The 144,179-nt window shown below is 36.3% G+C and overlaps 6 protein-coding genes across 9 annotated transcripts; 4 read left to right on the forward strand and 2 right to left on the reverse strand.

The window, feature by feature from the left end:
- Window positions 1–20,704: 20,704 nt before the first annotated feature.
- On the reverse strand, window positions 20,705–45,769 carry adamts15a (ADAM metallopeptidase with thrombospondin type 1 motif, 15a). Its single transcript, XM_051110176.1, has 8 exons — window positions 44,566–45,769; window positions 32,423–32,555; window positions 31,305–31,472; window positions 29,865–30,151; window positions 29,325–29,502; window positions 28,994–29,169; window positions 26,572–26,747; window positions 20,705–25,042 (listed from the first exon to the last, which is right to left on the reverse strand). Exons 1-8 carry the CDS (start codon window positions 45,490–45,492, stop codon window positions 24,223–24,225), a joined length of 2,865 nt encoding a protein of 954 aa, XP_050966133.1. The 5' UTR covers window positions 45,493–45,769; the 3' UTR covers window positions 20,705–24,222.
- A 2,563-nt stretch (window positions 45,770–48,332) lies between these two features.
- adamts8a (ADAM metallopeptidase with thrombospondin type 1 motif, 8a) lies at window positions 48,333–61,218 on the forward strand. 2 transcript variants are annotated; one of them, XM_051110825.1, is made up of 10 exons: window positions 48,333–48,372; window positions 48,633–49,315; window positions 51,032–51,271; window positions 52,249–52,381; window positions 52,892–53,059; window positions 55,295–55,593; window positions 56,639–56,825; window positions 57,000–57,172; window positions 57,675–57,850; window positions 58,768–61,218. In XM_051110825.1, the coding sequence occupies exons 2-10, from the start codon at window positions 48,641–48,643 to the stop codon at window positions 59,501–59,503; spliced, it is 2,787 nt and encodes a 928-aa protein (XP_050966782.1). In that variant the 5' UTR covers window positions 48,333–48,372; window positions 48,633–48,640; the 3' UTR covers window positions 59,504–61,218. The 2 variants fall into 2 exon arrangements, with proteins under 2 accessions (XP_050966782.1, XP_050966781.1); XM_051110824.1 differs by having other exon boundaries at window positions 48,333–49,315.
- Window positions 61,219–61,811: 593 nt separating this feature from the next.
- zbtb44 (zinc finger and BTB domain containing 44) lies at window positions 61,812–79,689 on the forward strand. 2 transcript variants are annotated; one of them, XM_051110471.1, is made up of 6 exons: window positions 61,812–62,126; window positions 65,203–66,321; window positions 67,633–67,717; window positions 70,486–70,637; window positions 71,877–72,177; window positions 75,939–79,689. In XM_051110471.1, the coding sequence occupies exons 2-6, from the start codon at window positions 65,235–65,237 to the stop codon at window positions 76,282–76,284; spliced, it is 1,971 nt and encodes a 656-aa protein (XP_050966428.1). In that variant the 5' UTR covers window positions 61,812–62,126; window positions 65,203–65,234; the 3' UTR covers window positions 76,285–79,689. The 2 variants fall into 2 exon arrangements, with proteins under 2 accessions (XP_050966428.1, XP_050966429.1); XM_051110472.1 differs by having other exon boundaries at window positions 71,877–71,960; window positions 75,939–76,103.
- Window positions 79,690–100,340: 20,651 nt separating this feature from the next.
- Window positions 100,341–101,112, reverse strand: timm8b (translocase of inner mitochondrial membrane 8 homolog B (yeast)). The gene is made up of 2 exons (XM_051108997.1): window positions 100,891–101,112; window positions 100,341–100,802 (listed from the first exon to the last, which is right to left on the reverse strand). The coding sequence occupies exons 1-2, from the start codon at window positions 101,008–101,010 to the stop codon at window positions 100,635–100,637; spliced, it is 288 nt and encodes a 95-aa protein (XP_050964954.1). The 5' UTR covers window positions 101,011–101,112; the 3' UTR covers window positions 100,341–100,634.
- Window positions 101,113–101,771: 659 nt separating this feature from the next.
- sdhda (succinate dehydrogenase complex, subunit D, integral membrane protein a) lies at window positions 101,772–105,129 on the forward strand. 2 transcript variants are annotated; one of them, XM_051108996.1, is made up of 4 exons: window positions 101,772–101,901; window positions 102,121–102,237; window positions 103,733–103,908; window positions 104,057–105,129. In XM_051108996.1, exons 1-4 carry the CDS (start codon window positions 101,853–101,855, stop codon window positions 104,114–104,116), a joined length of 402 nt encoding a protein of 133 aa, XP_050964953.1. In that variant the 5' UTR covers window positions 101,772–101,852; the 3' UTR covers window positions 104,117–105,129. The 2 variants fall into 2 exon arrangements, with proteins under 2 accessions (XP_050964953.1, XP_050964951.1); XM_051108994.1 differs by having other exon boundaries at window positions 103,733–103,883.
- Window positions 105,130–106,791: 1,662 nt separating this feature from the next.
- bco2a (beta-carotene oxygenase 2a) lies at window positions 106,792–118,223 on the forward strand. The gene is made up of 13 exons (XM_051108993.1): window positions 106,792–106,939; window positions 107,607–107,660; window positions 110,334–110,514; window positions 110,781–110,992; window positions 112,159–112,274; window positions 112,354–112,456; window positions 112,554–112,682; window positions 112,920–113,080; window positions 113,261–113,428; window positions 115,695–115,832; window positions 116,336–116,518; window positions 116,638–116,748; window positions 116,898–118,223. The coding sequence occupies exons 1-13, from the start codon at window positions 106,897–106,899 to the stop codon at window positions 117,012–117,014; spliced, it is 1,716 nt and encodes a 571-aa protein (XP_050964950.1). The 5' UTR covers window positions 106,792–106,896; the 3' UTR covers window positions 117,015–118,223.
- Window positions 118,224–144,179: the final 25,956 nt, after the last annotated feature.

Here is a 144,179-nt window from a genome sequence, read left to right on the forward strand (position 1 = left end):
AACAACTAACTCCGCATTTCAACGTGATTATGTAATGCGCAAATACGTATGCACATCACAGAGCTAGTGCAAGATGAGCATTTGTGGTTAAAAAAGTATATAAATTTCTGTTTTTTTAAGAAAATGACCAATCGTTTTGCGAGACAAGAGACTTATTCCTCAGCTGGGAATGTGTAGAGCCCTTTGAAGCTGCATTGAAACTGTAGTTCGGGCCTTCAACCTGTTGTCTCCCATTGAAGTCCTCAATATGTAGAAAAATTAATTTCTTTTTGACTGGAGAAAGGAAATCAAGAACATCTTGGATGACATGGAGATGAGTAAACGATCAGGAAATTTTAATTCAGGAGTGAACTAATTCTTTAATGGCAAAATGATTTTGTGCAATTTTAATAATTAATAGACAAAACACTATGCAACAAGTTGTTATGCCAATTCTCTATTAATAAGCTTTTAAAGTTTATTTATTTTATGTAGTGGGACATTACACATTACTTATTCAACTCTGTTCTATATCTGCAATAAACTGTTTTGTATTTCTGTCATTTATTTTCTTTTTATTCTTGTTTTAATACCAACAATAGTCAACTGTAGCCTTGTAACTGTAAACTTTACTGCATTTTACTCATGTAGTTGTCATTTTGAGTGTTTCCTTATGATGATAGACTGCGTGGTACAACTTGTAGCTCTTAGAAAATTGAGTTTATAAGGACAAAAAGCCATCTCATAATTACTGTAGTTTTGACATGGCATGAGCGCACCTTGTGTACACACTTAAAGTTTCAAATATTCGAACAAATGTGAATTCAAATATAGTTTACTTTATACACCCCAGTTAGCATAGGATCACTGATTAAGTGACAATGTTTTTTCTTAACTCTGTAGACAAATTTAAGATCCCCACTGATGATTTTGATTTTTTCCACCGGAGTCGCAAAAATCGCACAGTACTAGAAGTATACGTCCACTTGGTTTACAGTGTGTGTGAGGTGCACACAACTTCTAACATACTTTTTTAAATTCAAATGTGTGTGCAGAAAAAGCCACACACACTTTTTGATGCCAAATTTGCACATTAATATGTGAAGACCTCAGTTAAGTACATTATAAGCCTTAATATATCATCTTAATGAAAACACTATGAATATTTAAGTATTATCTATCTATTTGCACAGGTTATAGCACTCAGTGCTATCTCTAGAGGGCTGTAGATCTTGAGCGCTGTTATTCTCTCTGAATTGACAACAGAACATTTGATTTGGATCATGGATGGTTTTAAATTCCATAACAATGACACACTAGTCTCCTTAGGAATTACATACCTTTCCTTTCTTTTCAGTAGACCTGTTCTTTTTTTGTTTGTCTGCGTGTTGGTTTATATCCTAGTTGATAAAATCCTAGTTCATAAAATCATTTGACTTTTTGCAATTAGAGAGTTATTTGCATGTCTTCAGAGGTTTTTTCTTTTTTTTTTTTTTTAACAAAATACCCTTTAAACCTGTCTTTTTTTGTGTGTTTATTGTTGTGCAACCACTGCAGTTAAGACTGTGGTTCCCAAGAGTAACACAAAGATCGTATTTAAAACAACAGTGGTAGACGGATGGACTAGTCATAGAAAGCACCTGGTGAGCCAGTTGTAGTAAACATTTGAGCCTATGATACATCGTCTCCTGAGATTGTGATTCCTGTGTAAATACACTTATATTGCTTCTTTGCTGCTTTAAAAGGTCTCTGCAAATGTTCCTTTAATGGTCGGCCAATGCATATGTTGTTTTAAATGCAGCTTGTTTGCAAATGATATCTCTAGAGGCCTCAGAATGTAAAAATATATATCCATTTAAACGTTACAAAAATGGAACAGACCTCTTGTCTCATAATTCTTGTAGATTCTGTATCAGTGTTTTTGTGGGAAATTTTAAAAGTGTGATCTGTGGCAGTATTTCCTTTCAAAAGTGACCTGACACTTACTGACCTCAAACCGTTCAGTTTCAGCTGTAAAGCTGTTTACTTTAGTCCAGAAACTCTGTTCTATATCACTCTTTTCATATAACACAAGTGTTATCATCTTTTGTTTGGAATACATTCAAACTGCACAACGAGACCCTGCAGCAAGTCTTACGATGACTGAGAATTATTGCTAGATAAAGAGAGCCAGTGACTTCTTTGATGCTGTCCAGGAAAGACAAAACCTGTCCAAAAAAACATATCTTGTGAGGTCTGCATGTTAAAAAGATTTAAAAAGCTGTTATGGGACTGTTTTGACATTTACAATATGCACACTTAAGCATATTCAGATATAAGTCTGAATGATTGTTATGAATTTATATGGTTTGCTTTTCAGTCTGTTGTTTTGATAATGCATGACTGCAACCAATAGACTGGATGAATTGCAGTTTCTAATTTTTCAGATTTTAGAGCTTCTACAGACATAAATTTTATCAGTTTTGTTGCCATGCCCAAAGCCTGGCCCTTGGCAGAATACAGCTGGCTGGACTGCAGGGATCTAATCATGCCATTACCGATTGACCCTGGCAGTCCACACAGAGACACTAATCAACAACAGACTGCACTGCTTTCTTAATGTGTCACGTTCCTTGATCATGTGTGCTCTCTTTTAGGGTACTACAGACTTTATTTTTTGCTGTTTGGTGTTCATTGCATGCAGAATAACAGAAAACAGATTTGGACAGTCCAGTGTTTCATAATCTTATCAACTAACTTTAAAGCTAAAGCCTCAATAGAAATTTAATGTGACATATTTGAAATCCCCCACCAAGAACCAGCAAGTACACAACAATAGAATGCCTATTAGAAGCCTCTTTATCTTAGCCTTTAAATATTTTGCACATCATCTCAGAACACACTGTACTTGGTATACATCAGGATGAAGGGTCATTTGGTCCATACTGAGATTAAGTGTTTGTGTTTTTGTTTTTTTTTTCTTTTCTGTGTGATAGTGGATTTTAGCTGCTTGGAAAGGGAGAGTCTGGTTTTGCTAAGATGGTTCCAAGCCAAGAATTATTCCAGTAAAAGCCAGTTTGGCTCTCTATAAAACACTGCATGGGTGGGGTTCTATTTCCTCTGTCAAATTAACAGAGAAGCATTCAGAACCCTCACGTCATGCTACTCAAGAAGCTCCACAGGGCACAATATCTTAGGACCCCATGGTGGATAGAGAGACAGAAAAACGTGATGCAAATTCAAACCAGGCTCATAATAGCATGTACATGCTGCCAAATTATTGTATTTGCATACTTGCACATTTGCACTCCCATTCAGAAGTTTGGGGTCTGTAATTTATTATTATTTGTATTTTTCGAAAGACATCTCTCATGGTCCCCATGGATGCATTTAAAAAAAAAAATCAAAAATACAGTAAAAACAGTAAAAGTGTAAAAATATTTCAGCAACTTAGTTTTTTATTTTAACTGGGGCTGTCAGTCGATTAAAATTTGTAATCTAATTACTTACATGATGTTTCGATTAATTAATCTAATTAATCACAAAATAAATTTGACTGTTAAAATACCCACAAAAGATTATTTAAAGCTATTTTTGTGCTAAAGAGAAAGTATCAAGTAGACATTACAAACTGTAGCTTTGTAAAGAGATATTTTATTTAATTACACATAAACATTTAGGCTGCAACGGCCTTACATAAACTGTAGAACATAAAAGCATAAATAGAAGATAATTTGAGAAACATGTCAGTATTTTTTGTTTATACAATGAAAGTCATTGGTAACCAAAACAGCTTTGTTAGTCTTCAAAATACCTTCTTTCATGTTCCATAAAAAGAAAGGTTTGAAGCAATATGAGGGTGAGTAAATTATGACAGAATAAATTTTTGGGGGTGAAATATCCCTTTAATGTTTTTATTTTTATTATTATTATTATTTTCTAATAAAATGGTACTCTAAATAAGAAACTAAATTTGACAGCAGGTGGCGGTAGATGTCTTTATGAGTTATTCATTTGATTCGTTTAAACAGCTGATTCATTCAGGAATGAAGAAAATGGCTCTTTCTATGAATGGGCCTTTGAATCATTGGTTCACAGGATTCGTTCAAAACGCTGATTCATTCAGAAACTAAACACTGCTGTGTTGCTCAGAGACATGCAACTATTCTGCTATGGTTTCGGAAGTAATATTTTCTCTGCAAAATATTGAGCAAAAACATAATATTGTGTTTAAAATATAACACAGTATCAACTGCTTATTTACTGAACTACTGTATAAAATTACATTTAAGTTTGTGATCGATCGGAACAAAATCAGCATTTGCTCTTGCTCCCCCTGTGATATCATGTGATATGAATATGAGACAAAACACATACAGGGACATTTTTTTGCACCAGTATCTTGAATTTTAGGGCATAACTGCATTTATGGAGTTGTAGCCCTGTATGATGTACAGGCATGGAGGTGGGGACAGTGTGTTAACTGCGTTCAAATGTTTTAATCACATTATTGTTTTCATAACTAATTAAGTTAACGTGTTAAACTGACAGCCCTTATTTTAACATATTTTAAAATATAATTTTGATGTTTGAAAAAATTCAAAATAACAGCATTTATTAGAAATAGAAATCATTTATGACAATGTTAAGGCCTTTACTATCCCTTTTAATCACTTTAACTCATCCTTGCTGAATAAAAGTATTTTAACAAAAATCTTACTTCCCCCAAACTTTTGAATTACAATGTGTGCATTGCAAAGCCATTAAAGTAATCATTAGTGATCTTAAGTCAAATAATGACTTTTTCACACTACTTTCTTTTGCATTAAAAAAAAAATAAAAATAGTTTGACATCAAAACGTATTGCCAGACCCCCTGTAGTGAGTGACAGACCCCACTTTGAAGACCGCTGTTGGTATATGCAATCTCAGTGATCCATCTTAAGGAAAATATCTATTGTTTATTTTGAGTTCATGTGCTTTCCCCTTGCGGATTACGTCTGCAGGCTAAAGAAGAAAATGTTTGTAAATATCTGTTTTTGGGAAAAAGTGAGACCACATTTTCTAAACTTCAGCATGCCAAACCACACAGAAATGCCATTGATGGCATCCAGTTGAGTATTAAAGCAGTTTAATCTTCAGCAGAATACCAGAACAACACCTTAGATAACAATGTTCAACAAGGCTCAGTATGTTAACATAGTTAAGGCATTTATTATCATTAACTAACACTGAACAATAATTGTAACTGTTTTATATCATTTCTAGTTGTATAAATTAACAGCATATAGTATGTTTATAAATTAAAATTAACCTATAATAATAAATTGCTGTAAAAGTGCTGTTTGTTGTTAGATTGTGACACATATTGTCCTAATATTAACTTACTTATCCTTATTATAAAGTCACTGTTGTGCGAGTTGGTGCCAATGATGTTATTTCTGTAATGTTACCGAAGAACATCAGTGCTATTGTGTTGATCTGGTCTCATCTTTCAAAAAAACAAAAAAACAAAAAAGGAAAGAAACATCTAGTGGTTTCATGGAGTTACTTGGATGTTGGCCCACTGGCCACATCAGCAAGAGAAAGTCTGAATCAACTCTCCAAAAGTCATTTGTCTAAAATAAATGTCAGCATGTATGAGAACTCCATGATAAACTGTGTTTTTGTCTGGTTCTTCGTATTCTGTTTGATGAACTAGTGACCTTCTATGCTTTTATATTCAACATGCAATTACAAACAAAAACACATTTTAGAGATTATTTAAAGAAAAAATGCAACACATTTAGGAAATCTCTCTCACAGTGTCTCTCAGTGGAGCAGTAAAAGAAGATTCTGCCTGTGAAAACACTAGATTTGTCAGTTTGAAGCCACTCTTTAATAGCTAAACAATTTCATAATGTATGTGTCACATTTTAGGAGTCTTTAAGGGAGGATCCAAAGGAGTTCGGGGTGGCTATGGTTTCAGCCCCTAAACTAAGTTCCCGGTACAGTCGCGCTGACTCCACATTAGACACCCACACACCATGCCATGACTCATCTTGCTGGAGATGGTCCAGTGTGTGTGTGTGCACAGAGGGGGCCTGCATGAGCATGCATAGTTGGACCCACCATCCAACCATGACTATCAAGTGCATCTGCAACTATTCAGCGGTCCAGTCCATAATGCTATAGCTGATGCACTGGTGCAAATGATTTATTTTTGGGTACTGTAGGTCTTTATAAACCACTAGGAGCCAAAATGAATGTAAAGCGACCGGCCGTTTCTTACTATTTCATATAAATGTACACATGCGCGTAAACACTTGCTTGTGACCATCTGCGAAATATTTCTTCTCATCCAATGTTTTATTTGTTTAAAATGGGTCATAACCTTCATGCTTTCAAATGCACTGTAACCCAAAGACTTTAAATATTACATCACTTTCTCACACGGTTTCTTGCCCAGCATTCTGCTTTTATGGGACCTGACATTGTGCACCGGAGCATTTTTACATGTGGAACTAATCTACAGGTCATTAATGACTTTAGCAGGTGAAGCAAGTAAGTTCATGCTCCAATAAGTGAGAGGAGGAGAGAGACTGGGGTAGAGAATCTCTTTAGAAGCTCCATCAAACCTGCTTTAATTGGTCCAGGAGTCTTTTGGAGAGGAGTATGTTCCTTGCTAAGAATATACTGAATATGTCTAGTAAAAAAAATCATCTGATCAAGTGTTAAATGCAGTCATTTTGGGAGGCAAAGGAATAATCCATCTTATTTTTCCCATACGAGTGGGTGCGACCATTTGTAAAGTTTGTAGATCTGGCTTCCAGTCTCATCTGCATTTAGCTGTTTTTAGCTGTACAAAACAGCTTGTTTTGCTGCTTGATATTGCAAATTGGTGTGTCTTGTATTATTTTAATGTATTATTTTAATTATGAACACACTAGTTTAGGGCAAATAGTAGGGGTGTGACGAGACACTTATCCCACGAGATATTGTCACGAGATCTTGTGCCACACAAGTCATTTACTACAAGTTATTCTTTTCGTTATTTCCCTATAGCAGCTAATGAACTGGAAGTCTCACCCATTGGCTTTCTTCCACACTGAAGAACACCATGAACAGAATAGAATAGAATAGAATAGAATAGAATAGAATAGAATAGAATAGAATAGAATAGAGGTGGAGATCAAGTATGTAGTTCTCATCTGATCAAACATACACATATAACCACCAACACAAATAGCTTATGTTAATCTTATAGAACCCTTGTTATCCAATGCAGTGCTTTTTGTGATTAACTAATGGTCCAGTTGAGTCCAGAATTAGGAACATTTTTTAGACTTGTCCAGTCAAGTTGTTAACATTGTTTATTTTTCTCTTTCTGTTCTCAATTAGGTTAAATTCAATGAAAGAAACACATCTGGATGGTTACCACAAGCCCTGCTGGGGGTCGAAACAAATAGGTTTTTGGTGCCAGCCAGCAGTTTGAAGTCTGTTAGGCATAAAGTATACAGCGAAAGCGTACAATGATCAGAGGCTCTCCAAAAAGAACAAAAAGCACAATATAACAATGCAAACTGTTCTACTGGAAGACTTCTGGAGCCACACAATAGCTTTGTATAAGAAACAGATTCAAATTTAGGTTCAAATTTTGGCACAAAGATATCAAATGAAACGAAAAATTGCAAATTAATCCAAAATCATATGGAACATAGGTTGCCTTTTTTGGTGCTTGGCGGTCCTCGCTTGCTGTATCAGATTTATTCATTAAGGAAAAACTGCAAAATTCTCTTAAATTCAAAACATGACTTAAAGTTGTCAGGTATACATGTAACCATGACCTACAACTTCCATTAAAATGTTTGTAAATCACTGAAAATTATACCTTTCTTAAGGGCAGGAGATTAGCATGTTTCTCATTCGTTTCCTCACCATTTCCTTATCCATATTAATCCAAACTAACTAAAGGAGGGGAGCTGGTGTGCATTTCCAAGTGCATTTGCCAAAAACAACCCATCCCACAGGGATTTTTTTTCATTGAACAACATTATTTGTGGTAGAACATTAAAATTTATTGCTTTAATGAAACATAGTTTTGCTTCTCATTGTTATGTGTGTAAATGTGTTTCTTTTTTTTCTGTGTCAGACCTCTTATCAATCTTTTGGCAACAAATTGCCTCAGGCTCTGGATACCAGAGCTGGCGGTGCTTGTCTGAAATCATGCTGTTAGCATTCCTGTTAGCTGAAATAACGTGTTTGCTGAATTTGTGTTACACAGAAGTCTAGTGAAAGGATGAAACTTTTTTATTATAATGATTGTTTGGATAAAAAAAGGGATGTGGATTTGCTTTCTTGTTTAACCAATCTTAACTAATAACTGTATGCAACTGATAGTTGGATACTCTGCAATGATTAGCCTGAATGTGCAGTATGCTAGGACACTGATTTATTCTCCCAGCACAAACAGGTTTTCATCATCAGTTATGCTCAGTGTGAACACCTGTTTTATCCTCGCTGTTCCTGAGGTGGGCAAGTGCTGAAAGAGCCTGGGGGGCTACAGTGATAGTTCTGATAAAGAAACATCTTAATCAAAGGCCCATAAACCTATGTTAGTGCTGCTAGGATGGAGACAGCCATGCCCTCTGGTATAGAAGAGGCGATGACTGAGGTATGAGATATGTTTACAGATGTAAGTACATCCTGACTTAGATAATGTGTAAATATGTGATAAATGCTGTCCTACAAACCTTGTATATATACCAAGATGTATTAGCAATATGGTTACACTAAGTTGCTTGCATACCTACATGAAAAAAAAAAAACTCAATATATTCCAAATGTTAAGCCATATGATGAATTTGTAGGAGGAGCAGACTAGCGTTTAAGTTTTCTTTGGAAGAAACTTTGACAGCCTTGAAACCATGAGGTTAAAATGTTTAAAATGTGTGTGACCCAAACATTGTAGTTTGTATGTAAAACTGCTGATTGATGCCGTCGAACATGTGTTGGAGTCCACCAACTGAAAGATTCTTGAATCACAGATCTTTTTGAATATGGCATGTTAAAGAATAAATTTAGTGCTGGCAAGAAAAATGTCTATGCAGTAGAAAGGATTTTTTTTTTTATTTTGACTAAAGAAGAATAAAGGCTGCACATATGGGGATACGAACAACAATGTGGAAATCTTTAGTTTTAACAAAAGCCCTTGTCACTTTTGCTGACAATTAAACCATAGAGGCCTGGGTTCAGGCAACATGGAGGAGGAGTACAGGAGGAGTACACATTGTTCATTTAATTCTACTACTGACATTGTAACAATATCAAGCTGGTTGAAAATAGTTGAACTTGTCTTTCAATGCATTTTTATTTTACCTTTGTGTGCTAAGCCCCATTATTCCAGCTGTAAATTGTTGTTCTTGGCCCATTTGTCAGTTTATTTATTTGTGTATTGATTGAGTTGCTGCTGTGGTATGTTTATATTGGGATTGTTATTTTTTTCTCTTTGCCACTCTAAATGCAACATATTTTAATAGTGTCTGGCAGCACATACACCTCTGTGAACTCATTTGAATTTGTTGGCTACAGCTAGTCACGATGGTAAAAGTGCAAGAATGCTGAATGTTGGAATTCAAGCTTTCCTCTATGCTTGATTGAAGGGTCACGACATTGACCCTGGAGACTTGTCCCTGGTCGTGACCTAATTTAAACTCGGTGATCAATCATAAATCTGGCCTTCGAAACATGTGGGTTGAAAAGAAAGAAAATACACTGAGTGATTTCTCTGGAGGGCAAACCAGCACACAAGTCCAGATAAGCAAGACTTTGTAAACGTCCAAAACAACCAAAAAGGCCTATTTGCCTTTTACTAGTGCTATCATTTGTGTTTTGTATGAGAGCTATTGTAAAAGGAGGTCTGGCTATATCTGTCTGTCTATCTATCTATCTATCTATCTATCAGTTGTATAGATAGATAGATAGATAGATAGATAGATAGATAATGCATAAATATATTATACACTGTTTTGGGCTTTTTTAAAATAGCCATCCCACACACTGTCCTCCCTCAATACCCAAGCAGTGGTGAACATAATATACACCCTGACAAATGCCTCAGCTGACAGAGATCATTGAAGTCACAATGCTCTATAATTTGTTTATATAACAGGATACTGCTGTCTGAGAGCAGCTATTAATGCTCTTTAAGGATTCTTATTCAAGGATTTGGTTAATTTAAGTATATAGTCTGTAACTTATAAGACAAAATTCATCAAATAGTCAGGTAAGAGCATGGCTAGTAAAATATCTGAACCCATAATGTAACCAACAGGGTACTGTAGTTCACAAGAGCAATAATTTAGTAATGGCAGACAGTAATCAGAGGTTACAATCAAGGAGATGAAGATTTTATGAGCACTTTCATTGGGCTCAGATGTTTCTAATAAAACCTAAATCATTTTGGGCTATTTTTCATTTCTCCAAACCCCGAATCCCCAAGGGGCCTCCTAGCTGTTTTTCACATAGGAAAAAGCTTAATGTTTGGAGATAATGATTATTATAATTTTGTGAATTCATTTTTCCGAATGCTCTACAACTCTTTTCTCTTCTAGTGTGGCAGAGAGTCAGAATCACAGTAGGCCTGGTAATCCAGACAACAGTAACTTTGTTTATTTAATTTAAGAAAAGTAAACATTACTCAGCAAAAGAAGTTTTTCCATCTGCTATTATTTGTTCTAACCATTTGCCAAGTGCCATTTTATTAAATGCCATGTTGTCAGATACTGGACTAAAAGGCCTGTTAGCAGAGGCGTAGGTATGATTTTGCATTTGGGTGAGTCTCTAGACAAATGTGTGGGCTTCTAGACAAATATAAAATTAAAACTAAAACCACCAGTTGCAATAAAAAGGGGTTTTACCCCTTTTTATATGCATGAATGTTGAAAACAGCCTGATGCACCATGCAATAATAAACAGACCCATTAACTCATCTGTGTATACTGTATGTTAATATGATACTCTAGGTCTCTGACTGAGGTAGCTTCCTCAATTTTTGAGCAATGAGAACTCACAATACTGTGTAATTTGTTTATAAAGCTGAAGACAAGGAGTGTGTAACACTGAATGATGGAATCAATCAAATCTGTAGAAAGGTGGGCATGGCTAGTAAAATATCTCAGCCCGTAACGTAAACAGGGTATGATATTGATTTATTCTGGAGGGCAGGGCTCATGAGTTTCCAATTATTTGGCAGTCAATTACTTTTTATTGTTTTTCTGCGTATTGCTAAATACATCCAAAAAGTCCCTTCGTTAAGTTTCATATTGGCCATATGCTGCTTTAAGCAAAATAAATGAGGTCTACAACAACTCTTATGTGTTATCCATGTCTTTCAATACAGACAGCAGTGGTTAGAAGTATCTTTTTAGCTGATTAATTATATGTCCTCAGCTTGCTTGTTGACTATGTCTCTTTGAGTGCTTCATCTTGTGCCTATGCTAAATCTTGCTACTTACTCACCTCATGTTCACAACAAAAACATCAAAATAGGTTTTCCAATCTTTAAGGCCTCTTACGTCGCAATCTCTCCACCTGTTTTGGAAAATGACGACATACCTTACAAAAATATTATGCTCTACTCAAGCCAGTTAAACTTATTGTACCACTGAGCAGTTAAAACTAGGGTTTTACTAGTTAAAGTCTTTGTTGCAGGGAATGATTTTAAAGATTTTTTAGGAATGAAGGCTTATCAGTTTAATAAAGGCCACACATTCGACACCATGCACAGTTTCAAGATTAAACGGTTAAAACTCGCACTTTAGATTCGTAGTAATATTTAACCACACAATGGTGCATATTAGGATGGCGTGGGCTTGCTATATGTGTCTGTCTGTTAGTATTTTGGGGTAAGATTTTGCTTAGGGGGAAAGCTGTAAAACTAAAGGCTTTTAATGGTTACAGTCAAGGGTGGGACGGCTTGAAAAAGGTCACTTGGGTTTAAATCTGTTTCGCTGCAGATGCCGGGAGAGAAAGGTTCTTTAAGGTTATACAGCAGGGTGGATCTTGTTCTTAATTTGATTTGTTCTCTCTCAGCTTTTGGAGATTCTTTTATTTAAGCTAGATTGTAGGCTTTAGTTAATCAGTTTAATGTAAAAACCCCAGATTTGACAGAATAGCCTGCTTAAAATCAATTTCGCTTCTGAAATGGATCCCATGTCAGTTCACGTCTTGGTTTATACAGCACAAATGTAATGTTTACGATCATTTTAAAACTCAAACTCAGGTGAAAATAATGTTAACATTGGACCTACATGCACACTGACGTACGGCTGGATTTAGGAAAACAACTTGAGGCTGAAAAACTCAGGAAATTCCTTACTTTTCTTCACCTCCAGACCACATCATCAACATATATCTGCCAAGGACTTGTCATTTGAGCAAATGGTGAGATCATTTGAAATAGGTTGGAGCAGGTGCAGTGGTTTTGGTGGATGATGCCTATTTTTTCATATATAAAAGAAAACCAAAAAAGGCACCTAGTTTAAATTTGAAACATTCTTTCACTGGGATGTCATTTGAAACGCTTACGTAGACTACAATTTAATAATGTAGTCACTGTAGACATTATGTGCTTGTGTAAATAAAAGGATTTTACAATACAATTCATAAACCAAGATGGTGGATTATAGACTTTGGTTTAATTTTTGTTTAATTTATATGCTTCTGTCTGAAGCTTTTCTTAAATAATGCTGTTAAAATTAGAAGTATGAACATAATATAGCAATTCATGCTTAAAATCAGCACGTTTATCCAAAGAGCTCAAGAATTTGACCAGTCAGGTTCTCTAACACTATGATAGTTTAGTATTGTTTGGATTGAACGTCATTCTGGCTATCTTAGCTGAGACTCTTTGATGTATCAGTGTTATTTTTCAATAAGAAAAACTAATGCGTCGTTGCACAGGCCCAAGTTGTGGAGACGAAGTTGACTCACATGGTTCTGTTTGTCATTTGTTTATTTGACTGTGCTCAGGGTTTACCTCACCATACGGGCTGATGTGAGAATGCAGAAATGAATTCTCTCACGCCAGCATCTTTGGTGACAAGGCATGAGTTAATTGATGTTGTTTGCATTTGTTTTTTGGTTGATCTTGCTTAAGCCACACTATTGTCTCCAAGAGTAGTCAAGTGGCTCATTTGCATGTATGCCTGGAACAAATAAACTTTTGAGCCAAGAAACTCTGTATAAATACTGATGAGGCACAGTGAGTTCATTGACTGAGACCTCCCTGATCGTCTGTGTCAGCATCCCTGCACTTAATTAATGGCTGTGCATATCCTGCTCCTCCGTCTTTTATTTCATCCCCAAATGGGGAATTTCCGAATGGTTTATGACTTTTAACTTTCATAAAACCAAAATTAAATATGAAATCCATCCCTTTTCTAGCAAGAATTATTAAAATTAGACTTCTACCAATGGTACCTAGTTTACTAAACCAGGTGTATTAGGTCATTTGTTTAGAGTCACAGTGCAATTGAGGCATAAAATGTCTAGATTTTTTGATCATGGATTGGTTACTGAAAATAAGTTTTTTTAACACCCTTTTAACAAAGAATATCTCCTACTAAACAGTATGAAAAAGGGATGTAAGCTGAGGAGTCTTGTTTCACACTGAAGGGGTTCATTTTGCAAAAATGACCGGTCGACTGTACATTATCCAGCTTATTACACGGCTACCTGCCAGTTAAATAAATGTGGATATGAAATATTAATTTGAGTTTAAATGATTTTTCAATTTTACGTCTATATTAACTTAACAGTAATATTAATACAGAGGTCTTCTGAGGTCATTTTCACTATAGTTCTATAACAGAAACACTGAGTTGTTTTTGTAAGTGAATGTGAGTCAAGAAAACAAGAAAAATGAAAGTAACATCAATTACAGTTAAAGTTACAGTTAGCATTGCCACGGACATTGCCAAATATTAGCCAATGGCTGACCACTCAATGTGATGACTGACCAATCAGATTCAAGCATTCCAACGGGTTGTTTAAAGGAGAAGTTCACTTTCAGAACAAAAATGTACAGATAATTTACTCACCCCCTTCTCATCCAAGATGTTCTTGTCTTTCTTTCTTCAGTCATAAACAAATTGTGTTCTTTGAGGAAAACTTTTTAGGATTTCTCTCCATATAGTGGACTTCAATTGTGCCCGTGAGTTTGAACTTCGAAAATGCAGTTTAAATGCAGCTTCAAAGGGCTCTAAATGATCTGAGGAAGAAGGGTCTTATCTAGCGGTTATTTTCTAAAAAATTGACAATTTATATTTTTTAACCTCAAATGCTTGTTTTGTCTAGCTCTGCGTGGACTCTGTGTATTCCGGTTCAATACAGTTAGGGTATGTCGAAAAACTCCCATCTCATTTTCTCCTCCAACCTCAAAATCATCCTACATGGCTGCAGAAGTACAGACCCAGTGTTTACAAAGTGAACGTGGAAAGAAGATCAAATGCCCTTTACAAAAAAAGGTAAAACGGTAATGTAGGACGCAGAGCTAGACAAGACGAGCATTTGAGGTTAAAAATTCTATAAATTTTACATTTGTTTTAGAAAATAACCAATCGTTTTACTAGATAAGACCCTTCTTTCTTGGCTGGGATCATTTAGATCCCTTTGAAGCTGCGTTTGGAAGTTCAAACTTGTGGGCACCATTGAAGTCCACTATATGGAGAGAAATCCTGAAATGTTTTCCTCAAAAAACAATTTCTTTATGACTGAAGAAAGAAAGACATGAACATCTTAGATGACAAGGGGGTGAGTAAATTATCTGTAAAATTTTGTTCTGGAAGTGAACTTCTCTTTTAATAAGTTGGCTTAATAGCACATTTTGTTCTGGAAGTGAACTTCTCTTTTAATAAGTTGGCTTAATAGCACATTTTGCAGACTGTTGCTTTCTCCATAAGCACGTAAGTGTTTATCTGCTCTTTTTTGTGTATTTTCCTTAGTGTTCGCACCTTTCATTGAAACTCTGTCATTCTTTTATTGTCTATGTTTTAGCATCTAATTATGTTAAAGCTTTTAGTAGTCAACATCTAATCAGTGTAAAAACCATTATCTTTATTAGTGCAGCCCTCAGGCCCAGATTTATTAAGTCTAGCTGGTTGTTTGTTCACCCTAAAACTGCATAACACCAAGACTCAAATGAAAACTGCATGTTTGTTACAGTCCAGTTTTCCATCTGAGAGAAATTGAGGATGCAGGAATCCCCCTAACTGTGTTAGGTTGTAATGAAGCTCACTCCTGCAGAGAGCTCTACTTGTAGGGATTTATAGCACAGAGGTATGACATCATCGCTCTCTCTTTCATTTCGCTGTACACTTCTCTTAAGATGTCCTGCATCGCAAGCCATCGAGCTAGTCTTCAAGGTCTGGCAGGCAAATTGACATGGCCAGGGCCCAACTGCTCTCAAACCACAAGCTAAAGAAAGCCAAGTTATGAGGCGAAACCCAATGCACAAATGAACATCTAGACAACAGTATAGTATCAGTTCACATTTCTTTCAGTGAGTCAGTAACCTGAAAAATAGACAAATGTAAGAAGTTCAACCATAGAAACAGCAGGATGTTACTGATATGTTTGGATGACTTAAGCACATTTCTCTTCTGATCTTAAGTCAGATCACTCTTGAATGTTTAGGTCTATTTCTTGATGTTGTCATCGCCTGGCTCTTCACATGTATCAGGTGAGAGCCAAGTGGACCTATTTACCTGCTTCTCATATCCTTATTAACCTTTATCTTCCATCTGATACTTGGCTTTTTCTTTTTTATCTTTGTTTTGTCATATTGATCTCTATTCTAAGCCAGCAATGAGCAATGATATGTCAAGCTTGGTCACTGTTTTCCTAACAAATATAGTGTGATCACATACATATTTTACATTTGCAAGGGGCTTACTTCAAACTGCAGTGCATTTAGGAAGATTAAGTGGTAAGTGGTTTTACTCTAGAATTTGAAATGCTCATGATCCTCTGCCTTCTCAAATATCTCATTCTGTCACAAAGTTCAGTACTCTTAAAACATTTGAAGAATATTCGGATTAAAAACCAAGTCTTTCTTACTTTTTGTTAAAAATCACTTTGCATTTTGTAAGCTCTCAAACCTCTTGGATATGTTCTACACTTTTAAATAAACAGAATACATTTGGCTGACTCTGAAAAGAGAGTTTTTCACAATACACTGTTTCAAAGCAGCTTTACAGAAAATGATTCCCTATACCTCCAGGACAGCAAACCAAAGAATGGACCTTTCCTTTTCCTTCCCTTCCTTCCTTTCCAAAGGGTGGAAAAAATGATGAGAAGTCAAACTTTCATGTGAAGTACAGTAAGGAAGGAAGTTTTTAGGCATCACGTGCCCTTTCAGTTGTCTCTTGAGTCTCTTATTCGTGTGACCTTAGGACTATTTCACTAAAGCACTTCTCCTCATGGGGTGAATGAAGATTTTGAAGATCATTTATGACTGGTCATCAGTTTACTGGTATTTTGGTGCTGATGTGTATGTGTGAATGATCTCTTACTGGTAAAATGCCAGATCACTGTTGCTTGTGTGAACAACATATTTGTCAAATTTACCAGTAATTCTGGTCATTTTATGCTAGTTTACCAGGAAAGAGACTACTGTGTCTGGGTTTCTTTAGGGGGACTCATATTTTGAAGTGTCATTATGTTTCCTCTGCCTTGTCTTCCTGTTTCTTGTGTTTCATGTTTCCTGTTGTAATTATTAGCACCTGCGTCTTATTTAACTTGATTAGCATGTTATATATAGCCGTGTGTTTGTTCCAATTCTTTCTCCATTGTAAACTTTTTAGATGGTTTCCACATTGAGGTCTGTTTTCAGGTCTTTCTCCTTTTTTTTCTCATTTCCCTTGCTGTTGCGGGTTGTGTGTATATGTATATGTATATGTATGTATATACTGTATATATATATATATATATATATATATATATATATATATATATATATATATATATATATATATATATATATATATATATATATATATATATATATATATATATAAACTTTTCTCAAGTTTTCACTAAAGTACCTCATACAACTAAAACATCTGCATTAAAAACCAAAGTATTATGTCATTCTCCAGTGATACTCCAACACTAGTGTATATCGTGGAACTGTCACAGATCTGAGACCTACAAACACTGTTTGGATTGTATATAAAGATTGATGTTGTAAACTTAAAGATATATTTAGATTTTTTTTTTTGTCTACTTAAAGGAGAAGTTCACTTCCAAAACAAAAATTTACAGTCCCTTGTTATCCAAAATATTCATGCCTTTCTTTCTTCAGACATAAAGAAATTATATTTTTTGAGGAAAACATTTCAAGAATGTTCTCCATATAGTGGACTTCAATGGTGCCTGGGAGTTTCAATGTCCAAAATGCAGTTTAAATATAGCTTCAAAGGGCTCTAAACAATCCCAGCCAAGGAATAAGTGTCTTATCTAGCAAAACGATTAGTCATTTTCTAAAGAAAAATTATATTATGTTTGATAACAAAGTTCGGGAGGAGCATGATCAGATAATCAACTAATTTGGCACAGGTGCAACTCGTCTAGCTAGCACAAGTCATATACGGACTTACCTCCGTCATTTGACTGTTTTTTCGGCATCCCCCCTTCACCCCAACTCCTCACTCTTAATCTATCCTCATCCTATACTTGGGATGGGGGGAGTTCTCTGGGTTCGGGCCATATTCTGGGCTCAGAGCCCTCCCCCAGGACAGCACGCCAAAATATGCTTACTGTTTACTCAACCAGATTAGATGTGAGGGTGAACTCGTGAAATATATATATGAAGAGTTCAGATGCAAAATCAGCTAAAAGCCATTTCGGTCAAAAATGAGATAATGACACTGAGTGAATGCTCCTGACACACATTATATGTCCATCAAATACTTTTACTTCAAACTCGCTAAATTCCAGCCTCAGCCCAATCAGAAGTACCAGTTTTTACATAGAAACCTATGCAAAGTAGCCAGAAAGAAATGCTAATTTTAAAGAATTATGTCAGATGGATTTAGAGGCTTTTGCATCTGAGCTCTTCATATATACTTCTTAACCTCAAATGCTTGTGTTTTGTCTAGCTCTGTGATGCGCATGTGTACTCTGTGTAATCCGGGTCAATACAGTTAGGGAAGGTTGAAAAACTCCCATCTAATTTTCTTCTCCAACTTCAAAATTTCGCGGTTTTACCTTTTTTTGTAACGGGCATTGGACTTTGTAAACACTGGGTTGGTACTTCTGCAGCAATTTAGGAGAAAATGAGATGGAAGTTTTTCAACTGTATTGAACCGGATTACACAGAGTCTGTATGCGCATCGCGGAGCTAGATAGGATGAGAATTTAAGGTTAAAAAGTATAAAGTCACAGAAAAGGAGCAGCGTCAAACAATTAAGATCCGCACATGGTTATACGCCAGACTTATGTCTGTTCAAAAAAAGGTCAAAAAGCATACACTTTTTTTTTTTTTAGAAAATGGCCAGTCATTTCGCTAGATAAAACCCTTGTTCCTCGGCTGGGATCATTTAGAGCCATCTGAAGCTGCATTTAAACTACATTTTGGACGTTTTCCTCAAGAATCTAAATTTCTTTAGAGAAAGAAAGACATGAACATTTTGGATGACAATGGAGTGAGTAAATCATCTGTAAATTTTTGTTCTGGAAGTGAACTTTTTCTTTAATTGAAAGTTATGCAAAAACTGTTCTTGCTACATGAAAGACAATGTTAAGACTACTGGATTAGTAATAGCTGGTAGTTAGACCAATTTTATTGGTGTTTCTTTCCTATGGACATTTTGGGCCAGATTTACTAATCAAAAAGCGCCGATGGGAGGGGAAAATTCTGCGTGTGATTTGACAATGTGCACATCAAAGAACACAGATGCAGCCAGATCACTTTAATAACGACCAGCACAATCTACCGAGAGCAGCGCAAATTAGCGCCCGCTTTAAGACATGCTTTTTTGGGTGTTAAATGATGCAGATACCAGTAATTTGACGAGTGTAAATGTTAGTAAAAGGCGTTGCGTAATTCATTTTAATACTCACCTCCCATAATTATTGTGTCTGAAAGGGAAACTTCTACAAATGCATATTCAATAAGGTCAAGTGCAAAAATAACTTTCCACGCCTTTTCAGCACTAATTTTTCACTGCACGTCTTTAGTATTTCTTCACAGTACTATTTTAATGCCAAAAGATGGTTTGCACTGGCGCAAGCTGTTAGTAAATCCAGCCCATATTTTGTACAGTGAATTTGGTGCAATCATTTAGCAAGCAGCTGCAGTGGCTCTACATGACAGTGAAATGAGTTCCTACACTTCAATACTCTCACCTCGTGCAGCAGTATGACTCACCATATGGGACCTGGCTGAGAAAACATTTGGCATTTAGCTTGTTGTAACTGGACAAAATTTGATTTCAGAGCTTTATAAACAAAATGTATTAGCAGAAGCCTTTTTTTTTTACTGGTCTTTGCAGAATAACAAAATTCCGCTTTGCTGATTTTCTCAAAACACAACCTTTAAAAAATAGCTGAAGACACTGCTCTTCCATTAACAAAATACTTGCTTAACCATAAACAAGAGCACTTCCAATAAATTACACTTCACGTTAGCACCTCCTTTCTTTCTGCTTCTTTAAAGTTTACCCTTTTATGGAAACTCTGCATTGTGGTTCTGCTAATGTTGTTAGCTCCTGTAAATTGCTGGGTTTAAATTCTTCTAATTTGTAAGTCACTTTGAATAAAAACATCCGTTAAATTATCAAGTCATTCATTTAATCAGGCAGATTTGTTGGTGTACATATGTCCACGCCAGGTCATTTTGGTTGTGGTTTTTGTCATGCGTTATTATAAAAACATCAGCTCCTCCAATTGAAATATGAATTTCTTCCATAACTTTCACAGAGAACTTTCCCCAACTATTTTCTGCTCTCCTGTCCGTCCAGCATGTGGGTGAATATGAGATCCCCAAAGAATGGTTTGTGGACAAAGGTTTATGGGTCAGTGGTTTCAGACAGGATATTAAGACAGATAGACTGTTGTACTATGAAGGCTATATTTCCTTTTCGTGTCTGTTAATGATACGTAACATCATGGAACAAAAGAGGGTGGTTAATGTGGAATACTGACAAACAATAAAGGGGTTGTAAAAAACAAAAACCAGTGTTAAAAGACAAGCAGAGCATTCAAAGAGATACCAGCATATCTCTTCAAGGATCAAGAAAGGACTTCAAACAGTGTTTCATATCTGGATTCAAAAAAGTAAAAAAGACAAAAGAGAGTAAATCATCTTTCATTGTTGTTCAGTCTTGTTTTGTAGTTAATGCTGGTCCTTATGTAGGTCATTTGGAATCAGACTGTTTTGGCCCCTGACAGAACAATGCTTTCTGCTTGATGTAATAGCACTAGTCTGTCTCACTACCCACAATGCACAGTTACTCTCCAAGTTATATATCCATCTGATTGAGGTCAAACTGCCTTAAAAGGCCCTAGGCAGGCGAGCGTGCAGCTGTTACATTCAGCAGCTTGAAATATTACCTTTTTTTTCCATCTTTCTCTCCTTTCATTGTCTCGGGTGTTTGAAAATATTTCCTTCCTGCATGTAGACACCCTTATTGTCAAGCTAAGTTAGCAAATGGGTCAAACGAAAGTTTTAAAAAAAACACAGGAATAATGACACAGATTGCAAATGATTTCTAAATGTTTTATTTGGAATAAATACCTTGAAGCATGACAAGAAAAAAAAATATTTATGTATAACAAGACATAATAGGTATTTACATGACTCGTTTGTGCACAGCCAGATGGATGTATACATGGTATACAAGCCCATGCAGGACATTGAAATCTTTTGCTGTACAAAAGCGCAAAAGAAAAATATGCATTTAAGTAATACAGAAACCATCTTTTAGATGGACGATATGGTCACTCTGGAGAACCTTGATCACGAACGTAACATGTTTAGCGTATTACAGGGATTTTCACTTACTGTGTACAAAGAATAACTAGCCACTAAAGCACAGGGCACGACACTGTACAACCTAGTGCCACCAGCCACCAGCTCTTAAAATTCATCGTAATAGTAATAACTTAGTTAAAATGGCAACTGTACCAGACAGGGCATGATTATAGCAGCTGCACCTCTGGCTCAGTGGTAGGTAGAGGAGAGGAGATAAACAGCATTACAACAAACAAAAAAAGAGTTCTGGTTGAAAAGCTGGACGAGGAGGGAATGTGTTTGGCAGTACAGAACATGGCTGACAGCAGGAAATATGCTGGTCAGAAAAAAAAAAAAAAAGAAAAATTAGGTCTGCTGAGCTAAATAACAGTGACTTTAAGGAGATGAATGGACATGCAAAAAGAGTTTAAGGACAGACGGCTAACATGCTAACACACGCGTACTGATAAAACACAGGCCTTGTGTACATAAGGCTTTCTCCTTGCTGTTTTCATTTTAGGGGGCTAATACATCGGCGTAGACTTAAACATTTCCATGATCTGTACTTTGTCAAAATGGCCCCTCTGAGTTACTGCTAGTCACATTGCAGCGGTAAAGGTGGATCGCAGGATTGCACGAAAGGCCATGTGGAAAGTAGTTAGAAGACTTCCAGTTACATTACTACACAGATGACTTCATTTATTTGCATGACGTAAAGCATTGGGATGACCGGCTTCCTTGGTCTATTTGTGAAAAAATGCTAATATTTAGCCTTGTTTGTTGACTCGAAGAATGTGCTGATAGAAATGTAGTCTGTGTTTCCTTTGAGTCATTAAGCAATGTGAAAAAGACCAGTAAACCAGTCAACTAAATTTTTAACTTCTAGTACAAATACTCCAGTCTCATTCTTGGATGTTGAACTTAATTTTTGGTTAATAATGAATCATTCCCCAGTTAATTATCTCCACATCTCTGAGTTTTGAAGAAAAGAGGGTATCAAATGGTAGATCGCAGCCAGTTCCATGCAGTACAAGGGCATTTGTGAGCTAGTTTATTATATACCCTGTGGAATGTTCCTGTTAACCCAGATGGACTATATCAGTATTTGCTTTGGCCTCCACTGCACACATTCATTAACGGCCATTTCAAACATCAATTTCTCACGCAAATAGACATGTTTACCGGGGGGTGGGGGGTGGGGAGTTTGGTGCAGTTTAGGCTTAATAATTACACTCTTGTTTTGGACTTGGATAGCAATGGTGTGGTTCAATCACATTTTCATATGCTTGCATATACATGTACATTACTGACATATTAACAGCATCCAAAATGTAAACGTTTCACATATGAATGATTTATAGGCGTACAAATGTTTAAAAATCCTTTTAGGTGTATAGAATATTCCCAGCAGGCACCGGACATAAATAAAATGTTAGGATGACGTTGGACCCTAGCGTTGGACAGAAGTTGCATTTTGGCTAAGAATTAAAATTGGGTTCAGTCAGTATTTGATGTCAATTTGACGTTGACTAAAGGCCCGTTTACACCAAGAACGATAACGATAGCTATAACTATAAAGGTAACTATATTTGCGTTCACACCAGTGAACAATAACGGTCTGTTTTTGTTGCATTTGCATGATTTTAACCAGTACATATCTTCAGCATGCATCTTTCGAGCGCAACTAAACAGTGAATCTTGCATAAACTATCTGATCTCTAACTAGTCAATGTAGTGGAATAAAAACAATACTCTTTTCTACTGCAACTATAAAGGAGGCAAGACTAGCACTGAATTCCTGAGGTATTTTATGTTTTATGTTACTTTGTTTGCTGTTCAATGTATGTTTGCTTCTCTACAGTATCGCCTGCTATTCCAAATGTGCAAGCCCTTTAAATTTGAAAAAAGTCTGATTAGCTGTCAGTGTTTTATCGTTCATCAGCTGTAAAAAATAGATTTTTTATACGATAAAAATATTGTTCCCCTTTATCGTTACTGTTATAGTTGTGGTGTGAACCCCGCTATTCTCTTAAACTTAAAACAACTTTAGGGGGGCAGGCTTTTTTGTGCTTTTAATGGAAAGGACTGTGGAGAGATGCCAACCCTGAAAACATACAGCACTACCGAATTCTGCTACTAATTTATAGCGTTCTTTGTCTGTTTGATTACGTCATTAATTGATCTTTACCACACATCTCTGCTATATGTACATCAAGCTACTACTACATATATTGTAAAAATGTCAATTTGGTCTAAAGCTGCTTTGCAACGATATGTATCGTGAAAAGCGCTATACAAATAAATTTGAATTGAATTGAGAGATGACAGGAAAGTACTGGGCAGAGAGAGGGGAGCAGGATCAACAAAGGACCTTGAGACGGGATTCGAACTCGGGTCGCCACTAGCACAGTTGTGCTATATTTCGACGCACTAACCACAAGGCTATTGGCGCCGACTCTAATGTTGGATTTTGGCTACACAACAAAATATTAATGTTAGCTGACGTTGATATTAGACTTCAAATTAATGTTGACATTAGATGTGAACTGACTGAATTTTGGTCACCCAGCGTCGCAACAGAAATTTAACTGGGTTGAACTGATGAAATACAGTGATTTTACTACATTTAATCAATTAAATTAATGCTATTTGTCATGCTTTTCACCATTACAGTAAAATTAATGACAAAAATGCTATAAGATGGTAGTAAAATTATCACTACATTTATCTGCCTGTTATGTTTTGTATTTATGAGAAGTGGTTAGCTTTCGAGTAGAGGTGGGATTCGATTATAATTACAAATATATTTCTAATATAAAAAAAGAATTCAAGAAGATTTTTGTTTTAAATGCAGAAAATACTGAAATGTTTTTCTGTTTTAGGTGCTGTCAATACATCTTTATCGCATATATTCAAACATACAAAAAATGTAAATACCTACGAATTGAAGCCTGGAATCTGGGATGATTATGAATTTGGTCTCATCTGGATGATTTACAGGTGATGGATTATATAATTTGGTTAGAATTAGAGGTAGAAGTTCTGTTTGCATTTGTGTTCAAGCCTGTTTATCTCACAACCTCAGTTGTCTGTCTTTAATCAGTCATTTTTCCACAGCTGTTCATTTTTTCCCCATTGTCAGGCAGATGACAAAATATAAACTTTGAACCAGAACATATAGTCTTTTTTTTCTTTGTTCTTTTCTTTGTTGAATATGCAATTTGACAAAATAGAAGGTCCATGTAGAGAAATAATAAAGGGAGGAATGGATTATTTACAAGGGGCTAACGAACAGAAGTCCAGCTCCTGTGGCTTCTTTTTGTCTGCACACTTTTCCCTGGGAAGCAACTTTCCCACATTTGTAACGCAGCGAATTAGGCGTCGTTTGAAGCCCTTCCCACAGGTCTTGGAGCAGGGGGACCAGTCACCTACCTCCCACACAGGGCAAGGGTCTCCACATGCCTGAATAGCACTGGGTTTTTGGGCAGGCTCACAGTCCATTGCAGGCCCACCATCTCCGCCAAGACACTGCACCATTCTCCTCTGTAGCCCACTACCGCAAGTAACCGAGCACACGTCCCATCCTGCCGCTACCCACTTTCCTGGTTTTGGTGGAATAGCTTTGACATACGACGGCAATATTTTGTCCTTAAGAAGATCTGCCTCTTTTCCGCCTTTGTTGATTTCACCCTCTTCCCTAAGGACACTGTTTTCAGCACGTGCCTTTTCTTCTTTCTTTTGCATTTTGGTGTCTTTGCTCTCCCGTGGCAAGTAGAAAGAATAGCGGATACGTGGAGGTGTCATCTGGCCCACAGACAGCACTTCAATTATCAGGGCTTCTCCCAGAGGTTTTACAGCCTGAAGAGTTTCAGAGGAGCCAACTGTTCCACTGTAGCGGAGCAGACTCCCTTTCACCAGAATATCCTTCTCCATGGCTGAAACCACATAGTTTCCATTCAGCAGGTACTTGCCCTGGCTGTTCTTGACAGCGAGATAGTTGTCATCACTCACAATGCCCTTGTAGCCACGCTGCCTGATGTCAACGTTAGAGGCTCCCACAGGAAGCATGACCACAAAATTGTAACCATGCCTGAGAAGAGAAAGGTCAGAAGTAGTATTAGAAATGTTTTGGGTTATTCTTTTTATTCTTAGTACATAAATTCACCAGTCCAAAAAGAAATTTTAAGAATATGAGTTTTCAGTCTGTGACTGCATATCTAAAAATAATGGCAAGAAATTTCTGATTCCCAAAAAATGACTTTTATTAACCAGTTCTTTTTATATAAAAGGCAGTGTGGTACAATTAACAAACAATTCACTCTTATGAACTAGTTATTTAGTAAATCAAAATTTTCGAACACTGCCCTGTATAATTTAAAAAGTAAAGTAAACAGTAAGTAAAAAGGACATTATAACCAAAAAATACCATACAGAATCGGTCTAGATGAATCAAAATCAAATCAGGAAATCTGTATTAATACCCAGGCTTACCACAGGGTTCGTACAAGGTGCTTAAAGTGCTTAAAGTGCTTAAAGTACTCGAATTTGTCTTTTTGAAATTTAAGGCCTAGAAAACCCCTGAAAATAGCAATATTCCTTAAGAGGTACATAAGAATTGCTTGAATTATTGAAAGTCAATGTATGTATGAAATAAGTGTTTAATTTTTTCAATAAGCACAAAGTAAAAAAAAAAAATCATACATTTTTTGCCTATTTCAGTTAATGTCATAAAACTATCGGGCTAAACCAGTCGTAGTACTGACAGTGTCGTATAAACATGGATAAAGATGCAAAAAGAGGAACAGATGAACCAAATCAAGAATCATTTAAGCTGGAAATGCTCCGATCGCTTCAAACTCGTGACTTCTTTTCATTTCAATTGATTCACTAGCAAATCCAGATCCCAAATTTCGACGTAGCTTGTAATGATTTTAAAAACCTTTTAAAAACCATTTAAAAACCATCGCATTGCAACATGATTCACTGTTTCGAAGTGCTTTGATTTAGATTAGGACTTTGGAGCAGGTTCTCAAATCATTTGACTTAGATCGGAATTTGCGTATTGCAAAATGAATTGATTTAGATTGGAACCTCAAGTCGTGTATCGTGAATAATTAGATTTAGATCTGAACTTTGCATATCGCAGATCATTTGATTTAGATCGGAAGTTCACGTGAATCATTTTTTTTCAGATCGGGACTTCAGAGCGGGTTCGCAAATCATTCCGCGAATTGAATGATTAACGATCCAAGCTCAGAATCCTGATCTGAAATGATGGTTCGCAAATCATTTTTCAGATTGGAACTTCGGAGGGGGTTTGCGAATCTTTTGTTTTATTAGATCGTAAACTAGGAGTGCAGATCGCAAATTATTTGATTTAGATCAGGAGCGGTTCTTTTTTTTTTCAATCATTTTTTTTCTTAAACAGTAGAAAACATCAAACCATAAGTGAGATCTTTGATTGAAGATTGAAAATCAAAAAAGTAGTGCTTAAAAAGTCCTTGAGAGTCCTGAAATTATATTTTACAGTATCTATATGAACCCTGTTACCAAAACATGAGGTTAGTAATCAATTCATCAATTATTTTAAGATTATTTGTGTGACCCAATTTCACTCACATGGGCTTGGTGAAAAGGCCTGAGACTTTCTTGCAGTTCTTATTATCTCCTCCACAGACACCACACTTGTCAAACTTTTTGTTGGATCCCAGTTTTCCATCACAGCCTGCCTTGATGCATTTGCCTTGGACACAGACTGATGAGGAGTCAGGAGAACATGGTGTACCATCAACAACCTATAAAAAGCAGAGAAAAATAATTTACATGCCAACAATCTTGTGGATACACATGGTGACAAAAAAAGTAGGGCAATGTACCGATGATTTAAATACACAATTGACATTTGTTTTTTGTTTGTAATTGAAAATATACATGTGTATTAGATAAATCCCTTTAATGGTTCCCATTGTTCAGCTTTAGAGCAGCTTTGCTAAGCTGACATTGAATTGTGGGGGTGCATTGAAACAAATGAGTCTAGCATGTCTACTATTAAGTTATTTCTGTCCCCATTCTGTTGACCATTTGTTTTGGATGAGTTACACCAAATTAGCAATGGGGTTTACTGAGTGTACAATATACAGGGGTTGGACAGTGAAACTGAAACACCTGGGTTTAGACCACAATTAGTATGCCGTTTGGCCTCCTTTTGCAGCCAATACAGCATTATTTCATCTTGGGAATGACAAATACAAGTCCTGCACAGTAGCCAGAAGGATTTTGAGCCATTCCTTTCGCAGAACAGTGGCCAGGTCACTATGTGATGTTGGTGTATGAAAACATTTCCTGACTCGCTCCTCCAAAACACCCCAAAGTGGCTCAATAATATTCAGATCTGGTGACTGTGCAGGCCATGGGAGATGTTTAACTTTACTTTCATGTTCATCAAATCACTCTTGTCACCAGTCTTGCTGTGTGTATTGGTGCATTATCATCCTAATACACGGCATCACCTTCAGGGTACAATGTTTGAGCTATTGGGTGCACATAGTCAACCTTCACACTCTGCTCTTATTGGTGGAATGTGCGATCAGTAAAGACTGGCCACCAGGCTGCATAAATATAGCCATGAAACCTCCAACACTATATTGGCCAGTGTTTCAGTTTCATTGTCCAACCCCTGTATACAGTCTAGTCTTTGGTATTGTTTATTTCTTTCTTTTTTTCTTTTTTTGCCTTTGGCAAAACATGTCTTTAGCAGATTAGAGTTCAAGCTCTGAATAGCTTCTTCAATGTCAAACCCCGGTTAAAACAGCATGGCAGTCTCATAAACATACCTCTAGCCTTGACGTAACTGTTGCATCTGTATAGTTTCACTCTGCACAACAGTATCTCGCAAAGATAGGCCCTTTCACCCTCCTTATCTTTCCTCTCACATTCATCAGTTCTTCCTGACCACTCAACCCTGCCTGTAGTGACATCTGACGTAAGTGTAAAGCAGCCATCAAACAGCAGGTATGCTCACTACCTCTTTCTCGTCTTACATGCCTATAGTAATAGTATATGGTTTTAATTTAATGATTACTTTCCGTTCAATAAATTCTTAGATGAATGTTTAATAACTCATAACTGTTCTGATATTGCATGTGTAGCCTTTCATGTACTGAACTATTGCGAGTGTATTTTATGGTCTTAAGGTGTGTTAAGTTCACTTTATGTCATAGTTTCCTGAACTCACTGACAGGTTATATCGCCCGCATCCCCCATAAAACTCTCAAGCTTCATAATGTCCAGTGAGAGAATGTATAAACTTTAGTTTATGTATTTTTATATATAACTAATATATTAAACTATGTAATACTATTATATTCAATGCCTTAAAGGATCAGTTCACTTCTAGAACAAAAATTCCCTGATAATTTACTCACCCCCGTGTCATCTAAGATGTTCCTTTCTTTCTTTCTTGAGTTGCTAAAAAAATTAAGGTTTTTGAGGAAAACATTCCAGGATTTTTCTCCGTGTAGTGGACTTCAATGGTGGCCAATGAGCTGAAGGTCCAAAATGCAATTTTAGTGCAGCTTCAAAGGGCTCTACACGATCCCAGGTGAAGAATAAGGGTTTTGTCTAATGAAACGATTGGTCATTTTGTAAAAAAAATACCTTTTATCGCACATCGCAAAGCTAGTGCAAGCATTTGTGGTTAAAAAGAAATATTTTTAGAAAATGACTGATCGTTTCGCTAGATAAGACCCTTATTCTTCGGCTAGGATTGTGTAGAGCCCTTTGAAGCTGCATTGAAACTGCACTTTGGACTTTCAAACCATTGGCTCCCATTGAAGTCCACTATATGGAGAAAAATTCTGGAATGTTTTCCTCAAAGAAAGACTGAAGAAAGAAAGACATGAACATCTTGGATGATGTGGGGTTAAGTAAATTAATAGGAAATTTTCATTCTGGAACTGAACTAATCCTTGAGTTCATTTTATTTTGTTTTTTAAATAAATTCTAAATGTGATAGATGGTTTTTAACACGTTAAATACTCACCTTAGGTGCAAGAACATGGAAGTAGCCTGTTCCATTTGCCCTGCAGATCAGCTTGCATGTATCTTTGGCCGAAACACCAGAATATTTGGGCACCCACACCACAGAGGGGGTGAGGCGGTTAGTGTTCAGACTAAACCCATTGTAAGATTCACACTGCTCCTCACGATAACTCTTGCCTAAAATGACAAAAAGGCAGATGTAATGGAGGACATTCTTGAAATTCTTATTTCATTCCATATGCAATGTAGAAAAGCATAAATGATTCCAAATACTAAAATGATCCTTGTTTAATCTACTTTTGTTTACACTGATGCTGTTTTTGTGTAGATACCTGTGTCTGGGCATGGGGAGAGGTTGCAGGACCGGTATTTGACCCTCACTCCTTGGCAGTATTTGCCGCCATTGACTGGCACAGGGTTGTCACACTCTCTCTTTGACAGCTGCACTCCACCTCCACAAGTTCTGGAGCAGGTACCAAACGGCCCCCATTTACCCCATCTGCCATCCACCTAATAGACAAAAAACAGGAAGAGGGGTTTGTCACAACTCACTTGGCCTTTGACAACAGACTCTACTTCACTTCAAAATCCCAAATGACTTGGCCACCAAGAACTCGTTCACAGGTCATGTGCAAGATTGCTAAGCAACAGGGCAAATAAACCAAGTAACAGGTCAAGTGGAGTACGTTTAACAAGCTGACATCGGTATGTCAGATCTCTGTTGTGGTCACATGACATCTTTCACACTGCAGTGAGAGTTCCTTTAAAATGAGTTCAATGTGTTCTTTCAACAAAAGTGTAAATTCTCTCAATTCTGTAAGCATGATCAAAACAAAACTATCCAAGATACTGTATAAGATGTGTGAAGGTACCTTAGATTTGGTGATCTCCTGTTTGTCCATGCATGTGCCCCTCATGCAGAGCTGTCCGTCCCCGCAGCTGGTTCCGTCTGCCCATGGAAAGTGTCTTGTTTGGCACACCAGTTGTCCACGGGTCTTCCCTGTGCACCACAAGCGCTGACACGGTGCCTGCATGAATGGGCACGGCTTTGAGCCGGCACCGAAGGCAAGCTCACACTGCCGCTCTAAACCATACGATGCACCTGGGAGCACATCTGGAAGAGCTAACGGTTTCTGAGGTTGATCCAGCAGACAGTCGCCTGCAAAGAGAATGTTACACACAGATGTATGAAATTGTATTTATAAGACTTTGGAGACTTTTGTTTGCACTCATTTTACCTGTAATTCTTTATTCAAATATACAGTAAGATTACAGTTAGAGTAACAAACTAAAGTTTGACTAGATGACTGGAATGTGGGTACGATATATTTGCTTTAGATTTTTGTTTAGCAGAGATGTAAGTGTATGTATACATATGCTTTCGTCTGCAGAGGGCAAATATCAGCCCTGAGAGGGATTCTGAACACCCCAGTGACCCCATTGTAAACCTTCACAGAAACACTCCAGTCCAACAGTTACGTCATTCGCTACACTGTTTTAACAAAAATTTGGATCTGCAAGCTATAACGTAAGCCGACCTTGGGATGTCTATTTCTTTGAAGACAGCTATGCAGAAAGCACCAACACTAAGATGTTAAACCCAGACCCAGCCATCGCTCTAATAGCCCTGAGCCCGCTCATATATGCTACTATTCAAAAGAGGTCAGTAAATTCGAACCGCTCTTAGACCCCTGAGATGTAACAAATTAAAGGAGAAGTTCACTTCCAGAACAAAAATTTACAGATAATTTACTCACCCCCTTGTCATTCAAGATGTTCATGTCTTTCTTTCTTCAGTTGTAAAGAAAATTACAATTTCTATACTTTTTAACCTCAAATGCTTGTCTTGTCTAGCTCTGTGTGAACTCTGTGTATTCCGGGTCAAGACAGTTAGGGTATGTCGAAAAACGTGCATCTCGTTTTTTCCTCCAACTTCAAAATCGTCCTACATCGCTGCAGAAGTACCAACCCAGAATGCAGAAATATCTTTGCGTTCACACGAAACCACCAAAATGGACTCAAAGCAATGTAGTATACATGCGAGACCAGAATGTGGCGCTGTAATTCTGCCACAGAGATACACTAAAAACGGAGAAGAAGACTAGGAGCATACGCATAAATCAATCATTGTCCACTCTGGGACCTGGTTTCAAAAAATAGCAGTTTCAGGCTCCCAAAACGCCGGATCCATCTGGATGAAACGCTGATATGATATAAAATCTTTACGTGTACACCTAAACGTGTCTCTGTGTGTACTGGCTTTAAGTGTATAGGTCTACAGGAAATGCACAGTATCACCTTCTTTTACTTACCATGTCCACTATCCAGGTAGTCAGTGATAATGGCAGCACTGCATGGTGACCAGGGACTGGTGCGGTTGATTCGGATCAGAGTTGGGGACATCATGTGATTGTCCTGCAGCTTGCCAAACACCTCCTCACATGCCTTAACATTATCATGTGGCATATTGAAGACATGACCTGTAGCGACGAAGGGGTGAAGGAGAGGAGAAAGAAGTGAGAACACAAGAGAAGAGAGGAAAACATGACAAAAAAACAAAATGCTTTGTGTGTCAGCACTTTACACTGGTGTAAATAAACCGTCTCTAGAAATTATCTGAACGTAAATTTAGATTTTTGCCTTTTAAATCACCATTCATTCCAAAACAATTTTCCTGTCAGCAGTTGGACCACAGCTATGCTGAGTCACTTCTACAATACCTCCAACATCTCCCCACATTTCCTCCCTGGTCTTGAGAGGAAACTTTTGCAAAACCGCCTATGAGGTTTCCTACAGCGAAAGAAGCCACTTCAATAGAGCTTATCTTTCCTCAGCTGCTCCACTAAGATAATCTGCACTGAATGAACATCATCTCTGGGACAATGCTGTGGAGATCCTCCAAAAGATTTTGGATGCTGAAATTGCTAGTTCTAGACCCACATATTGAGTAGGGTTGGCAAGCATTCAGGAGATTTCAGCACGTCCAAACATAATAAATGACAATGCAATAAGCTTGTTATTGGAGCATCATGCTTATGCAAGGAGTGATAATATCATTGCAAGTTTAGAAGAAATTGTGGCTAGTCAGTGACATTCTGCATGTAATGTATTAAATCAGTATTTTAACAGTGGCAAACTGCTAATCAGTCAAGTCTTGAACCTTGAGCTAGGAATTATGGGTGGTGCAGTTTTTTAAACAGAATACTTTGCTATTAACTACATTTTTCAAAAAAGTCAGTCATGCCGGCTTGTGGCTTCTACAGAAGCATACATCGTTTAACAATCTTGTAGCTCATGGTACTGTACGGTAGGTCTCTCTTGAAAGGTTTATATTTTGTCGTTAAAAATCAATTTGTCAATGGAGAAAATGAATTGGATTTTAACTGCCAGAGCCCTAACAGTTGCGCTTTTTACATCTGTTTACACTTACCGAGCTCATGGGCAGTAGTGAAGGCAGATGGCAACCCATCATCTTCAATCACAGAACAACTTCTCTTGGGATCACACATGGTGCCAACATCTGCCATACCCAGTGTGTCACATGTTGAGGCTCCGCACAGGTCCTAGATCAGTAGAACATAAAAAAAATTGTGGTCATCATTCATATCTGAATTTTTAACATTCTAGATGAGGATTTGTAATTAAGTTAATGTGAGTACAAATGACATTTTGTGATATTTAACCTATAAAAAGTATACATTTTTTATATATATGTATCCTTCTGTACATATCTAACAATGTATATAATGTAATATATGTATTTCTGTATCATGACAGCACTCTGAAGATATTAGCATAGTAATGGATATGACAATGTTAATGTATTTGGGCTTGGCAGAAGAGATCTGCTACACTTCTGATTTGCTGCTGCTGTTGGTTTTTGTTGCTGTTAGGTGTTTGAGCACGTAGTGCTGAAACCCTATTGTAATTGTTAAAATTTTTTAAATTATTTTTCTCTGCTAAAACTGATCGTGCAGACCAAATCGTAAGGCCTAGAGAGCTGAAACTTGGCCAGAAGGTAGAGCTCCCTGAGGGGACATTCTGACAAAGTCTCGCCCCAATCGGCCTAAAGGGGGCGCTACAGCGCAAAAAAATAACTTTGTTGATATTTTTGGCCGTAGCTTGTGCAATTTTTCGGCACTTTTCGTACGAAGTTCGTATGTTATATCCGAAACCTACTTTTGCGAACTAGGTTTTTCGCCCGATCGGAACCGAACCAATGCGTAAATATTCTCTGGACAGTGAATATCAATAATTATCAAAAAAAAGTTGAAATTTCGACTCACGGTCACATAGAAACGACAAAACGTTCTATGCTAGCGTTAGCCAATTGTTACATGTAGCTATAACTCTTGAACGGAATGACATATCTTCACCAAGCTCGGTACACATGTGTATAAGCTTAATCTTTGGTCAAATAAAAGCTCTGCCACTTGGTGGCACTATAAGGTGGAAAAACCATAAAAATGACTATAACTATGCAATCGTTAGTCCGATCGACTTGAAAATTGGTATGCAGTCTCTTTGTCCGAAGTGGACATTTGTGTATCTCAAAAAACATGGCCACCGTTGGCCAATGAATTTTGAGCACCTATTAGACAAGGTTAACAGAGGCCGATCGGAACGAAACTCACTGGGCATGTTTGACTCATGACCCTAAAGGTCTGTAAAAATTTTGAAACAAATCGTCCACTAGCTGTCGCTAACAAGTTTTATGGCTCCATAATCACGTGGTGTTTCACACATCCACACAATATGCATATCATCTGATAGATCTCCTCATGATGAACAACTTTGCCTCAAGAACCATTGCTGTCAATCAAATCGTTCATTAATTATTCAAAAATATGATAAAAACCTACTTATGCAAACTAGTCCTAGGTTTTTCGTTTAATCTCGATCAAACCACTGCAGTAATATTCTCTGGACTCTCTAGATTAATAATTATCAAAAAAAAAAGTTGAATTTTTTTCTTCGGTTAGCTATAACAGGGTCATTTAGAAAAGGGGCGTGGACACATATACCCTGAAGTCTATAAAATCTAAACAAAAACTTGGTGAGAACATGTATCAGATGATTCTTAAGCATGCAAAGTTTCATTAAGGTCGGACTATAGGTGGCGCTATCACAGTTAAAAAGGCTTTAAAAACACAAGAATTCTATGGTAAATGGCCTTAAATTGTTAAAAAAAACTGCTTATTTATTCTCACAAACACTAGATCTTCATATCGTATGATATATTCCCTCATTCTGAACAACTCTGCATAGCACCTTAAAGGCCTTATATGCTCGAACCCTGGTAATTGCTGCTTCCAGCTATATTTGTAGATGCTGCTGCTGCTGCATCAAAGCTGGAACATGAAACCATCCAAACAGAAGTTAGAATCCATCATGCGCAGCTCATCGGTTAGTCAGGAAAAAGGTGGATATGTTGCTGTGAGTATTTAAGTCGTACTGCTGCTGTACAAATAGCATATATAACAACCTGTAGCAGATCTATACAGGTGGAGCTGGGGAGGTGGAGGGTTTCAGAGAAACTCTGAAAGTGTGCTGTGAACTGCTCTAGTGAATGATAAGCAGCCATTTAAATGAAAAGCAACAAGCTCATTGAGCCAATCAGCTTGTGCCAAGTCATTTAACGCTGTGAATATCATGGGTTTGCATTAAGGACCCATCAGCCTGCACCATCTAGAGTTACATGACATAACGTGGCATATAATAAAATTATTTACATTAAATTTACAGCTGAATATTAGCTGTTATTATATTTGCTTTGTAAATCAACCAGTGGTGTATGGTTTCAATCATTGGCATGTAAATCTTGGTGTAAAGTTATATATTAATATACAATATATATATATATATATATATAAAAACTTTGGGCACCACAGATATGCAGGTAAATGTATCTGGAAAAACACACTAGCATTGAGTGGGAAACAGTGAGTGAAAAAAAAGAAACAGCTAGAAGAATTTTAATTGACATTGAAATATTTTCAGATGCCTAAAATATCTTTCATTTTTGTTGGTACAAAATGCAGTATCTCAGTCCAAAAGAATTTCCGACTGACCTATATTGTGTTACCACAGTTTAAAGTGGATTTGCTGAAAATATCTGTTGAGCCTTACTGACTCAACTACATAATAGGAGGTTTGCTGGTCAGCTTTATCCCATGGTGCAACACCCTATACCAACTCCCGAAAAAGGACCAACACTGACTGTGGTTGTAACCTTATCATTAAAAGCAGAGTTTCTCTCCGGCCACAACACACTAAAAGGGAACAGAAGCTTCACCACATTCAAGAGAGACAGCTCAATTCCTGTTTTTTTCTTTCTTTTCTTTCTTTCTTTTTTTTTTTTTTTTTTTTTTTTGTTTAATTTGACCTAGTTCTCACATTCTCTCTGCATTTCTTGATGTATGTGAATCCAGCTGTTAACTCCCAAGAATAATCATGGGGCTAATCATAAAGTCTCCCTAGACTTTTAGGCCTTCTGATGATGGATGCCTTGTTCAAACATTAAGTACTGTACTTCCCTTGTAGTCAGGCATCTGCCAGAAATATATTGTTTGGGAGTGTATTCTTAAGACATAGTTTTGTGTGACATCTAATCTGAGACTGATAACAAATGCAATATTTTTTTTCAAGACAAAATAAATTTTATACCAAACAAACACCAACAGGCATCCACCAGATTCAGTTTAGACAAAATGTGACTCACTCTGAGACCTGACTCTACACTCACAGGATGAAAATACAGCAATGCTGCCAATTATTTTTAAATGTAGCCTATTATTAAATGAAGCCAACATGACCTCTTCCCACAAATGCATGTAACAGGAAAGTTGTGACTCCAGCCACCACTGCCTCAACACCAGCTGCATTATGCACAAGGGTTTTTAACTTTACATTTGTGCTTAAATGAGCCATTCTGCTCTAGTTACAAATATACACAAACAAATCTGAAAGCAGATGATTTGCTGATTGGATTACTAAAGAAAATGAGCGATTGTGGTTGTTCACAGTTATGGTGTATAGGTTGTTACTTTGCTCATATGTAGTCCAAAAACTTCTAGACTACTCTACACAAACTATTACAATCATTCATGGACAATTTCATGAAGAGTTCTTGTTCATATATCACCAGCAGCAAGTTTTCTGAACTCAAATGAAAACAACATAATGAATAGTAATATCCTGACAAACTTGTACTGGTGTGACCTGGATTTAAAATGTGATGCACTGTTGGATAAAATATGAAGAAAAAAACAGATGTGATTGATGTTTTTTTCTATGGAATATTTATCAGCAAAAATGTAAGATGTTTGTCTGACCAATTTATTACTCCATTGCACCCAGTGAATTCATTGTACAGTTTTCCCCACTTATTCACCCCCTCCCCCAGAGTTCAGACTCCAAGTGCCCGATGACATGTTTGGGAATAAAATATGGTATGGGCCTTTTGGATTCCAGCCATCTGCCTTTGCCAGGTGGAGGAAACAGAATCAGACCATTTTAGGTTCTGGTTCAGCTAATGGCCCTGTGCACCAACTTTTTTAGATAAGCAATGAGAGCAGACTTCCAAGTCGTTTCAATTAACTTATCTATCCATTGTTTTTTATCCAGCCTCTATGTTTGGCAAGAAATCTCTTTATCCTCTGCAAAACAGGGGGGAAAACTTGCCCATACTCTCCACAAGCAGCGCTGACCCAATTGGCATTCGACACTGCAAGCATACGACTTTCATTATGCCTTTATAAAATCCAAACTGTTCCATATGTGCATTTCTCTCTCTTTTCCCCTCTCACACTAACTCTTGCCTTCCTTCGCACTTTCTATCTATATCATTGTTGTACTTTCTCTGATAGACTATCTAACACTACCCCTGCGGGGCGGTAGTGGTTATATGGTTAGCCACCCGGGTAGATGTACACTTCCAGCAGAGTGTCTGTGCAAACAAGCACATAATTAAATACAGGCCACATAGCAGTTTACATTGTAATTCTTCAACAGAGATGTTTCTTCTAATGATTGCAACAATATTTAAGGCATTTAGTTCTTGCCATCTTGTTATTTTATTCTGTTCCAGTCTTTTACTGTCCAACAAGCGCAATGAAAAAGTTTCTTTCGAATCTTACCATGTGACAAACCACATGCAAAAAACAAGCTCACATGGCAGGCACCAAGCTCCAAGCTAGTGATCATTTTCAAACCAAATATGTTGTTATATAAAAATAGGAGATGGGCCTTCAGTATGTAGCCCAAGGCTGTTGGTTACTTTTAGTTTGCCAGCTAGCTAAAGAACATACTAAGAAGACAAACTGTGCAAGTTCTTGATTCTTGTCACTTTAGCAGTAGTTGGAACTTGCAGTGATATATTTTGCAAATAAATACTATGTTGAGCTCAAAGTTTTGTTGTTGTTTTTTATTAAGGTTTACAGTTAACTGCCTTAAAGGAGAAGTTCACTTTCAGAACAAAAAAATTACAGATAATTTACTCACCCCCCTTTGTCATCCAAGATGTTTGTATCTTTCTTTCTTCAGTCCTAAAGAAATTATGTTTCTTGAGGAAAACATTCCAGAATTTCTCTCCATATAGTGGACTTCTATGGTGGCCGTGAGTTTAAACTTCTAAAATACAGTTTCGATTCAGGAAGAAGGGTCTTATCTAGTGAAACAATAGACTATATTTTTCCAAAAAAAAAAAAAGTACAATTTATATACTTTTTAACCTCAAACACTCGTCTTGTTTATTATCAGTGAAACACATATGAATTCTGTGTAATCCGGGTCAATACAGTTAGGGTATGTCATAAATCTCACATCTCATTTTCTCCTCCAACTTCAAAATCATTCTACATCGCTGTTTTACCTTTTTTCGTAAGGGCATTTGATCTTCTTTGCATGTTCACTTTGTAAACACTGGGTCAGTACTTCTGCAGCGATGTAGGAAAATTTTGAAGTTTTGGGTAAGAAAATGAGATTGTTTTTCGACATATCCTAACTGTACTGACCCGGATTACACAGAGTTCGCATGCACATCGCAGAGAATAGACAAGACGAGCGTTTGAGGTTAAAAAGTATATAAATTGTAATTTTTTTAAGAAGATAACCGATCGTTTTGCTAGATAAGACCCTTTTCTCTTGGCTGGGATTGTTTAGAGCAGTGTTACCAAGTCCGCGGTTTTCCCTATTGCTGCAGGTTGTTTTTGATGTCTGCGGGTTGAAGCGACACCAATAACGTCAGATTTAACCCCTGAAATACAAATTTACCAGGGGAACTCCAACAAAAAAACGTGTATTTTATCCCCCCTCGAAACGCGATTGGGCTAGTTTTGGGCAGCTTTTGAGTAGCAATTGGGTGGGTTTTGTTGTGAAAACCTGGCAACCTTGATTTAGAGCCCTTTGAAGCTGCACTGAAACTGTATTTTGGAAGTTCAAACTCATGGGCACCATTGATGTCCACTATATGGAGAAAAATTCTGAAATGTTTTCCTTAAGAAACAATTTCTTTAAAACTAAAGAAAGAAAGATACAAACATCTTGGATGCTAGGGGGTGAGTAAATTATCTGTAAATTTTTGTTCTGGAAGTGAACTTCTCTTTTAAATGCTTGACTCTAGGGCTTTTTTACACCTGGTTACTTCTGGATATGTATATAAATCTTCTGATTTGTTATAACAGTTCCATTTACATTTGGCCACATAAATGTGTCTCCGCAAAACGGATATAAATCCAATCTTGAATTCCCGCGCTATATGCAAATTTAACAGTTCATGTCAAGGAAATCAACAGATATGTGCTGCGTTTTATTCATCATTAGCTAATTTCAAGATCAAAAACAGCGACAGGAAAGAAAGCAGCATCAGCATCGTAAGATCGTTAAGTCTTACCACTTAATGAAGATGATTATGTGTTGAGCGTCTGCAACTTGCTTTCAGTTTCTTTTGCGGCAGTTTGCACGTCGGCTTGCTGAAGAGATACTCGGCTATATCCACTGTGATGCGTGTAGCATTATCGCTGTCATATCTGATTATAACATGTCATATAGCCTATTCACCTTATTCTTCAACACAGAAGGTAAGGCTATGGGCGAGACTTCTGGTTCATTAGCCACTATAGGGAAATAATGAGAAGAATAACAACGTGCAGTAAACAGTAAAACAGCTTGCATTACAAACCAATGTGTTCAAAAATATGATAATACATTAAAATAATATGGTAAGACACAAACTGTTTTATACATCTATAAATAGCTGGATGTGAGTGACACCATGTCTACACCGGATGCGACAAAATACAGTAGAACCCGTTATTATCAGTGATGCTGTCTACACTGGATGCGGTGCGGAACGACACAACAAATCCCTGACAGTAAACTGCTGCTGCGTTCTATGACGTGCTCACACAAAGTTCAAATGATTTGCAACAGTCACTTTGTCGCATCCAGCGTAGACAGCCTTTAGCTGTTGCGGCGCGGCACACGGTGTGAGACCAGAAGCCAAACCCATAAAATTTACAAATGCCTACGCCCATTCTTATGTGAAAAATAAGGTGGATAACACGCTCTCACATGTTTGTTTTTTGTAACATTTTGGGAGGAGAAAAATTTACATATGTGGTTTCAACAACCAGATGCATTTACACTAGTCCAGTTTTGTCTGGAATGCATCCCAGACCACCTTCTGAAGTGGTTTGAGTGAATTTAAATTTGTCTCTCGTTTTGGAAGGCATTTACACATGGTCTTTTCACGATCAGAGAAAAAGCATGAAGTGACCAGGTATAAACAGACTCTTACGAATAACACACTTTTCATTAGTGTCTCACATAGTGAACAAATGCCTTTGATAAAGGCTGTATTTAGAAAATGCAAATAAACTTCAGATGCGCCTTTCTGTCTCTCTGATAAACAGTCAAACTTTTCAACTGGCTTACTGTTCCCAATTACCTAAATTACATAACACAAGGATCCATTAAAAATACCAGTAGGGCTCTACATGAAACATCAAATGTAAAGATATATTTTCAACCAAAAGTATGTCTTCAATATAATGTGCAACATAATTTGCATATCAGATCTACACAAAAAGCAAATTTTACAATACAAAGTAGATTAAATTACATCTGTTTGTTCAGCGCTGAAGAAAGCAGTATTTTCTGGGTAGCTAACAATGATAGTTCATTTGATTTTTTTTTTTTTTAAACAGTTCATGAATTTATGATGATATGAATGTAATGCTGTTATACAGTGGCATGTGAAAGTTTGGGAACCCCTTGCAGAATCTGTGAAAATGTGAACAAAATAAGAGAGATCATACAAAATGCATGTTATTTTTTTATTCAAATAACCCCCTTCGAAAGTTTGTGAACCCTTGGTTCTTAATACTGTGTGTGGTTACCTTGATGATCTACGACTGTTTTTTTGTTTTGTGATGGTTGTTCATGAGTCCCTTGTTTGTTCTGAACAGTTAAACTGAGCACTGTTCTTCAATCCTCCAGGTCCTGCAGATTCTTCAGTTTTCCAGCATCTTTTGCATATTTGAACCCTTTCAAGCAGTGACTGTATGATTTTGAGATCCATCTTTTCACACTAAGGACAACTGAGGGACTCAAACACATCTATTAAAAAAGGTTCATTCACTGATCCTCCAGATGGAAACACGATACATTAAGAACCAGGGGGTGAAAACTTTTTGAATAATTGTACTTAATTTGTCTTTCGAGAAGCATGCAAGTATCTTCTGTTGCTTCCGAAGAGCAGTACTAAAAAAAACAAAGATATTTCAACAAAGTAAGAAAAATTTGACATCTTCATCCTGTTCAAAAGTTTTCACCCCCCGGCTCTTAATGCATCGTTTTTCCTTCTGGAACATCAGTGAATGTTTGAACCTTTTTTTAAATAGTTGTGTTTGAGTCCCCCAGTTGTCCTCAGTGTGAAAAGATGGATCTCAAAATCATACAGTCACTGCTGGAAAGGGTCAAATATGCAAAAGATGCTGGTTATTTTAATAATTTCAGCTTTTTTTTGTCTTATGGACTGTATGTAAACATATTTTATGTAAAATATCTTACTCAGGACAGTACTAAATAAAAAATAACATGCATTTTGTATGATCTCTCTTATTTTGTTAAAATTATTCACAGTTTCATAGATTCAGCAAGGGGTTCCCAAACTTTTGCATGCCACTGTACATGTACACTGTAAACTGTAGTTCTTGTGCTGCAGTTGCATGTAGAGCTTTGTAAATTTATGTTATGCCACTATTGTAATGGTTACATTTCATGTTGCCATAGCATGACTATTGGTCTTTCTTACAACGGTGGCCTAGTTACAGTTCTTGCTCTGGATTTTATTAAACATTAACTGTTGCATTTTTGCATGACTGGCCAGCAGTGACTCATTTTGAGACTTTCCTTGCAACAAATGTACTTATTTAAAAAAAAAAAAAAAAAAAAAAACATACTTGCTGCCATAATATTTAATTGGTGATTAAAATACCTACAGTAATCCACTGCTGGTTTTGATGCCACTACATCATCTGACAGAAAATGAGGTCATGACAGAACAACCTGAATGGAAAGATATGTTGTTTTATTCTCAGGCTGCGACTGGGAGTGGAGCTCTGCAGCAGGTGGGCCTGGACACAGCGGGCACACAGGTTTTCTCTCTATATCTTTCCTCCTTTTCTCTCTCTTCACCACCCTCAGCCTCTCCCTCATTAAATACTAGTAATGGGAAACAGACCGAAAGGGGGTAGGAGGAGAAAGAGGGGTAAAGAGTCAGATCGCTTGCAGCTGGGACTGTGGTTAGGGGAAGCTCCCCACGAAACTGGACACTTCCCGTTAGTGTATCTCCCATAGTCCTGTATGAAACTCCCTTTACCTCTTGTGTACACATCGGCCTTGCTGACGCAAACAGATTAAAGAAAGTCATTATTTACTCACCCTCACGCTGATCCAAACCTTTCTTCAGTTGAACAAAAAAGAAGAAAATTCTAAAAATGTACTGGTAACACTTTTCCATTCAAGTTCAAGGCACTTTAAAACTTCAACAAGGATGCAAAAGAACCATCTGAAGTTAGTCCGAACTGGATCAATCTTATTTGTGATCACAGTATTCAAAACCTAAAGGATAAAGGTGAGTAACAACTTTTCAGTCTTTTTCTTACACAAAGCTATCATGCCTTCAGAAGACTTGAAATATAGTGTATGTGTTATATGAGCAACTTTTCTGGTCTTTTTTGTAGCTTTAAAGCTCTAGTCATTCATTTTATCTGAATGGAAAACAGCAACTAGCACATTTTTTAAAAAAAAAAAATTAAATGTCTGGGTTTGCTAATATTCCTATTTATTACCATCATCCGTTCCATCCATTCATTTATGTATCCATCAATTTATATTTGTAATTTCATTCATTTTCTCTCTGTATTACTTATGCAGACTTGCATAGTCACACAACATACTCAGGTGGGAAACTTCTTAGGTTAGCAGATGTACAAGTCTAGCCCCTCTCTAACTCATCTTGAGTCATCCAAGACCACGGAGAAACCCGACAATCTCTCTCTGTCCACAGGGAGTAATGAACATAATGAGTGGAAGAATGTAGGGAGTATCTCTGCTCTCTTGCTAAAATGCTTCATAAGTTCCCTTTGGAGAAGAAACAATAAAACATTTACTCCCCTCAGAATGATTCACTACAGCTGTCATCCAGACTAGGCAGACATGACTGGTCTGGATGTCCAGCTCAGGTCATGTGTAACTGCAGCAGATTACCAGAGGATACAATGGTTGTGCTCATCTGGCATGTTTGGAACTGGAATTTTTTTCACACATAAGAGTGTTCCTAAAAACAGCTGACAGCATAAAATGAGTTTACTGGTAAGTTGGTACAAAGCTGGTGTTTATGTGTGAATAAAATCATAATTTGAGGACTGAATGCTAAGCTTTGTGCAGCCATTCCTTAATATTGCTCTGGTCAGTGTCACTGACAAACAGCTGATCGCAGGACTGAAATAAACTGAAACAACGCTCCATTTATTCTGTGGTGGGGTTGGATAAGGGCAGGAAGTTGTGAAGTTGAAGGAAGGTGATGCTACCAAAACTACCAAGCAGAATTCTTTACAAGTTTGGTAGCCAGACAGTCATTAGGAAATATTACATGTATTTTAATTTATAGAATAGTCCTCATTCCAGATTTACTAGAAAACTGTGCCCATGACATTTTTGCAAAATGATTTAACATTGCTTCTTGCATGTTTTGCAAAGTGTTTCAAAGTCCAGTGAGAGCATTCAGATTTACTCTAAACAGATGAACATGAATCTGGCTGTACCAGGTGGGTCACCAAGCAAGTTTACTACATCAGAAAAGTCATATGGGGCTTGTCATGTGATGCAAACATCAGAATGTATCAATTTGCAAGTCATGCACTAAGTTATACGTTTTTTGAGGTCATAACATAGTATTGTGCAAGGAACCGTGTGAAAATAAGTCTTTATTAATTGACAATTTGTCCCAGCACTCATAATTTGTGTAAAAAGGAATAAAGGTTGTGTTGAATTCTGTATTGGTTTGTTACTGGAGTTTTGCAAAAATGTAGGTAGAGACAATGAGCTTTGGTCAATGAGCCTATTTATAAAAAGTTCATATTACTCTACATCTGATTTTGCACAAATGTTGATTGCACTGTTTAGACTGTACAAATAAATACATACATACATAAATAAATCACATGGCTTCGGAACTATCCCTTAACCTCCAAATGATCACACTCTTTTGGTTTTCCCCCAAAAGAATCTTCGTAGACCTGCCAAAAGTTCATATTACTCTACATCTGATCTTGCGCAAATGTTGATTGCACTGTTTAGACTGTTCAGATGTTGTGCATCCAATCTCAAAACAGTTATCATGCCTAATCCTGCTTAAAACACCATAGATTAAAATAACCAATAACACTTTGAAAGTTCAATGAGATCCATAAGTAAATTATTTTAGCAGTCTGCTAAGTATTCTGCATACGTGAATTGTATCTTTGCTGATTCAGAGCACACATTCCTACTTGCAGTGCTGATACAGGGCAATAGCTCAAAGGCAGACCTGACCCATGACCTTAACAACACTTATAAACATGATGGGAAGCCCATGGCAACTGCAGGTTAACTGGAGAGGCCACTCTTGTTGCAGCCTGCCCATTACTCTGCGAGTTACAAAACATATTTCAGAGTTTAACCAAGATTTATACACCAGTGCTTAGATCAAATCTTTTAGGTTAGAGTAAAAGCTCAAGCTCACATTCAAGCATGTGCTTTTACAAACAACACATTTGAAACACCATATTTACGCTTATAGAGTTCACCTTTGGACTTAAAAGCTGTGATTACAACGTCATCATAAATCATGTCTAAATTGGTTTGATTATTGGGTAAGTAAATTGCAGCAGCCTGTGTGGTGTTCAGTTGTGTTTCATGTAGCCTACCATCTTGATTTAATTACCACAAGATACATAAGCCGGATCATTCTAGGATTCGTTGATTCTCATACTGCCCCCTATCGACGAAAGGAGCATCACACCTTACCTGCTTTGTGAACAGGATGGCCGTATCCCAATACTCCGCATGCTTGTCGCTGTTTTTGTTCAGCTTCTTCTGCCAGGTGCAGAAATTACGCAGGGTCATCGCCGCGTTCCCGGAAACCTTGGGTCCTTTCTCTTCCTCGTTAATCACCATAAACTTGACAACCACGATGTTGATAGAGTTAAGAATGGTGGGGTGTTTGTAAAGCTTAGCTGCCACTGACATTAAGGTCAGCACGTAATGCTTGAGGTCGTCACCGTGGAATTTGGCCATGGATTCATCGGCCACCACTAATGTCTCTACATAACGCGGAATGGAGACAAATCTCTTCGAGCGGTTTTTCAGAACTGACATAGTGACATTATTCATGTGTTGTTCCCTCAGGTGCTTAAACTTCGCCAAAGACTGTGCGAGGGCTGGGGTCACACCGCTGTCCACGCCGCATCTTGGCGTGGAGTTTCCACTCAGATTGGCGTTAGACCTGCGGCTGATGAGATGCGCGTGCACGCTGTCCCAGGCGGTGTCGTTTAAAGCCGGCTTGATGAAATATTCCCAGCCATCGTAACCGAATGCGCCCTGCAGTCCCTTGCACAAGCTGAGAGCTGCATAGGAATAGGGATCAGAATTCACCTCACCGGCATAAAAACACCGGCTCAGATCTTCGGTGTGCGCGGAATTTTGAGCAGTTGCGTCGCTGTGCGTCGAGAAAGCTGGAGCAATGAAGCTGGTGTCCGACTGTAATTCGAGTACAAAATCTTGTTCAAATGCGCTTATTTTAAACACAACTGTGTTGTCTTCAGCACTGACTAAATTGTTCTTGACATGATCCAGTCTGACGGGCACGCACAACTGACTCTGCATTGAATTCACAATTTCCCACTGAGCATAGAACACGTTAACAAGAAGAACTGACCTTAGCAACAAAAACATGTTTGTGCCCGAGAAAACTTTGATTTTTAAAGCGCAAAAATGAGACAGTGAGATGTGAATGCGAAAATATTCCAGGATGCGGTTGCACTAAAATGTTGCCTTTGCGCGTCCACCAAGAGTGAAATCCGCCGGTGTGTGATCCATTCCTTTCTAGTACCTGTATACTGAAGCGGCTCTGCTCATCTGTCGGCTTTATGCGCGCGCGTCATTTGTAAACATCCAGAGCTTGTAATCAGAAGATTTTGGGGAGGTGCTCAAGTGCGCTCATTGGGTATGCCTCTTGTTTTAGGATTAAGCCAGCAACTACTTGTGGCTCTGTGCGCTTTCGCATCATCAGCGCGCAGCGCTCCAAGTGCCGGCTTTCCCTCCCACTACATTTACAGCATCCAAACAGTGACTTAGGAGAGGACAGCACGTGAATTTCATAGCCATTTATTACTGCATATATTATGTACTGCAAAGTTATATACATAACACTCTGTGTTAGTTGTCTCAACTATTAATTCTTTGCAGGCCTATCCATTATTTTATTTCATTTTTTCTTCTCCTTTCTGAAACCTGCATAGACTACGTTCTGGACATTATCATCATTTAAGGAGAGGTTACAAAATTGGCACACCAAAACGGTATATTATTTTCCATAATTGTGACCCTGGACCACAAAACCATAAGTCATAAGTAGCACGGGTATATTTGTAGAAATAGCCAACAATACGTTGTATGGGTAAAAATTATCGATTTTTTTTTTGTTGCCAAAAATCATTAGGATATTAAGTAAATATCATGTTCCATGAAGATATTTTGTAAATTTCCTACCAAAACTTAATTTTTGATTAGTAATATGCATTGGTTAGAACTTCATTTGGATAACTTTTAAAGGCGATTTTCTCAATATTTTGATTTTTTTGCAACTTCAGATTCCAGATTTTCAAATAGCAGTATCTCTGCCATTATGACCCTTACGACTGGTTTTGTGGTCCAGGGTCACAATTTATTAAATTGTTGTCATTTTCCAAACATATTTTTGTTGACACAATGTGTATTGTGTAAAAGCACTAGCCTATATAGAAGTAAAACTGAGTTTACTTTTAGGGATGCGACTTGTCATTGTGGCAGTCCCCTTAAAGATACACCAATCTAAACCTGAGATGCTAATAGTACATTACAGCTGCATTTTAAGAAAGTAATATGTGACCCTGGACCACAAAACCAGTCGTAAGTAGCACAGGTATATTTGTAGCAATAGTCAAAATACACTGTATGGGTCAAAATTATAGAGTTTTCTTTTATGCCAAAAATCATTAGGATATTAAGTAAACATCATGTTCCATTAAGATATTTTGTGAATTTCCTACTGTAAATATATCAAAACTTAATTTTTGATTAGTAATATGCATTGCTAAGAATTTAATGTGGACAACTTAAAATGTTTAATATTTAGATTTTTTGCACCCTCAGATTTCAGATTTTCAAATAGTTGTATCTCAGCCAAATATTGTCCTATTCTATTTATTCAGCTTTCAGATGATGTATAAATCTCAAATCTCAAAAAATATAACCTTATGACTGGTTTTGTGGTCCAGGGTCACATAATCACGCTTTAGGGCTACAGCTAAGGTACAAAGGAGTATCTTTGGGGTTGTCGTCCCACTGACAAGCAATTTCTTCATTGTGCTTCTGTAAGGGCTTCTGAATCTAAAAATTGTCAATTTGATTTTCTTGCTCAATTGACCCATTCAGTTATGCACAGGTGTAAGAGCGACATCTTGTGGTGAAAACATTTCAATACAGCCTGCTACATATCAACAGCCATACAAATGTTATTGAAACCACAACCGATAACAAAATAACCTCTTTACAAAAAGAAGAAAAAATCCTTATAGTGGTGTTTTTATTTTGTAGGTTCCTATATGATCTCTTGTTAAAATTTTGCACTGGCAGAAATATGTCCGGTTTCCAACTTGATACTGCAAATGATTGATACAATGCTGCCCCTCAGCGGTGTTTTTTAAATCAACCTCAAATCCGTCTCTGGACAGCGCGCTGCGTTACGCACGTAGAAGTCAGAAAAAGCTTTATTACCAAGTATGTTTACACACACGAGGAATTTGACTTGGCAACAGGAGCTTCCAGTGCAAAAGAAAGTACGGACATAACGCAAACATACATAATAGTGCAGACATACATAGGAATTACCGCGCTAAGATAATCAACACATCGCTGCAAATCTCTTACTGTGTGTATTTTAAATGACCTGTTACATGTTGCCCTGTTCATTTTTACATTTTGTGTCTTGTTCTTAAGAAGTTTTTATTAGTTTAAAGTTTGCAAGCTTTAACTAAATCAATCGAGCGTGAGGAGCTCAGAGTTGTGCGTCAATTACTTGAAATGACATACAAATATTGTAATTTGATGTGCATGTGTAATTTGATGTGTAACATGATTTGCGCGTAGGATATTTGGGGAAAGGCTTTTTTTTTCATATGTTTTGATTTGTGGTTAACCAACAGCCAGGATATAATTAGATGTCACCTTCACAGTCCGGTGCTATCTAGGAAGACACCATTTGCGCGTGGGTACATCGCGTTTCTTCCAAGATTTTCACTAGTTTAACACGCTCTCTAGCATCTGGTTGACACTTAACACATACTTCAAGTGTCCTACAGCATTCCAGCCGGCTGTTATAATAATAGCTGTAAGCAGGACCCGCAGTAGTGAAAAGGGGCCGTGCCGGTAGCCCTATTGGATCAAACCAGGTTTTTTTTCTTGCTTTGGCGCACGAGGGGGAGGAGAGAGAATGAATATCAAAAATAAACCGCGTACGCTGGAGAAGCCCAAGACTGTATAAATACCAGCGCAAGAACATTCTTCGCTTATACAGTGAGCCGGATGATGAGTATTTTCTTACAAGACTGTTTCTGTGAACTCTCGAGACGTCATTTGAATTCTTATTAATCCAGTTGTAATATTATTTGTTATTTTAACTTTCAGTGGATTATGTTCAACTGTATCTTTGTTTTAAAATAGAATTATCTGTTCCTCCAGTGCCGTTTTCTTATTTTTCAACATACAGTTTTGGATATTTTTTTTATTCACTATTAAAATGGTATCCACAATTGTTTGTTATATGTTTTTCTTAGTAAATCTTATGTCTCAGTTAGCTCTGGGTGAGCTAAACGAGGAAGAGGAGACCGTGCCAGTAAACCTTGCATTCAGAAAAGGTGTTTTTTGGAGGAATGAAGACAGACAGCGCTTTAAGATCAATGCATTTGGTCAACTTTTCCTGCTTGACCTGACGCGGGATAGCAAATTCGTGTCTCCATCATTAAACGTCCAGCGCGTAAATGCAAAAAACCTCCCAGCCGTTCCGGACGCGTCCAGGAGCGGAGATGTTTTCAGGGATGTCACCCAGTATGGAGACGGCGGTGCAGACCTCAGAGACTGTTTCTACAAAGGAACGGTCAACTCTGAAAAGGAATCGGTAGTCGCTGTCAGTTTATGTCACGGCATCCAGGGTACCTTCATAGCGCAAGGCGACGAGTACTTTATTCAGCCTAAAGCAAGTGCCAAGACCACCGGGAAGTCTTTCCCGCAGGTGCACGTCGTCAAAAGGCGAGCCTTTTCCAGCAACCTCAGAGCGTCAAATGTGGTCTTTGATGAAGAGAAATTTGACAGTTTTGTGAAAAAGAGCAACCTGAACTCTAGCGAAGATGAAGACGGCAAAGTGAAACGCGCAAAAAGATTCGTGTCAGCTGCGAGATTCATCGAAACCCTGGTGGTTGCAGACGCTTCTATGACACGTTTCTATGGAGACGAGATAAAGGTGAGTCAAGCCTGACTTTAGAGAAGTCGCACATTTTCTAGTCGTTTTATTTTGAATGGCATGCGCAATTGCTAATATGAGATTTGGGTGCATAAACAACTTTTTAGCTGATTCTGAAACACTGTACAATTCAGACCGATCTGGCTATTCATTTAGTGAAGACGTTTCACCACTCATCCGAGGGGCTTCAACAGACCACCTGATGAAACCACTTATATGAGTAGCAATATATGAAATATAATCTTCCTTAATCGGTTGCTTACAGATGTGACTGCCATACGTCTGGAATATCTGTAGAAATGTTTACATACGTTTTAACTGTAGCTTAAGGTACATAAGGTACCTAAACAAACATTTGTTTCATAGAGACACATCAAGTCTTCTCAATAGGTTTTTAAAGTGACACTCAGTCTGATATCTCCGAAGACGCTCAAGGAAGTGTGCGTTAACACGTAAAACTGAACTTACCAACAGCCTTCGGAGGGCATTTTAGGTCAACATACTGCAGTGTTGTATGGAGGAAGGATCCTGAAGCGAAAACTGGCTTTTTGAGAATTTAGGCATGGTTTTCTCTCGCGAATTTGCTTGATTTTTGCCTGCAGCATGTAGTTTGTTTTGGAAAGTCAAAGCGTAGGTGTTCTCTGTCTCTCCAGGGTCGCTTGCAACGGGGTTTCTCTCACTGAGATGGAAAGGTGTGGGTGGAGTTAGACTGAAGTTACGGACCTCTTTGAACGAAATCTGTCACTCCATTCCACCTGCAGTTTATAGTTCGGTGTTAGTCTGCACGTTGCTTGGAGAAATGCCAAGCTTGATGTAAACGGAAATATGCATGCAAACTGGTTTGTCAGAAATGCATGTTTCTGGATATGAATTACTTATAGAACCATATGAAAAAACTCATTTTACTGTAGATCTGTACTGAAGTAAACACTTAAAGTAGGGAATATGTGTTTATCCCTTTAACTGATGTGCTGCTAACTAAATATGACTGCACTCAAAACAGCTGTCATATGAGCTGTTTCACATTATCAAGGATTTCAGGACAAAACTGTCATTCAGGGACACATTTTCATTCCAGTCAGTCTTTATTTCCATGTAAAACTGCAGCTGTATTCACAAGTCGATTGAAGTATGTTAGAAACGTTTTTAATAAAGGCTAAAACAAATTAGTTCTTAATAATCAGTCAATGGTTTGGATATGAAAAGTAACATAAATCAGGCAAACCACTAACACTTGTGGTTTGAGGGTGACTGTGGGTTTGGTTATATAGAGTGTAACAAAATATGAAACTTGTCTGTGAATCTGTGAGAGAAAATAAAATACAGAGGGGGGGGCGAAAAGACCATCTGGAAAAGAAGGACAGCCAGGAGTTGTTTGTGGCCCATTTAACTGATAGAAAGAAGAACAAATGTTTAAATGCTTTGGTCCCACAGGCCTTCAGATTTGGGTCTCCACTTTATTCTCTCCCCCCAAAAATGTAGTGTCAAGTTTAATGAAGAAAATACGTGCTTTTATCAGCTGTCTGTACTGTGTACTGTACTGTTATGATATTTGCAGCAGCTGTATTATTTCAGATGTCTGAGATAAAGCTAATAAATATATTTACCATGGACTAAATAACTAAAAAAAAAACGTCATGTTTTTGGTACTGTATATCCAGCCACAGACAGTTTTTGTTTGATTGCTAAATTTCTATTCTCTCTCTCTTTCTACAGCACTACCTCCTGACAGTGATGTCCATGGCAGCACAGATCTATGCGCATCCTAGCCTGAAAAATGCCGTTAGTCTGGTGGTAGTGAAGATGGTGGTTGTGGAGGATGAGGAGGTGGGACCTGAGCTTTCAAGCAACGGTGGTGTTGCCCTGCGCAACTTCTGCAAGTGGCAACAACTTTTCAACCCAGGCAGCCAGAGGCATCCTGAACACTATGACACTGCCATCTTGTTCACTAGAGAGGTGAGAAACAAAGTAGACACTTTTTAGAACAAAGGATTCCAGTTTAAATGAAAAATCAACATGCTGTAGAAAGAAATTCATCTCATGCACCGTGTAAGCAACCCTGTGTTCAAGCGATCAAGTGTTTTGGGCTTAAAACTAGACTTTTAATAGAAGATTTACTTTTAATATTAAAAATATGTAGGTCATTTAATTCATTTTTCCATCAGGAAAGATGGCAACTATTTCTCCCCAATATTTCCAGTCCACACACACTTTACAGATGTAATTACCTTCAGCTTTTGATTAACTCACTTGGCTACCACTTTTCCAAAACAAGACATATTTCATTGAGTCAGTGACAGGGTCACGAGCACAATGCTCAGCAGGGAAGCTCTTGTCCAATCAGAGACAGCGAACATGAGATTGTAGCTCCGCCAAAAACCAGAGGGCTAGCGCCGGATAAAATAGATGTAGGAGAAACGAAAATTTGGCTGGCCGTCCAGCTGAGAGCAACACAACAGAACGAACAGAGGTCTCGGTCCTGCTGTGGCTAGATGGAGAAACAGGTGGTTTTTATTTAGCGGAGGAGGTCTGGGTGTCTCTGGTCTTCTCGCATGGCTTCCACTGGGACGTCTTCCCCAGTCAAGGTTATCCCTGTCTGGACAGGGAAATGCTGGACAGGCCCTTCGGTCTACATGTGCTGTGTGGTCCAGCTATCTCACAGTTAATTTTCCCCCTCTTGTTTTTTTTCTAGCACACAGTCTGCCATGTATTTGCTTCATTTTACGATGGAAACACTGACAAATATGTTTTGCTGGCAAGAGTCTGCTTGGGGAAAAAAGGGCTGTCTGGAACTAATGGAGCGATGTCTGGATATCAGTGTCTCAGATGTGTCCCCCTCTCCTCTCCTCTCGCTTCTCTTTTTTTGTCTCACATCTCTCATATGCCCACTTCTCTCTCTCTCTCTCTCTCTCTCTCTCTCTCTTTGACCTCAGGATATTTGTGGATATAAGGATTGTGACACTCTGGGTGTAGCTGATATTGGCACTATGTGTGACCCCAAAAGAAGCTGCTCGGTTATAGAGGACAACGGCCTTCAGGCAGCGTTCACTGTGTCACATGAACTTGGTATGTTCACACACATGACCAGACTTGATGTCTGTAGTTAGACGTCTCAGCCTTACTGACTGTCTGGACAAGGGCATGTGTTCCAGACTGAGTCATTAATTAATGTAACCCAGCTGTTTTCAGCCCCTAAAATACACCAAGAACTTGGTGTTACTATTAGGGCCATTGATCGATTACAAATTTTATTTTTATGTCATTATTTGACTCTAAAATGATGAATCACATGTCCATTTTTGACGAGACCAGTAAATAACAGTAAATAACTGAACTGTAGAGTGGCTTTAGAAGTCAGTGTATTAAAAATTTAGAAAAAGTTCTTGTGTTTCATATAGTTTTAAATAATCATATGATATTTGATTGTAAGTGACACCCTCTGGAAAGGCAAAAAGCAGCAGTGATAAACATCAATGAAAGATATATAGAGCTTAGTCATATGGAGGAGCACAGCAATGTGGAAAAGTTATTACACTCTACAGGTATAGTACTTTTGTTTTCCCCTCCCTTTTTCAGGCCATGTACTCAGCATGCCACATGATGATTCGAAAAACTGTGAAAAGTTGTTCGGGGATCTCAATGGACATCATATGATGGCTCCTTACTTCGTCCACCTCAACAAAACTCTTCCCTGGTCGCCATGTAGTGCGCTCTACATCACAGATTTCTTCGACAATGGCCACGGTATGATCCTTCTCTATCTGTCAGGATGCTGTTTTAATAATTTTCTTTCTTCAAAAGTTATATGTCAGTGAAAAAGAACTCCCTGAAATGAACTACCATTTGTTTTGCTAAGTGTATTTTTTATTAACAACTGGTTTTCTCTCAGTCAACATTGGGTTTTTAGTTTTTGTTTGGTTTTGGCCTTAACGGTGCATATTTCTTAGAGACCCCAAGAAAAAACTTAATAACATTCAGTTACGTTTTTTGAGACATTTGGCTTGAATTGTAAATCTGTCATTTAAAAGTTAATGGAAACATGTCATAGAGAATCTACTGTATAATTTTGATCTTAATGTGCGGTGAAAAATCTCTATAATGTAGATGCCTGTGTTTTATGAATTTACTTTCTTTCAATGTTTTGCACGTTTCTTGTTTGAATGCCACTTCTGTCTTAACCTACCCCCTAACCACTAATAATGGGCTGGTGGGACCACACTCAGTAATTTTGCTGAGAGTGTCAAAACTAACAGTCTTTGCAAAGTAAGCTCACTCTCACTCACTTCATATACCCATGTACGTTATGTACACTATGTTCAGAAGTTTGGGATCAGTAAGACCCCTGATTTTTATTATCTCATATGCTCACCAAGGCTGCATTTATTTGATCAAAAATACAGTAAAAACAGTAATATTGTGAAACAGTTTAAAATAAATGTATTTTAAAATGCAATTTGTTCTTGTGATGGCAAAGCTGAATTTTCAGTTGCCATTACGTTAGTCTTCAGCGTCACATGATCTGTTAGATCATTGATAATCAGTTTTAATTGGAAATCATGATATATTTTTACAGGATTCATTGATGAATATAGTAAAAAAGAACAACATTTATTTGAAACAGAAATCTTTTGTAACATTATAAATGTCTGTACTGTCACATTCGACTACTTTAACGCATCCTTGCAGAATAAAACAATTAATTTCTTTAATGTATTAAATGTAATTTAATAATACATATTAATTACATGCCTTAATTCTATATTTCTTTTGAACCATAGTGTATTTATGTATATATAGAGTTTTCTTTCCTCTCTGTTTCCTCTCTTACTCAGTTAAGTGAAAAGAGCCTACTCCGCTACCAAGGTGAATCCGTCAAGACTGTCAATTAGGGTTGCCTAATATTAACTATGATTCAAATAAAATAGAACAATTCACAATAAAGATGAACTCAGATAAGAAAAAGTGACAGCTCAGGAAATATGGTCGACATATTTTCTCCAGCTGTTGATTTATCTCTGTCGATATCTCAGTCTACACACTCTCGTTCCCGCTCTTCCACTGACTCATCTTCAGTGACTCACACATTCCAGCTTTAACAACTGTTTTCCCTCACAGAGACAGTATGTGTAGCCAAGCACATGCCGTCTTTACCGGTCGCACTGTTGCCACAGGTAGACTATGAACTGATACGACTTGAAGGCTGTTATTTTCCAGTGTTGCTATGCTGGTATCCGTTTCAGCAAAAGTCTTTCATTACTAAGCATAATCATAACATTCATTTAGGTGTGTAAAGCTGTAGTGAAACCTTTTCAAATTCTGAATACTTAAGACATTAAGGTGTCTTTAATACTTTAAGCCTAAATAGATTTCGCAGAATCAATCTCTGTAAAACACAAAGGGAGTCTAGAAGTCTGCGTAATTGTTTCAAGGTGTTATACTGTCTCCACGTCTTTATCCTGTGTTTGGGAAGAACTCAAAATAGAGTCCTTACAGTAAAATTATACTTGCTTTTGTTACTGACTCATTTTTTTTTTGCTCTAGAGTGAGCTAACTGCGGCTACACAATAATAGGTTACATAATGGAAATCTCCAGATGGGAGACTATTATGTCTTACGCACATTGGGATGAGAGGAGGTACAGTGAGATCTCTCTGCAATGAAAATAGTCCCCTCTAGCTAACGTGCACACCTGTTTTAGACTTTGTAAGAGATTGTTTAGCTGAAGTAAACACTCGGTCAATAGCAACAGGCTTAAAGAAAACACTGCGAAACACCTTATAAGCATCATTCCAGGAGCTGGATTTAATCTACGTTTATATCCATGTATCCATAGCAACTTATTTTGACATTTTTTCAGGGGAATCAAATCTAACCTTTGTATTGCCAGCACCATGTTCTACCACTCTTCAATCTTCAAAATGACTTTGAACCAATCTCTACAAACACAGCTAAATAAGAACCTGTTTGTAATTTCCTCAGGTGACTGTTTGCTTGATCCACCTGAGAAGAGCATCCCTTTACCCACCGAGCTCCCCGGGCATACGTTTGGTCTGGACCGCCAGTGCCAGCAGGCGTTCGGGGATGAATATACCTACTGTCCCAATGCTCCTGAAGATCAGGCATGTGCACAGCTGTGGTGTCGAGAGGAAGGAAAGATACAGTGCACGACCCGGAACGGAAGTCTCCCCTGGGCCGACGGCACTCCGTGCGGGGAGGACAGGAGATGTCGTGAGGGCTTGTGCGTGTCGAGCGCGCTCGAGGAGGCGGGAGAAGAGAAGGTATGTGTGGCCAGGAGGATGCGTGTATGTGCGTCATCCAGGTTTATCACACTTTACCTGTCAGCACGTATTCATCTAAAACACCCGTGTACAGATTTACAGGCCCCGCTATTAACAAACATCTGACATTGCAGGTGACGCCTTGTGTGTTGCCTCTGGGTCATCCTGCTCCTCCTTTTAAAAATTGTAAACATGTGCACATCCTGCCTCAGTGATCTCTTTCAGATTATTCAAAACGTTACGTATTTCCCTTCCTTCGACTTTAAAGATGACACATTCTTTTCACCATAGTGTTTACATGTTTGAAAAGCCTCAGAGTGCTTAGAGTCAAACCTTCAGAAATAAAGCTCATTCCTCCTCTTGGATCCCAACCAGGCCCCCATCTTTGAGCAGCTTAAAATAATCAATCTACTTTAAATTTAGCTTCTCAATGCCAGAGAGTGAAAGAAAGTTTATATAGAGGGAAATTTAAAAAGCTCAATTATTTTTGAGCTTTCCATTTAAGATGTAGTTGCAATGTATTCAGCAAAGCCTCTTAAAAAAGTGTGATTATATTTGGTGTAGTGTATTAAAAACCCCCAGCTTGTGATCCCAGACGGCCTGGCTGTTAGAAGGCATCCCTCAGCCAACTCATAAAAAACCCTGACAGAAATGCAGTGTGGTATGCTCACATTCCGTCAGCACTACGCTTACTGGAAGTGATGTTTAGGAGCACTTTGCAAGGGAAAGTGACAGTAAAGACATTTATAATGTTACAAAAGATTGCTATTTCAAATAAATGCTGTTCTTTTGAAATCAAGAATCACAGTATCACAGTTTCCACAAAAATAGTAGCTGTTGTGACATGTGACACTGAAGACTGGAGTAATGGCTGCTAATAAATTCTGCTTTACCAGCACAGGAATGAATTACATTTTCAAGTATATTGAAATAGATAACAGTTATTTTAAACCGTAATAGCGTTGAGTAATATTGCTGTATTTTTATATTAGGTCCTACACATTACAGTGAAATGTATATCTAACAGCCTCTATTTGTGTTCCAGGTGCCAGTCAATGGTGGATGGGGAGAGTGGGGCCCTTGGGGGCCGTGCTCACGGACATGTGGTGGGGGTGTGGAGTTTTCTCATCGTGAGTGCACTGCTCCAGTGCCACAGAATGGGGGATCGTACTGTGTGGGACAGAGGGTCAAATACCAGTCCTGCAATACTCAGACATGCCCAGAGGACCATGGTAACATTTTATAAATAAACCTCCATAAACACATTGGGTAGCACAGGTCACATTATTGAGAGCTAGAGAATGAGTGAGGGGAGTAAATGAGGTCAAGAGGTCAAAAGACCATGCACTGGTTATAATCACATTATTTTTAGTGGTGCACCAGTGACCATTTTTTTTAATCCACAGGAAAAAGCTTCAGAGAGGAGCAGTGTGAAAAGTATAACAGTGACCGTTACTTGGACATTCATGGAAACATGAAGCAGTGGATCCCCAAATATTCCGGCGTCTCTCCACGAGACCGCTGCAAACTCGTCTGCCGAGCCAAAGGGAGCAATGAATTCAAAGTTTTTGAAGCCAAGGTGCACATCCGTTGAAACCGTTTTCCTTTTCATTTAATCTGATCAGCAATAATGACAATATGTGAAAGAAATTGTAGTCTCTTCTGTGTATCTGCCTGCTCTAAAGCTTTACTAAGATGTCAGATGATCTCTTTCTTAGACTTCCCTCTTGCCACAGGCCCATTGATATCTTTACACTCCCACTAAACTCTCATGCATGAAATATTTTCCCTGTTGTAAAATGTGAAACCTGAGCACCCTAACCCTACAGTCCAGCTACTTGCTTAAGCTCTTGAGTGCACCTCTGTAACTGATATTTCAGATACAGCTGAAATGTAGTTGGTTTTGCGTCATCAGCCCAGAGTTTTTGCTATTCCGCTTTATGTGGAATAACCATTATGTTAGAACAGAATACACTGGAGCACTTAGGCTGCCACTGCAATAAAAGTGCACATTATTCCTTTAAATATTTGTTTAGGCGTTCTGTCTGTTCTAATGCTGATGTTTCATATGTGCTGTGCAGGTTGTGGATGGCACCACCTGCGGGCCAGACACCACATCTATCTGTGTTCAGGGCCAGTGCATCAAAGCCGGTTGTGACCAGGTGATAGGCTCCAATGAAAAGCTGGATAAATGCGGTATCTGCGGAGGTGATGGTACAACCTGCAGGAAAATAAGCGGCTCACTAAACAAAGCTACGTAAGTAAAGACTGTATATATAAGCATTACTGATACCATTTAAAATGATGGCACATAAAAACTGTGAAAGGTGTGATCTGCTGATATAACAGAACTTATGCATAACAGTGATAAAAATATTTTGAATGAAACCGGGAGGCTTGTGAGTGTCCCATTGACTGTCAGGAAAATACCACTGTCAAGACCCGGAAAAGTAGTCAAAATAGTCCTATATCTGCCATCAGTGGTTCAAGCTGACTTTTATGAAGTGACGAGAATACTTTTTGTATGCAAAAGGAAAAAAAAAACGATTTTATTCAACAATTTGTCTCCTCCACGTCATTTTGGAGAGCATCCACTGGACGCAAATTGCGTACACCGGATACGCTGTTTTCATTTAAATCAAAGCATAAATATACTAAGAAAACATATCTGTGTGGTGCGGCTGACACAGAACGGCCTACGCAGCTTGCGTCCAGCAGATAGTAAGGACATCGATAAAATAGTCCATTTGACATCTGTGGTTTAATGTGTGTTGTAATACTTTCGTGAACATGTGGCAGAGACTAACGCAGAAAAGAGGAATTTGTTGAATAACGTCGTTACTTTTGTATTCTTTGTGCACAAAAAGTATTCTCACAGCTTCATAGCATTACGGTTGAACCACTGATGTCAAATGGACTGTTTTATTGATGTTCTTACTACCCTTCTGGGCCTTGAATGTTTCAGTTGCATTGCTGTCTATGCAGGGTCAGAGAGCTCTTAGATTAATCAAAAATGTCTTAGGTTGTATTCCGAAGATCAAACAAAGGTCTTACGGGTTTGGATTGACATGAGGATAAGTAATTAATGACAGAATTTTCATTTTTGGGTGAGCTATCCCTTTAATGTTGACTGATAACCAATATTGTTATTGTTTGCTTATAATATCTCCACAGTATCGGCTACATTGATATTGTTACCATCCCTGCTGGGGCGACTAATATTGACGTAAAGCAACGCAGCCATAGAGCCATCGCACACGATGGTAACTACTTGGCGGTCAAGGCGGATGACGGAACCTACATCCTGAATGGAAATTTCTCAGTGTCTATGGCAGAGCAGGATATCCCAGTGCCTGGCGCCATGCTTCGCTACAGTGGCTCCTCCACCACCTTGGAGCGACTCCTCAGCTTTCACACACTTCAGGAGTCCATCACCATCCAGCTGCTGTCTACCGCTGGTGATATCTCACCCCCTAGAATCAAGTATACTTTCTTTTTGCCAAAGGATGTGCCTTTTAACAAGCCTGGCACAGAGAGCAGGATTTCGCCACATATCATCTTGCCTTTTGGGGGAGCTGACTGGGTTCTGGGTGAGTGGTCTGAGTGCTCCAAGAGCTGCGGCGCTGGATGGTCCAGGAGAAGCGTGGAGTGTAGAGATGGGGAGGGATCCTCATCTTACCTCTGTGATGCCGATCTGCGACCGGCAGATATCCGGCCCTGTGGGGATCTGCCCTGTCCCATGTGGCAAATGGGGCCGTGGTCAGCATGCTCACGGACTTGCGGAGTGGGACAGTGCCACCGCACCGTAGTCTGCATGGACTACGCAGGCAAGGTTCTAGGGCATGAGAAGTGCAACCCAGACAAGAGGCCAGAGGTAGTTGTAGGGGAATGTTTTTACCAGGACTGCTAAAGCTGACACTGTGTGCAGTAGTAGAGAATGAGGAGGTGGTGGGATCTGTAGTGACTGAGAAAAAGCTTCAGAAACAAGCAAAGAAGCTCTTGGGCATAGAGCATTAGATGGGAGATCACTTATTAAGCATAACCAGGACATTTGATATAAATTATATCTATATCATGGTTTAATCTAATTCTTTGTCTTTTAACCACAAAGGTAACCTCCCACGGAGATCTACCTCAGTCAATACAAGCTTCATAATGTTCACAGTCGTTTAGAGAGGAGTCCGTTGGAAAACATTTGCACGAACCTGCTGAAATTCTGTTCAAACGTCCGTCAGATACCTCCAAAATGCAGTGCAGTTTACTCCACATCTGAGTCCAAATTAAGGCACCTAAAGGTGGTCACATAAATTATTCAAGTTAATTTCTAGAATTGTCCACAACGGACTGCATTTTAGTATCTTTATACATGCTAGATTAATTAATTTTACACATTTATTTTAACTGCCAGCTTAAGTTTTGTAGCATTGAGTCTGTTTCGTATTAATATCTACTACTTTTATTACTGGTATCACCCTTAAAGGCTTTCAGAGTTTTCATATTACAACACTGGAGGAAACAGTATTTGGAAATACGGTCCTTTACTGGTCACAGAATAGCTGTATGTGAACAACATACACAGATAAGAGCTATTGGAAGAGATACAAATATGCTAATTTTACTTTTAAAATCTTGCCTGGTTATGACTGTTGAATTGGATGAATGATTTTAGCTTGTAATGAAGAATCAAAGTGGAATTGCCTTCTCTCACACACTGTTGGTCTTTCTGTACATATATACAGCCAATAGGCAACAAGCTATACAAGTCTGAGAGCAACAGTGTAAAGGCTGCAAAGTGTGCCTTAAATTAAGTACTTTTTTATTGGCATCCACTGGTGCCCATTGCTTAAAAGGGATCATTTAATATAACCGATACTGGCACATGTGAGTTTACAGGAGAAAATAATTTATTGCTAAATGTTCATTTAGAAGTGGATAATTACTGTATGTTATTGGACACACATGTGCCCTCAAGATAATTGCATTGATTGCTAAGAAACAAAAAAAAGAAAATGCATTTCCTGTGAAAGACACATTGAGATTGCATGCATCCTTGCAATCTGTATTCTGTTAATTTGTCCTGACTCTTCCAAGCTTTAGTTGACACTGTATAAATGCATTTAAAAAATGTATCACCCACCATTATAGAAGTAGAAAGAAAAAATAATCTGAATGTTGTTAATAAATATAATTGTATTTAATAAAACAGCTATAGGTAAACAGTTTGTTTAAAAACATCAGTTCTGAGCAGACATGGCTGATATTTCTGAAATTTTCCCTTTAGCCAGAAGAGCACTGATATTTGTTCCAAGAGCCGTTTCACATATGCCAAAATTAAATTTAATTTGATACTTGCAAATTTACTAAGCCTGAACCTGTAAAAATTGAAAATATGAGAGAAAAGATTTGCATTCCATTTGAGTCAAAAGTATGCAAGTTTTGAAATGGTGCATATTTGAAACTAAAGCATTCTATCCCTTCAGTGAAGGTCTGCACAATGCTATTGTTATAGCTTCCTTTTACAAGCTATTTATTTTTTTCTACCTTCAACACCTAATGTTTTTTTTTTTTTCTTGATGCTGCTGTCTGTCTTATACATGATTGATGTATGAATTTAAATCAATTAAATATGTGTCTACAATAAAATTGTTCTTGACTCATTTGTAAGGCCTCCATGTTGTTAAACAATACATTGTTAACTTAATTACACAAATGAATCATACAATTTTAGCAATGAAAAGCTGTGCATACAAACCATATTCATGAAAAGGTGTATGTCCAGACTAACAAAAAGCTGGGAACTAAGATAAAACCTCAGGGCGCTAATCAAAACACAGAGAAGATGCAAATGTAGTTAAATAAGGAGTCTGTGTTAGAGACTTGTGGGCACATATTCAGGTAGATTTTGTAAGGTAAGTTTCATACTTTCAATCAAACATTTTTCTTTCTTACTTTTTTCTTTTTTAAAGATTAGAACAGTAACAACCCTGTCACAATTAACATAAAATCAACAGTAAGTGCTGGAGTCATATTTATAATCTCAAAAAGGGCAAAGGCAACACTTGACGGAAGCTTTCTAGAAGCAACCTACAACGCTGCAGTCTGCAACAAAACTCTTTAATACCCTATAAATGGTTACAGAAATGAAAATCATGCTTTTATTTTGTGTCATTGCGTCATCACAGCGCTTTTGAAGTCATCAGTAAAAACGAAAGGTCAGTCGCACAAGCCTCGTGAAAAGCATTCTGGGATACAATATGTAAACATCAGCCTGAAGCCTGTCAGACGAGATAGATACCAATGAATTTAATACATAATGCAATTTTAAACGGACTTCTTTTTTATGATTTTGCCTTTTAATACAAACGGAGGCACTCGACTTCGTGATTTATCGGGATGTGACTACGCTGTCAAGAAGCGACAGTACTTCTGTGCAAGTGGCAGAATGCTAGCAGCTAGTTAGCTCGCTGCTGGATCCCATTCATGCGCTTATAGTTGTCTTACATTTCAACGGATTCGTCCATTCTTTGTTACCGGTGAGCTGCACAGTTATAAATCCGTCACAAGTAATGTTTTGTACACTGTGTTGACACTGACGACGCTGTTTCAGTCGTCGTCAGAGATTAGCGTGCTAGCCAGTGAATGCTGCAGGTTAGCTGGACGTTGTCTTTGGACTCTGAAAACCGTAATGTACGGTAATATTAGTGAGTATGTTTTATGCACAAGTTTCTGGTAATGCCACATTGTTAACTCCAGGGTTTTACTTGTGTTAATCGTTACCGAACTTGCACATTGAACAGTAGCAGGCCACAGCCAACCTGCCAAAATACGCAGTTTTTTAGCGATTAGAAATTCAGGTGTGTATTAAATGCGTGAATCATAACCTTTTTAATATGGGAGTTGGATATAAACTAGGGGATTACATTGTTATGGCTACTACTGAGTAAAAAAGCTTGCTATTTAATACGTAAACAAAAGCAACTCGTGTGTAAAGACACGCCCCTCTAACTTTCTCGGAGGATAAATTTGACAGCCATCGGTAAAATGCCAATAATTATATATGGATGGATGATGTTTGTAGTTATGTATTATCATTTTTGATACTGGTAAAGTGTTTTTCGTTTCCCCTAAACTTTCATTTCTAAAATATTTTAAACGGGTAATTCACGGATATAATCATTAGGATATATATTTTGAAACTGTCATCTTCATATTCGTTTTGGAAGACTTTTAAAGGGATAAGTAATTCAAGAATTCACATTTGTCTTTTTTAAACCATTTTCTGCTGTCTTGTATATAATGATGATGATACAATGAAAAATTGTCAAATTGTCATCCCTTTTTATGTATTATTTTAATGTATGAAACCCATTTGTGTTGACAGATTTATTTTTATTTTTATTTTTGGGCTATAATATATATTTTCCATGTAAGCTTATTTTCATCACATAAAAAAAATCTTTTGTAAATCACAATTCTGACATAAAAAGTCAAAATAATGATATATTAAGTTATATGACATGTTGATAGTTCATGATTTGAAACTATTTTTTTTTTTTTGTAATGTTGTACTTTTTAAATTTTATGTCAGAATTCAGATTTTTATGTCATAAATTTATTCATTTATTTTGTGGCAGAAATTGGCTTTTTGTTCCAAGAAAAAAGCTCTTCTTTTTAAAATAATGTTAGATGTGGGCTATAAACCTTTAAAATAAACTAATTTCATTTATTTACTGTTAATAAGTTAATACGTTAATTTTAATATCCTTACAACACACATTGTATAAACATTTTCAAAAAATCTTTAAAAAATCTGGACTGCAGTTTGAAAAGACCTGGCATAGAGCATTGACACCTTCAAAACGGCTGGTAGTGTTTTTATCAATATTTTAGCCATGACGTCCAGTTGCTGCTAAAGCAGTAAATCAGAAATGTGCAGTGGCAAAGGGGTTTTATGGCAGTTTTGCAGCTCTACGCTTTAATTTGTCCCAAAAAGTCTCTGTCACTGTGGAATGCAGCTTACCATTCTAAGAACTGAAAGTATTGTCCTTCTAAGAATTAAATTAATTTTTTTAGCTGTTTCTTAGCTTACTTCATTTCCTTGTTTGATTAGACGCAGTTGTAGACTATTAACAGTGTGAGTCAAGGACCAAAGATGATCCCTTTTTCTCCAAACCCAGCCGGACTCATTTGGACATCCGTATAGTTTAGACAAATCTGCCATCACTCTGTTAGCTGTCAGCTGGATCCAGGCAATGCAATACCAATTTTCGGCAGATGTTATTTGAGGGAGTTTATTTGGGCTTGGAAGTTTTACAAAATCAGGATTCTTCTGCTCTGAATCATTCTAAGTATGTGCTTGCGCCTTGTGTCATGAGGACCACTGGAATTGAAAAGTGCTGAAAGTGTAAAGCCGCGTGTCTTCTGTCTGTATAAGTAGCTTTGCTAGATCAGCAGTGAGGAGAAATGTTCCTTGCCAATGACATAAGTGAGATTGATGAACTATTACTCAGGAGGATCTTTGGAAAAAATAAAAATGTACATTTTAGTGAAGTCATTTTTTGCAGGTTTCTGTGCACTTTTTATTATTACATATAATATTTAATTCAAATTTTAAAGTAGGCTATTGGAATGTCACAATACTAAATATCTGCTAGTCGGTACTGATACCATGATACTTGATGCCATGGCAAAAAAAAAAAAAAAAGAACCATAACACTAACTTCTTTATTTAAACTCTTTAACATTGCAAAAACACAAATAATAAATTAAAAATGAAACCGTTTAGCATAGTGTTTTTACTATGACTACATTGAAGTAGTCAGTACCAATACCATTTCCAAAGTAATAAAATAACCCCCCCTCCAAAAAAGTCACCCAGAATAAAAATTATGTCATCATTTATTCACCGTTATGTAGTAAAAAAAAAAACCTGCATGACTTTCTTACTTATGGAACATAAAAAGTTTCTATGAAACATAAAAGGAAAAAAAGAAGGATCTGTTTGGTTACCAACATTCCTCAAAACGTGACTCTGGACCATAATTAAGTAGCACTGTATATTTGTATCAATATCCAAAAATACATTGATTGGTTAAAAATGATCGATTTTTCTTTTATGGCAAAAATCATTTGGATATTAATTAATGATTATGTTCCATGAAGATATTTTGTAAATTTCCTACCACAAATATATGAAATAGTTGAATCTCAGCCAAATATTGTCATATCCTAACAAATCATACATCAACGGAAAGCTTATTTCAGAAAGCTTTCAAATGATGTTTATATCTTAATATCAAAAAATGGACCCTTATGACTGGTTTTGTGGTCCAGGGTCGTGCCACGGAAAAAAAAAGGTCTCGCAGGTTTGAAACTTATTTTGAGTAAATGTTCACAGAATTTTCATTTTTGGGTGAACTATCCCTTTAATTTTAATGACAGTTTATGAATATGCCTGCAAACTTGCATCCCTACTTCAAATATTCAGTTACAGATTGTGTCATGTTTAGAACTTCAAAAACCTGTTATACCTCAACATTAACCATACATGTAAACAAAACTTGCTTTTATTAGCCGTTATGTTGCACTGATGTATCTTATCCTTTCCAGGCAATCCCAGAGTCCTCGTCCTACTGTGAAGGATGGGTGTGAAAACCTTCACTCACAACTCCCCCAACCACAGCCAGGAGCTTTTGGATAAGCTCAACACCCTACGCAGTGAGGGCCACTTTTGTGACGTCACCATCCGTGTACAGGGCCAGATGTTCTCGGCTCACAAGGTAGTGCTAGCCTGCTGTAGTGACTTCCTTCGAGCGAAGCTGTCTGGGAAGCCGGCTGATGAAGACACTGTAATTGTAGGCGAAGATAACAAACATGTGTTGGATCTCCAACACGTGACGGTCGCTGGTTTCGCTCCTCTTCTGGAATACGCCTACACATCCACCCTGTCCATTAGTACGGAGAATATCATTGACGTACTAGCAGCGGCTAGCTACATGCAGATGTTTGCGGTGGCCAACACTTGCTCCGAGTTCATGAAGTCCAGCATCTTGTGGAACTCGGCATCCTCGGGAGCAGGAGGTCCTGGTAGCACCCAGCCTCCGGTTTTACACAGGCCCCAAGAGACCCCTGAAGGCCATGCGAGCTGCACCCTCGCCCCTGTAGATGCCCTCTCGCCTTCTCCGGTCTCATCCGAGTGCAGTGTACCGGAACGTCCCATCCCTGTGTGCCGCGAGTCTAGACGCAAGCGCAAAGGCTTTGCGAGTCCGCAACCAGCATCCTCAACCTCTCCACAAGTCCCCAACCCCTCTCCATCCTCTTCCTCCTTCCCAGAGAGTTCAGCGCAGGCTCTGGAACCATCTCTGGCCTTCTCCTGGACATACCCTTTTGGTGTGGACCGACGGTTTGCATCAGATAAGTCAAAACTACCTGAAGGTCTTCTGGAACCATCTGGAGCATCGAGCCAGGACTCTAGTGGACGGGCATTGGTGGAGTATTTGGCCTGCGAAGGCCCACGTGGCCTAAGCGTAGGGGGCGCGGCAGGGGTGGAGGAGGAGGAAGAAGAGGATGTGCAGGTGAAGGTGGAGAGGCTGAGTGATGAAGAAGTGCATGAAGAAGCTTCTCAACCAGTTAGTGCTCCACACAGTTCTCTGAGTGACCAGCAGACGGTTCCTGGCAATGAACACACCCAAGAAGATCTACTCATTAGCCCTCAGTCCTCATCCATTGGTAAGACTCTTTATTCTTACACACTTATAGTGTTACCCTAAATTTACTTTGGTTATCATGTGATGTGGCTCCCAAAAATGTAATGACATTTATGAACAGGGTTGCCAGGTTTTCAAAATAAAAGCCGCCCAGTTGCTAATCAAAGCATTTTGGTGGGGGTAAAATACACATTTTTGGTGGGCTTCCCCTGCTAAAATTTGCATTTCAGGGGCTAAATATGACGTTATTGTGGTCGCTTCATCTCTCGGACATAAAAAACAACTTGCGGTAACAGTGTTCAGTAGTCGGTAAAAGTAAAAGGTAAAAGTAGTCAGTTCCGAGGGGAAAACAACAGACTTGGCAACACTGTTTATTAATTAATAATTCATTACAAAAAAACCCCTGAAAAATACTTTTTTTTTTTTTTAAAGTCAGTGTTTGTTTTTTAAAGAAATTAATACTTTTATTTAGCTTAGATGCATTAAATTGATAAAAGTGACAGTAATGACATTTATAATGTTACAGAAGATTTCCTTTTTCATTTATACTGTTCTTTTTTCTATTCGTTAAATAATACTGAAAAATGGTAGCAACTGTTTTCAGCGTTAATAATAATAAGGAATGTTTCTTGCACCAAATCAGCATATTAGAATGTTTTCTGAAGGGTTTCTGAAAATTCTGCTTTGAAATCACAGAAATAAATAACAAAACAGAAAACAATTATTGTAAAAAATTATTTCACAATATTAGTTTTACTGTATTTTTGTCACATGAATGCAGCCTTGGTGAGCAAGAGTCTCCTTTCAAGGCAAAGAAAAATCTTCCTAGCCCAAATATTTTGTACAGAAGTGTATATTTCAAAACACCTTTGCAATTATGTGTACACATACATATGGAAAAAATGTTTTTGTTTTTTTTTTCTTAATAGTTGCACATGACATTTACGTCATTAGATTGAAACCTTCCTGAAAATGGACTAAAAGTTCTTCCAAACCATCTGAAATCAACCTGAATACAAGGAGCACATTTATAAGTGCTTGGAAAAATATTTTAGAAATCAAGTTTGAAACACATGTGACATTTCTTTATAGTAAATAAATTGGTCATTGACCCAACTGTCTTTGTCTTTAGTGAGTCAGTAGACATAATTGCTGTTACCATTTCACTGAATCAGCCTTATGTTTACTTAACTTTTAAATGTCATTTACCACATGAGTATTTCATGCGCTTTTTGAGAACTTTTGTCTGAGGCAGTATCTGTAAAATAAAGAAGATGACTAAATATAAGACTATATATAGAGATTCAAAAACAACATTCTGCTGTCTATTCAGGCTCCCTGGATGAGGGGGTGACGGAGGGCCTCCAGTCCATGCAGGGCACTCCAAACACTACCGGTCACATGGAGGAGGATGAGAGGTAAGACCCCTTTGGGTGTCTGTGTTGTTTTTACAGAGTATCCTTTTACGACGTCTTACTTTTATGATTGAACTAAATGGCCCCTCTGAGGAGGGACATAATTTTTTAGTCTTCTCCATCATCGTCTTTCCTCGTGTATACTTATTTATAAGCAGTAGAGGCTTCTGTGATATTGTAGTGGCTATTAAGATGAGGATTTCTTGCCAAGAGGCCAGAGAAGCTAGTTGGCAGACTTTCTGGAAACTTCTTGGACCTGAATTTGCCTTTTGGAATACTGGAAGAGTAGGGAAATGGTATGATGCAAAACAAATGGGATAAAAAAGACACTGCTTTCCGTCCGAGCAGTGAAGTCTGCTTTTATATGACAACTTGATATGCCTGACTAAATGTGTTATATGTTAGCCTTAAACCTTTGTAGGGTGATCTCTGTGGATCTGTAGACAAAGGAAATAGTAATGGTAGAGTAAATGCAAGTAAAATACTCAGTAGGCAATTAAAAAAATAGTTTATTTTTCCAGTGTGACATATTCCCTCCCAAATGTACCTTTATTCATTTAAAGTGGTCATGAAATAGAAATATGGGGAGAGCGAGGTGAAATAAACCAGTTTTTACTTATTGTTTGTTTAAAGACAACATATGACAGTAATGGGTCCAAATTAAATACAGTCAAACCAAAATTATTCAGACATCAGAAAAATTTGAATTTATTTTTTTAACTAGTGGGTGCAGGACACTATAGTTCATTTATGTAAGTGAGGATAGCAAAATAAACTAACCTGTGACAAATTATACCCACATTTTTTTTTTTTTTTGATAAATGTGTGGGACCAAAAATTTGATTTGACACTTCGACCTGTTTACATACCTTTCTATCAAAGTAATTAACATTAAGATTAATTTGTTCTGACACAGTTTAACTCTTAAGTTCTTGTCGTATTTTATTGCAGTTTCTAAACGATAGCAAATAAACTGTGATAATGTACGAAATGTTGAGGGTGTCTGAATACATTTTGGTATGATTATATGTACATGAATCTCTAGATGTGGTGCATCTTTGGGAATAAAAGCTTTGGTTCTAAAATAAAGTGGCTTTCCAAAACAAAGTGGTTCCTTGGCTCAGCTTGCCCCTGGTGTGAGGTAAGTTGAGCCACATGGAGTTAAAACTGTGCCACTGATTATACTGAAGAAAAACTGAATATTTTTACCTCATGCTATATCAAAGTAAGAGAAATTCAGTAAAAATTACTTCGTAAAATCTATGTGTGAGCCTTGTGATGGACTGGCCATTCATCCGGGGAGTTTCCCCACCCATGGCTCAAGATGCTGGGTTATGCTGCAGCGTCCCATGAGGTTTGGATAATAAAATGAATGGATGGATGACTTCTTGAAAGTTTTATTTCAATAAACAGTTCACAACTTTGAAGGCATTTTTTTTTAATATTTAAAACTTTATTATTTAAAACTGGGCTAACAGTACTCAACATCCCCCAGTGTTGCAGATGCAGAAATACAATTTTATAACAACTTAAATGTCCAATTTTCATGAACAAGGCCAAAACAAAGAACAAATTGTAGAATTACAGTAAAATAATTCTTTATATTTATAAGGTGAGCCACTGATTCAACTTACACCAGGACTTTTGGCCCAAATTACCCCAACCCTACCATTTTAACAGACTTGTATCATCCAGCAGTTTAGAGCTAACATCATACTAACAGTATAGCCTCGTAACTTTCTGAAGCACAAAAAACAGTTTTTTGAACCTAAATGTAGTTACCAGTTATTCCATTGGCCTCTCTCAATCACAGGTTGAGTAAAATGGATAACTCTTCAAATGTTTGTGGCCACATCACCAAGTTTGTTTAAGGTTGCCTAGAAACAAGGAGTGGCTCAACTTCCCCACAGGCTCAAATCACCCAGCTCTTCCCTATATTTACACATATAAGAGGTTACTTTACAATAAAAATGTACTGCAAGTTTCGTCTCGTGACATCACGGTTGTCTTCTGCATGTCCCTTAACATGCTAAACCAGCAGGTCTGTCTGTCAGTCACAAGGGCAATATTGTAGTCTAGTAGGATCGTCCAGCGTTGCCTAGATGTAGACAAACGGCTTCAAGATTCAAAAACTCTGCACATAACAAACAAACTATTAGAAGTGCATTGTTGGAGTTTATATTTAACGACAAGCCTGAGCTATTGAACAAAAATGTTTTTGTTTTTCACATTTTACATTTTCTCATATCAAAAATACAGTAAAAACAGTTAATAACACTTTAGAATAGGGAACACTTGTTCACTGTTATTACTGTTAATAGTAAGGTAGTTGTTATTTTTAGGTATTGGGTAGGATTAGGGATACAGAATAAGGTAATGTAAAATAATTAGTACTAATAAATGGCTAACACCGTGTCTACACCGGACTCGAACGGCGCGGTGCGGCGCGACGCAACAAATATTTGTATTGTTGTGAAAAAAGTATTACAATTTAAAATAACTGTTTTTCAGAATTTTGGGATGATAGAGGCACACTTGCCCGGGTTGCTTATTGTGCCCTTTAGATATTTTCATTTAGTGTAGATAATATAATGCAGATTGCAGACATCTAGATAAATATATTTTTGCTCCACTTAAAATAATTACTGAATTATTTTAGGAAGAATATAGAACAGTTTTTATAACTCTTCTTTAATGACTACTGAGACTCCAAGTGTAGTTGGCTCATCTAATTAGTCTCTTTTCCTCTTTTCATGTCGCTCTTTCTTCAGGCTGGAGAATGTCCAGTACCCATACCACCTGTACATTAGCCCCTCCACTCGCCCAGGACTCAACGGTCCTGAGCGGCCCTTCCAGTGCCCTACATGTGGTGTCCGCTTCACTCGAATACAGAATCTCAAGCAGCACATGCTCATCCACTCTGGTGAGAGAACCTCTGCTATTACAAGACTCTAGATTGACAGGGGCATTGCAAGTAGGATTTAAGTAGGGTTGGGTAATAAACAATATCATATTGAGACTGCATTAAAATGATAATGATAACCTCTGGACATTTTAGCCTATGGATTAATCTATCACACAGCAGAAATAAACACATGAACTTTATCTCCAGTAGAGCTGATCTGAGAGTTAGAGTTATCACCGTTTCATTTGAGAAAAACTACTTCACAACAACTCTTCAAAATAAAATTTCTATTTACCTTGAAAAAATGATAAATATATTACTGTTGTATATGAAAGTGTCCTTCTCAAAGTAAAATTAAGCATGATAAGGAAATTAAGTAATTTTAATATAAATCATGGTCTCACCACATGACATTTTTTTAAGGCTATTGCCAATTAATCAAGATGAAAAACACTAAAATCACTTAATTTTTAATTTTAATATGAATTTATGTGTACACAACATTCTTAATGTTTGAACAATTACAACGGATCTTATTATTTTTTGTATTTTAAAATTAGCGTGTTGAAAATCCTTATACGTCATTGACCCATATATAATAATAATTATAATCATTATTTTTTAATGGTATCATACAACCAAGGTATTTTTTTCATCTATGTTTCAATTAATATTGTGATAAATGTTGATATCATATGATGTGGAAAAAACATAGTAATAATATTTTTGGCCATATCGCCCAGCGCACTTAAGAGTAAAAATATTTTATAGTCACTATAATCTTATTAGGTCATGTAGTGTTCGCAGACCTCTGTGGATTACTAAAGTGTTTGTGCATTTTGCTAACAATAAACTACTGAAGCTTTATTGCTAAAATGTTTTAGGACAGCTGGCCCTGTATTACATAAACATCTTGCTTGGAGAAGAGTCCAACATGATTCACCCTAATCTGCTGGTTAGTTTATACAGTGGCGGTGTTTTGTTTGCTGTCGAATGTCCAAACAGAACTCTTCATTGCGGCGATTAGTTATGGACTGATGAAAGTGGCTGTATGCGATTGGTTTAGTTGTTGTTTATGTGAACAACATGACATATACTGCATCCCAGCTTATTTGCATAAGTAGAATAATGCTATTTTGTCATTTCTTTTTTTAAAATTTTTTTTAGCAATGTAGTTCAGTTAGCACACAACCTACTAATTATTTCAGTTTTTTTCCGATATAGTAGACTGTAATCTTCGACATCTTTCTTCTACAGGTATTAAGCCATTCCAGTGTGACCGCTGCGGGAAAAAGTTTACGCGGGCTTACTCCCTGAAGATGCACCGGCTGAAGCACGAAGGTAAACGCTGTTTCCGGTGCCAGATCTGTAGCGCCACTTTCACTTCCTTCGGTGAATATAAGCATCACATGAGGGTGTCTCGCCACATCATCCGCAAGCCTCGGATTTACGAGTGCAAAACGTGCGGCGCCATGTTTACCAACTCCGGCAATTTAATCGTACACCTGAGGAGTCTCAACCATGAGGCATCAGAACTAGCAAACTACTTCCAGACCAGGTGAGGAGGAGCTGAACACTCTAAGAAAATATGTAGAAGTACAAATTTAGTTTTGTACGCTCGGCCGTTCATCCCATGTTGAGGTAGCAGATGCGTTTTTTTTTTTTTGTATTGAACAATATGGTTAAATTCGTTAGAAATTAGTTAAATTAGTTAATGCATTAGGTGTAATGACCTGACAATGAACAATGCTTTATTAATACTGATTAATGCTAATTTTACAAATAAAAACAAACTTGCGTTCAAAAGTTTGCTAAAAAGTTTATATCTCTTATACTCACCAAGGCTACATTTATTTGATCAGAAACACAGTAAAAACAGTAGTATTGTGAAAAATTACTACAATTTAAAATAACGTTTTTCTGTTTATATTTTAAAACAAATAGATTCCTGTGGCTGAGCTGTCATTAGTCTTCAGTGTCACATGATCCTTCAGAAATCATTCTGTTATTGTGGTTTAGGCAACATTTCTTATTTTCAAAGTTAAAAAAAGTGGTGCTGCTTATTATTTTTGTGAAAACCGTGCTGCTTTTTTTTTTTTTTTTTACAGTATTCTTTGACTAAACAGTTCAAAAGAACAACATTTGCTTTTACATAAAAATTGAATCAACATGAAAGTCTTTCCTGTCACTTTTGATCATTTTAATGTATCCTTGTTGCATACAAGTATCAGTTTCTTTAAAAAAAAAATCTTACTGGCCTCAAACTTTTGAACGGTAACATTTTAAATATGTATAACTGAACAGTAGTTCATGTATTGTGAACATGCGTTAAATAACAATGACCTGTAGTTTATACTTAATTTTAAATTAACATTAACCTAGTTTATTCGAGTGATACCTAATGCATTAACTAGTGTCAACTGAACCTTTTTGTAAAGTGCATTGTGTATTTTCAAAGACGGCTGAAGATGACAGGTTTTTCTCGTTGAGGTGTGATTGACAAATTGCATCTCTCAGATGAAATGTCTTTCCTGCTTAGTTTTAAAAGGTTAACCGCAGTCCAGGGTAACACCCAGTTGCATCGTGCTGCATTTGGCAGAATAATGAAAACTCGATGAATAGAGCTTTCAGGAAATCAAAACATCTCCTCTATTGACTGTCCTGATTAGTATTATGACAAGTACAATGTTGATCTGTTTCTGACTGGCTTTAACACATGGGCACACACACCCTTCAGTTTTCCTTTCATTCTGTTCTTAAAATGGCACGTGTATTCCTCCTAGATGTGTTCTCCAGAGAAAACCAACTAAGCGACTTTCCTGTTTGAAAACAAGTATTTTCTAAATGGAATAATCATGGCTTTGATTCCATTTTGGAAGTAGTGAGAGTTGGACTGCGTATTAGGAAAAGAAACACTGAGATGTAAACATTTGGAGCGAGCTGGGAAATCAATCCTACATCAGCTAATTACTGCTGAATAGCTTTTTTTAAAGTGAAGCTCTCAAAAAAGCTCAGTGGAATCATTGTCTGCGTTTCTGAGGAGACTCTAAGAGATGTTCTTCTGAGGTAATCTTCATGACGGTAGCCCTTCATTAAAGCTGAGTGAAGGGAGTAAGGTGCTTTTATTCATTGAGCGCCTGCTACACGTAGACTCCCTTATTTCATCCAACCGTTTATTTGATTTAAGCCCTCTCTCTTAGGAGCTGTGTTCTATTCATTTTTGTCAGGTACAAATAAACAGTGTCTATGTGCTGAGGCAATAGTTTGGCTCTGGCAGGTGCTTATTAAGAGAGGGAGTGGTCGTGTAGTGCATCCTGATAAAGTTTTTTGTATTGCGATTGCAAGAAACAGCCCGCATTGCAGCCATGTTTTTTTTTTTTTTTTTTTTTAGAGATCTTTACTTTCTTACAGAAATACCGTAATTCACCCATCAATGAAAATTTTGTCATCATTTTCTCACCCTCAGGTCGTTCCAAACTTGTAGAAGTTTCTTTCTTATTTTGAACACAAAAGAAGATATTTTAAAGGATCACTTCACATCCAGACCAAAAATTTACAAATGATGTACTCACCCCGTTCTTTCCTGAGTCGTAAAGAAATTATTTTTTGAGGTAAACATTTCAGGAATTATCTCCATATAGTGGACTTCAATGGTGCCCGTGAGTTTGAACATCCAAAATGCAGTTTCAGTGCAGCTTTAAATGGCTCTAAACGATCCCAGACAGGGAATAAGGGTCTTATCTAGCGAAACAATGTCATTTTCAAAAAAAAAGAAAAATGTATATACTTTTTAACCTCGAATGCTCGTCTTGTTTAGCTCTGCCATGCGCATGCATACTCTGTGTAATCCAGGTCAATAGAGTTAGGGTATGTCAAAAAACTCCCATCTCATTTTCTCCTCCAACTTTAAAATCATCCTTATAAAATCGGGAGTTTTTTGACCTACCCTAACTGTCACCCGGATTACACAGAGTACGCATGCGCATGGTAGAGCTAAACAAGACGAGCATTCGAGGTTAAAAAGTCTATAATTTTTACTTTTTTTTTTAGAAAATGACCAATCGTTTTGCTAGACAAGACCTTTATTCCTCTGCTGGGATCGTTTAGAGCACTTTAAAGCTGCATTTGAACTGTATTTTGGATGTTCAAACTCACGGGCGCCACTGAAGTCCACTATATGAAGATAATTCCTGAAATGTTTTCCTCAAAAAACATCATTTCTTTACGACTGAGGAAAGAAAGACATGAACATCTTGGATGACAACAGGGTGAGTATATTATCTGTAAATTTTTGTTTTGAAAGTGAACTAATCCTTTAAAGAGTTTTGAATAAACAAACCGTTGTTAGTCCCCATTGACTTTCATAGTAGGGAAAGAAATGTCAGTCGGGACCATCAACGGTTTGATTACCAGCATTCTTCAAAATATCATCTTTTATGTTTAACAAACTCATACAGGTTTGGAATGAAGTGAGGGTGAGGAAAAGGCAAAATTGTAATTTTTGGGTGAACTATCCCCTTAAATCTAATTTTAAGATGAGCAAAAACGTACAAATTGCTAACTAGGGTATTTATATGACTGATTTTATATATATATATATATGTATGTATATATGTATATATATACATACACATATATATACATATACATATACATATACATATATATTTTTATTATTATATTGTAATAATAAAAATAAAGAACTTAAATACCTGTCTAATTTTTGCTTTAAAGTTTCTGCTTGGAAATCAGTGTCATGAGTGCAAGAGTGGAAAAAATAGGAAATGATGTCATTAGTACCTAAATCCTATTCATGGATTAAGCTATCAGTGTTTAAATTGTGATTCACTTTTTCTGCCAAGCCACAATCCTCAATCTAGTTTTGAAGCTTTAATTTTGACTTTTGCTTAGATAGCTGGAGTGTTTTGCCAGAGGACATTGTTGAACATGCTAGGACTGGCTGTCTGTAAAACAAAAAAAAAAAAACAAGAAAATCCAAAGATCTTAGACTCATATACCAAACTTGGAACACGATCTTGGATGAATCATAAAACCTTCTATTTTTGACAAATAACTCTGTTTTGAACTTGCGTCTGAGTGGTTTGACATCCTCAGATTGTGGCTTCACAGAAGAGACTGAAAGCAATAACTTTTACTTTAACTTACTTTTGTGTTTTAGTCCCATTAAGCAAGTATTTCTCATGAAAAAGTTTGCACTTACAAACTTAGAAATTGATGAAGGTACTAAGATTGTGAAAGTTTAATAAACTTGTTAGTTTTTCTAATCATTGGCCCTTCTCTCTCCCTTTGTTGCTCTAGTGAGTTCCTCCTCCCAGACTACCTGAGTCACATGCAAGAGGAAGAGGGACTGGGACACTTTGAGATGAGTGAGCAGACCTTTGAAGCTTCTTCCTCCTCTTCCTCAGTCCAAACACCAGTTATCTCTCAAGTTTCTTCTACCATGAACTATGACAACCACACTTCTGCACCTCCTTCCCAAACCCAAAACCCCAGGTCAGGGCACGGAGGGGAGGCCGCACAAGGGGAGCACCTGAAATCCACCTCTGCTGTGACCTCTCTGCAGGACATAGAGGAAGACGAGGGAGAGAAGGAGAGAGGTGGAAGAAAGAAGAAGAAAAGACTAGTGTCAATTACAATTGAGTGAAACGTGTAAACATGTATAGTCCTGTTGCACACTCAGTACTTCTGTTGTTGACGGCTTCTTATACTTTTAGAAAAAAAGATACAAAAGCTGCCATTGGGGCAGAAAAAGGTTCACCTTTGTACCGTATGTACCCATAAAGAGTGCATATTAGTATCTTAAAAGTATTAGTACCTAAATGGTACATTTTAGTACCTTTTGAAAAGGTACCATCCCAGTGACAACTTTTGTACTTTTTTTTTTTTTTTCCTGAGATGGTATGTTTTAACAGCTTACAAAGTTGGTGTTTCATTATGAAAAAGTATAATGCCTTTTAATTTGTGGGGGTTACTTAAAAATTTGTAATATGTGACCCTGAACCACAAAACCAGTCACAAGTGGCACTGCCACGTTAGCCGGATTTCCATCCAAAGTTTCGAATTTACCTTTGCACAAAAATTAAATTTTTCTTAAACTGTTTGCGAATAAGCACTGTTTCCATCCAACGACTCAAACAGAGCTGATAAACTAGCACTAAATATCATTAAGAAAAGTAGGAGAAGATAATAATTTTGAATATAATTCTGAATATAATAATTTTTACATATAATAAATTACTTGCGATTCAGAGAGAGCAGACGAAACACAATACATGTGGTCATTGCTTTCGCAGGCGGATGCCAACTGTTTGGGAACGCAGTCTTGTAAGACGGTTCTTTGAGGCAATTATACAAAAATACTTTGATGGCAGACTTTGCTCAGGCATTTTACAATGACCATAACCACATTTCAGATGCTGTGCACTGAGATCAGTCTGCTAGTTAGTCAAGTTGTTCCGTCCCATAATGCAGTCACATGACTTTTTTTGATGCTTGTGGAAGAATACGCGAAATGCGTTTCCATCTTCCATTTGTCGCATTAACCCTTTTTCGCACAATTCAAAACCACCTCAAGCAAGTGTAAAAACTTTTTTGCAAATTAAGGAATTTTTTTTTCGCATATTGGTGTTTCCATCACTCGTTTCTGATGCGAAACATAGCTATTGTATGAGTCAAAATTATCGATTTTTCTTTTATGCCAAAAATTATTAGGTTATTAAGTAAAGTTCATGTTCTATGAAGATATTTTGTAAATTTCCTACTGTAAATATATCAAAATGTAATTTTTGATTAGTAATATGCATTGCTAAGAACTTCAGTTGGACAACTTTAAAGGCGATTTTTCTCAATATTTAGATTTTTTTTGCACCCTCAGATTCCAGATATTCAAATAGTTGTATCTTGGCCAAATATTGTCCTGTCATAACAAACCGTACATCAATGGAAAACATATTTGTTCAACTTTCAGATGTATGAATCTCAGTTTTAAAAAAAATGACCCTTATGACTGGTTTTGTGATCCAGGATCACGTCACCTGAAAGACATGGTAAAAAGTCAAAATTTTGACTTTTTTTTTAATGAGTAACCCATTAATATTTGACTATAATGAATTTGTTCCATGGAAGCACATTTTTTTAATTTTATATTCATTTTTCTTGTTTTTTAAACTGGCAGTCTGTTGAAAAGCATCAAATTGTATTTTTTTTTTCTCTCACATTATTTTCAATCATGACTGATGATCTCCTTGTATGATGCGACTTCCTTTTCTCCTATTTCATGTCTGCGCCTTAACTATCGCAAACTGCCCCTTCCAACTGTAAACAGACCTGTTTAAAAACTGGGAAGCTTCAATCCTCTGAGGACCGTTCCTAAAAATGTGAAAGACTGTGTTACTACTTCCATGTGTGTTCAGAACAGAAGCAAAACACTGAACCTGACTGGCACAAAACAACCACGAAACCCTGTTAAATGGGTTGCTGTGCATTGACTGATTAATCTGATGTGCTTTAGCGTGTCGTTTTGAACGCGTGTATATGTGAAGAGTAGCCCCGTTTTCCTAGCCCTCTTTTCTGCTGTATGTGTAATGCTGCTAAATTTTGTAAACTGTGCCTCTCGCCCAGCTCTCCGAACCACTCGTCAATTCGATCTAAAGAGCTGTATGTGAATTCTTCGGGTTTAACGTTCTTCTTTTGATTGTGACGTACAGAAGAAATGTCAAATGGGTCACATTTTAATAGAGTGGAAGGAAGGTGATATTTCCATAGCCTTTCCCATTTTATTGCTGTTGGAATTATACTATGGAATTTTCTCCATAACTTGATGCCATAGTTGTATGTGCCTAACAGTCTCCCAAAACAAAGTTTATGAACACCTTGTGACTATGGCATGAGCCTTGATTGAAGATACTTGTAACTCGATTGCAACTTTGGAATATGTAGCATTTGTTTTGTTCGGTGGTTGTAACGATGGCGTATCTTCGCTTCCTTCGTGTGATATTGCACCTGGCAATCAGTCAGTCTCGAAGCTGCTCCATTCCAATATGATTTTGTAGGGAACAAAAAGTTTTAATAAGCGTTGTGCAATATTGTTTTGGATGATTCACGTGGTCCAAAATGAAAACCTTTTATACTGCAGTGGACAATGTGCTGAATGAGTGAAGATGATGAAAAACAGGAAGGGGGCTAGTCGAGGGAACGAGCGAAAGCATGTGCTCTTCGCTAAACCGTTCCTATGGTTTGTCAGCGAACAAACGGCGAAAGAAATGCCATTGTGTTACAAAAACTAGACTGCAATATCGTTCTCTGATGTCATTTCCCTCGAGACGGTCTCCCGCTTATCTCATTCTCTCCATTTTTGCGACCGCCCGCTGTAGCTCAAACTCAATTACTTCATAGTCTGAGAGTTTGTAGTGACGCATTTATCCATAAGACAATATTGGCTGTCTGTCCCAGATTGCTCTTTGTGCTACTTGCATGTTTTCCGTGCAAAAAGAAATATGGGGGAAAAAAAATATCAATATAGCATGGGTTGATTCGTTTGTTGGATGTTGTTTCAGATATGTGCAACTACCATTTTGTATACAATATTCAATCTTTGGTGTTCAGTTGTTTGAGCAGAAAGAAAAAGCGTGATATTTCAGTAGTCATAATGCTTTTTTCCAGATTCTGTATCGATGACGGTTACCTTAAAAAGTGTCAATTTGTACATTTGTAATATCAATGTGAGTGTGAGTAGTTCTTTGACTTGAGCCTCGTAGTGTTCGCTTTTGTGATCATGTCTTATTGATATATATATATATATATATATATACACTCTATATTCTTTTTTTAAAGCCTATAGTTTTAGTCGTATCTCGTGCCTTTGGATATTGGATCTGTATTGTATTTTAATTGGCATAAACATGCATTGATATGAATTCATAATGTTTTGTAGAAAGAATGCTGGTAGACTTCAAATGTAGCTTGAAACTAAAAATATTTTTGAAGTGCTATTCGACACATGGTTTCAACTGTATGTTTTGTGTTTATTTTCATAAAGACAAATGTATTAGTCGTTTTGTATCTCTTCAGTGGTTCTTATCATCCGTTTCTGTGCCAATTCAGATTTATTGAATGATGTTTTGTAAAAACATTACGTACATTAAGATTTACAGTAAATGGTTACAGCCTAACACTCTCCAAGTTTGCTTAAATTCATTGCTTCCATTCTTATTGCTAAATAGTCATTCTGGTTTATGTATGCACTGTTCCAACACACGTACACTAATGTTAAAAGATTTTTAGGGAATTAAAACTCTTACTGCTTATAATTGATTAAAAAAATGCTATTCATCAAATAACCCTGAGAAAAAATGGTTCAAGGTTTCTCCAGCACAACTGTTTTGTCAAGTTTCAATATTGATTTCTACATTACACTTTAAAATATTAATACTTCAATTTGTAATGGTATTTCATAATATTGCTGTTTTTCACTGTATTTTTGCAGCCTTGGTGAGCATAAAAATATCTTCTGACACTAAACTTTTGAATTGTAGTGTATATGTGCATATTGTACCATTCAACTATACACTGTCGTTCAAAAGTTTGGGATTCGATTTTTAATGTTTTTTTTTTTTTTTTTTTTTTTTTAAATAAGGCTGCGTTTATTTGATTAAAAAAAAAAAAAAAAAAAACAGAAAAAGTATTCAGTATTCCAGTATTTGGTGTCCTTCAGAAATCATTCTAAAATGCTGATTTTTTTTATCAGTGCTGCTTGATATTCTTTTTGGAACCAGTGATACTTTTTTTTTTTTACGATTCTTTTATGAATAAAAGGGTAAAAAGAACAGCATTTATTTAAAATCTTTTCTAACAACATCATTCAAAAGTTTGGGGTCAGTGTATGTATATATATATATATATATATATATATATATATATCATATTTTAAATTAATACTTTTATTCACCAAGGATGTGTTCAGTTGATCAAAAGTGATTGCAAAAACTTACATTGTTAGAAAAGATTCTATTTTTTGAATAAATGCTTTTTAACTTTTTCTTCATCAAAGAATCCTGAAAAAGTATCACAGTTTCCAAAAAAAATATTTGGCAGCACAACTGCTTCCAACAAAGATAATTCTAATAATAAATCAGCATATTAGAATGATTGCTGTAGGATCACTTGACACTGAAGACTGGAGTAATGATGCTAAAAATTCAGCTTTGCATCACAGGAATAAATTTGTATTTTAAAGTAAATTAAAACAGAAACCATTGTTTTATATTGTAACAACATTTTGCAATATTACCATTTTTTCCTGTATTTTTTATCAAATAAATGCAACCTTGATGAGCCGTCTTTAAAAATCGTCACAAGTCTTACTGATCCCAAACCTTTGAACGGCAGTGTAGGTAAATAAAGTTCAGATTAAATCTGTGGCTCCGTTTATAAAACGTACATGTTTGATCTTGGAGTGAGCGTATGCTAAAATCCATTTATAAATGAGTCTCTAGGTTCCTACAGGTACGTGTATGTGTATGACCATGTTCATAAAGTACTGAAAAAGTTTTGCACTGTCATTACCGTCTCACTTGACATTTTGTGTGAATATACCAGGGGTTTCCATCTCATAAAAGGGACGGTAATAAGGAAATTCTGGGCAACCAGGTGCACAAACAACACATGCAAAGAGAAACAATGAGTGGCTTTTAATTTTGCCTTGGCATTCTAGATGAAGTTTTTGTGACATAGCGCAGTATTTGCAGAGTCCAACCACCTGTTTGTGATTTGGTGTCCTCCGGCTGCATGACCCACATCAACCCTGGAGAGGTGGTTATAGAAAGCCCTAAAAATGGGTCAAGTCCGATAACGTTCACAAAATGAAGGGTTTTGATTCATCGGGCCTGAACTACTATCTTAAAATGTCAAAAACTGGTCCAGAATCTGTTTTATAATGATGTCCGTGACATCAACATTGAACACTTTTAGTTTTCCACTGCGATTGGCCACATCGGTACTTCAGGGAACATGACCTAGCATCTCTTTAATTTACTGTGAACGACATCAGTGGTTTTACCGGGCATAAATCTAAGGGCACATCCTGTGCCAAACCTTTTGCCTCCTACACCTGCAAACATTAGTCAAATGGAGTTATATAACAACCATCTTTTGTCTACCTTTTATCTGCGAAGCTCAGATGCTGTTTTGTGCTGATGGATTAGAGTTCTTTGATATGGCCCCACAATCCTTTTTATTCTATACCCAAACACATCCATTTTGAATACAGACTAAAATACGTCCGAACAAGAGCATAAAATGTATAAAAAATAACATTTTATTCACTCCAATTCAATTTTCAGTGTCCTTACATTCTATCTAATGACTTTAAATATTTTTTCTGTATTCTTGATCTTGAGTTAAACCCAAGCTTGCATTATACATGGCAGCTACTCTACAAATTGCTTTCCCTTATGGACCTGTTGCTGTTGGTAATAACAAAAATTACAAGGCATGTTTATTAGACCTGGGATTTGATTCAAATTATTTGATTTGATTTGATTCTGAATCACAGGCTTGCGTGACATTGTTTACAAGCTGTTATACTGACGTCTTTTCACGGTTGAAACACTGATTGAGCGTTTACACGAGACAGAATACGGATTTCCGTAAGTTGTACTCATTCTTTTAATGTTCCTTCATATGTTTATTCATGTTTATTTTGTGCTGTAACTAGTAATAAAGCGGAGGAGATTATCAATTCAAATCCACTTCAAGCGTAGGGTGACCACCTGGAATAGGGCTTTTGCGGGACATAGACGTGATTTTGCGGCACAATGCGGGACACTTGTGAGAGTGATACATTTTCTACTGTTATGCTATGTAAATACTGGTTACATCCGTTATCATATGCGCTTATCTGTGTTTCTGAGAGCGCATATGCAAGCTAGAGAAAGCGTCTTTTTTATGAGAGGAAAGAGGATCCACTATAATGTGCTCTAGACATTGTCCTTAAAATAACGCCATAGAAACCGCCTCAAACAAACTATTATTATTATTTTTTATTTTTTTAATGGAGAATATCGTGTTTTTGTGTGTGTTCGAATATCATCGGTGGTTCTAGATCACTTGATGAGGTCCTTAAATCCTTTGCGCAGAAACTATGCCTCAAAAAGAATAAATTCAAAGCTTTCTTAAAAAAGAAAAAGAACGCATGGATGTTTTCTAAATATGATCAGTAAAAATCAACAGACTGGTGCAAATGCAGGACATTTTCTCAATATGTGACGTGCGGGGCAAGGGGTGAAAATGCTGTGCGGTACAAAGCAAAGCGGGACAGGTGGTCACCCTATTTAAGCGATCTCCTCATACAGCGTCAAAACAGCATTTATTGTTTGAATACTGTCATAAAATGGACAGATTTTGAAATCTGAGACCTTATTTCATATGAAAAGTAAGAAAGCACAAAGCTTATTACAATTTATTGGATTGAAGGCGTGCTACAATATTCCATTCATTAACGGAAAACAGGCTAGACTAATCGATTCTTGGGACATAAGAATCGATATTGTTTCGTATAAATGAAAATCGATTAAAATCATGAAATCTAATTTTTTTGCCCAGCCCTAATGTTTATTATGATTTATTTTAAGCAGAACTAGTTAAGTCCTAAAGTGATTTCAGACTAATTTCTGCACACTACTTCCAAAATCCTATAAGCGAGGGACCGTTCCTGATTGGCTGAAAAGGCACAGGCTGTTCTAATGATTCTTTTTTTGCTACCGAGTCTGGGATTGTGTTGTAATTTCTCAAGATGATCATCTGTCAGGTACTGTCATTTTATGTGTGGTATTCCAAAAACAGCTTGCGCCTTAATGTCTTTATCGCTAATGGCATTTCAAATGTATTTCGAGTACAGAGACTGAAAAGAATTTGTTCCACGCTGGTCAGTCTTCACATGGAGAGAGCTCCACCGTCACCACTGTTATGTAATGGCCAATCCGTAGAGAATAATTGGAAAGTGTTTCAACATGGTTCTTGTTCCACTGACTGCTATGTCAAATAATGCCTCCTTTTTTTATAAACACCTTGATCAATTCACTCCTCTTGCTTGCCAAAGTCTCTTAGTCAAGTAGAAAAGTTCCAGCAGCTGTGAAATCATATTTATCAAACAGGATCCCAAAAAAACAAAACAGATATATGCAAAATGCTCTCCAGATGCAGAGCTCGTCTAATGTGATATAAAAGCATCTGCGATGCAAAGTGCTTGCTCTTCATAACATTCATCACATAATGTATAAACATGGGTCCAAATAGCATCACTTATTTTCTCTTCTGATGATGTTCCATTTTGACATCTGCCACTGATTTGATATACACTGCAGATTTGTCAAAAACCACTGACCGAGACCATCAGTAGGAACCATTAGTCTTTCAGATTCAGAACTGCAATGCCTCGGCGACTTTGATTTACCACCAGCCAGACTGGATTTCTTTTGAGATGCTGGAGGCTGTATTTATTTACTACAAATATAATGTGTCTTTTGGGAACACAGCCTGTTTTTGAACATGTTGGCCTATACTGACTGAGCTTAACCCAAAATGAAGATTGTAACACTGTACGCTCCCATTCTTCTCTCTATGCCACATTCTCTGATCATATCTCTGTCTGGAGGTGATTGTGCCAGTGTCCACCTGTGCTGGATTAGGCCGCGCTGCATAGTTACTGTTCTTGTTCTGTCAAAACAACAAGAAAGCCACAAATCGTGCAGTAAATTTATTGAAACATGAGTTTTGGTCAAAGGGTCATAAAAGAGGTTTGCCCCAGAAACTTTCAAATATTCAGAAATATAATTTTGTGTGTGATTTTAGGTAGACACACTGAAATTTGCCAGCAACTACTTGCATAACTGAAAATGGAAAGAAACCAAGGTCAAGTTATGTTTATCCAAAATGTTTGATATACATGTTTCATCATCATTTGTCAAAACAAACACAATTTTTGTAACACTTTGGATGTGATGCAATGGAAACTATTATATTTGTTTAACACCATCCAGTGGGAGAGAAATGAAAAAATAAATAGAAGAATGAAAGGAGAATTCAAAAAATAAATTGCAAATGATAGATTGTTCAAAAAGCAAAATACAACACTATCAACAAATTATGTAATTACAATGTAAATGATGCCTCTTACTGAAATATCTAGTTGAAAACCCATGAAAAGATTAACGTTATTAAAAAAAATCCACATCGTTTTATACATATTTTGGACTATGGGGGCGCCATTTTTCAGATGGCGTGAAATTGAAACTCGAAAAATAAAATAGTGATACAATGACCACAGCTATATGGCTGGGTGATATGGCAAAAAATAAAAATAAAAATCTCGACTAGTCAACTTGAAAATTTAACTACAACATGATTTAAGTAACTTTTTCTTTATTAACCCTCCAGTTAAATAAAATTCTATTCCACACATGAAGTTGTCAACATCATGTAAATGTGAAACAAATCATTTGTTAAATATCTTTGCAGACAAGATACATAAACTACAACTAAATCTTGTACAAACTTGTCTTATGCATATTAGAAAGAAAATTCTTTAAAAAAAAAAATCTCAAAAGTCAAGATAGTTCAAAATGACAATGTATAACACAGTAGACTGTTACATTTAACTATAAATGTTCGGTAAAAACAATGAACAGCAGCTTTCAGCGTCACCATAATGCAAACATGAAATATCAGACATACAGTAATAGTTAAAAGGTTTTGAGTTTTCATTTGCGCTGCTTTTCCATTGTTTTTTTCTATGTAAACATGGACGCGTTTGACTGTTGCACTCACGTCTCTTGCAGTGTCTAACGCATGAAACAGCATTCTAAAAATGCGACGCTCAAGTGAAAAGTAGTTCACTCCCATCTTCTTGAAGGTTTTTCCTATTCCACTGCTCGCAATGCATCTTTATCAACACAAAAGCAAATTCTGATTGAATGGCGCGTAGTGCTATGAGCGTGAGAGGTTAATCGTGCACTAACGTGGTTTGATTCTTCTTTTCTTTACTGTTATTATCGGTATATTGTCAAAGTGTCTAATTCTAACGTTTGGTAATATTTCTATTCAAAATCGCAACTCCTCATTTTCTGAAAAAAATAAAACCGTGGCAAAACATTACATTCAAATCAATCAATCACATCTGAAAAATAGCCCAGCCCTAACCACAGCTACTGAATGAGCTTACAGGTGGCAATGGATACACAAGCGTAGGCTTAAACCAAATGCCGTACCATCTATTTTTTCCCACAAGGAGTCTAAACGTGCTCAGATATTGAGTGAAATCTGCGCTGAGAAACACCTTTAGTGGTTGCGGTGCCATTACTGGCATTAGCATGTTTACATCCTGCCAAGATGACATCTAGACATCTAGCTCTTTCAGTAGCTGTGGTCTTTTAAAAGCCTCAGGGCTAAAGTGAAGAGAACAAAGACGCTGGTCTTTAGGAAGTTTTATTCATCCACAGGCATCTTTCCATTCTTTTCTCCTCTTATCACTAGGAAAAGCAGTGAAGAATTACATCGCCTCTCTTGTTGCCCTTAAACTGAAAATTACAAGCAAAAGCCACACAATGTGGCATTGTATCAGTATTTTATTATCTGAGTTGTGTTGCAGTAAAAATGTGATGCAACCTGGGGAAACCCGACACCGGTATGTCGCGCTGGGACATTTTAAGGAATTTCGAAAAATAGGTCGATTTTTTTTTTTTTTTTCCAAAATTAGGTTTTAATTAAATTATTATTCTGTAACATCTTGTCTATCATTTCTGAAAATATCTTCGTAAAATTCACTTGTTTAGTGCAGAAAAATAGCAATTTTTTGCAGCAAGCAGAAATGACTGTGTCTTTCTCTTATGTTAAGACGAGCTGTGGAAGTGCTTTCTCTTAACACCACAAAAACAGTTAACCAAATAAAAAATAAACCACGTTACATATTTAATATGAAGGCGCAGCCAGGGGCCGGAGGGGGTCTGGTTTGGGGACCACAGGATCTCATCTCTGCTTTTTGCGGACGATGTTGTCCTGTTGGCTTCCTCGAACCAGGACCTACAGCGGGCACTGGGGTGGTTTGCAGTTCAGTGTGAAGCGGCTGGGATGGGAATCAGCACCTCTAAGTCTGAGGTCATGGTTCTCAGTCGGAAAAGGGTGGCTTGTCCTCTTCAGGTTGGTGGGGAGTCCCTGCCCCAGGTGGAGGAGTTTAAGTATCTGGGGGTCTTGTTCACGAGTGAGGGAAGGATGGAGCGGGAGATCGACAGACGGATCGGTGCAGCTTCTGCAGTAATGCGGTCGCTGTACCAGTCTGCCGTGGTCAAGAAAGAGCTGAGCTGTAAGGCGAAGCTCTCGATTTACCGGTCGATCTACGTTCCTACTCTCACCTATGGTCATGAGCTTTGGGTCATGACCGAAAGGATAAGATCCCGGATACAGGCGGCCGAAATGAGTTTTCTCCGTAGGGTGGCTGGGCGCTCCCTTAGAGATATGGTGAGGAGCTCGGTCACTCGGGAGGAGCTCGGAGTAGACCCGCTGCTCCTTCACATCGAGAGAGGCCAGTTGAGGTGGCTCGGGCATCTGTTCCGGATGCCTCCTGGACGCCTCCCTGAGGAGGTGTTCCGGGCATGTCCCACCGGGAGGAGGCTCCGGGGAAGACCCAGGACACGCTGGAGGGACTATGTCTCTTGGCTGGCCTGGGAACACCTCGGTGTTCCGCCGGAAGAGCTGGAGGAAGTGTCTGGGGAGATAGAAGTCTGGGCGTCTCTGCTTAGACTGCTGCCCCCGCAACCCGGTTCCGGATAAGCGGGTGAAAATGGATGGATGGATGGACATATTTAATAAATGTGTATCAATGCACATTCCCCCCCAGCCCTGTGTAAACTACGGCATGCAAAGTTTTTTTTTATTTATTTATTTTTTAATATCATGAGATGGTGGAGCGTAACAATCTAAACATACAAGGGGTGATCAAAAGTTCAGAGACTATGCCATTGATAAACAACATAAAACTTTTCAGGGTAACATTAGTCTGTTTGTGTAATGATTCAGTATAGCGCTGCTGACAGACAGCTCTCGTTAAACTCGTGAAGTGAAACTAAAAAGCTGTCTCACTTTAAACCCGTTTTTGTCAAAATTCCATTCCTGAAAATCATAGCCATCAGCCAACTTAAGATAGCCATACGTTTTGTTACGTTCAAGCTATAGACAAAATAAAAAGTTTTGGAAACGGCTTGAACCCAGCTTTCATTTTGGGTATCAAACCCCAAAAAGGGTAAATTTCACCATGTGTTGGGTTTTCCTAGATCGCATCGCAAATAGCAACAGGTGGTGCCAGTAGCTCACAAATATGTCCAAAATATGTAAACAATGTTGATTTTTTTTTAAAATAACAGAAATCTTTCATAGGTTTTTTTACTACATATTTCAGTGAGAGACATCCATTTAAGTTGCATTAAGCCATGTGTCTTAATACCAGGGGCTGCCTTAAAAAAAAATGGAACTGATGATTCATTTATTTGCTTTAATCAGTAGGTGGGTCTCATGTTTGAATGTTTAGTATTGTTCTATTGTGTTAAACTTTCCTGGTTGCAGTTGCTCTTGACATCAACACTGACACTAGCAAAAACTTCTGTTCCTTGTTACAGCCCAAATCTGGGAGGACAAGGATGTTACACTGCACAATGCCATTGTTCGTCATTTGACCAAAGCGTACAAATACAAACATGTTTTATTAGTTTTACTTTAAAAAGTCCAATATTTACCAGTGAAATGTACTAGAGTGAAAGCAAAACACACATGTAAACATTCAAGTACTCAAATATTACATAGCAAAGCCATAAAATCCGTTGTGGCTGTAAAGGTAAAATAACTGTCAGGGAAAATAACAGTATGCTATTGAGATCACTGCCATGTACAATTAATCAAACCTCAAGACCAGGCAGGCTGCAGCACTTCAAGAAGCCAAGAAGCTGATATAACTCCTCAGGTGCAATTACGAATGGGGTGTTATCCCAACAGATTGTGTAATGAAAGGTACGTCATGACAGAGAGCTCTGTTTAGTTATTTCTCTCCAACGTGTCTGCTGAAATAGAGTCTGGATTTTAAGGAAAAATCCCTTTCCTTTTGATGATTAACACATCTATACCGGATGACCCATAATAACAATGGCAGCTGATATTAAACACATTAAGTGACAAAGAGATTTTCTTTTCTCCCTTTTTGCATGATGTGAAATTAAAATTCCACGTGTCTGGCGTACAGAGATAACGCTTACTCTGACTCATTTTTCATTCTGAGCACAAGAATGTTTTTGCCTCAACAGAACAGTTTCTTGGCACGTTACTGAACTGTAATATACACTCAGACGTACTGTCATCTGATGTTTGGTGCTGTCGCCTAGGAAACAGTCCACGTAGCTCTGCTTCGGAGCGAGTGGAAAGAGTCTGGAAGCAGGAGTTCATCTCCTTCACGTCAGTGAAGCAGCAGCTCCACAGATGAAATGATGAAGAGCGCTACCCGTCACATATGATGATCTGATTCTGTCGTCATTCAGATATACTGAGCTAATCCTACATAGACGTGCCAAACTCAAACTGACATACAAGTTCAAAACTTGCTTTTAGAAACACTGCAGCTCAGGTTTTTAGAGATGTCTTTCAGGAGCAAGCCCAAAGGTTAGTAGAAACAACATTTGCCTTCTGGAATTTCTCTACTTGACTTACTTTTTCTTATTTTGTACCAATATACAGTGCAAATTTTCTTTGCAAACTTTAAAAAAAAAGAATTAATGGTGAACATGTAGCACCAACCAGATCTTCAAAATCTTGACTATTTTCAAATACTCCCCCAGTCTGCCACTGCTTGGACAAACAAATAACCTCACACCACTGGTTGATCAAATATTGTGATGTCGCTCAGACTGCAATTCCATTTGGTGCCACAAATGGCACAGGAATGACACGTCACCTTATTTCTTTGCGTTCCATTATTTCATGAGAATGTGTCCAGTTTTTTTATTGCAGTTTTCCATTGCATGTTGGAAAACAGATGGAAAACTCAATCTAATGCAAATGACAAAGTTTCAAACATAATACGATAAGAATGATATTTTCCAGAATGGTAGAATGTCAGTAAATTGGGAGCGTAATAGATGGGGAGAAAAGATAAGTTTGGCATCCATGTGACAGTAGCACACAGAAAAAAAAATGGTGGTGAAAAGATTTTCATTTAGAAATTGCTAGTGAATTCTACAAATGATTACAAAGAAACGACAGGCAACACATGGAATTAAACGTGAAATTTCAAAGTAGAAAGTCTGAAATCTTACATTCTTCTAAAACACTATAATAAACGTTTAAAACTTGAAGTTACCATTCAGAAATATTTTAAAATTTTACAGTTAAAAATACACATCTGGTACATTCTTCTTATGAGATCATGGTTTTATGAGAAGAGCTTAATGAAACAATGCTCCCACAGCTTGATTTCCAAAGAGATTTAAAAACTGATTTCTTTTCCGCATTACTGAGTCTCTACACAGTGAGTTTTCAGAATGAGCTCCTGTAGTAGTAATAAAGTAAACGTGAAGAATAGCCTATGCATTAGCAGTTCCAGCACGTATGCTGAGTCACTTTAAAAGATCAGATATTTTTCTATTCTGTGTGATCCAACAGGTTTGACGCAAACCGGGAAGCTCTCCTCCCTTCCAAAGAAATGTTTGTTATCACGGCAGCCAAATGCTGCTCTCAGACAGTTGAAAGAGCATTCTTCATCTTTTCACAACAACAAAGAGACAACATGAACTCTTTGACATTTCTCACCAATGAGAAATGAGTCCCACCAGACAGAAATATGCCATTCAGTAAACTAAGTCATATGGTTGATATTCTAAAGATGTGGTGTCACAATTTGGATCGTTTTGCGGTAAAACCTTTTCTTTCCCCCCGCTAACAAATGATCCTCTCAAAAACAACTACACTCCTGCTTTCCAGTTTTGCCCTGTGATAACCATCACTGGCCCGAAGTATCTGGAGCAAAACCCAACAACGTCATGCTAGGAAGTGAATCAGCCTGCCCCTCAAAAAAGACGCAGAAACAGTGTACAGCCAAGTGTGGTCCTTCCCATCATAAATAAGAAAAACGTTTGAGGAGAAAGTAAGGCCTCACTAAAGCCATCAGGAGGAGCGACTGATGACACTAGCATGTGTTCACTTCCTCCCCAGTTGCCTAAAGCCATTGTGATTGCTTTCACAGACAGCAGAGCCCAGGCATAGTCCACCCACCGACTGTGTGACCTTTATATAAGCTCAGCTGTGGGAGGAACCCTCCGTTTTACACTCGCGAGCACAAGATCGAACGCTTCAGGATGCAGAACAATGAAGTAGAATAGAAGATAAATACAACTGTATGTGCAAAATGACAGAAAGGAGTCAATTAGCAGCATCGCCCATTTCCACCTAAATCATTTCCCCTAAATACACATCTCGCTTATTATTATGAGACTTCCAGATGAGGAAAAACTCTACAGAGTTGCTCTATTTAAAAGTCTGCATGATAAAATGAGTGTTTTAACATTCTCTGGCAAAACTTCAATACTTGTTTATACTGTATTTAGGAATTAAATAGTACCTGTTCTTTACATTATATATGAGCTGAAATCACATATAACAGCAGCTCACACTCTGTAATGTTTCATAGCAACCAATCTGGCAGGAAAATATTTGCCTATACTGTGCCTACACTCTAAAAAATGCTGGGTTAAAAACAACCCAACTTGGGTTATTTGACAACACAGCGCTGGGTAAATATTGGACAATATTGGACATGGTTAAAAGTCATTACCCAACATGCTGGGTTGTTTTAAGTCAACTATTTTTTTTTTTTTTTTGAATTATTATATTTATATAAAATATATAGAAAATAAAAATAAAAAATAAAAATCACACTCCAAATTATAGAGGCAACAGCAATAATCAAAAGATGAACATTTATTATTAAGCAATGGACAAAAATATAAGGCAAATTTAATTTATTTGGGTGCATAGAGCATAGCATAGTACATACTCTCTAAAAAATGCTGGGTTATTTTTTTTAAACCCAAATGCTGGGTTTAGCCCGTTGGGTCATTTCATTGGGTTATTTCTAATATTTTTTTGCCCAGGTGCTGGATAGTTTTTCTGTAACTAAGTTGCTGGGTCATTTTTAACGCTGGGTAATTTCTTTCTACCTAACTGCTGGGTTAAGCCTGTCTCTGATAAAACAACAGCTGCTGAATTACAGTTTCTGAGTCCTCTACAGGAGAGAGCGGTTCTCAACGCCACCGATTTGGTGCACTTCTTCAGTGAAAAAAAAAAAAAGGTTTGTGTACAGTGTTTTCATTTATAAGTCTTTACTGTGCTGTACATTGTGTTGTTTTACACAACGCAACATAAGAACGAGATGTTAGACACTTCGCATGATGGAAATGCCTTTTGAATTTTATTCGTTATAATACTGACTTTACTTTTATTTTATGTTAAAATATGTTCTTTAATGTCAGTACTGTTTGTTTATGAGCAGGTTTTGGAGTCAGTCTTTCAGCTGTGAGTGAAACGCGAGGCCATGGTCTGTAGTTCACAGTTACACTGGCTCAGATTTTGGCGGTACACCGGCACAAGAATTAGTGCTATTTCTGTAAAAAGCAATTACAGAGAATGGGTGAATACAATGAAATTAAAATGCTACTTTTACATTTTTTTTTATGTCTAAAATGCTTGTTAAACAAGTTTAAATGTATGTAGTATTGTATACTTTGCAGTATTCACCCAAATAAATTCAATTTGTCTTGTATTTTGACCAAGTGTTCTTGCTTAATATTAAATGTACATCTTTTGATTATTGCTATTGCCTCTAGTAATTCTGTGTGTGTTTTTTGTAAGTTCCAGTCCATTTTAAGCCAGCAATATAATAATTTTTAAACAACAGTTGACTTAAATAAAATAACCCAGAATGTTTGGTAAAAACATTTAACCCAGCATTTTTTGGATTGCATATTTAAACTCGTTTAACAAGTATTTTAAAAATAAAAAAATGTAACATTTAAAAGTAGCATTTTAATTTAAGTGTATTCAACTGTTCTCTGTAATCATTTTTTACTGAAGTAGTGACAATTCTAGTGCTGGGGTGTTGCTGAAATCTGAGCCGGTAATGGGATGCTGTTCGCAGAGGGAAGTACGAACCCAAGACTGCCACCTTGCGTTTCACTCGTAGCTGAAAGATGTCCTGACTGACTCCATAGCCATAAACAAACAGTACTGAGATTATAGAACATATTTTAAACATTAAATGAAATTAAATTACACTCAGAATAATAACAAATAAAATCAGTTTACTGTTTGTTATGCAAGGCAAAAGGCGTTTCCATCATGCGAAATGACCACTGCTGACGCAGCTGACTGACATCTTGTCCTTGTATGTTGCATTGCATAAAATATCATAATTTACAGCACAGTAAAGACTTCAGAAATGAAAGAAAATGTATACAAACCTTGATTTCACAGAAAAAGTACACAGAGGCGCTGGGAACTGCTTTCTACTGTAGAGGACACGAAAAGCCCACACACTGACTGTAACTCAGCAGCTGGATTGTTTTGTCCGAGACAGGCTCAACTCAGCGGTTGGGTAGAAAAAATAACCCAGCATTAAAATAAGAAATTAGTCACAGAAAAACTACCCAGCACCTGGGTAAACAAAATTGTAAAAATAAAATGACCCAATAAAATGACCTAACAGGCTGAACCCAGCATTTGGGTTATAAAAAGATAACCCAGCATTTTTTAAGAGCAGGGTTCACCAAACTTGATCCTGGAGGACCTTGATTAGGTTCACGTGTGTTTGATTAGGGTTGGAGCTAAACTATGTAAAACACCAGCCCTCCAGGACCAAGTGTGGTGGCCCCGGTTTTAGAGTGTACTGATACTATTGCTTACAATATATAATACTGTATTTTAAACATAGCAGAAATGAAACAGTGGACTTTTTTAACCACCAAGTTGAATGCTATTCATAAGCTATTTTCTGTAGCTAAATATTCCAAATGATTTTTGGTGAAGTCCAATGAAACCCTGACTAAACATACTTTAAAAAATACTAAAGTTTTAGCCTTTTATCGTACCAGGGAGGGTTTTACAGAGGTCAGTACAACTCTGCTACAGGCCTCTGAATATGCATTTTCAGGTGTGTTTTACAGGCAGGTCATTGAGGTCTAGGAATATTCCAGGAAAAAGGTGGAAAAGCTTCTCAAAAACGTCAAAGCATACGTACTTGTATGGTTAATTATAACAGTGGTATAAAAAAAATATGCAATCTTTAAAGCCCAGCATTGCAATTTTCCAATACGTAACTTTACCACAAAATGAAATATGCATAAACCTCATGATTTTCATGACTCTAAAAAAATATACATTTAACAGGGAAAAGTAATACATTATTAATATCAGTGCTTGGCTCCCTGAGGATTAATCAGGAGGGAAAGATGCTGGAATACAAATACATAAACACACACATAAACAGATGAAATGAGATACGTATGGGTAAGATTTCTTGAGGTTGCATAAAGATTGAAGAGATGAGGAATGTGCTACTGGATCTAACACACACAGACACGTTTTATGCACACTGGACAATGTTCTACTTAAATCGTTCACATCTGGACACCAATCCTCAATCACCCACACGGCCAGGCTCCGCAAACACAGTGGAGTGGAGTGAACTGTATCAAGAGAACAGTGAGTTCAGACGGCCTCCTTCAGCCAAAATATCATCCGTCTCTCACACACACACGCACGTCAGCTGCCATGGATCTTTGTTTCTCATCACGGTACCATGTGTGGCTCTGCTTTTGACAATAAAATAGATAAAAGGAATAAAACCGAATCACAGAGAGGAAAAACAACAGTGCGAGAGGAAGAACGAGAGGAGAGCGATGAAAGAGAAGAGGATTGTTGTTTACGACTTGCAGAGCATAAATCCTCTTCGCGAGAAAGAGATGACATGACGATGGTTAAAAGAAACCGTGTGGATTTAAACAAAAGCTTCAGACACTTTGTAACACAAGGCAGCAAGTTCTAATTCCTTCCTTTTGAAAACTGGTGCTGAGTCCATGAGCGAAGTTTGCTATATTCTGCAGTATGGTACACCTCTTTGCCCACACTTCCTTTTTTCCCCAGGGTGTGCCGGCATTCGTTCATATTATGGTAAATAACAACTTGAAATAGCCATAAACATCTGTTTTCAGGCACCCTGTCCTTTCGGATTGACCATTTAGAGGTTGCAAAATGTTGGCAAGTAAAGATGGTAAAATCATCAAGCGCTCTACACATGTCATATAAGTTTATATCTGTTCTGAGGAATGAAAGGAATGTTGTTAAACTCTAAACTATAAGTACTTGGTTGACCGAGATAACTGCATCATAAAGCACCATGTCATTAATTTTTTTAATGCTTGTTTTTAACGAGCAAAACACATTATATTAGCCACCAGGGACGAGCCATCAATCCTTTCCATACTGTTATGCTAAACTATTTGAGTGAAAATAAACCAATGAAATAAAACAGAACCATACGCAGAGAAAAGAAGTGAGAAAAAAAACACTGTTGGGATTAATGATGAAGTTATGATTATATTCATGCTGCTTCTTATATAGTCCACATGGCTGTCCCATCTGAACAGTGTCTGTAGTCTAAATATCCATAACTTAAGTGGATTATATTGTCAACACAACTGTCAGAAGAGGGCTTTTACAACCTAGCAGGACACAGATGGTTGCAGGAACAGTGACTCCTAGTGGTAACATGCACAATTACATGGTGCACGTATTCTGAGGTATTACAAACACAATTCCCTGTCTGGAGAAGTCCTGAGTCAGTACCTTCAAGAAATTCATACTGCCGAGAGGCATTACAACACATAGAAACACATAACAAAGTCAAACAAAATCTGCTCACCTGCTGGGTGGAGAAGCCCTGGGGCAAATAATGGCTTTAATAATGACTTCATCTCCCTTCATGTGCTCAAGTGAGGTCATTCATAACAAAGACACCTACAGCAAAAACAGATCAATGAAAGCAGTCAGGGATATGAGCATCTGCCCTAGATAAACACAGGGCTGGTCTGACCTCAGGTACAACATTGCATCATTCATTGGGTTTGTCGACTCTGCTTAGGATCTTGCCAGCATGAAGAATGCCTTTAGGGTACACGCTGTCTTTTCAGTCAGCGAAATGTTGCCATATATCATGGGAATCTGTCTGTCATCTGCTGTCAGAAAGTACATGAGGTGATGAATGTTGCAATGGCGGCAGCGTTTTTGCCACAGTACGAGCTTCAAACTGCAATTAAAACAGGCGCAAATGCGACAAAAGTTTAAAAGGAAAGGTTTGTGCGTGTCCGTACATGTTTTTTCGTCAAGTCATCTATTTAAAATACGAGGTAACGTTTCCCAGGCGCAGCGATGTCCGATGGTTTGTGGTAGGTGTGCTCCGATTGATCGGCTACTGATCACTATCTGCCAGTAATCGATTGGGGATGTTTGATCGGCGCTCTCTAAAAAGGCCGATTTCATAAACCGATCTAAAGCTGGTGACGCGTCCGCCAGGTTTGGTACGGCATGCAACTACCACGTTCAAGGCCCAAAAAAGTAGTAAGGACATCGTTAAAATAATCCATTCGACATCAGGAGTTCAACCTTAATTTTATAACGCTACACTTTGAAAAATAAAAAACACAATTTGTTGAGTCAGCTTAAAATAATTTGTTACCCTGCTGCCTTAAAATTTTAAGTTCAGTCAACTAAAATAAGTTTAGTCAACTTGAAATGTTAAGTTGTACTAAGTAACAATTTGGACATTTGTGTTTGCTAAACTTAACAGATGGGTAAGTAACCCAGCTGCCTTAAAATGTTAAGTTGATTCAACTCAAATATCTAAATTGTCACTTAGTTTAATTTAACATTTCAAGTTGAATAAACCTTTTGAGTTGACTGAACTAAAAATTTTAAGGCAGCCAGGTTACAAATTATTTTAAGTTCACTCAACAATTTTTTTTTTTTTTTTTTTTTTTTTTTTTACAGTGTACAGCGCAAAGAAAAACTTTTTTTTTTATAAAATACGCACAGTCATCTCTGTACTAATAAAACCTGGTTTTAAAGACAGGGCTTAAGCCTAGTCCCAGACTAAAATGTAAACCTTAGCTGTTTCAACTGAAAGAAACTTGCACTGACTGATCTTAAAATATATCAGTGCCTTTGTTTTCTCTCAGGATGCACACCAGCAATGTTTTTTTCCTAAGGCACATCTATAAAAATTACTTAAATGTCCAAATTGAATTATAGCTTAATCCTGGTTTAGTCTAAGCCCTGTCTGTGAAACTAACCTTTATATTTTACACAAATTATTATAATATTGAATTAAATGAACTTACACTGCAAAATTTTCCTTGACGTCTCATACTGAACGTGATGAATGATGTGCTAAGACTCAAATACCTCTCTGAAGGATTTAATGTGTGTTAAAAGCACTGAGTTTTACCATTTGTCAGACCTGGAACAGATTTGCGCACTTACTCTCTGTTGCACACATGCTGTTAAGTAGCCAAGTCCACAAGGGTGGGTATTGGGACAGGCCCGGATGCGCACTTTGGAATCTCACCAGAAGTAGTTGTTCATCCGTGTACTTTTCACCTACTGTTTTGTGAATACTTTGAATTTAAATATTCTCTGACGTACTTTTTTGTCAATGTCAGCGATCACCTCTCAGATAACAAGCCTGTTTTGTCTGATTTTAAATTACTGTAAGAAACAGATTCAATGAATTTTAATAAATAATGCTATTTAAAAAAAAATAATAATAATAAAATATATATATATATATATATATATATATATATATATATAATAACCACATTTATAGTATAAATGTGACATTATTTTGTTAGCTGTGTGAAACACTGATGGCAATGTTACATGACCTCATTGACACAGGGTTCCTAATCTCTTAAGTACTACAGATTTCAGAGGAAATAATGAATGTATCACTGACAGCAGCACTCTGACAGAGAATGGAGAGGGGCCAAACCAGGATGGATTTCCCAGACGGCCTCTTTGCTGTCCAAAGCAAACACAGGTCCCACTGTCTCTGAGGTGTCAGGCTCAATGTGTACAGTGAAGCTTCAGACACTAGGGTTCTTTCAGACTCTGTCAGACTGACACAGGAAGAGAGATGGCACAGACATAGACACAGATCATGCCAGATTTAGATCCTATTATACACAAGGTTTAATTAAGAAGTTGTTGATCTTGAAGCTTCAGCCTGGCATAAGTACATACAGCGGGTCTTTGTGAAGGTTAAGGGCAAGGATTTATTTTCTCCATATAATTAAAAAAAAAAAAAAAGATATGAGGATTTTTGCAGTGTCAGATTCTGTTTCCTACATTAACCTATTATATCCGGATGTTTTTTAATCCATCTACTGGATTATCATCATCACAAAAGGATAATACATAAAAATGGAAAAGGGGGTAAGGATTTTTTCTTTTTTTTTTTTTTAAATTTACAAGTCAACCATTCTGAAAATACTCTTTGATCATTCTTCTGCATATCTTGCCACAATGTCTCTGGTATTTTTCTTTCAAAGGGTTCTCTTTTGAAGAAAGTGTTTGAAGAGAGAACTGAGGCATAGTAGGCATCGTTGATAAGACTGAGACTGAATCCTACATCACAAGCCAGTGTTCCCGGTACACAGTCAAATCTTTCATCACAACATAACTAGAGCATCTGAAGATTGAGCCATCAAAGCTAACAAACTCACCTAGTGTTCGTTTCACACCGAAGAGATGGCCTGTATTCATTTATGTTCAAATGAATGATTAATCACAAATATTGATCTTTTGCACAGCTGATGTGCTCTGAATAAAAACCCTATTTGTTGTCTTACATGTTTTTTTTCATAGTTAATTTGATTATTTAACCACCTATTAAAAGCTATAGTGTCTCATACTCATACACTACATCTAGTCCCATGTAATGGACTCTAGAATATATTTTTGCTGTTTGATATTTTATATTAAGATTTTCTTGGTCCAAGAGTGTACGCACACACTCACATGCACTGTGTTTGATACAGTGTCCAGCGCGTTTCCTTCAAAGCATCAAAGGCTCTGCTTGAGAGGACCTTGAAGGCTTCCTGTATGCTCCGATAATCAAGTTAGAGCGCTAAGCTAACCTATCTGCTTCCTGACTTTAATTAGAACGGCTGAAAGCAGCCCTGCCTGCAAGATTTACACACACAGCTCTATCAAAGGCCACTTTGTACTGAGCACACTAAACAACAAAGAAGGGCACAGCCTCAAAGCCAAGAAGCAGACCTCTGCCCTAAGACTAATCCTGTCATATCGAGTCCTCTTACAATATCGTATTGTTTTGGATTAGAAGGCAAAACCAGATTTGGGGTTTTAGAGTAGACCAGAAACTATATTCAGAATCTAATTAAACTCATTTTAGCTTTTAAGAGCTAGTGTATAATAAAAAGCTATCTCATGCTGTCTAATAGTAATGGTGAATATCAAAAAGGCAGACTTCGTAGGAAAGTATTTGATAAGCGACACTAATGAAGTCATGCTGCAAAAAAAGACATTACATCAGTGTTTTGTTTCTTCTTGTTGTATATCATGGCTAAATGTCAAAAATATGTAGGATCAAAGATACATGAGATGAAATCACAAATAAATCATTCAAAATATTAGGGATTCACAAACTTTGAAACTCTGGCCAATTTCACGACACGTCATCAGTCTGCCATATTGGTGGCACTGAATGTAAACAATGCCATTAAACCGAACGAAACGCACATTTTGCTGATTATTGCTGTTGAAAATCGTCAATTATTGTCATGTTTTGGGCTGTACTAATCGGTCCGACTGGGAAAAACATTTGGAGTACTATAGACTGCTTAAAGTTATAACGAATCACGGAGAAGAATGCAAAAAACTGAGGAACAAAAGGCGATTGTGGTTGGCCAAACTGAACCAGGATTTCCAGGGCAAGAATCTTGACAACATTGGTTTTTTCTTATCATTTCCAGTCAGACGGGTGAATTAATAACTTATTTAATACATATTTGTACATATTTTTACCACCTATTAACTTTAGTTTGTCAAAATATTGCACCCTTTCCTGTTTACTAAGTGCTTCTCTATATGATTTAGCAGCTTCCACACATTTTTTTCATGGTTTAGACAGCATAAATTAGCAGAACGACATATTCAGTCATACATTAACCATGCAATCCATGCTATTGTTTACATCCGAGTACTGCCAATATGGCCGCACATCCAGGTAACTGACCACATTGTGATGCAAGTGCAAACCCTCTGTACCAATAAGCCAGTAAGTATATTTCATATTATGATCAACAATCAGTAAATAGATTATTCTATGCTGCTTTGCTACAAAAAGAAAGTAAATCACTACAACTATATACCTTTCATGCTACAATTTTAAAAATAAAAAGAATGCAAGATATTGCATTGAAATTAAAATTGCTAGATAATGATCTAACCCTTCAGATAAGCAAAATACAACTTTCAAAAAATTCAAATTTCACAAATATTGTGTTCTTTTGCAAAACAAAGGATTATTCACATGTGTTTCTTTAAAACCTCTGATTTATTTGAAGTGATAATTACACTAGTCAGGTTTACAGATGTGGACAGTCAGTACTATAAGCTGCCAAAATAAAAAAAATAATCGTTCTTTTCTGGTTGTATTAGTAGCACGTATCATAAACATTTCAGAGTCTATGAGAAAGGGCTTTAAGTCATTTTTGTCCGCGAGGGTGAAAGGGTTCACCACATCCCTAAAGAGCAGTAAAACATTCTCCTGGATTATACGTGTACCAGAATATGGTAATTGTCCTTGAGGTTCTTGACGGTGTCCTTCAATCAGTGTGCGCCCTTCTGGACCATCTGCGTAAAGCGGTTGGTGATGGTGAGCGTCGTGTCGATGAAACGCTCCACGCAGCTAACGAGACAAGTCTCAGTTCGTGAGTCCAACTTGGAGCTCGGTTTGTCCACGCACTTATCCCAGCAAACATCCGTAAAGTTGTGAACCTGAACAGAATGTTAAACACGGTTAAAACCCGCTAGGTTTGCTAACAAGTTCGAATGACAACACAAGCAGTATTGAAGAAACACCTACCTGCGCTTGAAACTGAGCCTTTTGCTGCTCCACTGCAATCAGACGCTGAAGCTCCGCAGCATCAGCATTTTCAGATGAACTAGCCGACGGCATATCAAAGCTGGAACTAAAATCAGCCATGGCGAAACTTTACTTACAGATTATATGCACGGGAACATGTGAAGGATAAAGCAACTGCGTTCGCTGACAGGCATGGACGTAACGGCAACTACTTCCGCCGCAAAAATATGACGTCATGAGCAGAATTTTTTTTTCTCACTCAGGCAGTTTCAATCGGTCCATCTCTTTTTTTCAGTTAATGCCAAAATGCTTGATAACAAGTACATAACTATACATAAATAAATAAATAAATAAAAAGTAAATAAGTAACACAACACGAGCCAGAGGAGCTTTTTTATGCCCATCAAAGACAACACGTAAGAAATATAATCAACCAGAAAAAACGACGATAGTGGGTTCTTACTCAAAAATTTATAATTTGCTGCCGTGACCATGTTTATTCTTGTCACAGGATGGAAAGAATTCTGGCTTCTTCGACAAAATCAAATTAATTTCAATTCAATGAAAGCATTTCACCCAAATGCTAATTTGTCATCACTTTGAAGAATCATCCACTTATTTTGTAATTGTTTAATACAAGTGTCTTGGCTTGACCTGTCTTAAAAAAAAAAAACAATCAAAAGAAAAAAAAGAAATGTTTCCCCAAATTAGTCAGTTTCTCCTGTATTAGTCAGTTTTAGTAAATCTTTACATTCATGAATAAACTGATAAAATAATTATTTTCTATACATTTCTATTAAGCCTAAATAAGTATTTCTGTTAAGCCTACTCTACCCCAGAGCGATAGATGGCGATATTGAGTAGTTATAGTGAAACAACAAACTCGTGAGAGAATGACCCACTCTTACAGAAACAGCTGCCTTATCATAATAATATGAATTTGACCTTGTAGTTATACAGTCATGGCGAGCTTGATTCGTTTAAGCACTTTCTGCCAAAGAGGGATAAGACGTAAGTCATAATTTTAGCATTTTATCCGGATGACTGAATGAACGAATATGAGAATTATAATATTACACAATATGGTACAGACGTGCTGTGTATTCTCATGTTATTTATAATCATTACAGAAACATTAGTCAATGCACATTTTTACGTTTTTAAAGTTGCTGATATTTGTACTATGTAGTGTTTTTTAAATGTAATATTTCATTTTTATACCACGTACAGCTGTGCCTCTCTGCACAACCCACCTGTCTCGTGGGTTCGTTGCCCACCAGAAGAATCGAGATGTAGAGCCTTTCCGACTGACAGCAGGGAGAATCCGCGCAGCTTCATCACCTTACAGTGAGCGATGACTCGTTGTTAAAAATGTATTTACATTTTTTCCTTAATCATTCTCTTCTCCATTTATAATGCTCCAAGTATGTAATGTGTTAGATTAACAGTAAACAGTTGTTTGAACATTGCACATTCAGTAAAATTACTTTACATGATATATACATTTTATAGTTGTTTTTGTGACTAAGTCATTTTACTCAAATGCTATTGAGCTTTGAATTATGGAAAATTTTGCTTTTTAGCCCAGTCTGTACTGAAAAATAGCATTTTGAACAGTTGATTTACAGTTTATTTTAATAAATATCAAAAATGTAAAAGGTGTGAATTATAGTTGACACCTACATGAACATTTTATAGTTGTTTTTGTGACTGTAAGTCATTTTACTCAAATGCTATTGAGCTTTAAATTATGGAAAATGGTGCTTTTTAGCCGTTGGTAGTGAAAAGTAGCATTTTTAACATTTGATTTACATTTTATTTTAATAAATATCAAAAATGTAAAATGTCTGCATTATAGTTGACACCTACATGAACATTTTATAGTTGTTTTTGTGACTCTAAGTGATTCTCCTCAAATGCTATTGAGCTTTAAATTATGGAAAATGGTGCTTTTTAGCCCAGTCGTTACTGAAAAATAGCATTTTTAACATTTGATTTACAGTTTATTTTAATAAATATCAAAAATGTAAAAGGTGTGAATTATAGTTGACACCTACATGAACATTTTATAGTTGTTTTTGTGACTGTAAGTCATTTTACTCAAATGCTATTGAGCTTTAAATTATGGAAAATGGTGCTTTTTAACGCATTCTGTAGTAAAAAATTGCATTTTTAACCTATGATTTATAGTTTATTTTAATAAATATCAAAAATGTAAAAGGTGTGCATTATAGTTGACACCTACATGAACATTTTATAGTTGTTTTTGTGACTGTAAGTCATTTTACTCAAATGCTATTGAGCTTTAAATTATGGAAAATGGTGCTTTTTAACCCATTCGCTAGTGAAAAGTAGCATTTTTAACATGTTTTACAATTTATTTTAATAAATATCAAAAATGTAAAAGGTGTACATCATACTTGACACCTACATGAGCATTTTATAGTTGTTTTTGTGACTGTAAGTCATTCGCTGTAAATGCTATTGAAGTTAGAAAAGTGTATACTATTGTCGTGTGTAACTTTAGAGACGGTCCCTAAATTTGCAAATATCCAACGTCAAGCCAACTTCATGCCAGTTGATTTCATTGCATTTTATTAAATTTACATTGGACCAAAGGGTATTTTAATATTTTTTAAAATTAAGATCGAAATAAATACATTGACATTTAGAACTCAGCTTTACTATTTGAATAAACAAACATGCAAAATCAAAAATTTCTGTTTGCAGACAACATTTTAAAATGACATTTGAATTTCCTCGTGCAAAAACACTGTTTCTTAAACCCACTTTGCATACACAAAAGATAATAGCAAAAATTAAATTACATCTTGTTTTTCAGCTGTCTCAAGTTCAAGGGCAGCCTCCAAACACTGGACGGGTGAACGGGTGTTGAGTATAGTTCTGTTAGGTGTGGCTCCAGCCGCATACTTGTGTCCTGGTCCGCTAGTGGATTACTCTATTGCTGCAGCTCTCACACTGCATGGACACTGGTGGGAACCTGTTTATCTCTCACTCGTGTGTATCTGAAGACCCTGCTTAATGCTTGTTGTATCAGAAAGTGGATTTTACTGAGGAACCTCAGTCATGTAAACATCTTTAAAAAACACTATTTGTATTCTGTTTTTATTTCATTCTTCTATTTCTGTGTTTTCTCTATCTGTAGGGGGATTGGTCAAGTCCTAACAGACTATGTCCATGGAGAGGCTCAGGTCAAGCTGGCTAAAGCAGGCGTCTTGTTGCTCTCCACAGCCACATTCTTTGGTCTCTGCTATTTCAATTACCATGATGTTGGTCTCTGCAAGGCGGTTGCCATGCTCTGGCAAATATGATTATATGGCCAGAATTAAACTGACTGACTTAATCACCATTTTAGGTACTTGAGGCACCTATCTTCAGCTTAACAGAAGACAACATACAGTCTCTTAACATGTTTGGTTAATATTTGTCCAGGTGACCACCACGGGTGTTAATAATTAGCTTTTTCCTTATTAGTACTGTACATGAGAACACATGAGGTCTCTATGTTTAGTAACTATGTTAGTATTTATTATTTCAGCAGTTATTGTCAATATCCAGCAGAGGTCAGTGCTTTTCAGTTTTATTGGGAATGCCTCATTATTATTAACAGTGTCTGTGCAGGTCACATCTGTTTACATTATGCTTTAAAACCAACAAATTTACTTGAATACACATGTGCATTTGTTTTATTTGAATCATGATAATGTAATCTTAACAATATTAAGAGTCTATAGGGCAAATACACAATCTGGTTATTGTACAGTGAATATAGATCTGGTTATTGTACAGTGAATATAGATTTAATAGATTTTTGCTGAGATTTAATAATGTTTTTTCTTGAATAACGTTGATTTATAGTTATAGTTTAATAACCACAAATGAAAAAAATCATGTAGTTATTTGTTTCATGTTAAATCAATGGACTGCCTTATACTCTTTATCAGTAGTAGAAATTAGCAAAGATTTGCCAGTGCAGTGCAATCATATGATATAATAAAAATTCTAATAGATATTATAGGTATAATTATAGATATAATTATATATTTGTTCAACATTTTTTACTTGGCATCAGCGACTGAGACTTTAATAGGGGACCAACCACTCACAGATTGCATGTTTCACAACAAGTTTGTTTTGTAAGTTTGATTTGAACATGGATGGGCAACACTAGTGGGACCTTGATCTCTTTACAGAATACAAATAAAGGGTAAATAATGATTCCAGACCATTGTGGATACATTTATTTTGACTACTGCATTTAGTAGTCAAAGTTCTCTTGTTATTCTGAACACATTTAACATGGAACCTACATATAACCATGTGAAACACTGGTTATGGCATAGTTTTATTGGCTTTTATTCTCCACTGCATAGATAAACTTTTTTGGCAATGTTGTAAGTTATATAACTTGATCAAGGTAGCCATGATCAAAACATAGCATGCTGTCTATAGCATTTTGTTAAAACCATAGCAAAAATAAAGCATAATTATTCATCTGATTAGCAACTGTAGAATAAAAGTGAAGTATAGTTCTTCCAAAGCCATGGAAATGCAATCTGATTATGATTAAATACTTATACCAGGGCTTGACAATAAGCCTTTGCATGTGCTTGGTCAAATAAATTGGTCATTCACTTGGCCAAGTAAGAAAGTTATTTGTCCAGAAAGAAAAAGTAGTGTAAATATTTATTCTGATGCAAAATTCACATGAGTGTTCTATCAGCTCGCTCACTCTTAAGCATGCTTGTGATTATCTGCCTCTTTAAATTGATTTCCGGGGCATTTTTTGGTTATATACAGAGTTTTTTTTTCTTATCCTTACTATATATCCTTATTAATATACTGTGTGTCATCTTTAATATCAAATTGTTCAAATTTCTAATTAAATTAAGTTAGAATACTAAGAAAGTATAGGGCTGTTAACAATCAGATGAAATGCATGTCAAGTGGCATTTAGATGCATTTACACAGACTGTTTAATGAAGCCCAGCGGTAATATGACTGCATGTACATTGCCAAATTACAGCATAAATAATGTTATAAGATTGATTTTGTAAATTGTTTTGAATATACAAATGTGAAATGTTGGTAAAAATGATAGTTGATACAATGATTGAGTTAAGAATTAAACAATTAAAAGGTGTTTCTTATAATATATTGTAAATGCAAAATCACCATTTTTCAATACATTGTCCATTATTAGCCGCCGTTTACATTGCATGTAATAAAAAAAGAAAAATCCTCGCCGAAATTTCGGTATTTAATTATTTATTTAAATATTTTGAATAAAGATATAATGAGACGAATTCTCTTTCACTTGCCCCTTCAACAATTACACGCTTCAGGTGACTTTATCAGGTTAAGAGAGGAATAAAAAAGACCGAACTAAGTATACACCTTACTGATGTTGCCAAATATATAGCCTAAAGGAAAGCAGATGTGGCCAGAATATGAACGCAGCGCGCTAAAGCCTTTTCTAAGGGAGGAGAAAAATGTTGCGTTCATAATTTGGCCACATCTTTTGTTTACATTACAAATTAAAAACAAACTGTATATCTAATTTGGTCTTTTACTATCAGCGTCTTAATACATTAAGCCACGTTAAGTGTTTTCTTTGACTATTTGGGAGAAAACGCTTAACGTCAAAATTCCATTCCATTCGTTCCATTCATATTTTTGGCTCTTCCGCTTGTTTGTACATAATATACTTAATTATAAAGGAGTGGATATCTTATAGATATAGAAAGACTGTCATTATGAACTATCGACTTTAGTGCTGTGCACAGAAATACTTTACAGTCACAAAACAATAAATCGGGTGATGGTATAAGAAAACAGTGAGACATAAATGACGTTACACCAGGAACTCATAACCAGGAAGTTCAACAGGGCTGAAGTGTACGTATGGGTCACAGTGCTCCGCACGAGTGTACATAAGAATTTAACCTACTACATTCTCTTGTATATGACCTGTTTTAGTTAATTATGTCAACGAGTGTGCTTAAAAATGCATTTAGGACCAGCAAAGGTAAGCTTTCATTACTGACAATCTCTGCATCTTATTATAACTTTGTTTTCCCCCTTCTCATTAAGTTTGCTAACTTACCAAGAACAGTGACATTTAGCATGTTTTGGCAAATAAACTAAAACTAAAATATAGACAAACTAAGAACAATACACGGTATTTAAAACACAAAGACAATTTACAAGTTAAAAGAAAATAGTATTTGTCTGTATATACACATGTACATGTAAACAAGATTAAATATAACCACAAAAACAATATAACAACTATTGTATGTGTTGCACATGGTTGCATATGCATAAGAACTTGTAAAGTAATATATCAGTGCAGTGCATTAATACATCTGCTTAATGTGAACAATGCATATAAACCATTATGCACTTTTGCATGTGATAATGTGAAGCCATTTTCTCAAAATTATATAAAATGACTCTTTAAAGTGCATTTTGTTGTGTTACACAACTTTTTGTTGTGTGGTCAGTGGTCATTTCACATTACATCCCGGTCGGCATCGCACCGCCCCTCCCCTCCACTGCTGTGTCACGTAATCCTGTGTGATGTAACGGGTTTGGCAGAAGACCCGACATATATAAAAGGAGTTTGTCTCCTCCCGCGTAGTTCTTATTGCTTCTTACAATTTGTACACTCTTCTTCATCCTCTGTTCTGAAGGTTGCAGCCTCACATCTCTCTACAGGATGTCCTGCATAAAACCCCAAACAATTGGTAAGAATATGAGAGCTGTTCTGCACTGATGCACATCCGCCAGCTTCACTTCATGTTGTACTGTACTGCACGGGCTTTGTGATTGTACATATGGGTATCTATGTGACGCAGTGCAGTGTATGAAAGCGTATAAAAGCAGCTGCTGTATTCATATGAAAGATATACTTTAAGTCCAGTCGCTTTGGAATGACATCATAGGTTTGAATTTAACAGCTTACTTATTAATATTTTAATTGAACTCCTTTGAGTGGCACGTCCCAGACGTATCTGCATGTCTGTGTACTGTCGTAGCTTCATTATTTATGCATTAGTGTATCACAGTACATGTGAGTGTGTAGAGCAGAGAGGGACTGTTTTTCTAAAGATAATGCTTGTCTTTGTAACATCGCTGACTCTCTGCCATTTCAGCTCTGTCTTTTGTTACCTTTAATCCATTGCTTTGTTCTTTCAACTGACATAAATGATGGAGCAGAGTAGCATGTCTGCAAATCTGTGATTTACTACAGCTATATAATTTAATATAACTCAGGGTTAGCTAACCTAGCGGTTAAGATTGTTGATGACCCCTATATAAAATTGTCAGTAACATTTTACAAGTTCACTTCCAGAACAGAAATTTACAGATAATTTACTCACCCCATTGTCATCCAAGATGTTCATGTCTTTCTTTCTTCAGTCATAAAGAAATTATCTCCATATAGTGATATCCCAGCCGAGGAACAGGTTTTCCTTATCTAGCAAACAAGTTTTTCGACATGCCTGATTTCAGAGCTGAATTTTTGGCATCATTACTCCAGTCACATGATCCTTCAGAAATCATTCTAATATTCTGATTTGCTGCTCAAAAGCATTTTATTATTATTGTTATTATGTTAAAAACAGCTGAGTAGATTTTTTTCAGGTTTCTTTAATTAATAGAAAATTCATAAGAACAGCATTTATCTGAAATCAAAATCTTTTGAAACATTACAAATGTCTTTATCATTACTTTTGATCAATTTAAAGCATCCCTGCTAAATAAATGTATTAATTTCTATCATTATTTAATATACGGTACTGTGCAAAAGTCTTAGGCCACTAGTATTTTCACCAGCTAAAAAATGGTTTAAAGTAAGTTATTTCTATCTTTTGCTGTAGTGTGTCAGTAAAAAATATTGGTTAACATTTCCAAACATTCTGTTTGCCATTAATTGTAATATGTAAAGATTTTTGTTTGCACAAGGAGTCTGACAACAGCCAGTGCTCCACACAGAGATCTGATCTCACCATCATCCAGTCTGTCTCTGGAATGACATGAAGAAACAGAAAAACTGAGACAGACTAAATCCAGAAGAACTGTGGCAACATCTCCAAGATGCTTTAAATAACCTACCTGCAAAGCTACCTGAAAAACTATGCACAAGTGCACATAGGGCAAAAGCTGCTTTAAACGCAAAGGATGGTCACATCAAATGCTTATTTATTTTAGTTAATAGAAGTTCATTGATAAAGAAAATCTATTTATGACATTATTTTTGACAGCATCCTCATTTTATGTGCCTAACTGTCTAAAAATTTTAACAGTACTGTAGCTTTGTAGGTATAGGTCTCTTAAAGCATCTTGGAGATGTTGCCACAGTTCTTCTGGATTTAGTCTGTCTCCGTTTTTTCAGTTTCTCAAGACAGACTGGATTGAATGATGGAGAGATCAGATCTCTGTTTGCACAAGGAGTCTGACAACAGCCTGTGCTCCACACAAAAATCTCACTGGATTATTATAATTAATGGCAAAATGAATGTTTAGAAATGTAAACTGATATTTCCTACTGACACACTACAGCAAAAGACTGACTTCAACTGCCTTTGAACCATTTTTAGCTGATGAAAATACTAGTGGCCTAAGACTTGCACAGTACTGTATATTTATATATATATATATATATATATATATATATATATATATATATATATATATATATATATATATATATATATATATATTTATATATAGTCCAAGCTTTTGAATGGTATAGTGTATAATGTATAATCTGTGCTGATCTTTGGATCTTTCTATTCATCAAAAATTCTGAAAAAAATGTACTCAGCTGTTTTAAGTACTGATAATAATAAAAATGTTTCTTGAACAGCAAATCAGCATATTATAATGATTTCTGAAGGATCATGTGACACTGAAGACTGGAGTAGGGATGCTGAAAATTTAGATTTGATCACAGGAGTAAATTACATTTTAAAATATATTCAAATAGGAAGCAGTTATTTTAAATAGTAAAAATATTTCACAGTATTACAGCTTTTGCTGTATTTTCGATCAAATAAATGCAGGCTTGGTGAGCAAAATAACTGTAAAAAAAAAAAACATTAAAAATCTTACTGCTCAAAAACTTACTGGTAGTGTACCTATACATACTGTATAAGTATTGTTCATTGTTAGTTGATGTTAAGTAATGTAGTTAACAAATGAAACCTTATTGTAAAATATTACCTAAAGTGAAAATACTCAAAAAGACATTTTATTACCCTTATCATAATTTCAGAACATTTGTATTTATAAATGCATATTTACAACATTATTCTAATTATTCTTTTCATGAACAGATTCTGATCTGCCAACTTGCCAAGCAATCAGATTTTGTATATCATGTAAATCACAGTTAACTGTCTGGATTTTTACAGCTGTTGCTCAAAAAACATACTTTACAAAAGTGCAAGGGTTGCCAAACATCGCGCCCTTGGTAAGTTCAGTAGAGGAGACACCTGAGCCCATCCCCACCACAGTTAAAGGCACCATCCCAACCTGGATCCATGGGAGTCTGCTGCGGAATGGTCCAGGAAAGTTTGAGTTTGGGAATCAGCAGTGAGTATTACTGGAATGTGAGGAATAGAATAAACTAAATAAACTAAATACATTTTATAATCTGTGTTTCTTGCAATAAATAATTGGCTATAAAGCTAATGACATATAGAAATAATTTGGTATTTGCAGTAGTAGAGGTAGTAGGCAATATAGACATCCATGACAACCTTTCACAGAAGATTGGTATTCTAAAGTATGATTTGTGATCACAATTATAATCTGTAATTCAAACAGGCTGACTCATACCGATGTAAATGTTTCCTCAGCTATAACCACTGGTTTGATGGCATGGCCATGATGCATCGCTTTCAGATCGAGGACAGTCAGGTGACTTACAGAAGCCGTTTTTTGCGCAGCGACTCGTATAAGCAGAACATTGAGAGGAACCGCATCATGGTGTCAGAATTTGGCACTTTGGCTCTACCTGATCCCTGCAAGAACTTCTTTCAGCGCTTCCTGTCCAGATTTGAAATGATAAGTATGTAGAGACAGCGAATATATGTGTAAATCACAGTAACGAGGTTTACTTGCTATGCCGTCTGCCATGGTGAAATGGATCTCAATAGGTTTAGAAAATTCAAACATCACCAATATCTGACTGCTTTAAAAATGCTACAAAAAGCTCTTTCTGTATTCTGAAGGAGTAACGAGGCATGTCTCTGGTAGGTCTTGCTCAAGAGCACAACAGGAGTGGTTAGTGGAGTTGTCCAAGTGTGTCTAAAGTCGTCTTAGACCAACAATTCTACGTCTGTAATCACGAGAATACATTTAAATCAGACACCACAAGCACTCAATTAAGATTAAGTGACAATACTTCTAAAGTGCTGAGATGGACACTACAGCTGCGGCAGTTACAAGTAACACATGGGTCTTCTAAAAGGATAAAATTGCACAAGCATCTTTAGGAGAAATGCTTCAAGAAATAATTAAACAAAACCCACCATCAGAGAAAAGAATCCAGTCATTTAAACTGTCAGTGTGTCTTCATGCCACAATGAGTTTTGCATTTGGATATGTGGGTTACGCAACTAAAACTAATATTGGGGAAAAATGCCTGGAGAACCATTTTAAAGTGGTTCTCATCCAGGGGGCCCGGGGCTCACCAGGGGGCCTCCGCAAACTTTCAAGAAGGCTGACTTCTCTAATCTAACATAAACTGGAAAAAAAAAACAACACATTTTTTTTTTTACCCTTCAAAAATACAGTTTTTATTCACGAACATGTAGTTCTTAAAACTTCTAGAATCACAAAATGAAGAGTGGTTAATTAAATATAATTAATAATCCCAGTTTCTGTTAAAGAAGTCTGAAAATAAACAGCTCTGATCTACCTCTAATCTAAATTAAATTGCTCCATAACACACAAAATCATGTTGAAACTTAAAATCTTATTGTCTTTTGCCCCCCTTTATTAATAGTTTTTTGCGAAGAACATACAGTTCTTGAAACTTCTGACAAAATGAATCATGGCTAATTTAATATAATCAGTCTGAAAACAAGCAGCTTTTCAAATTTATAGAAGAAACACATTTGAAAATTGTTAAAGGAAAAAAAGCTTGTTTTAATCTATTCTGTCTCAAAGTTTAAAAAAAATGTAAAAAGAATAAGATATTTGTGACACTAATTCCCTTTTCTCCAATTCCAGAGCCAACAGACAATGCCAGTGTTAACTTTGTTAAATTCAAGGGTGACTATTACGTCAGCACAGAGACAAACTACATGCACAGAGTGGATCCAGATACTTTGGAGTCCAAACAGAAGGTATGAACAATAACCAGCCTACCGTATAGTCACCAGCCTAGACCAATCTGTCACGTCTAAGAAGGATAATCATTTGTAGGTGGACTGGAGCAAGTTTGTTGCTGTGAACGGTGCTACTGCTCATCCTCACTTTGATCCAGACGGCACAGCTTACAACATGGGCAACTCATACAGAAACAAAGGTTAGATTCCTGTCTTCTCCTTATGTGTTGATCAATCTATGTGCAAAGTCACTTTAGCATTAGGAAGCTTGATGATGTGCTGTGATGTGTTTTATAGGGGCTTTCTATAACATCGTTAGGGTGCCACCAGAAAGAGACAGCCCAGAAGATACTCTAGAGGGAGCCAAGATATTATGCTCTATCGCCCCTCGTGACAAATCCAAACCCTCATATTACCACAGCTTTGGTGAGCGAAGAAGAGAATCTGTCATGTTTGTTATCTTCAGATCTCCTAGACAGATATTCATTCTGCATTCTCATGAAGAATTGCTATTGTGTAATTTTATTGCACAGCTACTGTAAAAGAGTCCTGTGTAATTTTATTGTAAGGCACTCTGAATGGTGTAATCAAATAGTCTGAATGAAGTGATCGTATCAGTGTGCAGCACTGAAAAGCCTTTGTTTTATTTTCCTGAACCTCCAGGCATGTCAGAGAACTATGTAGTGTTCATCGAGCAGCCCATTAAGATGGATCTGCTTAAGATAGTGACTGGTAGAATAAGAGGGAAATCACTAAATGAGGGTGTTTTCTGGGATCCCAACCAGGAAACCGTATTCCACCTTATTGACAAACAAACTGGAAAGGTGAGACAACAATCTTGACAATGGTCTCACTAAGAACAATGAGGAGCAGATGCTTGGAGCATCATATATTTGTTTGCTGATTATGTTTCATATGCTTCATTTAAAGGACAATGAGAACATAAAGACAATAGCAGATTATTTTTGAGGCTACTTTAACATTTTAACCAACTACTTCTGCAGGAGATGCCAGTGAAGTACTATGCCAAGGCCTTGTCCACCTTCCATCAGATCAATGCTTTTGAGCAGGATGGATTCCTCATGCTAGACATCTGCTGCTCTGATGACGGACAGGCCATAAACAACTTCCTCATCCAGAACCTGCGTCAATCAGGAGAGGCTTTGGATGAGGTAATGTTCTTCCTTGAAATCTCTTTGTCCGTCTATCTATCTTAATAATAATAACTGAGTGTCTATTTACACTAAGGACAAACAGCCCGCCTTGTTGGCAGAGGCTATTTAAACTAACTCCACCCACCAACATGTGGTTGGGCTAGACAGCATTACAAAAGATGCCTGTTAAACAACAGCTCTAGTGGCGTAGGTGGTAAAGTGCATAGCAGTGTCTTTTTGACATGATTGACCCGAGTTTGAATTCGCCTTTTCCGAACTCGTTCTTTTCCACTTTCCCATCACATAACAGATCGGAAAGGCATTTATTTTCAGTAAAATGAAGGAAATAATCGAAAAGTGGAAAATGAAGTGCCTCACGGGTTGTTGGGAGAGGCAGTTTACTCTAACTTCGCCTACCAAAAGACACCTGCTAAACCAGGGGTTCCCAAACTTTTCCATTCCACGACCCACCTAGACAAGTAATACAGTAATGAAGTTAACGAGTCCATGAAATATGCCCGTAAAAACTCGAAACATGCCCACTTTGATGCGGCTATGAACTATAATCCACACTGCAAGTGTTGTTAAACTCATTATAGGATTTGGCACAAAAGATGTATTCATGATCCTTCTGTGTATGTAGGTAAGAGTGGAGCACAACCCAACTTATTTTTTTTTAGCGAAGCATAAGAAGCGAAGCAGAGCTATCTAAAACTAATTTGGAGATTAAAATAATTGTGAAATAATTGTAAAATAACATAAACAGATGTGTCACGTTTTAAATAAACACTAAAAACCAAGATTTATTTCAGTCCGAAATTTGCAATGGTTAAATAAATGTTCAGCGATATCTTCAAAAGATTTTTGAACTTTGGCACATTTTTTCTCTATATAGTGATGATATGGCAAGGTTTTGTAAATTTTGTTAGTGTGTGGAAATGTTTAAATCATGTAGTGTTGCAATTAACCCCGCATTTGTGCTTACCCCGTACATGTGAAATGCTTTTTACAGACCGTTTCCTTATTGGTAGGCAGCAAAATGCATTTAAAGGAACGAAAACAACAAACTCTTTATTTATATCCCAGAAAGATACAGTGCTGACTTCAAACAGATGACAGAAATGAATGAACATACCTGAAACAGTTTTTGTAACATTTGAATTTTCCAGTGTAGGCAATCTCATGCAGAATACAGCACAGTGACATGCACAAGTTTCTTCTCATTAATAATGTGGACTAAGCCCTTTAATAATGAACCATCGCCCTGAGACCCTCACTGTTATTACAACTCATGTGTGCCTGCGCTTCAAAACACGCAACACATGAATCGCACTAAACAATATCGCAATTCGTAATTAATGCTGGTATATCGTGCATGAACTATGTGTGAGTGTGTGTGTCACTGAAACGCAAATTTAGCTGCAGTGTGACCCATTTAGCTGAAAGTGTGACCCACCTTGTCCCACTCTGTGACCCACAGTTTGAAAACCCCTGTGCTAAACAACAGCTCCAGTGGAGTTGGTGGTAAAGTGCGTAGCGGTGACTTTTTGGCACGATGACCCGAGTTCAAATCCGCTTATTGCTAAACACGTTCTTCTCCCTTTTTTACATCACATATTAGATCGGAAAAGCATTTATTTTCAATAAAATAAAGGAAATAATTAAAAAATGGAAAATAAAGTGTCTCATGAGTATTTATTAGTTAGGGTTAGGAGTAGGTAGGGAGGGCTTTGTTGTCCCAATAAGGCAGCATCAATGTAATATTTTTAATAAAAATGAAAATTTACACTGAATTGGTTATTATTGCATACTGTTTTATAATGTACTACAATACTGAGGTGCAAATAACTGCTACTTGCACAAAGTAGTATAAATAGCGTCTAACTAATATTATAGCAAAAAAATACTATTTTTGCGTAGTGTAAATAGAATCTAACGCTATTTGCACTTACTTTAAATAGAATCTATCACTAGTTGCACTTAGTGTAAATAGCATATCGCTAAGAAAATACTTATTTTTGCTATTTTTACTTGGTGTAAATAGAATCCATCCACTTAGCGTATTTTTACTTAGTGTAAATAGAATCCATCCACTTAGCGTATTTTTACTTAGTGTAAATAGAATCCATCCACTTAGCGTAAATAGCATCCATCACTATTTGCACTTAGTGCAAATAGTCGGGGCCTATTAATAATGATGACCACGAATCTGTAAATCACAGATTTATATACTGTAAATCACATTCTCATTTGTCTTGTGGCTTTCTGTTTCTCTTTCTCTCAGATGTATAACACCATGAGCAGGCCGCTTCCCCGCCGTTTTGTGCTGCCTCTCAACATCACCAGTGAAACCCCACTGGAACAGAACCTCAACACACGGCCTGATAGCACTGCTACCGCTGTCTGCCGTACCAAAAATCAGGTGTTGTCTTTATGCTGGCTACAACACTTTGTGTCTATGTGTATCTCTAAAAGTTGCTCATTCTAAAGTCCTCCAAGCACATATACTACAGTTCAAAAGTTTGTTTTTTTCTTAAGAAATTAATAGTTTTGTTCAGCAAGGATCCATTAATTTGATATCTGAAGGATCTGGTGAGACTGAAGACCAGATTAATGACTGTTGAAAATCACAGGAATAAACAGAATTTTACCATTTATTAAAACAGAAAAAAAGTTAGTTGTAATTATGTGTCACAATGGTACTGTTTTACTGTATTTTTGATCAAATAAATGCAGCCTTCATGAGCATATGAGACATATTTTGAAAACATAAAACAGTAATGTAACTATACATAACTTAGACTTGGTGTATTAAGTGGAGATCTTGGCCTAGATAACAGTGATTAATACACAACACAAAAAGTGCATTTGTGTGTTGGAGAGCCCTTATCTCCTTTAGGACTGCATATTGTCTCTCTCCCTCAGGTATTTTGCACGTTTGAGGATCTCCATGGCGAAGACCTGAAAGACTACGGTGGCTTGGAGTTTCCACATATTAACTACGCCAAATATAACACCAAACCTTATAGATACTACTACGGTTGTGGCTTCCGTCACCTAGTGGGTGACTCCTTAATTAAGATGGATCTGGAAAGCAAAAAGTTCAAGGTGAGATCAAATTAATTTGGTCATAATAATGTAATATATGACAACAGTAAAATTTTCTTGTCAACTTGGCACACAATGTTTAGCATGTTTGTTTGTTTGCAAAATAAATTGATTTACAGGTATGGCGCCAGCCTGATCTCTACCCATCAGAGCCTGTCTTCATTCCTTCACCCAATGCGGAGGAAGAGGATGATGGAGTCATCCTGTCTGTGATCATCACACCAGTTAAGGTGCAAAACAGCTCTGAAAATGCATTTCAAAGTAAACATAAGCTGTTTTACCTGCTATGTAAGAAATTGAAACATGTTCAGAAATGATTGAATTGTAGAACATTTATCAATGCGTCTTCTGTCTGCCCTTCTTTCTCTTCTCTCTGTAGGATAAGAGTACATTTCTTTTAGTCCTAGATGCCAAAACATTTGAAGAGCTGGGAAGAGCCGAAGTGCCTGTCAACATTCCCTATGGATTCCACGGAGTCTTCAACTCCAGTGCATGAAGCTCTTTGGATCTCTCTAACAAAAAAACAACAAATGACAAGTAGCTCTTCTGAATGTTTCCCACATCAATCACCTGCTACTATTGAAAGCATGAGACTAGCAGAACAATGTGTCTGTGAAATCAGCCCAAAGAGATCCTTTACCATATCAACCTCATATTTAAAAAAAAAAAAAAAATAATAATAATAATATAGACTTTATAATTACAGTGAATTCTCTGCAAGAAACTATATCTTAACTAGCATACAACAAATACTGTAGAGTTAAATTTAGAATTAACAACTTAACACTTTTTAGGTTACACATTACCGATGTCTATTCGGTGTTCAGCAACTTGGCCCACCCAGGCAGAGTGATGTAATGAGGAGGAAGTAGAATGGATACTGTCATTTCTAAACAGCAGCAGAAAACGCTAAGAATAAAAAGATAGGGAGATCTGCAAACATTGGGTTTGTTTTTGGCTCCCGCATTTTGAAGACCTGTCAGAATGTAATGCAGGCTTTGCAAGAGGCTGTTATTTATGGGAAGAAAAACAGCTTGTTGAATTCTGTGGGTCAGAAAGAGGATGGAAATCGTAATGTAACACTAAATTATGGGTTTTGGTGCTAAACATTATGGTGAACCACAGGGAAAAAAAAAGATTTCTCTATACATATTCTCTTTATTATTTTCTATTCTTTTCATCTTTTAAGTTGTGGATTTGTGCATTGTGTACCACAATATGAAACATTTGCAATGTTTGCAATTTATTTGATTTGCTCAGTATAGTATCAGCTACACATTGCATGTTTCATACAAAGCTTATTTCTTTTACTTTAAAAACAAATGTGAACATACCACTAGATGTGAATGTAAACATGGTTAATATTTTCCATTAGAGATATTTTCAGACCTACTTCCTTAAATGAGAAAACAAGCATTGAATGTGAAAAAAAGGTAAACCACAGAAGTGCCATCATAACAACAGTTGATTCTGACAGAAGATTATTTTGGTTAAATGACAAAAAATAATCACTATACAGCATGTGTGTAATACTGTATTAATTTTCTACCTCTTTGTAAAGGAACCTTTTAAAGAGCTGCTTCTCTTATGCATTCTGCCTTTTACAATTTTTATAACTGTTTATTATACACTGTTTTTTTTTAATCATTTTTTAATTGTAACTTGATGATCACAATGACTGTAATAAATATTTGTGCACACAATACTTGTATACTATCTGCTGCATGATTTAATGCATACAGTCCACTTTTATAAAACATTCACACAGTTTGAAATCAAATGGTGCCCAGTGTCCAGTATTTGTAGCAAAAGCTAACAATACATTGTATGGGTCAAAATTATCAATTTTTCTTTTATGCCAGAATTCATAAGGATATTATGGATCATGTTCCATTAAGATATTTTGTAAATTTACTAACGTAAATATGTCAATACGTATTTTTTGATTAGTAATATGCATTGCTAAAAACTGAATTTGGACAACTTTAAAGGCGATTTTCTCAATATTTCGATTTTTTTTTTGCACCCTCAGATTCCAGATTTTCAAATAGTTGTATCTCAGCCAAATATTGTCCTATCCTAACAAACCGTACATCAATGGAAAGCTTATTTATCAGCTTTCAGATGATGTATAAATCAATTTAAATCAATTTGGACCTTTATGACTGATTTTGTGGTCCAGGGTCACATATAAGCTTGATAAGGAAATCATCATTAGCATCCTATAAGAGAAAGAGACAGCAATACTTTTCTTGTCCACTAGGTTGCAGCAGACACTCATAACAGATATGTCTGAGTTTAGCTATAAACCTAATATAAAAACAAACAAATGCATTCATCCTCTACAACAAACTAAATATTTGAAATACAGGTCACACTTTATTTTAAAGTCCAGTTCTAACTATTAACTATTAACTGTGACATTTGCATCAGTGAACTCCTAATTACTGCTTATTAATAGTTAGTAAGGTAGTTGTTGAGTATAGGTATTGGGTAGGATTTAGGATATAGCAGAATATGTGCTTTATAAGTACTAATAAATAGCCAGTATGCTAGTAATATGCACGCTAATAAGCAACTAGTTAATAGTGAGAACAAATCTCCATACTAAAGTGTTAGCAAAATGCATTCACAGTGTTGGGGGTAACGCATTACAAGTAACTTGAGTTATGTAATCAGATTACTTTTTTTCAAGTAACTAGAAAAGTAACACATTGCTTTTTAATTTAAAGTAAAATTTCTGAGTGACTTTTTCAAATAAGTAACACCAGTTACTTGTTTTCCCATTTATTGATTGACAGGTCTCCTGTCCCCATGTTGAAAGAAATCAGGAGTAAGATGTTTCTAAAGTTCTAGAATAAATGTGAACATGAATTAATTCATCTTACTCACAAAAAAAAACAGATTCTCAAAAAGAATAAAAAACAAACACGTAAGCCTAGCTCAGATTTAAAAAGTAATGCAAAAGTAACGTAACACATTACTTTCCATAAATAGTAACTAAGTGATGTAATTAGTTGCTTTTTTAGGGAGTAACGCAGTATTGCAATGCATTACTTTTAAAAGTAACTTTCCCCAACGCTGTTCATTAACCAACAATGTATCCAGTCAGTTCATATAGAGACATTCAATGAGTGTGCAATGTGTGGTAATACTTTAGAATAGTGTTCTGTTATTAAACTACACAGAAACAAATGGCTAATGAACATTTTAGTAAATACTATTAACCAACAAGAAACTGATTAATGAATTAGTATTAGTGTTCAGTTGAAAGTGGTAGTTCACTATTAGCTAATCAGTAACTACAAACAACTACTGTATACAGGTTCATAATTAATGTGAACAATTAATGTACTATTCTAAAGTGAATGTCATCGTAACCCACTAGTGATGATTCAAGAATTTCCAAATCCTTCAGAAGGGATTTTTTAATTATTTGGAACAGTATTATATCGTGAATAACATGAGAAGTCTCTATAATGACTGAAATCATTGTAAGCTTTTGAGGGCTTTGTAAAGTACCAAATAGTAATCAAGTGTTACTAGATGCTTACTGATTATTTGGATCAGTATTTAAAAGTGAAGATCATGGTAACCCACTAGTAATGACTCAAGTGTTACCAAATCCATCAGAAGGAATTACTTTCCATAACCTTAGAAAAACCTCATGACTTTTGTCATTACTATGGAGTTATTATGATCTTCACTTTAGAATACTGATCCAAATAATTAGCAACTCCCTTAGAAGGATCTAGTACGATCCAATACGTTACAAATCCCTCAAAAGCTTACAATGATTTCAGTCATTACAGAGTTATCATGTTATTCACTGATATACGGAATACTGATCCAAATAATGTGTAATCCTTTCTGAAGGATTTGGAAATTCTTGAACCATTACTTGGGTCACAATGACCTTCACTTTAGAAATAATGATACATTTTGCATTATTCACATTCATTATGAACCTGTATACAGTAGTTCTCTTGGAGATATGAAAAAATAGTAGTTGCTGATTAGCTAATAGTGAGCTACCACATTTGACTAAGCACCATTACGTACTAATTCATTAGTCAGAGTTTCTGTTAGTTAATCATAGTTACGTAGAGTGCTAAATGTGAGTAACTCATTTGTTCCTGTGTAGTTATTCATTAATGACGGAACAGTATTCTAAAGTGAGCGTATATGTGCTCTTGCGTATGAATATCTCTGTGGCTCGGCTAAATTGGGAGCTCTCAGATTTCCCCTAATCCCTGCACATCAAACAGCAGGCAGAGCAGAGCAGATGCAGACAGACAGAGGCACTGCTCTCCTGTGGTATCTCGACCTGCCGGATCTTCTTTCCCCGTACACAGTGCTGTTATTGTCCCTGTATCTGTATGTGTGTTTGTGTGAGAGACACAGCATAGGCTGTTTGTCCCTGTGTCTCTCCATCCCTCTCTTTTTGAGTTTGAACACTGTTCTGACCGGTCGTAAACAGACGGTGACCTGCGGACACGGATGCTACATCCACACCTCTTTCTAGATGAATGCATTTAATTGAAATACACAAGTAACTAAAAATAGAGAATGATTGACTGATTAACTGAGCGAATGACTGACTGAATGAACGAGTAAATGAATGAATGAATGATGGAAAGCAGCGGCGGGACGTAAACCAATACACTAACCAGGTGGTGGCCACAACAAAGACAGCTGTGTGTGTGTGAGTGTGAGTGTGTGTGTGTGTGCGTGCCTTGTTGCCCTGCAAATCCCACTCAGACACCTGCACTCAAAGCTTCCCGCTGCTGAACCTCCACTTCAAACAACTACCGACACATCGAGCGGAAACAAATATCTACGGAGAAGGGAACAAAAGGCTGAGAACGAAAGTAAAGAATAGGATTTCTGCAAAACTTTCCTAACACAAGCTACACTGATCATACAACACAGTTTGGATTTTCAGAAAAATCTACATACTGAAATGTCTTCATTTATAGCTGTGATGGCTCACAGAATGTGAAGAATGTGAAATAAAAAACAAATGTGCGTATGTGTATCATTAGAGAGCATCTTAAATGTTATAATGACCTTCATCTGACTAGAAGTCCAAAACACCAAATGTGAAGCACCAGATCACTATACAGGACTGTCCAGTGGTTCTGTAGATGAAATGAAGCTGGTGTTTATAAACCAAAGACTGTAAAATATCTGTTTATTAACTACTTTGAGAATATAATGCAAAAAGCAGTACTGCAGATAGAATGCAGTACAATAAATATGATTCACAGTCATACCAAATGTATGGTTATGAACCAAAAAACAAACCATGATTCTATTAGTAAAAAATCTAAAATCTGGGTCAAAAGTTGTATTTGTAATTGCAAAATAATATCTTCTTATGCACAAGCTTCTTAAATAACCAACAGGCTTCGCCTCCTTTACAACTGTTGTTTCATCTCAATCTAACTTTTTGTGAAAATTAAAAAGAAATTCACTAAATACATAATAAGTTAACTTCAAAGTTAAGAAGCTTAGTTAAATTCTTCACTGTCTCACACCTTGAGGTTGGTAAGAGTTTTTAAAAAGAAGTTTTTTATCCTCACCAAGGCTATATTTGAAAAAAATTTAATAAAATACTAATATTATGAAATGTCGTTAGATTCGAATCAGCTTTTGATTAGATTTACTGCATTGATCAAATAAATGCAAATGAGTTCTAAAAATTCAAAATAACTTAGTTTTGTGTTTTAAAATGTCATTTATTAATGTGACAACAGCCATTGCTGCGGTCTTCAGTCATATTATCCTTCAAAAATCACTTCTTATTATTATGATGATGATTTACAGTACATTTATGTAGTACACATGCTTTTATAAGCCAATTTTATACATGTAACGGGGGTCTCTGCTTTATCTCTCATATCCACCAAGGGGTCCTTGGCCAGAAAAAGGTTGAAGACCCCTTGTGTTGAAGACTGAAGATTAGAGAAAAATGTCTCTGTCCAGTGTCCTGTGTCTTACATTTTGTACCAAACCATGAGAACAGGAAATGAGAGTGTTTGCGGCTTATTATCCTCCAAAGAGAGTACAAATGTGTTTTGTCCATTTTGTTGACAACAAACATCTTTAACATCTCAAAATTGTTTAGCAGCAGGCATATGAATTTGTCATTAATCATATTTACAGTAATTAACACATCTACTTGTATATAATAATACTGGATGCAGCTGAATGGACTGGAGTGAGGTGACTGTAATAAGTAAACAGAAAGCTATTTTAATGTGTATACAGAAAATATTAAAGTCATTTAGACATTGACATTTGACACAAAGACATTTCAAGATTATATATTTCTATTAATTATGTATGTACTTGTGCACATTGTATTTTATGTCATAAATAATGTACTAAAAAGATGACAATAAAATGATTTTTCCCAGTATTACTTAAGCATTTGCCACTTAAATGTTTATGCAAACGTCTACTAAAATGACAAATTTTCATTTTTGTCCACTAATGTAATGTAAAGCAATGCACATGTATACAATATGAAGTCTAACACCAGACCAAACCTGAGGTATTAGTCAGCTTATAAATTAATTTTCCACAAAAACATTTAGTAAACAATACACAACATCAGTCCTGCTGGACATCGAAGAACACACTGCTGTTTAATCATATGTGACCCTGGACCACAAAACCAGTCATAAGGGTCAAATTTTTGAAATTGACATTTATACATCACATGAAAGCTAAAACATATAGCTTTCAAGCTTTCCATTGATGTATGGTTTGTTAGGATAAGACAATATTTGGCAGAGATACAACCATTTGAAAATCTGGAATCTGAGGGTCCAAAAACAATAAATAAATAAATAAATAAACCGCCTTTAAAGTTGTCCAAAGGAAGCTCTTAGCAATGCATATTACTAATCAAAAATTACATTTTTATATATTTACGGTATGAATTTTACAAAATATCTTCAAGGAACATGATCTTTACTTAATATCCTAATGATTCTTGGCATAAAAGAAAAATCAATAATTTTGACCCATACAATGTACATATACCCACACTACTTAAGCAACCGTACAGAGGACAACAAGACATTCCAGCGCTCTAGACATGTCTACATTACCCTTTACATCTAGATTTGTGACTTACATAATGTATGAAAGTCAAGTGTGTTAAAAAGAAAAAAAAATTTTTTATAGAATTGGAACTAGAAACTGGATATTGCATGCGTTGTTGATAGTACCTACAGTACACCCCTAGAAATGGCAATGAAATCCCAAGAAGATATACAGCAACATGGACTCTATCCCTACCATTGTTTTATCAATACATTTTACTCCCAGACTTATTTTAACCCATAAAACATGGCTAACATATTAATCAGGTCTTCTAGTGTGGCCCGCTCTCTCTCGCTGATAGCAGAGCTCTCTGATTGGATAATGGAGCTACTTCTCGTAGCCAATAAGAGAGGACTGCACCTTTTTCTCCTAGCAACAACAGCGACTGTTTCCTTTCGGCACGACAAACGAACACCCGTAATATTACAATACGAATAATGGGAGCCGCACGGTTTCACGGAGGAGAATTTTTCTCTTTTCTGCCGTTCCACTCTGCGTTTCAACCCCTGCTGGTTCCTTTCTGATTCTCTGTCATCATTCCTCCCTCATCTTTGGCTGGTTTCTCTGGCTCATCTCTTGCACTCTTTCTCCTCGTTTTTCTACATTACCTCCGTCTCACTCCTTCTGTATCTCTCTATCCTTCCCACCCCTCTCCTCTTCTCTCCTCAACTCTTACTCCACCCCACCCCCCACCTCTCCCTCTCTCTTGGCTGACTGTGTGTCTCTGGTAGGGGCACACAGCCGGCTCCTGTTTCATGCTCTTAAAGGAGCAGCATGTTTTTCGTTTCACTGAAGGACTATGCTGAGGATTCTGGGTAACAGCATGCACTCGCTGACCCTGGGAGAGGTTCTGCACAGGCTGCCGCTGTGGAGCAAACATCCCGCCAAACTCTTACACACACACATACACACTTACCTTACACAAACTGCACACTGCCTGGAACTGAGCACAGAATTTATAGCCAAAAACATAAATCAGACATACAGCAGTGCAGAAAAGTATTGGGACATTAAAAATGTATGAATGTCAATGCATTCGATTCAAAATATCAAAATAACAGATGAAATATGAAGCAAATGATGACAGACAAAGTTCACTTCTCGCTTTTAAATTCAAAAAGCGAACAAATATAGAATTTTATTTGAAAACGGCAAACAAACAAAACAACTGGTTTAAAAAAATATATATATATATATATATATATATATATGTATAATTTTTCATTTAGGTGAATGTTTTAAGTAGAAGTTATCAACTTTAAAATAAGTGGTTTATTTAAAGTAGATGATGCCAGTTCTGTAATTTAATGTGTATGAACCTGATCATAAATCAAAATATAATGCAGACGTTAAACTAAGGGGTTTTGTGGTTTTTACATGGAAACCTTCACTTCAGGAGTATGGTGGTCAAGCATAATAGTAATTTCACTCTTGTAGGTCATTTCTAATTTGTTAAAATTATGATTTTACAACTTCCTTTTACAGAAATGTAACTTTATTCCTACAGAGTCTTACAGAACATTGATTAAGAGCAGCCAACTTGGTCTAAATGGAAAAATATCAGTTATAATATTAATCTGCTCTCAAAAAAATGATAGCAGTGCCAAAACAATAAGCCTCTTACATTTGAGACTAAATAATTGTATTTTTTTCTGTTAACATATGCCACCACTTTTATCGGTACCATTTTACAATAAGGTGTCATTTGTTAACATTAATGTATTAATTAACATGAACAAACAATGAACAACATACATATATATATATATATTTGTCATTTGTTCACAGTGCATTAACTAATGTTAACAAACAACTTTTTTGTTTGATTTTAATAATGCATTAGTAAATGACGAAATTAACATTAACTAAGATTATTAAATGCTTTAGAAGTATTGCTCATTCTTAGTTCAAGTTAACTAATGTAGTTAACTAATGTTAACTAATGAACCTTATTGTAAGTGTTGTAAGTATATGTAAGTGTTACAGTTTTATCTAAGAATACACCCAAATATATATATTTGTTTACAAGTTCATTACTTAGATGGAAACCATATAATTTTTCTTCTACAAATGTAAAAATATTGACGTTAAATATGGAAATTGTCTTGTGCTGTGTTCATCATGAAATGAAGATATGAAATAAATGACTGTCAGTATTTAAATAAGATTAATTTTCTCAAATGATTAATCATGGATTTACACGGCAACCTAAAATGGAAAATTAATGAATACCAATTAGTCACAAAATCCCTTTTTAACCAGACTATTTCCCTGAAATCCTTAAAAACATGGCCTAATATAGACCACAACAGGATGGAGACATTTCAAAACTGTGAGTCAAAAAAAAAGTCAAGATTTTACTAGCAATTACAATTTTTTTAAGTTAATGTGGTAAAAATTCCATGTTGATTCATTCATTCCTGCAACGTGACACCTCCCACATATTACAAAGAGACATTTCCAGCATTAAAATGCATCCTAAAGCCAAATTTGTCCATTTTTGTGTGGACGATAGTACACGGGAGACTAGCAGTTATCAACCATGTGTGAAAATAGCTTAATAATGTGAAGCGTCCTGAAGTTTGACTGCTGTGTCCCACCATTTAACATATTAGAGTCTAAAATGAATTTTCTAATGCTCATAATGCGTGCAGATTTAACTTATAATACCATTTACGAAACTGCATGAAACATGGATCATGGAACTTTTGAAAATGAACTAGCTTCATTGGAACATTTAAGTAAACTGGGGGAAAAGGTGTAAAACATTGCTTAACAACAAAAAAAAGACTAAAAATGTTTTTTTCAAAAACATACTGTTTTGACAATGGATTTACTAGTCCAAGAAAGTTCAAATGCACCTACTACGGTCATCTTTCCGCTCTTCATATTCATCTCGCGATTGAAACTTCACGCTTTGCTGTTGGCCGTACCACCCAACCTTAATTGACCTCGCTCTCTCCCTCCTTCCAGCTCTTTCTCCCTCCTCATCTCTGCTCCAGAGGAATTCTGCCGCTGGGCTTTTTAATATTCCCTGTGCTTCAGTGCGGCCCGGCCAAAGCGAGCTGACACTACAGATTAACCACAGACAGAAGGAATGCCGCGGCGCTTTTGTGCCACGTGGAGAGCCGCCAACTAAACGCCTTTGGCCAGGTCGGACTGTAGGAGATCTCCGAAAACAAGGAGAGCGGGAAGAGAAGAGAGCGAAACAGATAAAGCAAAGGCCCGAGTGAGAGAGGGAGAGAGAGAGTGACAGTCGTAAAGTAAAGATGCTGCAGACAGCCCACAGTCACCCTGGACGGGAGGTGTCAGCCTAATTTGTCAGCTGCTTAATGATGACCTCAAGCTAGCCACAGGAAGATGGCATGGGGAATTTGCTAATAAGCTGCTGGCAAGAGTGAGAACTAATGCCAAAAATTGAATACCGTAACGCAAATCGAAGACAACAACCTTTGACATCTCACTTGTGATTTATCAAAAACATTTTTCTCATTGCAATATATATTCGGAATAATTCCGTTTCGTGAAAAGCAAAGTTCAGTAAGTTAAAAATTCCCTCAGTCCCCTGCCTATCTGCCCTCTCAGAGACAAGGAGGCATCATGGGAAGAGTGTAGAGTGAGACAGCCCATGCAGGGAGGGGCTGGAGACCCAGTGGCGCCAGCAGTATGTCTTCAGACACCTGGCATTTTGTTGGTGGTCAGGGTTACTATGGCAACCCGCCAAGACTTTGCCAGGGCCCCAAAGGCAGTGCTGGACTGCACAGGTGCACACGTCTATTCGTTTTGTAGTTCTGGTTTTGTTTAAAACGCAAAGCTCTTTAAAGTCAAATATTTCACATTTCAATTATCAAAGAAAAAACAAAGGATTCGTGATGCCAAAATTCACTTAGACATGTTATTTATCAATACAGATCACAGAATGAAAGCTGAAGAATATAGATAAATTAAATATGAGAAATACAATAAATAAAGAAAATAACAGGAAAAGATAGGGTAAAAAATACTGCAAAAATGAACAATTTGGGAGGTGACTGAAAAGTGTAAGTTGTTGCATATAAAGACAGAGGAGGAAATGAAAAGAAGGAAAAGAGAAGTCTGAGAAAGAAACAGGGATTATGAGAGGACGATGAAGAGATAGAAGGAAAGTAATGGAGATATTTGAGAAAATTATAAAGCTGTTCAGTCAAATGTGGTACAAAAAGGATTTTAGGCATATGAGAAAGAAAAGAAAACAAAGTAAAATGAAAGGGAATATGCAGAGAATGAAAAGCTTGCACAAAGGGGCCAGAGAGGGGTAGACGGTACTGAAAACAACTAAACAGTGTCAGATAATTCAGCTGAAACAGTGTTGTCCGTTTTAGAATAATCTTTTTTTTAGTTTACAGTTTAAGTTAGCGTTCATGAGAAACTGAAGCTAATCAAGTTGTAAGAGAATCTATTACATGTAAATAATTGTTAATAAATGCTATGGTGTATAAAATCTAGCTTAGTACAGGAGATATTTAAAATAGATTTATTTTATACTAAATATTGTTTAAATCTATTAACATATTTACTGAGATATCACTAAAGACTTGCTGATATAAAAATTATAATAAACTTCAATCGGAGTACAACTTGTGCACAGTGCACATTCATTAATATTAAGCTTAAAAAGTGTTAATGTCACTATTGATGAGGACTGCATGATCTTTGAATAATATTGGTCTTTATTTAAAGTGTACCTAAAAGATACTTGCGATAGTTCCACTTTAGCACAATCAGATATACTTAAGTATATCTTTAGTTGGACTTCAGCACTACTTTTGCACAAAAGTACAACATTAGTTGTTCCAATTTAAATATGCCAGTTTAGTACACTAAAAGTACAATTGCAAGGTATTTTATTAAGTACATAAATATGTAAATGTATTTGTAGTATACTTAGGAAACAAATGTATTATATTTATTCTTCACTCGGGTACATTCCTCTTATTCTGCTGTACACAAATACATGAATAATATACTATATAATCTTCAGTGCACATGTATCCTACATCTATTATTTTTTTTATTAAACAAATATATACACCATCAAAGATTTGGGATTTGATGTTTTTGAAAGAAGTCTCAAAATGTTCACCAAAGCTGCATTTATTTGTTTTAAACTGCAGTAAAACCTATCATATTCTTAAATTGTTATCATTTAAAATACCTGTTTTCTATTTGAATATATTTTAAAATGTAATTTATTTCTGTGATGGCAAAGCCACATGATACTTCATAAATCATTCTAATATGCTGATTTGGTGCTTAAGAAACAATAATCATTATTATCAATGTTCAAAACAGTTCTACTGCTTATTATTTTTGAGGAAACTCTGATATACACATGGATCATTCTATGCAAATACCCATTTTTCTGTCCCTAGCCTTTACAGAAATATCAGACTTGAAAAACACTTTAGTTTCGATTTCTCTATATTTTAAAATGAAACAATATGTTATTTGAACAATTACATCTCCTCAAGCCATTAATGTGGCAATATTTGTTTTTAAAATAATTATATAGAATTCCAAGCACCACAAAACCGTTCATCCCTACAGCCATGTACAGAAAGAAAGTGCTTTTTATTTTGAGGTCAAAAACAGGTTTTTCTACCATTTAAAATACAATAATGTCTTCATAACTATGAAATAGATGATGTAAATGGCATAAAAAACTAAATGATGAATAAATATGATAAAATCTATAATAAAAGTAGTGATCCCCTGCAGTTCTGTCACTGGTGTTACCGTTTAGCAAAAATCGTTTATTTTGAAATAAAATCACACTGATGACATCACTTGACTTCATATGAAGCTTTTAGTTGAAGTCACTGGTGTGACCTACTTTATTGTTAGGGAATTGTAAAAAACTAGAAAACAAATAGATTAAACTAATTCATTTAGTGAGTATACCATGATTGACAACATATGGTTTGCAGCAGCCATTTTGTAAAATGCATTTTTTTTTTTTTTCATTAAAATTGTCAGTATCAGTAATTGAAGATCAGTATATCAGGAAGGGATGCAACAATACAGTTAGTCCACGGTTCAATACGTACCTCGGTTTTTAACCAAGGTTTTCGGTTCGATTCTGATAGCTTACTGAAACACTGAAGACGTTCCAGCCAGGAAATTAGTGATGGGAAGTTCAGATCATTTTACCAACTCGGACCTTTAAGTAAAATGAATGAATCTTTTTTCAAGTCATTTCGTTCATTTTAGCAAAATATAATTAAAATGTGTTACCTCCTTAAACATCTACTGTTTACACAAACGTTGATCACACTACAAACAAGACAAAACTATAATGCCGTAAGAAACAGAAAAGATTAATTCATTGTTTAGCTGGGTCTTTAGTCTATGATTAGCTCACCTCACCTCTTATCTGACAAGTTTTCAGGTTTGAGTCGTTCGTTCATCACGTGACAGCCCCAAACGTTTTGAATGATGAAATGTAAGGACAATAAATGCTCATCTGCAATTATATATGGTTTATCTGTGTTCTTCAAGCCATCTCAGGTATTTTCATAATGATTAAGTATATTTGTAAGCCATTGCTAATGGACATACAGTATAGAATATATAGTCTGCCTCATTCTATGATAAGAAGCCACATCAGATCACAAAAGGAAGTTATTTCAAACACTCAACTGATGCTGTGAAGTAAAAATGTATTAAAGTTATAATGTTCTCTTTTGTTGGACAACAGGTTTAGAAAGGCTTATCGTTGTATTTCATTAGAAGGGAAGATGCTCTGCAAGTGTTGCTTTTTCAAATATAAACGGGAAGCATGTCAGCTTGTGAAATCACGGGCACACACACAGCAAATTTTGAGAGAAATAAAACAAGGAAATTATTTAAATGCAAAACTGAAAAAACGTGGATGTTGTACCGAATGGTTCGATATTATATTGAGTATTGTGACATCCCTAATATCAGTTGTTATGTATGTCACTGGTGTTACTGTGTTTTTTTTTGTCACATTAAATAAAACATCATCTCCATAATCTCTGACGACATGTGCTTAAAAAAAGAGAAATAATATTTCATAAAAACCTTTAATATTGCCAAAGAAGGTAACACCACTGACAAAAAAATGGTACATGTAGTCTTTAAATAACTGCACAAAAAAGATTTTTAAAAAATCATTAAGCTGTCATTTAAATGTATTCATAAAGTCAAAAGGAAATCTAATAATGTGGTCTACGTTTAAATGTTAGAAAAAGAAATACATTTTAAGATATTTCTGTAGAATGACCCATATATAGAAAAACAGAATGTTCAAAATAACAGCATTTATTTTAAATCTTATGTAACCTTATAACTGTCTTTATGTAAATGTCTTTATACTATTGCAATAGTTATTAACTACTACCTGACTATAAGTACGTATTTATATACAGTGTCCAAGAAAACCAGTAAATACTACACACATACTACACAACAGAATAAAATACTATTTTGTAGCTGTAAGTACATAATGTTTGTCTTTCACTGTGTAGACATTGTAAGCAAACAGATTTACATGTTTGTTCAAATTAGTTGCGCTTGTAACAGGTTTATATAGTTTCCATGTCATTTGCAATAAACAGGCTTTGACGTGAAGGAAGATTTTCATAGCCTGATTCAAACACTACACACATACACACAACCTTAAGCACTGTCATTGTCATTATCACCACAGCCATTTCACCTCTAACAAATGCAAACACTTGCCACAGCACTAACAAATGTAATTGTGTTTCATCTCCCTGTGTGTTAATCTGTTTCACCCCTTTACCCCTCTTAGTGTTTTTCCTCTTCTCTTTTAAATATGCTAATCATTTTACTCTTTCAAATGACCATGTTTTATAGAGCTAAATGTCAGGAGGATTCCTAGTTTGTGCAGTAAAATTTCATTCCTTAGTATTTTTATAGCTTGTGTTAACGACACTATGCTATATGAGAGATATGAATATGGTAAAAGGCATTTTTTTTCAAAGCTGTTTATTGTTATAATAAAGGGGAATACGTTCTGTAGCTTAACCACTAGCATCTCAAAAGTCAAGGGTTCAGTTCTCTGGGAAAGCACAGAATTATGAAAATACACTTTCAGTGCACTTTTAGTTGCTTTTGATAGCAATGTTGCACAAAATGGTTGCTTCACAAATTCAACAATCAAATTTCCATCAGAAATGGTAAAAGAGATTACTATTTCTCTCAGCTCTGAAAACATACACCGCATAAACGGTGTCAGAGATAGGAATTCTAAAACATTGTATGATTCCTGACAACACTACATTTTTTCAAATGTTCTTTTCATGATATTATTCAGTGACAGTGTTCAAATGCCATTCCAAAAGGTGAATGCATTTCATACCACAGAGTATAAAACCTGATTAACTTAATGCTTTGTATTTAAAATTAATTTAAAAAATCAATATGTGAATTAGCACAATGGAAAATGGATTTTTTTTTAATCTATATATTTTGAAATATTTCATAATTGCAATGCAGCCGAAATAAAAAAATGAGGCATAACCACGTATGTGTTTCAAAAAGCACCAAATTCAGGACTGACTTCACAATCCTTGAGTATACGTGTCCAGCAGTCCTATCCAGTGCATTAAACATATGGCCAGAAATTACTAAGTGTCAAGAGAGCACAGTGACCTCTGACTTCTCCTGAGGCAAGAGCACATAATGTACAGCCCTGCCCACCCACTTCTCTCCCATGATGCATCTGAACCAATGACCCCACATGAGAAATACTGTGTGAACGTACCACATGCACCAGAAAACACTGACAAACAGACAAAAATACTAACAAAATTTTTAAATGTAGTTCATGACTAAGCATTCAGAACATTAAAAAAAACCCAAGTACTAGTTATGCCAACCAATTCTGACAACCCCTCAGTATTTGTTATGCCGTTTTGTTTAATCTTTTAATTATTTGTAATATTTTTTGACTATTTATGTATACCATATTTTTTAGGGTGCTGTAAGAAAATTAAAAGCAGCGCAACACTTGCATAAACCTTTTGAATTACCTCAACAGAACACTTTATTGATTGTTTTGTGACACAACTTATGACTAATGTTTATAGTATTTATCACAGTCATTAAAAAAAATTAGCTTCAAAAATCGTAATAAATTTACGATTTATTCACAATGTCAAGTGGTTCCATGCAGCTTTATTAGTCTGTGAATTCAGATAAAGCAATTTTAATTATAATAATAATGATGAGTTGGTTTTGTTCAAGTAATACCAAGGTATATATAAAATCATTACTATTTAATGTTTATGAAACTACATTAGTTTTCTATAGAAATGTCTGCTTCAGTAAAATAGAAAATGCTGTATTTTATTTGGCTTATAACTCGATACTCCAGTGTTCTGAAATGTTTAGCTCTTCATATTTATATCTAGTGACCATTGGATGTGTATTTACAAAGGGTGTATATAATGTGAATTGAACAACAAAATTATTTGATTTTACATAAATATTTCTCAAATGCTGTATTTAGTTAAATACTCTGTTACAACAAATGAATTACAACAAAGTAACAGTTTAACTGAAAGAGGTTTAATTTCAGTAAAAGATGAATTAATAAAGCAAAAAACACTATTTTTTGTGACCACTGCGATTTATGATTAATAATGGGTTTATGGCTATCAAAAGCAGAACACATTATGTGAAAATGGAAAATGGATGTGTCACTGAAGCTCAATGTTGCTCAAGCATGTTATCTATGAGCCTATGTACACTATGTTTTGTGTCTGTTTGTGTGTAGAGCAAAAAGTTAATAGAAAATGTATAGGAATTTTATTAGCACTTTTTTTTTCATTTATATTCTCATTCTTCATTTATATGAGGTGTCCCTCATTTCCTGCCTCTTTTCCTTTTCCTTCATTCCTTCATCTTTCACACACACACACACACACACATACACACACACACACACACACACACATCTATTTAAAATTAGACATTTCAAAGACTTCTATTTATGTATACATCTATTTATAAATACTATGGCCTAACACTAACCTTAATAGAACATATTTTTACCATTTAAAAAAAAACTACTTTATTTATTTCTATATTTGTGTAAAGGAGTATCAAACACTCTGGTCATACAATATGAATAAATGCAGAGCGAAGTATATAAGTGAATCTTGACAATCATTTATTTTTTAGATAGTTTTAAAGTTTTAAAGATACAGTTGCATTATACATGTGACTGATCGTCTTGTTCACAATGCTATACGCTATTTAAATAACCTGAATCTTTAAGAGATTACGCTCTGTCTTAAACTTGGATATTAAATTCTTATAACTATCTGCTACAATAAGTTGTTTTAAAATAGACAAAATATCCCTACAGACTGTAAATGAATTTTGGGTATAGAAGGTGCTGCTGATACTGATTTGAAAATAACAAAACAAAAAACATGTACATGAAAATAAAATTCTCTATAACTTTATACCATTCCTTAAAATCCCCACTCTTAATTTTACGTACTTTTAAATGCTAACAATTAAAAAATACAATTGAGGTCAAAAGTTTACATACACCTTGCAGAATCTGCAAAATGTTAATTATTTTACCAAAATAAGAGGCATCATACAAAATGCATGCCAGTTTAAAAGACGTTTACATATAGTCCACAAAAGAAAATAATAGTTGAATTTATAAAAAAAAGACCCCGTTCAAAAGTTTACATACGCTTGATTCTGAGTACTGTGTTGTTACCTGAATGATCCACAGCTGTTTTTTTTGTTTAGTGATAGTTGTTCATGAGTCCTAAGTCATAAGTCTTGAACAGTTCCAACAATCCTTCTTGAACAATCCTTCAGGTCCCACAAATTCTTTGGTTTTTCAGAATTTTTGTGTATTTGAACCCTTTCAAACAATGACTGCAGGATTTTGAGATCCATCTTTTCACACTGAGGACAAATGAGGGACTCAACTATTACTATATACGCAACTATTACAGAAGGTTCAAACACTCTGATGATTCAGAAGGCAAACAACGCATTAAGAGCTGGTGGCGTAAACTTTTGAACAGAATGAAGACATGTACATTTTTCTTATTTTGCCTAAATATCTTTTTTTTTTCATTTAGTACTGCACTTCAGAAACTACAGAAGATACTTACATGTTTCCCAGAAGACAAAATAAGTTAAATTTATCCTGATGTGTTTTCTTCTGAAGCATCTGTGACCGTTTGAAACTTCTGAAATAGTTGCATATGAGTCCCTCAGTTGTCCTCAGTGTAAAAGATGGATCTCAAAATCATGCAGTCATTGCTGGAAAAGGTTCAAATACACAAAAAAAGCCAAAGAATTTGTGGGACCTCATTGATTTTTCTGAAGAAGAACAGGCAGTTTAACTGTTCAGGACAAACAAGGGACTCATGAACAACTATCACTAAACCAAAAAACAAAGTTGTGGATCATTCATGTAACAACACAATATTAAAAATCAAGTGTATGTAAACTTTTGAACAGGGTCATTTATAAATTCAACTATTATTTACTCTTGTGGACTATATGTAAAAGTCTTTTATGTGAAATTCTTATTCAGGTCAGTACTAAATAAAAAATACCATGCATTTTGTATAATCCTGCTTATTTTGGTAAAATAGTTAGCAATTCTGCAAGGTGTACGTAAACTTTTGACCTCAAATATATATATTGTATAATGTAGGTGTGTGTGTACTAGTAACTCTCAAAATTCTGGCAAATGCAGGTCTGCATTGTCCCATTTTGTTTAAGCTTTAATCAGCCAACATGCATTAACATCACAAGTCAAATTATAAATATTTGTCCTTTAAGTTACAACACTCTCCCATCTCCCCTAAAGATCTTTGTAACCCTAAATAATAGTAATAATTTCTTTGCACATTAATTTAATTTCTTAATAATTTCTTTAGTGTTTCAACTTATGCAATGCATAAGTTAGGAACTGAAATTGTAAAGTAAAACTGACTTAAGTGCTCTCTTTTAAATTCTTGACCCAAGATAACAGCTCTTCATCTGGCAGCATTGAGCAGACCAGTAACATACAAATATAAACACAAAGAGGTTTTTTTTTTAATCTTTTAAGCATCGAGAGTAAGCATTGTGGGGGAAAGAGCCCTATTAGGCCACAGTCAAAACATCAAGATTGAAAGCTGAGACAAACTAAAGCACAGCATTGCCACTATATGGTAAACATCACCCTTGTGACATCTGCAGGATAACGGTGCATTAAGACCTGTTGCTATGGATACAAAAGCAGGTCTACATTACACTTGAGAAATATCCTGATGCATTAACAGCCACAGGTTGCAGGCCACATTTAACCGTTATACAGGTCAAAAGTTTAACTATTACTGGCCTCGAAATCGAAAGATGTGAGATCCTCTGACCTCTCTGTATTGTATGTAATATGGCCTATACCTTTTCATTTTACACCTACACATACTGCAATAAATATACATCTAGTCAGAATACTTCATTCTAAATGGTCAGTTGCTGTATAATTGACTTTTAGTCCAGGATACACACATCCCTCATCTAATTCTGGTCTGTGTACTCACATAGCAATAATTAAAACTCATATAAAAATAGCTCAACATGCATTTATTTATTTAGTACGTAGTCAGCCTTTGGTGTCACATGATCATTTAGAAATCATTCTTACATGCTGATTTGGTCCTCAGGAAAGATTTCTTATTAATAATGTTAAAAAGGTTAATTATACCATACACCAGACATATTTAACAGCTTATTTTAAGTGTAAATGTGATACCACTATAGAGACTCATGACTACTACACTCTTTATCTCTCTTTCTCTCATTGTCTTTCACTCACTCTGTCATGCCATTCAAATTAAACAGGATATGATTCAGTAAACAGTCATATTATTGTTCCGAGAAACGGCAAGTGACTCTATGAGCCATCTATGAGTTTTTGCCTCATATATTTGCCTCCTATTTGAAATATTCAAACAGCTTACAATGAATGTATCAGATATTTAACATATTCAAATTATGATACAAATAAACAGCGTGCATGACTAAATTCTCTTCTCCAGCGTGATACTTCTCTGTGGTTCATTTTAAAACTTCTCAGAAGAAACACCCTGCACTATTGTGGTATTTCTATGGAAATTTCCTCAGAAAGAAACGCACATTGAGGGGACACAGACCTACGTGTGGAGAGGATTAGAAACAGCGCCGACTGCGAACAAGTCCTGGATAAAAAGCCACTCAGCCATGATAAGCTTAACATTGAATTATGAGGGCTGGCGAAACTCAGGACCATCCAGTCCCCTATACACTCATTCTCAGCAGAGATACTGAAAGAGTGTGACTATAATAAGGTTGTTTTATATAAGGGAATGGAGTCACTAAGGAGTTCATTAACATTTTCATGGCTTTTATTGGCAGTAAATGTATGTATTTCATAAGGAAGCAAGGGCACAAATGAGATACAAAGACAAAAACATGAAAAAACTGTAAAAACATTACTTTCAGAACAAGAGCGGAAAGCTTAGTTGTACATTTGACATTTATGCATTTTCAGACACTTACTGTTGTACTGTTTTTTAGGTTTTGATACCATATGAAAGCTAGGTTCAAGCCCTTTCGAAAAAGCTTGACAAAGCGTAACAAAACTGGCTATCTTAGGTTGGCTGATAGCTATGATTTTCAGAAATGGAATTTTGAGAAAAATGGATTTAAAGTGAGACGGGGTTCACTTCACGGGTTTAACGAGAGCTGTCTGTCAGAGCGCTATATTGCATCATTACGCAAACAGACAAACGTTACCTGAAGAGGACAGTTTTCCATTGTTTATCATGGGCATAGTCTCTGAACTTTTGATCACCACTTGTATGTTTAGATAGCACGAATAGTGTACTTTGTAGTTTATATTTAGAAAAGCGAGCGCAGCGCACTGTGCAGATAACAGACCGTCATCAGATTCCTCTTTAGTAGCTTCATCATCCGATCCTTTATTTCTGGATGTGAAACAGTCCATTATAACATTGTTTAGGGCACTGACAACACCAAGATTGAGCAGATTGAGACAAGTAAGATCGTTTAAATGAGCACTAGATAAAAACTTTGTGTGCCGTAGTTTACACAGGACTGGCGGGGAATGTGCACTGATGCACCTTTAGTAAATATGTTACATGGTTTATTTTGATAGGGTAACTGTTTTTATGGTGTTAAGAGAAAGCACCTCCGCAGCACGTACTTAACATAAGAGAAAGACACAGTCATATCTGCTTGCTGTAATAAATCGCTATTTTTCGGCACTAAACAAGTGATTTTGCCAAGATATTTTCATGGATGATAGACAAGATGCTATAGAATAATAATTTAATGAAAACCTAATTTTGACATTCAACCTATTTTTTTTTAATTTCCTGAAAACATCTCAGTATGACATCTGAGGGGTTTTCTAAGACTGCATCACATACATTCCCTGGGAATCGAACACAGGGTTTGATCTAAAGCTCCAAATAATTTGGTTCCAAAATCTGAAATTGTTTAAATAGCACGTCTAGGAGGGGTGTAAAAATATGTAAATGAATAGAAGTAAGCATTTTGTGAATGAATCTCTTAAATTTAGCTCTTGTGCCATGTTGCTATATAAATAAACAAATATATTAAGTTTTTGGATCTCTAGATTCATTTGATTTGAGCTTTGTCCTGTGTGATCAGCCTCACTGCTGTCATTAGAAGTTGTAGGCAATCATACTCTATTACATTCATTTCCAATGGATTTGACATTATGTAAATATAATGAATGAAATCAGTGCGCTTGTTTCTAGTTCATAAACAATTTATCAGCAACTGAGTCACGATTAAACTTAAAACACTTAACGATGCATGCATGATGGAACACATTAGAAAGGAGCGCAATCATATGTAGTGAAATTTTTATATATATTCTGTACACTGCCATTCAAAAGTTTGGGATCAGTAAGATTTTTAATGTTTTTTAAAGAAGTTTCTTATGCTTATCAAGGCTGCGTTTATTTGGTCAAACATATGGAAAAAAATAACTTATTAAAAAATTAAAAATTTAAAAAATTAAAAATTCCAAATAACTGTGAAATATTATTACAATGTAAAATAAAGTTTTTCTATTTTCATATACATTAAAATCTAATTTATTCCTGTGATCAAAAGCAGCATCCAGTCTTCACTGTCACATGATCCTTTAGAAATCACTCTAATATGCTAATATTAATTATCAGTGCTGGAAAGAGTTGTGCTGCTTAATATTTTTTTGTAATCTGTGATACGTTTTTTCAGGATTGTTTGATGAATAAAAAGTGAAAAAGAACAGCATTTGTTTAAAACAGTCTGTGGTCAGTAATTTATTTATTTTTTTAAAGAAATTAATACTTTTATTCAGCAAGGAATTGATAAAAAGTGATAGCAAAGACTTATATTGTTAGAAAAAAATTCTATATTGAATAAATGCTGTTCTTTTTAACTTTTTATGCATCAAAGGATCCTGAAAAAAGTACTACAGGCTCCAAAAAAATATTTGGCAGCACAACTGTTGCCAACATTGATAACTGTAATAATAAATCAGTATATTAAAACAAAAAACGTTATTTTATATTATAATAACATTTCGCAATATTACCGTTTTTTTTTCTGTATTTTTGATCAAATAAATGCAGCCTTGATGAGCATAACAGGCTTCTTTATCATGGCAAGTGTTACCGATCCCAAACTTTTGAACGGCAGTGTATATATGTTTGTTTTCAGACTTCACATTTACCTTGAATTTCTTTTAAGAACACTGAATGCAATGAGATTTTAAATGAGTCCCTTACATTTACAGAAAAAAGGACAGTAACGTTAATATGTTCAGAAAACCTCTGCCCAGTTAAAACTTATTTTGTACCTTTGTTTCTATTATCTATAATTTATGATTTTTAATTTGTGTTCCTTTTTTATCATGTTAAAAGTGCTGTTTATAACATTTGTATTTTGGCACACAATGTAAAGCATACAACTATACATTTTAAAATATTCTTTAATAAATTAGCCCTGGGTGTAATTTTAGTTAGGTATTTTGACTCAAATGTTTTAGTAATTAAAAAAGGCTTTTTTTAAGTTAAGGCAAACTGTTTTTGTTAACAAACAGAAGAGTGTTCTTGTGGAAACCTCGTGAAACCATGATCCCAAAACCACAATACGTACCGAACCGTGAGAAACTTGAACCGTTACACCCCTAATGTCAAGCTATCATTATCTAAAAATTCACCCAACATTCACTCAACTTTAGAGTTTTAAGTAACTTATTGAGTAACTCCTATTAATAACCCTTCCAAAGGGAACCTTAAGAAATAAGACTGAAGTTGGAAGCTTAATGACAAGATTAACCACAAGTTAACCACATGAGTCTGCTGGGAAACATATATAATGGGTTTGAGAAAAACACTTCCTTTAGAGGACGGGAAGAAAAGTTTCATCCATGTTCTGTATGGACATGTCTAATTCTCTGAAAAATGTAAGAGATTAAAATGTGATTGAGAGAATCCTATGGTGTGACATCTTGGGTTTAAGAAGGTAAAAGGTGATAAGGAGTGATAGAGGTGTACAGTTGGGAACAAAGAATCGCTTAAACAGTATAACAGAATTAAGTGATTTTCATGACATTCAAATTTGTTAATAGTTCTCAAACGTGCAACCTTCCACAGATACAAAAATACCCATTGAAATCTTGCGCTTTCATTCAGCACAAAAAAATACAGTGAAGTTTGATTTGCAAGAAAATGATTTGGTAACACTTTAGTATAGGGACCAATTCTCACTATTAACTAGTTGCTTATTAGCATGAATATTACTAGCATAATGGCTGTTTATTAGATCTTATAAAGCACATATTTTACATGACCATATTCTATGTCTTTAATCGTACCCAATACCTACACCTAACAACTACCTAACTATTGATGAGCAGTAATTAAGTGTTTACTGAGGCAAAAGTCATAGTTAACAGTAAGAACTGGACCTTAAAATTAAGCGTGACCAATACGGGCGTAACGGTACACAGATGTCACGGTTCAGGGGGTCACGGTTCGATACGGTTCGATTTATTTATAAAAAATAAATAAATCTACTATGCTTGCTATGCTAAGTTTCTTTTCATTTATTTTGAACAGACTGTAGTACACGTTACAATTTTTCTCCACCTAGATATGAAAATACTAAATATTATATAATTATATTAAATATATAAAATCTGCAGTACATATATACATACATAACGCTGGAAAAACCAGTGTGACACATAACGTAGCCTATATGTGACCCTGGACCACAAAACCAGTCTTATGTTGCACAGGTATATTTGTAGCAATAGCCAAAAATACATCGGATGGGTCAAATTTATCAATTTTTCTTTTATGCCAAAAATCATTAGAATATTAAGTAAAGATCATGTTCCATGAAGATATTTTGTAAATTTCCCACCATAAATATATCAAAACTTAATGTTTGATTAGTAATATGCATTGCTATGAACTTCTTTTGGACAACTATAAAGACGATTTTCTCAATATTTTGATTTTTTTGCACCATCAGATTCCAGATTTTCAAATAGTTGTATCTTGGCCAAATATTGTCTTATCCTAACAAACATCAATGGGAAGCTTATTTATTAAGCTTTCAGACAATGTATAAATCTCAATTTCGAGAAATTTACACTTATGACTGGTTTTGTGGTCCAGGGTCACATATATGCTGAGTTTCAGTTCATTTTTGTGACAGAAAGGAAACTCAAATGTTTTCTTTAATTTACAGAAGACCACACACAAAACATAGTTCCAGGCTTTCGCCATTGCTAACTTTACAGCGCATTTGGTACTTTATCAAAATAAAATACAGTGAACCAAACGCACCCGCCTCATTGTTTTAACGTTGGAATGCAACTGAAGTACAAAGCCTATAATTTACATACTAAATAATAGTTTAGCATTTAAATACATCACAAATATGGAAATATTATGGAATATTTGGATTTGTGCCGAAGGAGACAGGTAGGATACACGAGCACAAAGCTCCATTTCGTAAACAGTTGAATACACAAGCCTTTAAAGTAACGTTATACTCCTTTGTCAGTGAGAGACGCGCTCAGAATCAGCACATGATCATTGTCTAGTGGGCTTTGTTTTCAAGTACGCAACTCCTGGCATTTGCTGTTCTTCTGCTGGCGGTTATAAAACAGCGTTGCATTACTGCGGGCGCCCCCTTCTGGATTGAGGGTGAATTGCCTGTATTTGTTGTAAGGCCTCATGCACTGAACCGAGATGGCCATACTGTGATGGTTCGGTACGAATGCATGTACCGTTACACCCCTAGTGACCAGTGATTTTTATCATCCGGCTTGTTTTAGTGAATCAGAAACATACAGTGTATCCAGTAAAGTTTGATTCTAAAGTAAATGACTCATATGATCCAGTTCTTTTTAGTGAATCAAGAACATACAGTGCAATCATTGAAGTCTGATTCTCAAGTAAATGATTCATATGATCTAGTTCTTTTTAATTAATCAAAAAGAGTGCCACCAGTAAAGTCCAAATCTCAAGTAAATGACTCATATGATCCAGTTTTTTTTTAGCAAATCAAAAACTTACAGCGCAATTGTTTAAGTTTGATTCGCAAATAAATTACTCATATGATCCAGTTCTTTTTAGCGAATCATGAAAATAGTGTGACACAGAAGTCTGATTTTCAAGTAAATAACTCATACAATCCAATTCTAAGCGAATTAAGAACATATAATGTGACCATTGAAGTATGATTCTCAAGTAAATGACTCATATGATTCAGTTAGTTTTAATGAATCAAAAAGAGTGCCACCAGTGAAGTCCAAATCTCAAGTAAATTAGTCATACAATCCAGTTCTTTTAAGCGAATCATGAACATACAGTGTGACCAATAAGGTCTGATTCTCAAGTAAATGACTCACATGATCCAGTTCTTTTTAGTGAATCAAGAACATTTCTTTCTAATTCTTACATCCAATTCTTCCTAATGAATCAAAAAGAGGGCCACCAGTAATGTCCAAATCTTAAGTAAATGACTCGTATGATATGGTTCTTTTCAGTGAATCAGAAACATACAGTGCAATAATTGAAGTATGATTCTTAAGCAAACGACTCATATGATCCAGTTCTTTTTAATGATTCAAAAATAGTGCCACCAGTAAAATCCAAATCTCAAGTAAATGACTCATATGATATGGTTCTTTTTAGTGAATCAAGAACATACAGTGCGATCACTGAAGTCTGATTCTTAAGTAAATGACTCATATGATCCAGTTTTTTTTTAATGATTCAAAAATAGTGCCACCAGTAAAGTCCAAATCTCAAGTATATGACCCTTATAATATGGCTCTTTTTAGTGAATCAGAAACATACAGTGAAACATACAAGGTGACCACTGAAGTCTGACTCTCACTTAAATGACTCATATGATCCAGTTCTTCTTAATGAATCAATAACATACAGTGCAATCATTGAAGTCTGACTCTCATGTAAATGACTCATACGATCCAGTTCTTTTTAATGAATCAAAATGAGTGCCACCAATAAAGTCCAAATCTCAAATAAATGACTCATATGATATGGTTCTTTTGAGTGAATCAGAAATACAGTGCGCAATTACTGAAGTCTGATTGTCAAGTAAATGACTCACATGATCCAGTTATTTTTAAAAACAAACAGCGCAGTCATAGAGGTCTGAATCATATGATCAAGTTTTTTTTAATGAATCAAAAAGAGTGCCACTAGTAAAGTCCAAATCTCAAGCAAATGACTCATATACAATAAAATGGTTCTTTTTAGTGAATCAGAAATGTATAGTGTGACCACTGAACTATGATTCTCATGGAACTGTTGGGAAACAATGGCCGTTTCTCAATATACGTTCTTACGCGATCTTGCGTCCTTGTGCTCTCGCTCTACGTCATCATTAACTGTCGAAGTTCAATTCCAATACTCAAGAACGCAAGTGCAGAGGACGCATGAAAGTGCCCGGATGTGTTCTTGAAATCAAGGATGCATCAAATGCAGACTTGAGAGAATCGAACCGCTAGAAATCCCAGAAGATGCTGCAGGCGGACGGCGTACAGAAGCCTGTAAGCTTGAAACTACTCGTTCTCGCTGGATTCCAGCTGCAAGCGCACAAACACATGACGGCCTTTTGTTTTGCATAAGTTTAATGAAGTGAGAAAGGTGGTACTTTTTATTGGCAAATATGTAACATACACTTTATAATCATTTTCAATGCATGCGGTAAAAAGCTATAAAATTGGAAAATATTGTCTATAATAAAATGAAATAAATGTTTTTAAAGCATTGTGGCATTTGGAACCTTCATAACCTTCTGGAACTGTCAGTTGAGCAGCAAGAACACAGCGCATCTCAATTCTCACAAATTGTGTTCTCGCGTCCTTCCGAGTTCGTTCTTTCAAGGAAGCCAGGCAGGCCCGGTCTCCACAAGAACA

The sequence above is a fragment of the Labeo rohita genome, chromosome 5, assembly GCF_022985175.1.
Source record: "Labeo rohita strain BAU-BD-2019 chromosome 5, IGBB_LRoh.1.0, whole genome shotgun sequence".
NCBI classification, from domain to species: Eukaryota; Metazoa; Chordata; class Actinopteri; order Cypriniformes; family Cyprinidae; genus Labeo; species Labeo rohita.

Bases quoted from the DNA above. Each gene is read 5' to 3' on its own strand.
- adamts15a (XM_051110176.1), bottom strand. From the start codon at position 45,492: ATGTTTTTGTTGCTAAGGTCAGTTCTTCTTGTTAACGTGTTCTATGCT. The intron at 32,556-44,565 runs GTAAGGTGTGAT...CTACTGATCTAG, and splicing joins CCATCCTGTTCACAAAGCAG to GACCTGTGCGGAGCCTCAAC. The intron at 29,503-29,864 runs GTACCTTCACAC...TTTGTCTATTAG, and splicing joins AGGAGATCACCAAATCTAAG to GTGGATGGCAGATGGGGTAA.
- adamts8a (XM_051110824.1), top strand. From the start codon at position 48,596: ATGGTATCCACAATTGTTTGTTATATGTTTTTCTTAGTAAATCTTATG. The intron at 55,594-56,638 runs GTATGTGTGGCC...TTTGTGTTCCAG, and splicing joins AGGAGGCGGGAGAAGAGAAG to GTGCCAGTCAATGGTGGATG. The intron at 57,851-58,767 runs GTAAGTAAAGAC...ATATCTCCACAG, and splicing joins GGCTCACTAAACAAAGCTAC to TATCGGCTACATTGATATTG.
- zbtb44 (XM_051110471.1), top strand. From the start codon at position 65,235: ATGGGTGTGAAAACCTTCACTCACAACTCCCCCAACCACAGCCAGGAG. The intron at 67,718-70,485 runs GTAAGACCCCTT...CTCTTTCTTCAG, and splicing joins CACATGGAGGAGGATGAGAG to GCTGGAGAATGTCCAGTACC. The intron at 70,638-71,876 runs GTGAGAGAACCT...TTTCTTCTACAG, and splicing joins GCACATGCTCATCCACTCTG to GTATTAAGCCATTCCAGTGT.
- timm8b (XM_051108997.1), bottom strand. From the start codon at position 101,010: ATGGCTGATTTTAGTTCCAGCTTTGATATGCCGTCGGCTAGTTCATCT. The intron at 100,803-100,890 runs GTAGGTGTTTCT...CATTCTGTTCAG, and splicing joins AGGCTCAGTTTCAAGCGCAG to GTTCACAACTTTACGGATGT.
- sdhda (XM_051108994.1), top strand. From the start codon at position 101,853: ATGGCGAGCTTGATTCGTTTAAGCACTTTCTGCCAAAGAGGGATAAGA. The intron at 101,902-102,120 runs GTAAGTCATAAT...TACCACGTACAG, and splicing joins CTGCCAAAGAGGGATAAGAC to CTGTGCCTCTCTGCACAACC. The intron at 103,884-104,056 runs GTGGGAACCTGT...CTCTATCTGTAG, and splicing joins CTCACACTGCATGGACACTG to GGGGATTGGTCAAGTCCTAA.
- bco2a (XM_051108993.1), top strand. From the start codon at position 106,897: ATGTCAACGAGTGTGCTTAAAAATGCATTTAGGACCAGCAAAG. The intron at 106,940-107,606 runs GTAAGCTTTCAT...TCTGTTCTGAAG, and splicing joins TGCATTTAGGACCAGCAAAG to GTTGCAGCCTCACATCTCTC. The intron at 112,275-112,353 runs GTATGAACAATA...AATCATTTGTAG, and splicing joins CTTTGGAGTCCAAACAGAAG to GTGGACTGGAGCAAGTTTGT.